The sequence below is a fragment of the Cheilinus undulatus genome, linkage group 15 (assembly GCF_018320785.1).
Source record: "Cheilinus undulatus linkage group 15, ASM1832078v1, whole genome shotgun sequence".
Lineage (NCBI taxonomy): Eukaryota > Metazoa > Chordata > Actinopteri > Labriformes > Labridae > Cheilinus > Cheilinus undulatus.
The window spans coordinates 45,900,471-46,034,907 of record NC_054879.1 but is presented as its reverse complement, the minus strand read 5'-3'; the positions used below and the strand labels follow the sequence as shown (position 1 = coordinate 46,034,907).

At 39.4% G+C, this 134,437-nt stretch overlaps 1 protein-coding gene and 1 long non-coding RNA gene across 3 annotated transcripts; one reads left to right on the top strand and one right to left on the bottom strand.

Annotated features, from left to right (window-relative positions):
- The first annotated feature begins 26,169 nt into the window (after nucleotides 1-26,169).
- Nucleotides 26,170-82,833, top strand: kcnj3a (potassium inwardly rectifying channel subfamily J member 3a). Its single transcript, XM_041807638.1, has 3 exons — nucleotides 26,170-27,675; nucleotides 33,378-33,594; nucleotides 80,707-82,833. Exons 1-3 carry the CDS (start codon nucleotides 26,998-27,000, stop codon nucleotides 81,300-81,302), a joined length of 1,491 nt encoding a protein of 496 aa, XP_041663572.1. The 5' UTR covers nucleotides 26,170-26,997; the 3' UTR covers nucleotides 81,303-82,833.
- On the bottom strand, nucleotides 67,231-130,329 carry LOC121522941. Of its 2 annotated transcripts, none has more exons than XR_005993011.1 (3): nucleotides 130,246-130,329; nucleotides 105,309-105,431; nucleotides 67,231-67,871 (listed from the first exon to the last, which is right to left on the bottom strand). It is a non-coding gene; the product is annotated as an uncharacterized LOC121522941 (long non-coding RNA). The 2 variants fall into 2 exon arrangements; XR_005993010.1 differs by having other exon boundaries at nucleotides 130,066-130,282.
- Nucleotides 130,330-134,437: the final 4,108 nt, after the last annotated feature.

Genomic DNA, 134,437 nt, shown 5'->3' with positions numbered 1-134,437 from the left:
ACTTTTCACTCATTTTTGTCCACATTAATGCCACGGTTGGACCATTTTTGCCACCTGTTACTCATTTTTTTGCCACTTTTCACCCATTTTTGACACTTTCTGCCCTTTTTTGCCACTTCTCTCCCAGTGTTTGCTGCTTTAAACCCATTTATGCCGCTTCTTTTTGTCAGTTTTCTCCCCTTTTTGACACTTTTAACCTGCTTTTTGCAATTCTTTACCCCTTTTTGCCACTTCTTGCCCATTCAAGCTGCCTTTTGCAATTAAATGCCACTTTTTGCCCATTTTCCCACCTTTTTCTGATTTTTTTCCCACTTATATCACTTTTCACTCATTTTTTTGCCACTTTTCTCCCAGTGTTTGCCGCTTTTTGACCATTTTTGCCACCTTTAACTTCTATCAATTGCCACTTTTCACCTTTTAGATTGTGGCCCTTGCAAATGTATTTTTCAACAATTTGGCTGTTTGGTTGAGCAGGGTTGAATAACACTTCTTCAGATGATAAAACTCAGTTTAATTCTCATTAATCTACACAGGACCCTACAATGACAACGATAAAAGAGAATTGTAGAAAAAACTGAAATATCACATTGACAAAAGTATTCAGACCTTTTGCATTAACACTTGAAATGTAGCTCAGGTTCCTCTGATTTTTCTGGATCTTTGCTGAGATGTTTCTACATCTTGATTGGAGTCCAACTGTGCTAAATTAAACTGATTTGGGCCTGTCGAAGGCCTCATAGCTGACAATGATATCACAGTAAAACCAAGCCATGAGGTCAAAGGAGCTGCAGAGCTGCAGAGACAGGATTGATCCAGGGAAGGCTACAAAAAAATATAATGCACTTAAAGTTTCCAAGAGCACGCTGGCCTCCAGAATTCTCAAATGGAAGACGTTCAACACAACCAGGATTCTTCCAAGAGCTTATCATCCAGCCAAACTGAGCAATCAGAGGAGAAGTGCATTAGAAAAGGAGGTGACCAGGAACCTGATGGTCACTCTGAGCTCCAGAGATCCTGTGTGGAGACGGGACAAAGCTCCAGAGGGACAACCATCACTGCAGCCCTCCACTGATCTGGGCTTTATGACAGAGTGGATAGATGGAAGACTCTCCTCAGAGCAAAACACATGACAGCCTGCTTGGCTTTCACATGAAGTTTTTTTTTTACAAACTCGCAGACTTTCATGTGTTTTGCACCAAGGTGAGGTGACCGTCTAGCAACCCTACCATAAAGCCAATATCAATAGAGGACAGCGAAAGGCCTGACTGCCATTGTAAATGTAATATTTCAGTGTTGTTTTTTTTTATTTAATTTTTTTTAATCTCTTTTCATTTTGTCATGATGGTGTACAAGGTGTGGACCAATGAGAACAAAAATGTTTTTTTTACTGTAGCATCTGGCCAACCTGACACACCAGATAGATTTGTTTCACACATCCATCTTGTAAACATCCTATAGACGGTGTTTGGGAAAGGGCAGAGCCTTTGAAAAAGAACTTGGAGGGTGGCTGGATGAACGTTATGTCTGTCACATCTTTACGGGCCAATCAGAGCAGCAAAACATGTGACGTCGTCACCGCTACCGAGGAGTAAACTCCATAGAGAGCTGCATAATGTGAACCATGGCGACTGTAGACTTTTGCTCTTCTTTGTTCTTCTTTTAACAAAGAAATGTGGAGTTCTGATAAAACTGACGCTTTAGCAGCATCCACGCTAATCTCTCCCACCATAATTGCACGGGCCTCTGTTGCTGCTTGCTTAAATCACAACTCTGCCACGGCTGAAAGTACTGATTGGTCCTGTCACTTTCTAACCCGGCCCAAACGGTTCAGATGGGAGCTTTGCAAGATAGATTAGCCAGTGAGAAACATGGAAACAGGCGTATCCATCTGCTTTGCAAGGTTAACATCAGGCTGCAACATAACAAAACTGAAGAACCTAAGGAGGTCTGTATACTCTCTGAAAACAATGCCTCTTATGGCTTCTGTACAACAAAGACTTTTTTGCACATATCGTGGACCCATTAAAAACAGCCCTGCAACATAATTGTGGGTCCTAACCCACCACTCGAGAACCACTGCTTTAGAATTGTGTGGGGTTTTTTGTTTACTCTGCTGGTTTCACCCCTCGCTAAATCAAGGCTCAGTTTTTCTTCTACATGGATCCAGTTGTGGCAACAGAAAAAAGCAGATTATGAAACGTTTTTATTCTAATGTACAGAGACAGCATTCTTAAGTTGACTCTTGGTGTTAAAAGTGAAGCCAGTATGGAAGTGCCTTAGACCTGCTTTCTTTATAATGGGTGACGAGGCAATCTTTGATGAATTAAGTCCCACTGAAACCTGATTGATTATGAAGGCACATTACGGCATGGCAACTGCTATCAGTTTATGAAGGTCAGAATGCTGGAATCAAGGCTCTAAAGCATATTCCACAAAAAATATTTACTTATCATCATTCTTTTTTGTTTACAAAATACACTGCCTGTCCAAAAAAATTCAGAAACTCTAATATTTTACTGGGCCACCGTTAGCTTTCATTAAGGTACGCATTCGCTGTGGCATCGTTTCGGTATGCTTCTGCAATGTCACATTTATTTCTGTCCAAAGTTGCATTTATTTTTTACCAAGATCTTGTTCTAATGATGGGAGAGTCGGACCGCTGCCCAGTCTTCTCCAGCATATCCAAAGATTCTCAGTGGGGTTCAGGTCTGGACTCTGAGGTGGCCGATCCATGTGTGAAAATGATCTCTAAAGCTCCCTGAAACACTCTTTACAAATGAAGCCTGATGAATCCTGGCATTGTCATCTTAGAACATGCCTGTGCAATCAGGGAGGAAAAAATCAATTGATGGAATAACCCGGTCATTCGGTATATTCAGGTAGTCAGCTGACCTCATTCTGACCAACTGCAGCTCCAGATCAGAGCTCCGCCCCCACAGGCTTGTAGAGTAGGCGCTAGGCATGATGGGAGCATCACCTCATCTGCCTCCTTGATGCACTCCAGAGTCCAATCTGTATGCTACCTAGCAAACTGATTAGCCTCACTTATAAGTTTTCTTAAGGGTACACCGCTGTGTAGTCCCAATCCCTTGAGTTTCCTTTGCATTGTGCGTGTGGAAATACTTTTACTTTCACTATTAATCGTAGCCATGAGTCCTACTGTTGTTTTTTTTACCATTTGATTTCCCCAAACGTTTCAGTGATTGCCGTCTTTTGCACAACCACAGGATGTGTCCTCTGACGTGGTTGTTGAATAAATGAGAAACTACTCTCTGCATCAGTTAGGGTTAAATAACTTGCTGCTAGCTAAAACATAATCATCCATGCAGTAAGTATCCTGAGAGGCCCTTACCTGTTTGCTTTGTTAAATCCAGGGGGAGACTTTTGTTTTTTTGGACGGGCAGTGAATAGATAAGGGTTCATTTCCAATGAGGTGTCCACTTATCAGGGATTTATGGACAACTCGGAGCGGAGGTCATTAACCCGCTTATACCAAAGAAAAGAATGAATAAAACCAGTACTTTATCATTTCATACATTTTGCTATCAAAATAGAAACTTTTACTAAAGCAATAATTCCTTTCCCTCAGCAATGCCTGAGGGCTTGACTAATAACTGGAATAGTCATTCCAAATCCATTAGGTTCTTTGGGAATGTAACTGTAGTTCAGTACTCCAGTAAATAGGACAGGCCAGAGATACGGAGTCACACTAGAACCAAAGGACTAGTCCGCTCAGCACACTTTCAGAACGGATTCATCAATGAAAAAGCATTAAGACGAGGGAGACGGAGAGTCATCTATGATTGGACTACAAACCTGTACGTTAACATGAACAGTCATCTGATAGAAAGCTTAGTTTTAGCAGACCAGCTGTTTGAATAAACAGAATAATTCCCCCTTCAGCACTACGAGGTCACATACGTGAAAAGGAGCTGTCCATGCCCTGCAGGTGCTGACTGTCCATCAAACACGTCAATATTTATCAGATATTGTCATGCCAGCTTATCAGAAGCATTTTCTTTGGCTCTACAAAGAAATAATGGCTTATTTTCTTTTGTTTTATGTTATTTAATTTTTTTGTAAATAGTTTAAAGAAGTCAGAACAGGAGGGAAGTTTTTTTTTTTTTTTTTTTGCTTCACTCACCTCTCAGAGTTCAGTTGAGCCTGGGAACAAGTCGTACATCAAAAATAGAAGATAAGACCGACTTGAGTTACCGTCTCAAACCTGGAGTGTGTCTTTATAATTATGCTCCTTATGCTGGCGACACTGTAGCCCAGTGGTTCCCAACCTTTTTTTCCCACTGAGCCCTCCTTCACGTCTAGGAAGAGCTGTAGCCCCCCACGACCCACACCAAAGATTAACGTGACTTTTTGTAGTCAAAAGTTCACTTCAATTTCAATCGTTTTCATCATTTAAAGCCAAATAAAATAGCCAAAAACACGAGTTTTATTATGAACCACTCATGTGTTTTATCATGATTTTAGCTTGTTTGAATGACCCTAGTTTTAACAGCCTCAGAGCAGACAGACCCTTGCACCCTTCCTGAAATCTCTGCCCCCCCCCAGGCCCCAGGTTGGGAACCAAGGCTGTAGCCCACTCCCTGCTCAGAGAATATGACTGCATCAGGTTGCTATGGTTACTCCTATCAACTCACAGCTGCTGCGCATTAATTTGGAACAGTGTAGAGATTTTTTGACCAGAACTACTTGTGAAGTTCCATCGGTTTCCACATACCAGAAGTTAATGGACATCTATGGAATAACTAGAGCCAATCAGAATCGAGTTTTCACCAAGACCAAAGTAAAAACAAACATAATCACAGATACAGGGAATGCCTCATAAATATCTGACCATGTAAGCACCTAAATGTTAGCATATAGATGCTATTACTTGTGCTAAGAGCTCAGCTTCATTCATGAAAATTCACAAACTTTGTTTCCACCCTGGACAGACCATGACCTATGACACATAGGACAGTATTTTAAAACTAATTAGTTTTGGGGGTGTAAATGTGGATATTTCAGTTTGACTTTAACACAAAATCACAATAAAACATCCTTATACTGAAAATGCATCTTAAATTAAACATATCTGAAATTTCTGCCTTGACATTTTTTTCCTTGTCTTAAATACTGGCAGTGTATGACATTTATGTGATAAGAAAATAGCTTCTTATTGGTTGGGCTCTATCTGTTCGGGTACGTTTCTTCAAGTGTTTGGGTAGAAATAAGCTAAACATTACATATCATCAATCATCACAACTAACAGATTGCAAGGCAAGAGTGCAGCTATAATGTCCTCCTTTTTTATGTTTTTTTAAATCTTTACTCATGATATAATGTTCAGTAAAACAGGAAATACAGAATGTATGGCAGCTTTTTGGATGGACTTTATGTTGAAGAAATAAAAGTAGTGGCTGTTTGGGATAAAGAAAATCTAAAATGAATGAATGTACCAGCTCTCCTGAAGATGGTTATGATAGTAACCTTCAACTGTTTTACTGTGATGTGTTTTTAGGCAGTCTGAGAGCATCATTACTAAAATACTAGTAAGGGACAAACAATTGTTATTCTGTGTTTTTTGTTTTTGACCAGAGATGGGAAAAAACTGAAAAACAAGCCTTTTTCAGTTTTTTCGTTTTGGTCACAAAAACGATAAAACGAATAACATTTTAAATAACGGGGTCACATTTTTGTTTGTTTCAATTCCATTATTTTGTTTTATTCATTTAATGGAATTCTTGAGGAAAAGGAAGTCATGTGACCACTGGGAAAGGTGAGCATTTCAAAGTAAAAGCCTCCATATCAAAACAAGAGCCATCCATTGTGTTTAACAGTATGATAATTGTGTGTGTGTGTGTGTCTATATATATATATATAGTGCTTAACAAATTTCTTAGACCACCCTAATCCTAACCAAAGTCAGGTTTATGCCACAGCTGCCCTAAATTAACAGCATTGGTAATTACCAAAATCATTTTTGATGTTTCTGCAATGGTTAATACACCAATATGCAGAAGCTCTTTAACCCAAAAGATATTTTTAATGCTAAAATAGAATTATTATTGTTATTCATGAATTTTCAAATTTGCTGATTTACAAAAAACTGAAAAAATAGTAAAGCACGTTAATATTTCTGAATATGTCAAGTTACATTTATTTACTTGCATTCCTGAACAGAAAAAATGAGTTTTAGTGGTTGAATGTTTGCTTGATTCATTTCTTACTTCTCAGAGAAGCCCAGTGAGCCGGCTCAAATTTGGGTGAATTCAGTTTGAAATTCCTCATTCCTGTTCAAAATGGTAAAACGTGGAGAGCTGACTGAAAATGAAAGAGTCCGCATTAAAGCACTTCATGATGCTGGATGGTCTCTGAGACAAATATGACAGGTGGTCTAGTACATTTGTTTATATATATATATATATATATATATATATATATATATATATATATATATATATGTATATATGTGTGTGTGTGTGTATATATATATATATATATGTATACGCACATACATACATACATACATACACACAAACATTCATACATAGGTGTGTGTGTGGGTGTGTGTGTATAAAATAAGGATCAAAGATTTTAAAAAAAGGTAATAACATTACAGCCCATTAAATTGCCAGTACAGTAATAATTTATGTCATTTATCATTCATTGTATATAGACCATTTTTGCCTATTATAATGCTCTAAAATTCAATGGATGGCTCTTGTTTTGACATGAAGGCTTTTATTTTGAAAAGCTCTCCTTTCCCAATGGGTCACATGATTTCCTTTTCCTAATGTATTTCATTTAATGAAGAAATCAAATGTTATTTGTTTTTCTGTTTTTGCGACCAAAATGGAAAAACGGAAAAACTTCCATTTGTGGTCAAAAATGAAAAAAATGGGAAAACGGCTCATTTTTCCGTTTCTTCCTTTTTTGGTCCAAAATGGAAAAAAGGAATAACGAGTTTCTCCCATTTTTTGAGTCTGGTTCCAACCAGGAAATGGATCTGCCAGAAAATCTACTGAGCAGTGACTAAGCCCTGATGCTGAGATGTCGGTCCAGTCTTTACAATCATCTGAGAAATCCTGATGTATGAAGCCACTTAGTTGCGTGTGCCTTTAGAAACTTGTATTTTATTCATTGGTTTTTAGATTATCCATTTTTTCTTGATGTTAAAAAGGGAGAGTGTTATTTTTTTGTATGAAACTCTACAACATATTTAATTGAATAATTGTCCTATCTCACCATTGCTTAATAAAGTCCACATTTGCCGATCTATCGTTCATGTATGTGTGGCAGGTTTCATAACAAGCTGCTGATCAGGATCAGACAACAATGTGTTCTTGTACATACGGATGTTTTGTCCCCACTGTTGTCGTTGTTGTACATACAGAACCAGTTATTTTTCTAAGACGCTGTAAAACTTGAACACTCTTCAGAGAAAAAGAAAGTAAATGGTAAAAAGATCATGAGGTATTGCAGTGGTTTATTTTGAAGCGTGGTAATAAAAAACAGTGCATACCTTGTGTTTTTGAAATTGCAGTGTATTTGGGAAAATCATCATCAGCCCCATGAAAACCAATTCTCAGACTACCTAAAGGACCTAAGGCGAGTATACATGAGGGAGCAAGTAATGCTGAAATGCTATCAATGCTGCTTTAAAACTGAATCTTTGCCAAGTGCCTGCTTGGCATTCAGACTGAAATTCAATCACCTCTTTCTTATTACGCACACGCATTTATTGTTTTTCATTATCTTAAAGTGCATGGTGTTGAAATAGGAATGTAATGTTTCAATGTACTGTTTGCAAAGTGATGTTTCCTGTTTGTACATTTTTGCCTTTTTGTAGAAAAACTGAACATAGATTTAGCATTCATTTCAGTCAAAAGCAGCTGATATCAATGTGAACTCTAGCACATCACACCAATGCATCAGTTGTTTAATAAACCGTGTTATTGAAGTTTTTAAGACCCCCGTACATCTCATTACCAGGCTTCAGTGTGTGGGCTTTTAAAGGTGGTGAATAACCACCTCTTTTCTATGGTGGCCAGTAAAGGACATAAGCATGATGCCAAAAGGGAAAAGATTTTATTATATTTATACTTCAATACTCCCATCATTGTTTTCTAATGGCAGTGCATATGTGCTGGTACCTCTCTAACAATAATCTTTGTGAAGGGTACACAGAAAAATGACTTAATAGAAGGAATGAGAGCTAACTAACATTTAAATTGTGATTAAACAACATTACAGGCTAATTTCTGAAACAGCCCTTTAAAATTTGGTCAAATAATAATCCAAAAAATCTGAGCTACAGCAGGAAGAGCCTTTTTGCTTTAAAATGAGCCATTCATTCATCAAACTTACTGAACTATCGCTCTCTGTGGTCTAATCGATCATCCAAGTAGTTTGACATTTAGAGAAATGCCAATCTATTCACACTGGCTAATGTTTTCTCACCTGTATGTCTACGGTAAAATTGGAGCTGCAAGTCACAACTGAAACTAGTTAGCTTTGCTACCAAATATAATGCTTTCAGATAAAAATAGTTAACTTTGCTATTTAATCTAATTTCACCACCTTTTAAGTCACTTTAAAGCCAATATTGCCACTGTTAACCTATTTTACTATTTTTTATGCCGTTTTTTTTTTTCAATTTAAATCCATTTTTGCCATTTTTATCCATTTTTATTGCCACTTTAAACCCATTTGTGCTACTTTAAAATCCTATTTTACCATCTCTCTCTGCAATTTTGACACTTTTAACCAATTTTAACAATTTTTAACCCATTTTAATTCAGTTTGGAGGGAAAAGGGTTTATATTTTAAGAAGACTATATAGTGTGACACAAATTAATATACAAAGATATTTGTTGCATTGATAAGAGTGGTTATTATTCAGGTAAAAGAATATGGATATCACTGCTTAAAGCAGTGGTTCTCAACGTTGGGGACGGGACCCTATTGGGGGTCACAGGATACTAAGAGGGGGCCGCCAGATGACTTTAAAAAACTAGGAATATTTTTTAATCTACACTGTTGCCACTTTACACCAATTTTGCCAACTTTAACACATTTTTGCCACTTAAAAACCATTTTTGTCAGTTTTCAACTCTTTCCACCACTTTTTTTCTGCCTGTTTTTGCCACTTATAAACTAAATCTTGCCACTCTCTGCCTATTGTTGGCTCTTGAGTATTATTGCTGCTATTAACCCTTTTTACCACTTTTTACGCCACATGTCACAATTTAATGTGCCCATTTTTGCCAGTTCAACCCATTTCTGACTATTTCTGCCTCAGTTAACCATTTTTTGCCAGTTTATATCAATTTTTCACACCATTTCACCAAAATTCTGCCTATTTTTGCCACTTTAATGCCATTTCAGCCACTTTTGAATTCTTTTTACCCCTAAATATGCCTGTTTTTGCCACTTTGAACAGTTTTTGCCATTTTGGATTTTTTTTTTTTAGCCACTTTTATCCAAATTTGGGCTCTTCCAACCCATTTCTGCTACTCTTAAACTCCAATTTCACCAACTTTCCCAGCATTTTTGCCATTATTAACCCCTTTTAGCTATTTTAAAAGTATTTTAATTCTGTTTTAAACAAAAGGCTTCAATATTTTTAAAAGGGCCACTTACTGCACAAATGATTTAAACAGATATTTATTTCTTTGATAAGAATGGTTATTCTTCAGGTTAAATGTAAAATACCACAGCTTAACTTTACAATAGACTATGATTTTACTGACCCCCAGTTTGGCTGGGCCACCCCCACCCCCCACCCCGCCATGGACGGCCTTGTCTCCACATGACTATTCTTGAATGTTCATGGCTGTGTTCAGCCAACTTCAGGTACAGTGGGGGTCCCCGGTCCCTGGCACCTTTATTTGGGGGTCGCGGGTTGAAAAGGTTGAGAACTCCTGGCTTAAAGTTACAATGCACCCTAATTTTGGTGACTCCATGGGCCCCCAGTTTGGCTGGAGCCCAGAAAGCCCCCCCTTCCCGATGCCAAGCCGGTCTTGTCTGCACTATTATTCCTGAATGTGCACGGCTGTGTTCAACTACCTTCAAGTACAGTGGGGGTCTCTTGGGGTCTGGCACCTCTATTTTGGGGGTTGCAGGCTGAAAAGGTTGAGAACCCTTGCTCTTGAAACTTCATGTTTAAATTACAGACATGAATATTCATATTTCCCATAAGATAACACTGTAAATTCAACCCAGCGCTCATTTTAACTGCAATGCTGTAACATGTCTCAGTCTGCTCTTTTTACGGTTTTTGCTTTATGGCGCATAATAAATAAAGTCAAGCTGTGTGCTTTCTACAGGGCTCAGGGAAACATATTCCCTTTTTAATAACTAACACTCATACAGCATATATACTTGATATTTTAATTTCCCTGACTCTATGCACATTTGTTTACCTCTCAGAGGTGTCCATTGAAGAGCTGACATCAGTGCCTCACCACACTCTGAGCAGGGAGCCTGGCTGTGGTTTCAGACAGTCTCACACCTGTTGTAAGCAGCAGCCAGGCTGGTTAACTGGGCCTGTGAGGATAAGATAGTGGGTCTGCGGCCGGGCCAGAGGAGTCCATTAACGGGTGTGATGCTTTAAAATAAAAGCCCTAATGGAGGCCTTATCTGTGGCTCGCTGTGGCTTTAGGAGCTTGTACGTGATCAGAGCTTCTCACCATGGAGCCTGCACTGAGCATGGACTTGTTCAAGCCCAGGAAACATAGAGCTGCGGCTATGTATTAAATCTTTTAGCACATACAGTGGGTCCTCAGTGCCCAGGGATCTTATTACATGCTGTCTAATTCTCTCGTTTTATTCGGTTAAGCCCTCGAGTTAGTCAAGTGTTTCAATTGTTTTTCTTCAGAATGTTTATAGGGTCTTCAGAAGGCAGGGGGAAATGAGAGCCATATAGTTTCTTCTCATGTTTGGAAGAAAATGTTCATTTTTTCCAGCCTCAGTCTGTTTCTGTGGCCTTAGCATGTAAAAGGCTGTGATAGCTTCTTCTGTTGTTTTCTGCCAGAGCAGGTCTCTCAGTTACTTAAGGAGGAGTTCAGTGTTAGTCAGGAGTAAATACTTTTTAAGACCTGTATGTGCAACAAAGATCCAGAGGAATAAGCCTGATTATTTCTATTCAGTGCTTTTACATGCCTGCTACCATTTCTGTCAGGCTGGTGCCCTGACAGTCTTTGTTTCAATCTCTGCAGAACAGGTTCATCGTGAGTCAAATGTTAGTTTGTTTTTTGACTGTTCAGGTCAAACTGTTTCAACAACTTTACTTTTGTCTGATTTGATTCCAACACTGCACAAAGTGAATATTTAACTTTTTTTTTGGACTAACTATTAAAGTGAAACAGAGCTATTGCACTAATAACTGTTATCCAACAATGTTAGCTTTCCTAAGCTGAATGGAGTAAGCTCAACACATGTAGTACAGTCATTTTGAACCAGAGTATTCTAGCTCCCCTGGGTGCCTTCTGACATTGTAAGGGTTGACCTTGAAATGCTTTAAATCAACCAAGAATTACAATGAACAGATTAGGAAGTATCCTAGTTTAATGCAATATACCCACAACATGGGTATGTGCAATATGTGCGGGATATGTGGTTGTCTGCTCACGAGGTCATTACTGTTGCTATTGTTTTAGTTTAGTACCTAAATGTTATTATCTGACAGCTTCATCTGTGCAGCTCTTGGAGTCCAAGACAAATTTCCCCAGGAGACAATAAAGCGTGTTACGTCTTACGTATCATATCCTATCATATCGTATCGTATATAGAGTTGTGTCGTATCATGGCATGTCGTGTTGTATGTCATTTTGTATCCTAGCATGTCATGTTGTATGTCCTGTTGTATAGTAGCGTGTCGTGTTGTATGGTATTGTGTCGTTGTCTGTGTCCTGTCGTATCTTAGCATGTCGTGTTGTATGCTGTGTCGTGTCGTAGCGTGTGTTGTATGTCATTTTGTATAGTATTGTGTTTTGTGGTATGTTGTGTCATATCGTAGCGTGTTGTATGTCATTTTGTATCGTAGCATGTTGAATGTCCTGTCGTATTACAGCGCGTCGTGTTGTGTGTCATGTTGTATTGTGTCATGTTGCATGTCCTGTCATATCTTTAGACATGTTGTATGTTCTGTTGTATAATAGCATGTCGTGTTGTATGTCCTGTCGTAATATGTCGTGTCATGTTGTATATCCTGTGGTATCATAGCGTGTCATGTTGTATGTTGTGTCGTATCGTTAGTCATGTTGTATGTTCTGTTGTATCATAGCGTGTCATGTTGTATGTTGTGTCGTATCGTTAGTCATGTTGTATGTCCTGTTGTATAATAGCGTGTCATGTTGCGTGTCATGTCGTATCATAGTGTGTCGTATTGTGTCTTATTGTATCATATTGTATTGTTTATCATGTCGTGTCCGACAAATTTCCTAAGCATGTTTTGAGGACCTCTGAGACTAACATAAACCTGTCTTAAAAGGGTAAAACATGTCCCTTTTAAGGGGCCTGAGACTTTTACTTTAAATATCCATGCTAGTTCAAGATAACTGGCTCTTCAGAGATGTATAAATGGTTGTTTTGTGTGTGAAATCACCAGGACTTTCTTGTTTTTCTAACCATGCTGTTCTAAAACTCACTATTGTACCTTTTGTTGCTGCTGCTCTTATCCAGGGCAGCTCTCAAGGACACCGTGAGCAGGACTTGAACCTCTTACCTCCTGGTTATGTGATCGTTTGCTAACCTATTTCCATTAGACCATCCTGACAAAGAGCTCTCCACACTTTGCGTGCCTTGACTTTAAAAAAAAGGACGCCGTACATTTTCTGTCCTATTTCTCCCAGAGTCTGAGCCTGATTGTACGCCTGTCTGCCTGTCCATCCCTGTTCAATATATGGGGTTCCATCGACTAAGTGAATCCAATAACGGGTAGCAGAGTGGGGAGGAAGAGCGGAGGAGGAGGGGTGGGGGTAATCAACCCTGTGGATGTGCCTTTTCTTCTCACTGGAGACCGGGAGAGAAATCCTGCACTTAATTGTTAAGGGGACCTGAAGTTCCAGAGCGGCTGCATTGAAAAGCAGCTTTAATTAGACATGGTTTGAGGCCAGCATCTCAACGGGGGTCAGATCTACCGCCACGGGAGACACAGAATAATGCACGCTACCTGTTTTCAGCCAGCCTATAGGGTGAGACGTCTCCGATGTATACTTGCAATCTCTTGAGTAATTTTTATTGATTTGCAGTGAAGGAAGTGGCTCTAACAAGCTTCTCCTATGTGATAATCTCCTTTTAGCGACGAAAGCAGTGATTAGGAGGAGGGGCCCTGCTGCTTTCAGCGGTAATTGTGGAGTAATCAATCATCAATCTCCAGGAGCTGCTCTGCAAAACACTCCTGCTTGGATGCTATTTTTGACCAACTAATAAGGTCTGGAGGAAAGAAAAAACAATAGACTGTTCCAGAAAAATATTTGCATTTGCTCTCTTTGTGTGTACCTAAGATAATAAGTCCTCATCTGACAGGCTTTGAGAGGCATCATCCTCATTATCAGACGCTGCTTGCCTCCGCTGAGAGTTCATCCTGTGGTTAAATGCTGCTGCTTCTTCTTTAACGCTCACTAACCGACAGCTGTAATGTCCTTTGATTACCACAAGATGCTGACAACCTCATGTGTCCCTCAGAGGCTCCAGATTCTGACCCAATTGCTGCAACCCCATGGAGAACCTGTTTTTTAAGAGCTGCTGCTCCACTCTGCTCAGCCGCCACATGGTTTCACATTACACGCCAAGCATGAAGGCAAAGGCTGTTAGTGCATCCAGCATCCATGCCTCAGATCATGTTAAAAGCTCATCCTTGCAGGAGGAAACGCCGTGCATGTCCTCCATGAGGAGAGGATGGTTTGTTTCCAATGTAAAGATCGATGATGCTGCGGCGAGATATGATTAGAGATGTTTATTTTTGTTGCTGGGGAAGTTTGTACGAGGGGGCAAATAGAAGAACAAATCCATCAAAGCCAACATCAAAGCTGAGGCGTTTTTCCCTGCTCGCCTCCTGATTGTGGAGATTATGAAGGGGAAGATGGAGAATTAGAGAAGATTGTCTGAAGCGATTGGTTGATCTTCTCGCAGAATGACCTCAAGTGCTATCCGGGGCTCATTCAGAGTGCAAGACGAATGCATCTCATGCCCCACATCGGGGCTGATTAGATTAATAAATCAATCCTCATCTTCACCCGCCCATCAGGTTCCTGCCAGTCCTATTTTTATGAAATGGGTTAGAGAAGATCAGAAAGTATCTCTGATTATTGACTAACAGGGGTTTGACGTGCGCTCTCACAAGATGCACAAACAAAAACAAGCTGGTGGATGAAAATGAGGAAGAAGTCTCCCTCTCTGTGTTTTCTTTCGATTTCTTTTTTTGAGGCAAATCCAGCCGCTATTAGACAGAACCTCATCTACATATATTCTAATTTGGAGCCTAGTGTAACACATCAGCTGCCTCCTGGTGTGTGACAAGAACAAGCCCGGACCCTCACCTCTCTCTCGTATTAAGCTGTCAGAGACAAAGGCTTCATGTTGAGCAGAATGAGAGGAGAGTTTCAGCTGGGTGGGCGATGTTTGACTGATGCTTCAAATAAGTTTACACTGACTCCCTTATGACTGGAATTAATGGGCTCTTTTTAAGACCACAGCCGGTACCGCTGTTTGGAAACTGTATTTATTACCTCCGCCAAGAAGGTCATGTGATCAGGTGGGTTTATTCATTTGTTAGCAACATAACTCAAAAAGTTGTGGATGCATTTTGATGAAATTTTCAGGAAATGTCAGAAATAGCATAAGGAAGAACTGATTAGATTTTGGGACTGATCCAGATCACTGTCTGGATCCAGGAATTTTTGAAAGGATTCTCTATTATTGGGAGATAGGGCTAATGGCGGAGGTCTGCGCTGTTACCACTTTAAACCAGGAGATGGCGGACATGAGTAACTTCAATCCCAGCAGCATTTTTGGGTGTGTTTCTATACAAAGTTTTGGAGTTTATAGAGTTTGAAAGATGCACGCCCGGTCAAGGAGACGAGGAAGTGGTAGTAGCGGTTTTAGTCGGAGAGAGGAGAGAGAGAAAAAGAGCGAATTTTAGCAAGAATACTCACAATCCCTGGAGGTCTGTTCACCGTTGAGGTATATTCACCAGAGATGAATATTCACCCTTTAACGATGACGTTCAGTCGTCCGTGAGATCGAAAATGACGATGCGTCTGTGAGCAGCAACAGCGAGTCCGTGCGCCATGATAGTCCATAAGCAGCACATACCGAAGCCGATGCTTTGCCTTACCAGGGCCAGGGTGGGAGTAATCGGTGAATGCCAAGGAGGGGACGTGGTGGAGGTAGCAGGGGTGGTCAGAAGACCGCAAATAGAGACGGAGGTAGCGGCAGACGTGGTAGAAGCCGTGGGAGAAAACGCACAGCCAATGGCGGTGGAGGCAGCAAGGGTGTTCACGGTTGATGTCAGAATATGCAAATTAGATGAGTGCATTTACTCCCATCACAAACTTTGGGTCATACTGAAGATTTTTCTCGTTTACAGTTTCCTTTATCTCTAACCACTTTCAAGCTACAGCCTTTTGAAATCTTGATATCAAAACTGAATATTTTCTTGAAAAAGGAGAAACTTTTTTCCCCTTTTACACAATTTTTGCCACTTTTCACCCATTAAAGCCACCATTTGCCATTAAATACCACTTTTTCCTATTTTCTACCTGTTTATGCCCCTTTTTTGCCACTTTTATACCATTTTTGCCCTTTTTCACTTTTTTCCGATTTAAGCTACCTTTTGCCATTAAATATCACTTTTTCCAATTTTTTTTTTTCCCCATTTTTATCACTCTTGACTGCTTTTTGCCTATTTTAGTCACCTTTTTTTGCCATGTTTTTTTTTTTTGCCAATTTTGGACCTTTTTTTGACACCTGTAACTCATTTCCGTCACTTTTCACCCATTTTTGCTACTTTCTGACCCTTTTTCCACTTTTTCTCCTCATTTTTGCCCGTTTTTGCTGCTTTTTGATCATTTTGCCCCCTTTAACTTACATTTATTGCCACTTTAACCCATTTTTGCCACTTTCCACCACTTAGATTGTGGCTCTTGCAAAGGTATTTTTCAACAATTTGGCTCTTTGGTTGAGTAACACTGATTTAAACATTTAAATACCTGAGTGAAGGGGGGTGACTAAAGATCCACTATGAGGTTAACAAAGAGAGTTTGATCTACACATACAACTAAAATATATTTTTTAATCGATGTCCTTTAATTTAACCAACATTTGATACAGTTATCAGTCTATCGAGACAGGAAGGAATGAAACACATAATCATAGGACTCTACTTTGTTTTTGACCTCTAAGTTCCTTTTTCTATTTGTTTCAAATGTTAGAATTTCTACATGTAATGAATGCATTAAAAACATAAAAAATGATCAATTTTGCATTTAACCACTCACACCACGTTCCAAATTATTATGCAAATTGGATTTTAGTGTCATAAACATTCAAATTTTTGTTTTCCAGTTAAACTCATGGATGGTGTGTCTTGGGGCTCTTTGGATCACTGAAGTCAAATCTGTTACATAAAGGGATGGAAATATATGATTCTGATTTTTGCTCAAGTTTGAACACTTTTGTCCGTTTCAAATGAGAGTTTTTCTTTTTTGTCTCCATATCTCACTGGTTGAAACTGAATTAAACAGAAACTCCATCAGCACAGAGATCCATCAACCAATCATGCACCAATCAGAATTATTTACAGCATTTTAAAGAGAATGTGATAAGAGTTGGTGGACTGATTCAAAATATTATCAAATCACTCCAACACACTGGTGCTGAGACAAATTATGCAAGAACTCAAACGTTAAGCTCTTATTAAAAAAGCCTAAAGATGTTTGTTAAACACCGCCTGCTGCATGAATAATCACAGAGAATGACTTTAATTTAAAGTTTCAACAACAGCAGACATTACTGAGGGATTGTGCCATCAAACAGCCCACTGTATGCTGAGTTTAATTGTCTGCTTTAAAAGCACACACACATACAGCAGACACTTTGACAAGAGCTATGGAGAAACTTTTGAGTAAATCTGTGAAACACAGCAATTAAAAAATCTCTGTCTCATGGTGCTGGCTGGCTGACTGGCTGTTGGCCATGCAGTCCAAACTAATAGCCTTATTTCAGCTCTGCAAATATGTGAATAGGCTTCTCCTCCTAATGAGGGCCAGGATGCATGGTGGATGACCCATGTCCCCCCTGCACTCATTATAAAAGCACTCGCAGAAGCTGTTTTCCAACGTTCACCTGGCAATTATGATGGGCCCGCTGACTGATGGGGGAAATGCGGTCCCGTCCGTCCTCCTCCTCCTCCAGAGGGCCGAATCACAGGCAAACACTCGGAGGCACATCAATGCTGCGCTGAGCTGCCACGCAGTCATTCATTTGGAAACGTCTATGTCAGGCCTTGGTGCTGTTTTTAGAAGCTTCCACTCATACAGTAAGACGTGCCGGGCTGGGGCTGCACATGAGAAATGATACCATAAAACACTGGGATGAGAGGAGAGGTGATTTCACCTGGAGGGATTACTTAATGATCCCTGTCAGATCACCGAGGCTAAAAAAAAGCTCAAAGAGCTGCTGTAGACATTTACATCACAGTTCTGATTGAAAACATGATCCATAGCTGCTGACTGGTGTGTGATCAGAGTGTAAGGAAAGATTAGTCCCATTAAAAAGAGAGTTTTTAAGGATTTACACACATCAGGATGCTTTAAAGAAGGCTTACTTGTTTATTTTAATGTTTGCTGTTGGTGGGGGCAAAACTGCCAAAACTGAACTGATCCCTGTCTTTCTTATGCTCATAGATCATGTGACCTGATGCCCATGCCATTTAATAATCAGTGTAAGCAGACAGGTGATTTTAGACCCTTCAGAGGTGTTCTGAGCTACCTCTAAATTTATTCTACATCCTTAAAAACAACAGGAGCATTAGGATATCAATCCCAGTTTTTAAAATCCTGGACAGTGTTTGTATTATCTTCTTATTTTCCAGTTATTATGAATAAAGCGTAGTAATAATCACTTCTTTATCCTTCTAAAATGATGTTTCATACCTGAACAAGGTGACTCCATCCTCTCTAGGGCTGTCTGCAGAATAGTCTGGGCCCCTGAAACACCCAGAGCATGGGCCCCGGGTCTGATGGATTGATGATATCAGTGCATGCAGGTTGCCATGAGATGCATTTTCTCATCCATGTTTACAGATGTTTTTACAGTGTTTTTTTTAAACAATGTTTGCTGTTTTTTCACACTTTGACCACGTTTTGGCCGCTATTTTCAACGTTATAACCATTTTTGCAAATTTTTTTTTTACTACTTTTTACCCATCTTTGCACCATTCCCTCACGTTTTTGCCACTTTTAAAATATTTTTGCCATTTTTAACCATTTTTTTCTGGTTTTCACATATTTTTGCTACTTTTTTATATTTTTGCCATTTTTAAACATTTTGTTTCCTGGTTCTCACATATTTTTGCCGCTTTTTCAAAAACATTTTTGCCATTCTTTCACCATTTTGTTTCCTGGTTTTCACATATTTTTGCCACTTTTTTTAATTTTTGGCATTTCTAGCCTTTTTTCTTTTTTTTTGCATATTTTTGCCACTTTTTAATTTTTTTTTGCCATTTTTAATCATTTTGTTTCCTGTTTTCATGTATTTTTGCCACTTTAAACATTTTTTTTAACCATTTTCAACCATTTTTTCTGGTTTTCACATATTTTTGCCACTTTTTTCTTTTTTTTTTCTATTTTTAACCATTTTGTTTTCAGGTTTTCACGTATGTTTGCTTCTCTTTGTCCATGTTTGCCACCTCTTTATTTGCCTGCTTTAACCCCTTTTTCACCCTCATTTTCGTCACTTTTAACCCACACTGTAAAATTAATAGTTGAAGGTTGTTAAAAAGAAAAAGAGTGTGTTAGCTTAAAAATCTAAAATATTTATTCCAGGTCTATTTTTCTGAGTTTACTGAACATATTGTTAGTTTTAAGTAAACAGGACTCAACCACTTTAAGTATTTTTTACTACATTTATTTGTCAATCTGACAATCCTTTTAGACACTTTAGCACCATGACTGAAGCTGCTGACTCAGTTTGATGATTTGGTTTCATTTCTTTGGTGTTTCTGTTGCTCTTGTGTTTCTATGGTTTGTGTTTTCTATGTTTTATCATGTTTCTACTGTTTTAGTGGACTACCTTTTGTGTTTCTTGTATTATTCTGGAGTGTTTTAAGCCTTGGTCCTCCCTGTGTTTCAGTCTCCCTCCTTGTGTTGTGCTCTTTTGATTCCCTTTGCTTGTTTGTTTCCTGTTTTATTTTGTAGTTGCTTCCCTTGTGTGTGATTCCAGTTTCCCTCCTCTCTGATCAGCCTCACTGGTTTCACCTGGGTCTCATTAGCCACACCTGGCTCTCTTTGTGCAGTCACTCCCTGTGTGTTTGGGTTCTGTGTTTCTCCCAGTCCTTTGTCAGATCGTTGCATGTGTGTGAAGGTCAGTCTGCTCCTAGTGTTCCTCGTGTTTTTCTCTGATGAGATTTACCCTCTGATGGACTTTGTTTCAGTAAGTTTTGTTACAGATGATTCTTGGATTTTTGTTAAGATTTTGTTTTTTTATCTACATATATCTATTGAGGGTGACTTGTTTTTCTCTTCTTTATTTCCTGTAATCCTGACATTTGTGCACATTATATCTTAGCTTTGAAATCTTGCATAACTCTCCAAATCATTTAATTCAATGTGCCCATTCATAATATTAACATATGATGAGAAAGGCTTTATTAGTACAAAAGCATAAAGAAATAAAATTCATCTTTTGTCATTGTACTCCTGACAACACAATGTCATCATTAAAATATGTCTAAGAAAATAGAAAAAATTTGTGTTATGTAGATCAAATCATCCCAGGATGTGCTGTATAAGTGTGTTTTAAGACGGCAAATTGATGTGTTAATCACTTTATTAGGCTGACTTTATTTGAAATTAGAGCGTTCCTTAGTTTACTCACACAGCCTCACACATTCTCTCTGACTTACAGCGCCTATTAAAAATATTCACTTTCTTGGACGTTTGACCCTTTTATTGATTTAATAAATCAATCACACTTAATATAATTTGGCTTTTTGACCATGATAATTACAGAAACTCTTTGATGTAAAACTGAAAAAGGATTTCTACAAATTTCAGTTAAATAAAAATATGAAAGGTAAAATAAGTGACTGTGTAAAAATTCTCCCTCTAATTCTGGTGCTAGTAGTCTCTCAGTGAAATGAGGATCACCTTAGTGCAGTGAATGTGTCTCAGTGATTGTAGTATAAAGACATCTATGTCTGGAAGGTCCAGTCATGGGTTAGTCAGTATTCCTGGCTACCGTTACACCATGAAGACAAAAGAACACTCCAAGCAACTCAGAGCATAGGTTATTCAAACGGATGAGTCTGGGGGTGGATATTCCAAGGCTCTGAACATCCCCCAGAGTTCAGTTAAATCCATCATCAAAAACAGGAAGGAATTAGTAAATCTAGATCAGACCGTCCTCACAAACTGAGTGGGCGTGCAAGAAGGAGACTAGTGAGAGAGGACACCAAGACACCTATGACTACTCTGAAGGAGCTCCAAGCTTCAGCAGCTGAGATGGAGAGACTCTGCAGACAACAACTGTTGGCCGGGTTCTTCACCAGTCAGAGCTTTATGGGAGAGTGGCAAAGAGAAAGACACTGTTGAAGAAAAATCAGATTCAATCTGGACTAGAGTTCACCAGAAGGACTGTGGGAGACTCCATGGTCAAGAGGAAGAAAGTTCTTTGGGCTGATGAGACCAGAATGGAGCTTTTTGGCCAAACAATGTGCAGCACCACAAACACACCATCCCCACAGTGGAGCACGGTGGTGGCAGCATCATGCTGTGGGGATGCTTCTTGGAAAAATTGCAGAATCCAGGTGTTTGATTGAGCCCTATCCACACAGACTCAGTGTTGTGATTGCAGTCACTTAGTTTGCAGTAAATATTTTTGTCATTTTATACATATGTATATTTGTATTTTGCTGCATGTATTTTTGCACAGATTGTTGCATGATTTTTTTGCACATATATCTTTATACACTTTTATTCTTAATTCCTGTTTATTTCTCTGTGAAATATTTCACTGCCAAAGTGAGCTGCTAAACGACCTTTCACTGTTCAATGATTTTACAGCAACAATAAAAAGATCTTATCTTTATTTAATTGACATTACTTTATAATAATCTGTTTTCAGTTTGACATTAAAGAGCTTTTTTGTCTTTTTTGGTCAAGAAAGCTAAATCTCATTGACCATGACTGATTTATATAATCAACAAAAGGTTAAAACATTCACAGGGTGAACACTTTTTAAAGGCACTGTCCGTATTTTTCTGTTGCTTTGATATTTTGAACAATCGAATTAAATGTGAGAAGAAGGACGTCAAATGTCAGATTATGTGGATGACTAGAGTGGCAAAAGTGGCAGAAAATAAGGACTGAAATAAATCATCGTTATCTCAAAATTGTCTGCAGTAATGTAGGCATAAGTCTATTTATTGACAGCACACGTAGGCTTGTAAAAAGCTCTAATGTGACGAGGCAGGTAAAGGTTCTGATCTGTGGGAGGAAAGTAGACATGCCAAACAATGATGATGGCTGCTATGTATAATAATGATGATTGATGCTGTTGAAAATGTATGTGAAACCAATGTTTCTTCATTTAATGTAGGGAAATCTGACTTGTTTGGTGTTTTGTTGGGTTTATGGGTCCCTTGTATCATATTTGATACATACTTTTATGATACCTCTATCTCATCAATAGGATCAATAAATAACTAAAAAACATTCTGAATACAATCTGATAAATGATACAAATGCCCTCAAGTGGATTATCAGTTACCAAAAACACCTAATGTATCAAATAAGAAAATATATATATATACATGTTCAATTTTATGGAAATTTGGATTTTTTGGATTTCAGTAGAAAGTGAAATAAACATTTCAGTTTCAAAAAATGAGAATTTTCTGGCTATATTTTTTGTTTTCATGCTTTAATGGGTTAAAGTTCTAATTCTAAGCAACACTGATTCATAATGAGGTAGAAATATTGTAACCTGACACGTCAGATAGATGAGTTTCACACATCTGTCTGGAAAAACTTTAATATTAAGGCCGTTTTGGAATTCGCCTACTATACTAGCAATGCGTACTGATTTGCCCAAAATATAGTATACAGTATGCGAACAAATGCACAAGTTGCAGTATGCCAAAAATACCCAGATGACGTACTGATTACCCACAATGCAAAGCGTCGGGTCAGAGTTCGTAATGGCGGAGAGCGGCGAAACTTTCCAATAATACCCAACTGCAGCCGAAGGTACCTTACAAACCACGTCCCCTACAAAACACGCCCACTTGTGCTATTTGCTTAGTTTAAGGTTAACTTAGATTAGTTTAGATAGGCCTTAATAAGCTTTAGGTGTGGTTTAGCATTTTTATTTCCACTGGTTAGGGTTAGAATTAATTTATTCTATGGATCGATGGGGCGTGTTTTGTACGAAGTGTGGCTTGGAGCGGCTGCGGCTGCAGCTAGACCCTTCTCAAACTTTCAACAGAGCGGCTGACGGTTACAAATGGAAGTGCCATTACTTTTTTATCTTTACCTTTTTAACATGCACTACAGCGAAATAAGTTGCAATAAGTTCACTGTTGTTTTTGTTTGGCCATTACGGCTCGTAACGGCCGGAAAGGTGCTGTCAAGTGTGTCCTTTATCTGCACTATACATGCTAAGCTAAAAACAACGGCTGGATAAATCCCGAAAAATCAAATAAAAACATTTCATAGACTTTTTCTATACATAAATGGATTAAAAACACTTTAGCGTCGTTTGCTATTGACCAGGGTATGACTTACTTCTGTACACTGGAAACCAGCTAAACCAGACACAATAACATCTGACTGGCAGTCATACTGCATACTACTGTCGAACGCAGTACACAGTGCGCAATACATACTGAATACTGCATTTGGCAGGAGTATGCAGTAGGCCAAATCAAAAAGGGCCTAAGTGTTTGGGAAAGGGCAGAGCCTTTGAAAAAACTCAGAGTGTGATTGGATGAACGTTCTGTCTGTCACATCTTTACAGGCCAATCAGAGCAACAAAACACATGACCTGGCCGCGACCCAGCTGCCAGTGGCGTCTGTAAACATGTCAGTGCACGACTTTTGTGGTTTTTAAAAAAGAAAACAACTCACTGCTGTTCTTTGTTCTTCTTTAAATGAAGAAATGTCGTCAACCGGCGCTTTAGCAGCATCCATGCTCATCTCCTCCGCCATAACTGCACCGGCCTCTTGCTGCTTGCTTGCATCACGACTCCGCCACGTCTGAAAGTACTGCCCCTCGTCACTGATTGGTCCTGTCACTTTCTAACCGGGCCCAAACTGTTCAGAAACAAGGTAATGGGCGTATCCATCTGCTTTGCAAGATTAGTAGAAATTAAAGACTGAAAGAAATAATCGTTATCTCAAAATTGTCTGCAGTAATACAGGCATAAATCTATTTATTCACAGCACACGTAGGCTTGTAAAAAGCTCTAATGTGACGAGGCAGGTAAAGGTTCTGATCTGTGGGAGGAAGGTAAACATGCAATGATGATGGCTGCTATAAATAATAATGATTGATGCATTGTTCATTTAATGTAGGGAAATCTGACTTGTTTGGTGTTTCGTTGGGTTTATGAATCTCTTGTCTTAGTCTTTAGGAGCAGAGTGTCCTTAAAGTTCTGGTTCTCAGCAGCACTGATTTCATAATGAGGTAGAAATATTGCAGGAACACCCAGATTTAGTCCAATGCACAATGTCCTGATACTGAGTGGAGAAATGAGGAAAAGGGGGGAGGAGGTAGCGGTGTTAGTGGAGGTGGGGGGAGGTACATGTGTGAGAGAGGTGCTGGTGTTGTTCATGCCTCCTTATGAGATAGGAAGTGTGTAAAAAGCCACGGTGTAACCACGGTGTGGGTGTATTCCTCTGTGCCTCTCATCTCTGTAATATGAGGGAATTCTGAGTTATGCACCCCCCCCCCCCCAACTACATATCTCATCTGGTATACCAGTGAGTGTCAGTCAGCAGCTTTCCTGCAGAACTTGTTACTGTCCTAAGATCTCCTGTGTGCTGTGTTCACAGGATAAAGCGTGTGCAGTCACCCGTGGAATGAGTGTGGGGTCATTGGTTGCTTTTAGTGCAGTCCCAGAGGTGAAGGCAGCAAACAGGAAGCATTTGTAAATAGATTTCAGATGGAATGCAGACTAAATGATGTGGGGAGGAAGGAATTTGCCCAGATTTCAGATTTTTTTCTGTCATTATTTTTGAAATTATTTAGCAATGTTGCAAAGAGCCAGATTGTTGATCACTTTCTTCCCAGCTGCGTTAAGTTTGCTTATTTGAAAGCAGTGGCGTGCACAGACTTTTTCAAGGGCAGGAGCGAAAAGAAAAGAAAGGGCACATACAGCGTGTTCTCGCCACTGAAGAGGGCACTAGAGGAGGGTGTGTTTTTGAGGACACTTTAGACATGTTTATATGTTCTACAAATGGCACATTATATATCCTTAAAACAGACTAACTAGACAGACTACTCAAGTTAGTTTGTAGTTAGGATCAGCATCCACAAGAACTGTGTAGATTCAACGTTGGACTGTGAAGAACACACAGAAATAAATAATAATCTCTAGGGGGTCTGGGGGTCTTCCCCCACAACATTTTCAATGAAGTAGATGCCATTTCCTGTATTCTAGTGCATTTTAACGCCATATAAGCACCAGATAATCCAAACTGGTTCTGTCAGATATAGTTCTGGCTCTATATAGATCAAAAAAGGGCCCAACATAAAAGTCCCTGCAACAGTAATGTTTCATAGTATTTCTTGGTCCTAATGGTCTTCTGGAGTTTAGTGTGTTTTGCCCATGAGAAGGGTACTTAAACATGCCTTTTTGCCACCCAAGTGTGCAGTTTATCATGTTTTAACCAGCCAAGGGGGCACTTTAGCATGTGTTTTGGCTCCCAAGTGGGCACTTTAGCATGTGTTTTGGCTCCCAAGAGGGCACTTTAGCACATTTTGGCTCTTGAGAGCACTTTAGCATGTTTTGGCTCCCAAGAGGGCACTTTAGCATGTTTTGGCTCCCAAGTGGGCACTTTAGCACATGTTTTGGCTCTAGAGGGCTCTTTAGCACACATTTTGGCCCTCGAGAGCACTTTAGCACACATTTTGGCTCCTAAGAGAGCACTTTATCACACATTTTGGCTCTCAAGGGGACTTAAGCACATGTTTTGGCTCCAAAGAGGGCACTTTAGCATGTGTTTTGGCTCCAAAGAGGACACTTTAACACACGTTTTGCCCCCCAAGAGGGCACTTTAGCACGTGTTCTGGCTCCAAAGAGGGCACTTTAGCGTGTTTTGGCTCCAAAGAGGGCACTTTAGCGTGTTTTGGCTCCAAAGAGGGCACTTTAGCGTGTGTTTTGGCTCCCAAGAGGGCACTGTAGTGTGTGTTTTGGCTCCAGAGAGGGCACTTTATCACGCATTTTGCCTCCCAAGAGGGCACTTTGACACGCATTTTGGCTCCAAGGAGGGCACTTAATCCCACGTTTTGGCTCTGGGGGGCACTTTAGCATGGGTTTTCAAACAGTTGAGCCACGAGGGAGGCGAGCACCCCACCCCCCACCCACACACACACACACACACACGCACATACACACACACACCACTGGAAGCATTTGTAAATATATTTGTTATAGAATGCAGATTAAATGATGTGGGGAGGAAGGAATTTGTCCAGATTCAAGATTTTTTTTCTGTCACTATTTTTGAAATTATTTAGCAATGTTGCAAAGAGCCAGATTGTTGATCACTTTCTTCTCAGATGTTTGCTTATTTGAAAGCCATCTGAACATCTTGGCTGCAGCCTCACACATTTAAAAAAAAGGGAAAAAATCCTGTCAAATCAGGCGAATCCTCTTCCCTCCTCCTCCTAAATTGTCTGTCTTTGTAGTACCACTAGGCAACAGTGCGTGCATCACTGGAAACGTGGAAGTGCGCAGGAGCCGCGCAGGGAAATCGACGGGAAAGAAGAAGAAGGATCCACGCTGCCAAAAATAAAAAAGCTCATCTCGTGGATCTGTACAGCTGACAACATGACAATCCAGCCGACGTTTCTCTGAGAGATGAGCGAGAAGAGCCTGGCCATCGGCGTCGATGCGCGCAGCCAAAAATGACGACAGTGGGACGGTGATTTTCTTCCTCCAGCTCGTCTGTTTCTCACACTCACATGCTCGGATGCAACTCCTCTCCTATGTATACACACCACCGAGGAAGGACTGGAAGCCTGATCACCTCCAACACAAGTGCGCACAGACACGCTTCATCCCGGAAACCGTTTTACGCAGAGATTTTGCTGTTTTATGAGGCGTTGAGGGATTTTGAACTTTCGCATGAGAACTTACTGTGTGAGTACAGTTTGGAACAGGTCGATACAGCCCCAACCTTCACGGGCGATGAGTAATCCACGACGCAGCAACTGATAAACCTGTACAACCTGGACTGTGACTGGCGCGTTTGGATACCTCATCCTGTGCGTCTTTTTTATGCCGTTCTTATGGCTCTTATCCTCGAGGTTTGTGGAGAACTGGCACATTATTGATGTTTCATGGCTGTGAGGTGTAGCAACAGTAGTGTGTGGCGAAAGGGGACGGTGCAAGACTAAAACTGGTGGCGAAGACAGCGCACTTTTATCGCCTTATTTTCCAAAGAGGAGACATTGCGCACGGGCACTGCAGCAGCTAAACGCCACACAGTTTTTTATTTTCCATCACTGAATCCTTTGTTGTTCCTTTTTCGCTGCTGTCATCGTAGTATGTCTGCACTTCGAAAGAAATTTGGGGACGATTATCAGGTAGTGACCACCTCATCTAGCGGGTCTGGATTCAACCAGCCTCCCCCGGAGAAAAAGAAGAAGAGGCAGCGCTTCGTGGACAAGAACGGGCGATGTAACGTCCAGCATGGGAACCTGGGTGGTGAAACCAGCAGATACCTCTCAGACTTATTCACAACGCTCGTAGATTTGAAATGGCGCTGGAATCTGTTTATTTTCATCCTCACCTACACGGTGGCTTGGCTCTTCATGGCCTCTATGTGGTGGTTCATCGCGTACATCAGAGGAGACCTCAACAAAGCACACAACGACAAGTACACTCCATGCGTGGCCAACGTGTACAACTTTCCCTCAGCCTTCCTCTTCTTCATAGAGACCGAGGCTACCATAGGATATGGCTACAGATACATCACAGACAAATGCCCTGAGGGGATCATTCTCTTTCTTTTCCAGTCGATCCTCGGATCGATCGTCGATGCCTTTCTGATCGGCTGCATGTTCATCAAGATGTCTCAGCCCAAGAAGAGGGCCGAGACTCTGATGTTCAGTGAGCATGCGGCGATCTCTATGCGAGATGGGAAACTAACTCTCATGTTCAGGGTCGGCAACCTGCGTAACAGCCATATGGTGTCTGCACAGATCCGCTGCAAATTGCTTAAAGTAAGTCAAGCTTTACTTTTACTGGGGGAGCATCCGGTTTTTAGCCTCTCTGTCATGTTTTCAGGCATTTACGAAGGCCCTCTTCTCTTCTCTAAACACTAAAGAGCAAAATGATCCAAAAGTAGCACCATCAGCCATTTTTGGCCCAAGCCAGAGCACATAAGGCTTTTCATCCTCTCAGAAATTCCAGCTTTGCAAACATAACAGGAAAAATATTCATCCAAATCGGCATTTCCCTGAACCAGTGCTTTCCAAAGTGTGGACCCGGAGGCATGGCTGCACCTAAGGGGGGATAAAGGGGGGGGGGCTTCTGGGACCCAGCTAAAGGGGGGCCAATCATGATCAGCAAAATCATGTTCCATGTTAAAGTTAATCTGTGATAACATATTTTATAATAAACCTAAATAATAAACACTTCTAGCAAAGCAACGGCACTGACTAATGTTTAAGTTAGCCCCCTTTTCATTCAACAGAATCTCCTTTTTGAAGGTAATGGTAACAGTGTGGAAGAGCACATTGAACTTCCAAATTCAGCCATACTTCAGCTAAGCCGTGATGTGCACAAATTTAAGGAGTCTAGACACTATAACTGAGACAACGTTAAGGAAAAAATAATTACAAATATGGGTTACAAGTGGCATCAAGGGGTTAAAATGGGCAAAAACTATCAAAAATAACCAGTGAAAATGGTTAAAAGTGCTGCAAACATGGATTACTAGAGGCAAAAATGAGTGTAAAATGGTGAAAAGCAGTTAAAAAGTGGCAAAATTAGGTGAAAGTGTCTTTATTCAATATAGTTATTGGTCTAGAGTTGCAAACATGATCTAAAGCTGCAAAAATAGCTGGATAAAGTGGTAAAGAGGGTTTAAAAAGTGGCAAAAATGCCAAGAGTACCTTGATGCAGACAAGATGGCCGACATACCTCCAATCCATACCAGAAGTCTCAACTGGAAGTCCATACGTCTAAGGTTAGGCTTAGGCATTAAAACCCGAGTGGTTAGGTTCAGAGTAAGGCAGTGGGGAAGGTGATATATTTGAGATCCAGCACCAAGGGTTAGGCTTAGGCGCGAAAAAGACTGACAAACACTGGCAGCTGAGTCCAACACGAAGAAGAAACTTCTGCTTGGGACTTCCAGCGTGGATTGGACGTATAGCGACGGCCATCTTGAGTGCAGTTGGGTCCCTCTCAAAAAATGGATTAAAAGATGCAAAAATGGGATCAAAATGACAAAAATGCTTAACAGAGGCAAACATGGAAATAAAAGGGTTTTAAAAAAGGCAAGTTTGGGCAAAAATTGGTGGAAAATGTAAAAAGGGCTTATAAGGTGGCAGAAATGAGTCCAGAGTGGCAAGGATGACTTAAAAGTGGCAAAAATTGGTAAAAGGTTTTTTATTTAATATATTCATCACATTCTGTTCTAAAAAAAAAACAAATGAGTCTAGAGTGGCACACATGGGTTACTAGAGGCAAAAGTGAGTGGAAAATGGTGAAAAGCAGTTAAAAAGTGGCAAAATTAGGTGAAAGTGTCTTTGTTCAATATAGTCATTGGTCTAGAGAGGCAAACATGATTTAAAGCTGCAAAAATAGCTGGATAAAGTGGTAAAGAGGGTTTATAAAGTGGCAGAAAATGGGCTAAAAGATGTAAAAATGGGATTAAAATGACAAAAAAAAGGTTAACAGAGGCAATAATGTGGAAATAAAAGGGTTTTAAAAAAGGCAAAATGGGGCAAAAATTGGGGGAAAATGTTAAAAGGGATTATAAGGTGGCAAAATGTGTCTAAAGTGGCAAAGATGACTTAAAAGTGGCAAAAATTGTGGAAAGTGTCTTTATTTAATATATTCATCACATTCTATTCTAAAAAAATGAGTTTAGAGTGGCAAACATGATAAAAAACTACAAAAATAGCTGGATAAAGTGGTGGGTTTGAAAAGTGGCTAAAAAATGGGTTTAAAAGATGCTGGAATCGGATCAAAATAACAAAAAAATGCAAATTAGAGGCAGACATGTGGGGAAATGGGTTTAAAAAAGCCAAATGGGGCACAAATTGGTGGAAATTGTGAAAAGGCATTATAAGGTGTCAGAAATGGGTCTGGAGTGACGAAGGCTACACGCGTCGGTCTATTAAGATTTGTGTTTTCTTCAATACTCTCCTCATCCTCCCTGCACCTCTGAAGTTGGTGAAGTTGTGTCAGAATTACTCACTTCAGCTCTGCTAGAGAGGCAAACATGATAAAAAAAAAAAGTGGCAAAAATTTGCAAAATTTGGCTGGATAAGGTAGAGAAAGGGTTAAAAAGTGTCTTAAATGGAAAAAAAGTGGGAAAAATGGCTTGTATGTGGGAAAAGTGGCAGAAATTGATTAAAAATGGCAAAAGGCTGAAAAATGTCCAGATAAATTAGAAAAAAGTGGCACAGATAAATCATTTCAACAAAAGAACCCAATAATAATCAACACAGCTCCAAAATGAACTGCTAGCCAGTATGATGGTAATAATGTGACCAATCCAACACAAAAGCATCGATATCATCATTAAGTCACAACCCTCTGAGCTTTTCAGGGAACCGGCCCGGTCATTTAAAGTAACTTCAAATTATAAAAATAATTAAAAAAAAACAAAAAACCAATAAATAAATCATGTTTTAAATGATTGTATAATACATGACCACATGTTCATACTTTAAGTCTCAGAAGTTGAATTCATGTCACCTTTTATCGTTAATTTTCTCTGAAGTCTACAGCCGGTGTCATGGTTTAACTGGTGTTAGATTAACTGGTGACACTCTGTTCAACATTCTATGAGCTTATATCGCTTTGTTTCCTAACCCTGAGGATTTATCAGTGTCTTTGAGGACTTTAATGCTACATGAGCAGAGTTTGCTGGGCCACAACGTACATTTTTAAATCCTAGTGAGTTTGCAGATGCCTGACTGAAACAGGAATTTTGTCTAGATCTTTGCTTGTGTTCTTGAATTTACCCCGCTTTGGATAAAAGCGTCTGCTTTGTAACAAAATAAATGTCAGTGGATCATTCATTGTACTTTGTGACTCCACAAATGTTCTCTGAGTAATTTAAAGTATCTGAAGGCAAGCATTTGCACTGAAGTTCCCTGTTTAACAAAAATATGATGGTTCAAGCGTGGGTTTTTGTCTCATATTGGGCTGCAGCAAACTGAAGTTTGGGAAGGGCTGCCCTAAACAATGTCTCACTACATGAAACCTCATTGATGAGACGGTTAAATGTTTGAAATCAGAATTAGCAGCAGAGTGTTCAACCTCATTAGGAGAACTTCACCTGTATGGATTTGCCTTCTGAACCCCACGGCTTCACCCAGGGTCATAAATGATTTTACAGTTTCAGTTAGTAAGACGACTCCAGTGACACATTTCAGCTTTCAGCCTTGATATTAAATAGAGCAAAAACTATTGAACATGAGGGCTGTTCCACTGAAAACTGTTATCTGGGGTTATATGCTGCTGTGAGGTAACTGGTGGACAGTTAAAGGTAGGTCAAGAAGAAGTACTGAGATGTTTTTTTGACCTTTGACCTCCAAAATCAAATCAGGCTATCCTTCAGTCTGAGTGAACATTTATGCAAAGTTTGAGAAAACAGAACACAGTACCTGGGTCTGGCTATCGCTGGAATAAAGGCACAAAAAAATATGTTAAACCAGTGCTGTGAAACACTAAATCAGGGGTGTCAAACTCAATCACAGCAGGGGCAGACATCTGAATTTATATCTAACCTGAGGGCCTAACCGGGTCGATATTTAACCACTGAATGTCAACTTAAATGATTTTGACATTAAAAGGACAACACGATAAGTTAAAAACTTCAATTCTGAGATAAAAAGTCAAACTTATAAGTTTGAAGGGTAAAAACATGACATTTAAAGTCAAAATAATGTTTTTAAAGGGCAAAATATAAGATAGAATACTGAAACAATGATTTTTAACAGTCAAAAAATGAGACAAAAGTCAAAATCATGACTTTTAAGAGGTCAAAATAAGATTTAAAATGTAAAATTATGAGTTTGAAAATGAAAGTATGAGATAGAATTTTAAAATCATGAGTTTTAAAAGTCAAAATATGAAATAAAATTAAAAAATCATGAGTTGAAAGGTAAATAAATTAGATAAAAGTCAAAGTTAGGAATTGAAATGTTAGCAAAACTGAGAAAAACTTCAAAATCATGATATTTAACAATAAAAAAGCAAGATAAAAATAAAAATTGTGAGTTTAAAATGTCAAAATATGAGATTTAATTTCAAATTCATGAGTTTTAAAAGTCAAAATATGAAATAAAATTCAAAATCATGACGTTTAAGGGTAAAGAAATTAGATAAAAGTCAAAATTAGGAGTTGAAATGTTAGCAGAACTGAGAAAACATCAAAATCATGATATTTAGCAATAAAAAAAGTGAGATTAACACCAAAATCGTGAGTTTAAAATGTCAAAATATGAGTTAAATTTTAAATTGATGAGTTTTAAAAGTCAAAATATGAAATAAAATTAAAAATCATGACTTTTAAAGGTCAAAATGTGAAATAAAATTTAAAATAATGAGTTTTAAAAGTCAAATTGTGACATTAAATTCAAAATCATGAGTTTTTAGGGTAAAGAAATTAGAAGAAGTCAAAATTAGTAGTTGAAATGTTAACAAAACTGAGAAAAACAAAATCATGATATTTAACAATCAAATTGTGAGATCAACGTCAAAATAGTGAGTTTAAAATTTCAACATATGAGTTAAAATTTCAAATTCATGAGAGTTTTAAAAGTCCAAATATAAAATAACGTTAAAAATCACGAGTTGTAAAGGTAAATATTCAAGATAAAAGTCAAAGTAAGTAGTTGAAAAAGGTCAAAACATGAGATAAAAATCAAAAATATCAATTTAAAAGGTCAAAATAGGATTTAAAATGTAAAATTATGAATCTTAAAGGTAAAAACATGAGAGAAAAGTCAAAGTGATGAGATGTAAAGGTTAAATATGAAATAAACATAACTTTTAGTCATGGGAGATCCAAAATTGAAAATACAGAGAAAACACAAATTTCTCCTACGTTCCTGACTTTTTATCAAATTATTTTTACTGTTTACTTTTTCTAATTTTCATGACTCAACAAAGATGTTATCAATCATCAAGGCTGAATTTACATTTTCATACTGGAATAAATCTGCAGACCTCATACTGGTGGGCCAGTTCTAGTAAAAATATCATATGATCTGGTGGGCCGGGTATAACTGCACCACGGGCCGAATTTGGCCCCCAGGCCTTGAGTTTGACAGCATGTCCACCATATATTATGAAAATCTCTTCGTGGTACAGGGATGTAAACACGATTAAATGAAAGAATAATCTGAGAAAGTTTATCCAAAGACGAGCTGCTTCTGTAGCCGTCTTAGTAAGTCATGAAAACAGCTTTTTATGGAGGTAAGGAGCTTTAGAACCACAGAGCAGGTGGATAAATCAGTAAACTAGTAGATTTGTGGTAAATCAATCACAACATCAACGTGGTGTAAATATCCCACCAGTAAAACTCTCTAGAAAGTTAAGAAAAGTCCAGAAAGTTAGGGATCTGCTCTAAATGCACCTGAAGTGTGAAAAAGTCAGCCTCCTCTCTATAAGCGGCACATAAGTCAGTCTCACCCTCCAACAAACATCTCTGCCTCTGTCTCCTCCTGTACGCTCTCCCTAGTCCCGCCAGACGCCCGAAGGCGAGTTTCTTCCGCTGGATCAGTTGGAGTTGGATGTGGGTTTCAGCACCGGGGCAGACCAGCTCTTCCTCGTCTCGCCGCTTACGATCTGCCATGTGATTGACACCAAAAGCCCCTTCTACGACCTCTCCCAGAGGTCCATGCAGACGGAGCAGTTCGAGATCGTGGTGATACTTGAAGGGATAGTGGAGACGACAGGTGAGTAAGGCGCGCTCTGGGAGGAAATGGGGGCTTGTTTTACGGCGTCTGGCTGGAATATGCTGGGATATTAACAGCTGACATCTTAAGGACTTACCATTGACCTCTTGATTGCTTCATTGATCTCTGCTTTAAACACACAGTGCTGCTAATAATAGCACTGCTTAACATTTATGCATAATAGATGATCGATTCTGTCTTAGGCATCAGGAGAAACATTTGTTGCATTAGGGCCTCCTCTTTGTTTCAGCTAGAAACATTTCCTTTTCCCCACCTGAATCCATTCTCCACCTTTGTGCCTGCACAGCACTTACTCCAAGGCTGCTTTTTCTCACAGGGGATAATAATCTGCTTTCAAGGGTCCCTTTGGAATTAGGGAATTCCATTTCCACAAAATGAGTAATGCCCCGAGTAAAAATTCTCCTCCTCTGTGGTCATTTTAAATTTAAAGCGTTTATTTGACACAGCTGATGTGAGTGGAGGGAGCTTGGTTTTTGCAGCGCTATAGGGCTGAATGGTTGTTATAGGCTGGCTGAGAGGAAACAGCATACGGGGATGTGACAGGCTGCTACTGCAGACAGCAATTAGCACATAGTTAGAGCTGTTCTAGAGTGTCTTTGCAGCTGAGACTGTTGGACATATCTGCAGTTTGACACACGCTGCATTTGTGTCGTGGTGTTTGGATTATATGTGAAGTGTGCAAAAGCAAGGTGCGTGCATCAAAGAGGGAAGAATGGAATGTTGTTAGAGCAATGCACATGTAAATGTAACTGTTTAATGAGTGTATTTGCATGCTTCAAGGTCTGAATACAACATTGATATTACAGCAGGTGCCTCTAGAGCATGGTTGTCAAACTCAAGGCCCAGGGGCCAAATCCGGCCCTTCGTACAGTCATACCCGGCCTGCATGATCGTATCATATTTTATTATAACTGGCCCGAGGTCTGCAGATTCATTCTAGTAAAAAATGCAAACTTAACCTTGATGCTTAAGAATATTCTCGTTAATCCATAAAAATGTAAAAAGGAAAGAGTAAAAATAATTAGATAAAAAGTCAGGAGTGTGGGAAAATAGATTAATTTGTGTTTTCATTTCATAGTTTTAATTTTCTGTTTCACAATTACAAATTAAACTTCTGATTTTGACCTTTTAGATTCACAATTTCCAATTCTAAGTCATATTTTGACCTTTTTAACACATTATGTTGAATTCTATCTCATTTTTTGACCTTTTCAACTCTGAACTTCAACGTTTGGACTCATAATTTAAAATTTAATCTCATTTTGTGACTTTTTAAACTCATTTCGAATAAAATCTCATAATTTAACTTTTTAAAATTTTTATCTCATATTTTGATCTTAAACACTCAGGATTTAGAGCAGGGGTGTCAAACTCAACCACAGCAGGGGCCAAAATCTGAATTTAGCTCTAACCTGAGGGCCTAACAGGGTCAACACTTAACTATAAACTGTAAACCTTATTTTCACATTAAGGGGGAGAAAAACTGATGACGAATGATTTTGAGATTTAAAATGACAAGTTTCAATCTGAGAGAACAAATTGAAATATTAGTTAAAAGGTCAGAACACAAAATCAAAAGTCAAAATAATGTTTTCAAAAGGCAAATATAAGAGATAGAAAGTAAAAATCAGGAGTTTTAAAGGTCAAAATATGAGATAAAATACAAAATCATGAGTTCAAAAGGTTGAAATATGGGATTAAAAATCAAAATTAGGAGCTGAAAAGGTTGAAATATAAGATGAAAAACACAATTATGAGTTTTAAAAGGCTGAGACATAACTTAGAATTTAAGATTGAGATGAAATTCTAAACTGTGAGTTTAAAAGGTCAAAATATGGGATTAAAAGTCAAAGTTAGGACTTTAAAATGGCAAAATGTGAGTTTAAATTTGAAATCATCATCTTGAAATTTCACAGTATGACTTGAAATTTAAAATTGGAATCTAAAAGTTCACAATATAAGAAAAAAGGCAAAATCCTGGGACCGGGTAAAACTGCACCAAAGGCCGGATTTGTACCCGGGCCTTGAGTTTGACACCCCTGATTTAGAATTTTAACACATTATTTTGATGTTCAAAGTCATGATTTTGTATTTAATCTCAAAATTTTACCTTTTGAATCGTATTTCTTTAATCTTATCCCATATTTAGACTTTTCACACTCATGATTTTGACTTCTATCTTTATTTTGGCCTTTAGACTCATGATTATAAATTTTTATCACATTATTCTGACTTTTAAAGTCATGATTTTGAATTTTATCTTGTATTTTGACCTTCAAAATCCATGATTTTGACTTTCTATCTCAGATATTTGCCTTTTGAACTATAAATTTGACTTTTTATTAGGGCTGAACGATTTGCAAAGATAATCTAATTGTGATTTTTTTCCCAAATATTGCCATTAGTGATTTTATATGCAATCATTCTTGGGTCAATTTTATGTTTTTTTTTTTTTTTGACAAATTCAAGCAATAAATAATTCCATAAATAAGACCATGTGTATTGAAAACAATGAAATTATTTCATAGCAGCATGAATCTGAATATGAGGGTGCAACAAGCTTTAAGCTATAAAGGAGGTGGCTGGGGTGGAGGAGGTGAGGCTGGATACTAGCTGATCACAGCTGGGGTGTGACTTTTGTGACGTAACGCTAGGCTTCGTCAGTTTTTTACCTCTGCCAAGGAGGTTATGTGATCGGCAGGGTTTGTTTGTTAGTTAGTTTGTTTGCAACGTAACTCAAAAAATTGTGGACGAATTTTGATGACATTTTCAGGAAATGTCAGAAATGGCATAAGGAAGAACTGATTAGATTTAGGGAGTGATCTGGATATCGTCTGAATCCAGGAATTTTTGAAAGGATTCTTTACTATTAGGAGATAGGGCTAATGGCGGAGGTCTGCGCTGTTACCACTTTACACCAGGAGATGGCGGACATGAGCAACTTCAATCCCAGCAGCATGTTTTTGGTGTGTTTCTATTCAAAGTTTTGGAGTTTATAGAGTTTGAAAGATGCAGCCTGGTCGAGGAGACGAGTCGGAGCGTAACAGAGAGAAAGACAGCGAATTGTAGCGAGAATACTCACAATGCTGGGAGGAATAGAGGAATATTCACCCTCTGCCATGACTTCCAGTCGTCCAGTGAGACCATAGGTGAGACTGTCAGTGCATCTGTTGGCACCAGCAGGCAACGCTTCCACCATGACAGTCCACTTGCAGTGAAGCCAGTGCTTTGCTTCACCGTGTTTCCACCCCACTGGAGAGGGAGTAATGGGCGAATGCTGTGGTGGGGGGCACATGGGGACGGATCCAGGAATGTTTTTAGAGGTTTCTTTACTATTGGGGGATAGGGCTAATGGCGGAGATCTGCGCTCTCTGAGTGCTTTTCTGGTTTAGAATGAGCGAACTATTTTTACTCATATTGCAAATGTGATATCATTCGCTTTGTTTAAGGGCATTATCATTTTCATGTCACTCATTTTAATTAAGAAAAACATCCATAAAACACAGAAAGGAGGATTTTTGTAAACCATTATAAGAAAACTGACACTTGAATGTTTGCATAATGTGCATAAAATCTCTGCCACTGCAAAAAAAAATCATTAAACTGGTGCTTTGACACATTTTAAGTTAAAGAAATATTGCAACTTCTGCGATTTGAAAATTGCAGCAGGCCATATTGCAATTTAATCTTATTTGCAATTAATTGCCCAGCCCTACTTTTTATAAAAGATTTTTTAGCCTTTAAACACGTAATTTTAACTTGTTTAATACCTCAAAATCATTTATTATCAGCGCTTCGTTCTTTACTTTTCCATAATTAATTACTTGTGTAAATGAGGTTGACAGTTTAAGTGTTGGGCCCTCAGGTTGGACCTAAATTCAGGATCCCTGCTGTGATTGAGTTTGACACCCCTGCTCTAGAGTTGCAGTAGCTGCAGCAGAGGCATGAATCTCCATGCACATGCAGTTAAAATCTGCAGGATTGTCCTGCTCGTGTTGTCGCTCCACAAATGTCTGCATGCAGGCGCAGCTGTGCGTACGTGAAGCGGATGGTTTGAGAGACTGATGTCGAAACAATCTATGCTTAAAAATTTATGTACAGTGAAAGTCTAAATCCTCAGACGCTTTCATTTCTGGCCAATGTAACTCTGTTTCCATGGCAACCTCTCCTTGAGTATTCAGGATTGCAGCACTGCACCTAAACTTAGATATGTTTTTTTATTCCTATAGTATAGGGATCATATCACAATTTCTGTAATAAAATCCAGGCAAACGTGGCACCAAAAACATGAAATGAAATTGCTTTTTGTGTTGACAGCATCACCTCGTATTAAGGAGGATCTCTGCTGAGATATGAAACACGCACGCCGAGGTTGTTACTGTACTAGGAAGTATTGGCTTGAACAGGTGATACAGCACAGAAAAAATGGGATGAAATATTTATGAGGCTTGTTGTTTACTAGCGAGGATGCTGCCCAACTCCCCAGACCTCCTTTTTGTGCGGGAAAAAAAAAAGTCTGGAACACAAGTTAAAGCACTCTCCTGCAGATTAAAGCGTGCACAATCACACGCTTTTGTCCCCACTACCAGAAAATAACAAAACACAAGGGTGCGCCCCCTTGTTGGCATCTCATTCCCTGACATCACACACACATTTTTGGGTTTTGTGAAGCGCTCTTAAAGCACAACAAAGTGTGTATCCTGGAAGAGATCATGCAGGAGCCCGGAATTGTTCTATTTAGCTGTAACCTCTGACAACCTCTCCATTGCATAAACAGGCATGAGCGATTCCTCATTCCTTTTGAAAAGGAGCCCAAAGGTGTTTTTTGATCACTACCTCAGCACGTTCCAAATGAGACATGTAGGATGTCTGGTAGCAGCATATTCTCTCCTGGAGCCGTGCCAGTTGTGGCTCTGTGGTATTGAGTTGCTTTTCTAGCGCGGCGGTGAGACGATGTGCTGCTGAGGATAAATTGGGTTTACATCACGTTGCAATTAATGTTGTGTACACGCCGCCTGGAACACAAGGTAGCTGAAGGGGGGGGTAAAGCACAAACAATAAGGATGTAGTAACAAGTTTTGGTTGAGTTAACAGAACGAACAGAGATAATGTCTGACACAATAACAATCAATACACACAACACATCTCATCGCTCCACAACAAGTAGCTTCTGGAGCTGCTAATGTGTCATTGGCTGCAGAGCAGAGCTGCATGTCAGGCGCCGTGTGCGAGCTATTCATCCCCGTTGTTGTGTTGATGTGAATCTCAGCACAACAACACAGAGCTCAGTTACTTCTGCAAGGTTTCAGTGCACAAATGACAAGTGTTTGGATGAGGAAAGAGGAATCTAACGCTGTTAGGATGACAAGCAATGACTCAAGGTGATACTGGATATGAATAATGCTAACACTACTACTAGTAATAATCATAAATACAGACCAATGCAGTGTTACTCAACCCTGCTCAACAAAAGAGCTAAACTGTTGAAAAATACATTTGCAAGAGCCACAATCTAAGTGGTGAAAAGTGGCAATTAAAAGAAGTATAAGGTGGCAAAAATGGTGGAAAAGCAGGAAACACTGGGAGGAAAGTGGCAAAAATGGGTGGGAAGTGACCAAATAATGGGTTAAAAGTGGAAAAAAACGAGTGAAAAGTGACTAAAATGGGCAAAAATCAGAAAAAAAGTGGGGAAAAAATGGGCAAAAAGTGGCATTTAATTGCAAAAGGCAGCTTTAATGGGTGAAAAGTGGCAAAAAGGGGCAAAGAATTGCAAAAAGCAGGATAAAAGTGGCAATAATGGGCTTAAAGCGGCAAACTTTGGGAGAGAAGGGGCAGAAAAGTGCAGAATTGGGTGAAAAGTGGCAAAAAAAATGAGTAACAGATGGCAAAAATGGTCATACAAGTAGGAGAAAAATGAGTGAAAAGTGACTAATATGGGCAAAAATCAGAATAAAGGTGGGAAAAATGGGCAAAAGCATGAAAGGCAAAATGGGAAATTAGTGGCATTTAATTGCAAAAGGCAGCTTTAATGGGTGAAAAGTGGCAAAAAGGGGCAAAGAATTGCAAAAAGCAGGATAAAAGTGGCAAAAACGGGAGAAAATGGGACAAAAAGAAGTGGCAAAAATGGGCTTAAAGCAGCAACCTCTGGGAGAAAAGTGGCAGAAAAGGGCAGAAAGTGTCAAAAATGGGTGAAATGTGGCAAAAAAATGATGCAGTAGTGGCATTAATGTGGAGAAAAATGATTGAAATGTGACTAAAATGGGAAAATATCAGAAAAAAGGTGGGGAAAATTGGGCAAAAGCATGAAAGAGTGGCAAAATGGGAAATTAGAGGCATTAAATTGCAAAAGTGGGCAAAAAAAGTGGCAAAAAAGGCGATAAAAAGGTGGCAAAAAATTGCAAAAAGCAAAATAAAATTGTCAAAAATGGGCTAAAAGCAGTAAAAATGGAATTAAAGTTGCAAAAAATTGCAAATAAGGTCAATGGAAACATGCAGACGAAAATAGAGATGACAAAGCCTACTGTGTAAGTGTGGGAAACAAAGTGATTAACGTGACTTGCAATGGATAATTTCTGAGGTCAAAGTTTCCCTTTTTTAGGGTTTTCTGGGGGAATAATAATAATAGTTGAGTATCACTGCTCTAATATGTGAGAGAAGTTGTGCAGTGACTTAACTATGTACCAGTTAGATTTTGCAGTTGAACAAGTCCGCATTGCAGAAGCATCTGTTCACTAGCAATCTGTTCAGTCGGGTTCTGTTCTGCTAAATCAGTGTCGTGTCTTTGATTTACCTGCATTTATTTCAGCACATAGCCACGAGTAGATACAACTCATTTGTGAGCATGCATTGATTTTTAACAGGCATGCTGCCCTCCAAATGTAAGCTTATATAAGAACAATTTCAGTCAGCTTGCCTGTCCAGTTACAGCACAGCAAAAGTGAATCAGCAAAAAATGCTTGTTGACACCAAAGTTAACCTGGGTGGTCAACAATGAACCCTCGTTTAAACCAACACTGTCTGCAGACATTTAAAGAGAGCTATTGCATCCAGTAGTGTGTGCAGGTGTCAGACTTATGGGCTGTCTGACACTATATACTATACAGCAAGGGTGCAATGTAAGGGGGAAAAGTCAGGATGATTCTAAGGGCCTATTGTTGAGAATTCAAGACAGTCTGACTGCTTCTCTGATGTCCACTCTCATGACCGTTCATCTGAGACACTGTACTGTATTTCAATCAGGAGAGGCTTAATACAACTTCGTGATAATTTTAGGGGTAGTGAGGCAAACACTAAGAATGGGATACCCCCTATGGAGTCTCGAGACTGGTCTTGACACCACATTTTGAATGTCTTGGTCTGGTCTCGGTCTCGGACTGTCCAGACTCTGGATTTTCCATCAAGACTGGTGGAGACCAGCAATGATCTGCTATTCTTTGACTTCATAAATGTGATAATGAGGAGAAGAACTCGCTAAAACAAGAAATAGCTACACCTCCAAAAACTCAGACACCAGTCCATCTTATTTCTAGTCAGAAACCCCTCTGAACGCTTACTTTAGGCCTCATTCACCTGACGAATCTAGAGAAACATCTCATTTTCAGATATTTGAAAAATTCCAGACTTGTCAGTGGGTTTTAAGTACATACGATTTAGTTTTTTACAGGAAGTCAGTGGGGTGGAGGAGGGTCAGCACAGAACAACTGACTGTGAAAGAGAGAATGATGGATTTAAAATCTGACAGGTGCGTGATGATTGGTCAAAGGAGGATGTGGCAGAATCTGATTAGCGGAGTACTTACGAGAGTGAACGCCCATAATCAGCTGATCACCAGAGCGGAAAGAGAGAAAGAATGGAAAAGGGAGAGATATAAACGAGCGGGGAATAAAGAAGCTGGGTATTGTTAAGAACCTCACGATTCAATTTGATTTCGATTCTTCAGGTTGCGATTCGATTCGATATCGATTTCAATGCTTCAGTGTCGATTCAGTAAGAAGTAGAAATACACAATTAACCTGTTGACATTTTTTTAATAATGTGCCCATGTGAACATATTTGGTAAGTCACCTCACATTTTTGAACAATAAAACATCTGAAAATAAACATTTGCACAATAATAACTCATTTGTGCATATGGAGTACAAAAGTAAAAAACATGACAGTTCTGTATAAACACTGAAAAAGTAAAGTGCATGTAAACTTAAATAATATTTCTGTCCTCTTGGAAATTGTGATAAACCTCACATAACATGGTTATGGTTGGTTGTTGTTTGGTTGAGTGCGGCCTCCGTCCATACAACGCGAATCACACGCACAGCGACCCCCACTGGCCAGGAGGTGAATCGATTCAGAGGATTTGCTGAATCGATATTGAATTGGGGGAGGAAATATTGCGATGCATCGATTAATCGATATTTTTACCCACCCCTACTAAAGAATGGGCAGAAACAGTCTTCCTGCTTGAATTTTCCCTGAGCTACATATCTCAGGTTAGGGTTAAGGTAACGGTTAGGATAACATAAGTCCGGCTGGTCAGCAAGCTCCACTTGTGGACTGTATGAGAGCCGCAATGCATTGTGGTTTAGCACAACCAGTGTAAACAGTGTTTACATACTTAAATCCAGTCTGGGAGGGATTTTGCTCATTCACAAACATAGTGTTGATTAAGATATGAATGAACAGTGGAGATCACTGTTCAGCCCTGTGGAGCTGTCTTAGGACTAACTGAAGGAAACACCGATGAAGGAGGGTTCCCACTGACAACCCTGAAGAAGTTTTTACTCATCATCGGTCTGCAGAGTTGGCCTGTCGAGGTTAACAGTAAATGGATGCAATGGATCAGAAATTATCCATTGCAAGTCATATTAATCAGTTTGTTCCCCACACTTACACAGTAGGCTTTATTTGTCATCTCTATTTTTGTCTGCATATTTCCATTGACCTTATTTGCAAGTTTTTGCAACTTTAATTCCATTTTTTCTGCTTTTAGCCCATTTTTTACACTTTTATTTTGCTTTTTTGCAATTTTTTTGCCCCTTTGTATTACCTTTTCTTTGCCTTTTTAGTCACTTCTCACTAATTTTTCCCCACGTCTTTGCCATTATTGGACCATTTTTGCCATTTGTAAATAATCTTTGCCACTTTTCACCCTTTTTTGCCACTTTCTGCCCTTTTTTGCCACTTCTCTCCCAGTGTTTGCCACTTCAGGCCATTTTTGCCACTTCTTTTTGACACTTTTCTCCCATTTTTGACACTTTTATCCTGCTTTATGCAATTTTTGCCCCTTTTTTGCCTTTTTTTCTGCCCACTTTTGCAATTAAATGCCTCTAATTTCCCATTTTGCCCATTTTCCCCATTTTTTTCTGATTTTTGCCCATTTTAGTCACTTTTCAGTCATTTTTCTCCACATTTATGCCACTATTGGACCATTTTTGCCATCTGTAACTCATTTTCTTGCCACTTTTCACCCAGAGTTTGCTGCTTTAAGCCCATTTTTGTCAATTCATTTGTCACTTTCCTCCCCTTTTTGCAGCTTTCATCCTGCTTTTTGCAATTCTTTGCCCCTTTTTGCCACTTTTCATCCATTCAAGATGCCTTTTGCAATTAAATGCCACTTTTTGCCCATTTTTTCCCCACTTTTTTTCTGATTTTTGCCCATTTTAGTCGCTTTTCACTCATTTGTTTGCCACGTTTTTTCCACTTTTAACTCATTATTTGGTCACTTCTCACCCAGAGTTTGCTGCTTTCCTCCCAGTGTTTCCTGCTTTTTGACCATTTTTGCCACCGTAAACTCCTTTTAGTTGACACTTTTCACCACTTAGATTGTGGCTCTTACAAATGTTTTTTTTTTCCACAATTTGCCTCATTGCTTGAGTAACACTGGGTTAGAGATTTCTTCCCTGACTGCTGATCCTTTCTTTTGTGTTTATTCTAAATCTAATGTGTAGGTTCGTTTAAGCAACTGGAGGTGACAGACTTTTTCAGAAACTATGAGTGGACTTTCTACCTGACTCTGATCTAGTCCTGGGACAACAGGAACATCCCAGTCCTTACTGGCTTTCATAACACACCATCATGTCTTATCTTACTTGAGTGATATTCATAATATCCTGATATTCCTGAAGAGTCATCCCTACCATTGCAGGCTTAAAGTCACGGAGCATTAGGCTGCTGACAGCATGAGTAACAGATAAATGGTTTTTGTCTTCCTCTAGTTTTCTTTCCAGCTAATTCAATCACTTAACCTCCCCGCTGTATGGGTGTTGAGTGACACAAACTCACAGACACATATGCAAATTTAATAAATAACATGGCAAGCTGTGTGGTTGACATACTGACTGTGAACCCAACGCTATCTGTGGCTCTGTGACTCATTTTCATCTAAAAGAGAGAAATAAGATGAAAATAATAGTCTCATTTTTATTGTGTCTTTTCTGTGTCATATTTTTTTTTATTCTAAGGGACCCTAAGGACAGAAAAATGAAGACAAAAAAGAGACAAGTAATCTCTAAAACACACTAAATAAAATTGAGAGAAATATTAAAGCAATAATTGAGAGATTTCATCTTTGTCTCACCTGTCTCAAGAGAATTGTATGGGACTAATATGAGAAATGTACGATCTTTATTGGAGATCTAATCTCTGTCTACTCATCCTCTTATTTTTATCTTCGTTATTGCTCTTACTCATCTGGCAGCAGGTGATCTTTGTGGTCTGGCCAGGCTTTGAACCTGAAATCTACAGTGTCTATAAAAGTATTCACACCCTTGGATGTTTTACCCTTTTATTGATTTTTTAAGCCAGTCATAGTCAATATAATTTGGCTTTTTCAACCAAAACAAAACTCTTTAATGCCAAAGTAAAAATACATTTTTATTAAGTAATGCCAAATAAACAAAAATATATATGTTTGGCTGCAATCACAGCTCTGAGTCTGTGTGGACAGGTCTCAATCTCATCCGGACTCTACAACTTTACTCCATTCCTCTTCAAAACTGCTCTAGCTCTGTCAGGTTGCACAGGGATCGGCATGAACAGCCCTTTTCAAGTCCAGCCAGAAATTCTCTACTGGTTTTAGGTCTGGGCTTTGACTCGCCCACTCCAGAACATTCACCTTGCTACCTAAACCATTTCTGTAGCTTCCTCTGCATACTTCAGCTCGTTGTCTTGCAGTAAAATAAACCTTCTCCCAAGCCGTTGCTCTCTTGCAGACTGAACAACATAGTCCTCCAACATTGTCCTTTATTTTGCTGCATTTATTTTACCCTCTGCTCTTCCAGGGCTGGCTGCTAAGAAGCACCCCTACAGTATGATGCTGCCACAGTGGGGATGGTGTGTTTGTGGTGATGTACAGTGTCCACCAAACATAGGGTCTTGTCTGATGGCCAAAAAGGCACCATTTTTATCTCATCAGACCACATAACTCTGACATGCTTTGAGTGTTCTTTAGTCTTCATGGTGTAATGGTAGCCAGGAATTCTGACTAGAGATCAGGGAACCACACTGTTTCTGGAGTTGGTTAAACTTAGGAAAATGAAGGAGTTTTTGGATGCATTATTTACATTTAAGTACAAATCTCACTTGTTTTAAGGATTTTCTTTTTACAAAAATGAATAAAATATAACACCATTTCTCTTTGTATTTTTGGCCAGTAAACCCCAAATTTCTGGCTGGACCCTTTAAGGGGCCCTGACCCCCACTTTGGGAACCACTGCACCAAGCTATAGATTTTGTACTCTGAATTTGTGCTCTGTATGGGCCAGTCAGGTTCTTCCCCACCTAACTCATCAAACCATGTCTTTATAGGCCTTGCTTTGTGCTCTGGGGCTCAGTCATGTTGGAATAGAAAGGGGCCTTCCACAAACTGTTGCTGCACAGTTGGAAGCATAGCATTGTCCAGAATGTCTTGGTCTGCTTAAGTATCTTGGAAGCAGGAAGGTCAGCACTCAAAATGTCCTTTTTAACGTTTATTCAAGCATAACAGGCCACAACGGACGCGTTCTGACACATAGGTCAGACAACGCTGAAGAAGACCTACGTGTTGTAATGCATACGTGACCTTCCTGCTTCCAGTATAACCTTTGTGTTCGTGCACCTACCTTTCAGTTTAGTGTTGGGAGGGTGCTCCTTTTTTTCGCTTTTTTATGCTGAAGTATCTTCACTAGAGATAAGGGGTCTAGCCCAAACCCTGAAAATCCCTCCTCCACCAAACAGGCAGGTAACGTTCTCCTTGTGTCCGCCAAACTCCGACTCACCCATCTGACTGCCAAACAGGGCAACATGACTCATCACTGCTCCACAGTCCAGTGTTGGAGTGCCTTACACCACTCAGTCCAGCACTTGGCATTGGACTTGGTGATGTGAGGCTTGCGTGCAGCTGCTTGGCCATGGTAATCCGTTCCATGAAGCTCCTGCTGCACAGTTCTCGCTTGCATTTATGCCAGTGGAACTTCAGAACTCTTCATGCATGGCTTCAGCAGAGTCGGTGACTTTAACGCACCATGTGCCTTAGCAGTCACTGACCCCCCTCTGTGATATGTGGTCTTCTGCTTCGTTGCTGCTGTTCCTAAACTCTTCCACTTTCTATTAGTATCACTGACAGTTGACTGTGGAATATCCAGCAGGGATGAAATCGGGGAACCGACCTCACACCCTCAATGAATGCCATATTGGTGACGTAGCAAATAATGTACTGTTAGCCTGGTAGCACGCTAGTTAATGTTAGCATCCCCCAGGTAGCCAACATATTACTCAACAGCAGCATATTTTAAACAAAGAAAAGGCGTTCAAGGCAAAATATTATTGAAGCAAATAATGTCAACATTAGATACAAGTTATTTGATTTTAATAGTGAGTGAAAATAGCATCAAATTTCAATTTTTAACAGCCTAGCATCTGTTTTGTGGTTAAACCATCGTCACTTCCTGTTAGTGCAAAGCTGCAGTGCATTATTCGAGACAGTACTAACCCACTGTGATTAAGTGCTCATACTAGCAGAAGTATACATATTTTATAGCCAGTTAGCAAGCTAATCAAGTAGCCTTAATAATGTAGCATTTGCAATCCCCTCACTTATCTCCTAGTCCACCTTGTTATCCCAATATGGAAACTCATAGTTTAAAAAAAAACAAACAAAGATTGCAGTGGTAGCTTAAGTCACTGGTTCCCAACCTGGGGTCCAGGCACCCCTGGGGGTGCAAAAGATCTTGGTTTCACTCATCAGTGTGAGAACTTAGGGTGTGTGGCTATCGAAACCTAGCATGAGCACATTGAGTTTTGGTTGTGATAAACGACCAGTTTATCACCATGTGTAAGAGTTGGATCCATTCAGTCCAAACAGAGGAAGGGGTAAACCATATCCCCCTTTATTATCAGAGAAGCAGAGAGGGGGAAATCCCCACCTTCCCTCCAGCTATTCACACCCTGGTTATCAGTGAAATCCTCCGATTCTGTATTATCAGTCTCCAGCTGTTGTTGTTGCATGTTTTAGTGTTGCAACAGCAATCATGTCAATGTTGGCAGCCAAAGTTGTGGTCAAAACTTGTTTTTTCATCGGCTGATTAGTTCATTATCTGGTATCAATATAGAAAGCTCATCAACTGGTGGCCCAGGGGCCACATCGGGCCCACCACATCATCCCATCCGGCCCCTGGAGTATCACCAAATTTGGAAAGTGCAGAGGAGAGATATGCTGTGGTATTTTTATTTATTTATTTATTTGAATAAGCTCCCAACAGCTGTTAAAACAACTCCAAAAACAACTGAGATTGAAACAGTTTCAAGATGACTTTATGTTTCATCCATTTTTTTTCCAGAAAAATGTTTCAGCTTTTGCTAGCAAATATGATGCATGTAAATCACGAATTTATCAGTCCATCCCTGATAAAACTGACATTTTCTATGTCAACTTTTGGCTTTAAGAATATTCAGCTAAAACATCTCTATCGCCCCCTTGTGGCTGGCTGTGATAAATAGGACTTATCCCATAGAGCCTAACAATTACATTTGAAAGATAATTACATTTTTAAATAATTTTGAAAATTTCTTCATTTTTTTTAAAGTGATCGGCCCCCAGAGCACCTCTATAGAAAAAGCTGGCCCCTGTCCAAATGTAGTTGATGACCCCTGGAGTAGAGAATACATGTGTGACTTCTAAAGCAACAGTTGTGTATGCAAGAAAGACCCAGATACTTGACTGGATGAAGTATGATACAAAGGCTTATTCATCATACTCAACCACCCCCACAGTGCAACGTCTCTCCACTGGCAAACTTCGCCAGTACAAATAAGCATAATGTGTAGCTGTGTATTAGCTCTGAACCGATATGTTTATCAAACTATAAATACAGTCTCATGAACATACTGATGGCTGATTCAGTGGAGCTCAGGATGTGAATAAGAGATTGACTGGAAAATTATGTGAGAAGAAAGGATGTGTATTAGTATTGCCAACAACATACCCAGCAGTTAGTAGGCAGAGTTTGCTACTTTTTTAAAGATTTTTTTGGGGGGGCGCATTTTATTCAGAGAAGAGGAAAGTCAGAAACAGGGATGAGAGAGTTGGGGAGAGACATTAGGGAAAGGAGCCACAGGCTGGCCTTGAACCTGGGCCGCTGACGTACATGGGGCACCTAACCACTAGGCCGTCTGCGCCCTAAGCTAATATGTAACTGTGACCCAAAGGCTCTGCATGCCTGCTATATGTGGAGCACCTCTCTACAAACCCTGCATAGCTCTACGTTGTGTTTCTAGGTGTTTTTGGGTGCAGGGTGTCTTGCAAAGAGAAGATGAGCCAGACAGCAGGGGTTGTAGTTGTGATGAAGACTCAGAATTTTATTGTTGCCAACTTCTGTTCATGCACGTACAACCTTCAACATCAGCAACAAAGAGAAAACTTTTGTTGGTTTCTCTCCTAACATTCACTGTAAACAGTTTCTCTTCACTAATAAACTGGCTGAGATTAACAAAAATGGCATGTCACACATGCTGTAATACTCAAAACACAGTCCTTGAAATTCTACTAAACAGTGCTTAACACTTAACGGAAACGTATTTTAAAGAGAATCATTGTTTAACTGCAGTTTAACTTAAATATTTTGTACAAAATGTGGGCTGCCACGAGCACTGCTTACCTTCAACATTAGTGACAAAGAAAAAACTTAGCGAAACATGGCGCCCCCCTGGAGAACAACTGTAAACTACGGTGTCCTAGCAAGGACAAACAACTCGAATTGCTTGGCTCAGCAGAACAACATGCAGTGCTACAGCAACACCTAATGGTGTGTTTTAGTTATTGCCTTACATAACTTAAACCAGTCTTCTTTTATCCACAGCAGACATTCTTTATTGTTGAAGAAGGAAAAACACAGGTATTGCTAAAAGTGCTAACAATGGCCAACTTTCTGTTGCTGCGCCAGCAAACTACATACTGCTACTGCTCTGACAAATCAGCATCATTTGAAGAGAACGAGGCGGTATTAACTGGGTGAGGTTAAGTTGTAGCGTGAGCTGTTAGCAGTAGTTTCCTCCAGTGTAACCGTTAGCTTGGATGTAGTCACAGCGGCAGTTTTATCAGAACTAGACTATACTTCTTTCATTAAATGAAGAGCAAAAAACATCACTGGAAACTTTTTATGACAGAAACGACGTTTGTGCTCTTCCTCCAACCTGTATGATTTTGTGATTGTCTGTAAGCTAGTGCACACAATGGCTACTGCCACGGTAGCGATTAGCTTGAAAGTACCTGTGGAAAAAGGGGAAGTTTAATCGGATCTCGACCACATTTCTTTATAAAAACAAGAGCAAAGAGCCACACTGACAGCTGCTTTTAGCCGAAGCTATTTCTGCACATCTCTGGATAGGCTTCGACATGCTTCATAGTTGAAATACCAGGGTAGCGTTAGCCTGTATAGCTCAGGTTAACACTGAAGCTGTACTAGATTATTTTGGCCTTGTCCACACGAAGATGAATTCAGGAGTATACTCAAAAGTTTTTTTGTCGTATCTGCGTTTCGTCCACACAGAAACGGCGTTTTGGCTGACTGTAAATGATACTTTTTGAAAATGGGTCCCAGAGTTCACAAATCCGTAAACAACTACCGTTTTGTCTCCGTGTGGACAGCTATCCGCATCTTTCCTGAAACGATTACGTCACACAAGGCATAGCTCCCTTATGGCGCCTGCGGGGGTCTGGCCAAAACAATAATAGTGGACTACACGGTTGTGTTCATGCTGCAGAAGCTACTGAGCTTGTTATGGCTTTTACAGAAAAATCTGACGCTCCTTTACCACCACCTCGAAACGCATAAACCATGTGTTCTTAGACCCAACACAGAGAACAAGTAGAAGGGCAACTAGAAGAAAGTTTGTGTCAGTTTTCTGTGATGTTCTTCTTCTCTTTTGGTGCATTTCCGTGGGAACACAGCGCCACATACAGGCTTGGCATATGCAATACAGTCGTTTTCAGTGGTTCCGTGGTTATGCAGATATTTCCTGAAATGATCCCATCTTTACAGAAAACTTTTTCAAACGAAATGGCAAGATATCGTTTTCGTCTCCGTGTGGACAGGGCCTTTGTCTTGTCATGAATGTGACAAACGTTTGTCCCATCACCTTCTGAGTCTCTTTTTGAAAGGGACATTTCCCGCATAAATGTGAAATATATCCAAGCAATGGAAATATGAAATAGTCTATCTAGTATCTGGTTAGCTCCACTGGCCAGGCTAACAACAAGCTAGCATGGCATTTGCTTTGTATGTAGAATTCATTAGCATAAATTAATGTAAAGTATTAAGAGTTGCTTGGGTGTTATTTAACAGCATTTAGAATGAGTATTAAGTATACAGTATTTACAGTTTCAGACTCAGAAACAAAAAACAGCTGTTAGGCTTGGTTAAAACCTGCTGCAGAAATCGCAGGCACTACTCTGAGTGATCTGACTGACTTATTCAGACTCAGACTTCTTAAAAAAGGCCAGTCTATCCTTGACAGGCCTGACCATCCTCTCTTTAAGGAGTTCATGCTGCTCCCTTCTGGACGCAGGTATGTCTTTCCATCAGACTGAAAAATTATTTTGAATAGTTAAAGTTAAAATTTGTCTATGACTTATTTATTCTGATGCCATTGCAATCGTTTCCTGTGTGTCTGAACTTTTATTTTATTCCTATGGTGAGAGAATTTGTTTGTATGGTAAGCTGGCTGTGAAGCAAATTGCCCCTTGAGGATAATAACGACATCCTTGATCCTTGATCCTTGACTGGCCTGTAAATAGTGAAACAGTGTTACAGCTAAGGCTGAATTATGACCTTGTCTGCTCTGATGCTTCAGAATCTTATTATGAAATAAAAATATTTTTCTGACGTACTTTGGATCCGTGGTTTTCAAGCTTTTTTCACCCAAGGCACACCGGAGATTGAGTCAAAAGCTTAAGTTAAGTCAGGAACACCCTTGTCATACAGTTTGCCATTTTACTGCAAAATAGATGTATAGTTTTACTTGGCAGAGAAGGCTCTGCTCAAAAGATGCTCCCTGGGTAAGTCAAGCAGCATGCTTTGACTTTCCAGGGAGCACAAAACCCCAAAGACACTTTTATGACAATGCATACTCAATACAATTAAATTTGTGAAAAGCAGTAAATCCATAGTAGCATGAATCTGAATATGAGGGTGCAACAAGATTTATGCTATGAAGGAGGAGGCTGGGGTGGAGGAGGTGAAGCTTTGCCAGCAGCAGCAGTTTGGTGCATCTGCATTTATACAATCAGGGATCAGGGAGAAATGTTTCATATTTAAATACACTGCTGTGTCAAGAGAAAGAGCTGTGATTGGCTGTGGGAGCTGGGAGGTGATAATTAGGACCAGCTGGGCGTATGCATGAACTAACGCTAGGCTTAATTTATAGTATCTTGAGTCATTGTACAGTTAAATTAATGATGCATTGTTATACAAATTCCAAAGGCACACCAAAACTTGCCTTAAGGCACACTGGTGTGCTTTGCCACACTGTTTGAGAACCACTGCATTAGCTCATGAACGTGTTCCCAAATCAATTCCAAAAGAAGTAGTGTAATATTGTAATATTAATAGCAATGTGGGGTCACTCTACAGAGCTGATCATGACCCGTCTTTGACTCATTCGCTGATTCAGAACTACTACATGCGGCCTTCTTAAAATACATCACAAGTTTAGATAAGTGTCCCATTACCACACCAGCAATGCTGTTCAGCACTACAAAGGCTTAAACGCCAAGCCAGAGGCAATCTGTTCATTAGTGGAGCTGATTCTCGAGGACCCAAAATAAACTGTAGCTGCCAGTAGCAGACGTTTATGTTCCCCCAACCATGAAACTAATCAGCGCATTGTAACTAAATTCATTTCCTTATTTTCACTGCAGGGTTCGTACAGGATGCTGCTACACCACGGCGCTCCCGTCTGAATGCTGCAACTCATGCATGCTTAGGACTGAATATGTATTTATGTAATTTAAAAGAAGGCAGTTTACATATTAGAGAAATAATAACTAATTAGGACAAACAAGCTGATGATTTATTTTAAGGGGAATTTCAATTCAGAGCCAAAAGAAGTTGAAAAGGAGCCCAAGTCTATCCCTGAGTTTGTCGTACTGTGTTTGGGATCTAACATGGAGGCAAACCACAGTGTTAAGATCCTCAAAGCTCTGCAAAGTGCTTTTAAATTCACTCATCAGCTATGAAAAGCAATGATTCATAAACTCTATCATCAGCATAAACCCTTTTTTCCCTTCAGAAGGATGTGACTTTCATGCAAATGTGTGCCATGCGATCATTACACTTGCTATGAAATTCATAAAACGGAGCAAATAGAAATATTTAGGGAATGTTTTCCAACAAAGTTGGCAAGGTTTAAGGGATTAGGAGGCATAAAGTTTTCTTCACGATAAGCCAAGCTGTCCTGCTGTTCATTTAAATGCTTATTTGTTTGCTCCCAGAGTTCTCTGTTTTTTTTTGTGACACGCCACATTTGTGCTGCAGGCAAACAGTCCCTGCTTACTGAACTAACTAATAGTCTCATATTTGAAAATTATTTCCCACCCAATGTGTGTTGTACATGAAACTTGGCGTCACATTTCATCTCTTGATTTGATTAGGAGGCAAATTATGGCAAAAAGAGAAGATCATAATCTCTCTCCTTTCTCTTCTAAAGTCGTGCGTTGATTGTTTTCAAAGATTGCTGTCGGCCCCCTCTTTTTCATAGCGCTACAAGGCTTTTCCTATGATTCACTGTAACAGAATAAAAAATAGAATATCCCAGCTATCTGCTCGTTTTTTTAAATGAGTGTGGGTGGCAGGGGGCTTGGTTGCATATAGACAGGATCAAGTGGTTATGTTTATTCATGCGTTTTTGTGCATAAATGCAGTATGTGACTTGAGAGTGCAGCTTTAAATGATGATTCTGCTACCTGTGAGCTCCCTATTTTAGATCATGGTGCAAAAAAAAACACCCTGTATTGTACTGAAGTTTAAAAAAAATAGGAATAGATGCCTGACAAGGTGAGATTAAGGTGCTTTCACACTAGGAGCCCGGTCCTGGATCCGAGTGCACATGAGCCCGAAGTCTGGCTCGTTTTGGTTAGTGTGAATGCAAATGAACCACACCCGGACACCGGGCCCACTTGGGGTGGTGGTTTGGGGCACGATTCAAGTGGACTCTTGCACGGTTCGGATGAGATGTGAATGCAATCGGGATACGGGACAAAGTGTTCTATCAGCTTTGTGACATCATAAAAACTAAACTTCTTTCAACAGCGTGGCAGTTTGTTTACACTTTTTCTCTATAAAGGGTGAAAACCATCAGAATCCAGTCAATAAATGGTGTGTTGTGACTCACCTTACACATTAACACAAGTTGGAGTCAGTGAGAGGAGGTGCAAAGGCAATAAAAGTCTCCTCTTACCTCAAAAACTGCTGTATCTGTGCAGCACAAGCCCATTTAACCCTTTACCTACTGACCCAGCGCTGGCGCTTTGTTTTATATGTCCGGAGTATTATTACCGTAACTCTGTCAAAGTTTGTCCAATCAGAAAAATTCCAACGGTGTTGGACAGCTGAGAATTGTGGGCATGCGCACATATACGTATATGTTCATTACAGTACTCACAACCATATGATGTTGGCATTCATACCAAAACACCAGAAGTAGCGCGAGACCGCTACACAGATTCTCAACACTGTAACTCCTCGAAAAAATGCTCAATCTAAAAAATTCCAACGCTGACAGAGAGCTGAGAATCTGTGCTTTCTGGCAATATATGATGTGTGGTATATATATTACAGTAATGTCGAACAGCACTGCGAAAAACGGCAGCTTTGGCAGAAGACGAGTGAGGAAGGAGAGTGAAGGAAGAGAGTAAAAGGAGAACGAGCGAGAGTGGTGTTTTGTTTTCAGAAAATAGCGTTAGATAGTGGCATTTGTGCGTGTCTGTCATGTGCGATAACAATATGTTACTTGAGAATATTGAGAATGCATTTTTCCACTTTTATCTGCACACCCAGAGTCCTAGACTCAAAAATGACTGGTGATTGTTCTAAACATGTATAGGTTCACATTTCAAATGTCAAATCAAAACTTTATGAGCAATAACAAAACTTCTTCTCATAAAAGCCATTAAAACAAATCTGTTTTTGTGTTGTTCTTCTTTTAAACTTCTGACAATTCCATATAACGTGCAATAATCATTAACCAGATGATGAAAAGTCAAATTCAAGTACTCCTGGGAAAAGGGACCAAAGCTCTCAGACTTAGGACATTTCCTGACTATTTTACAGCCATAATAACAAAATATGTCCAAATCCCCATTTTTAGACTCAGGAGGTAAAGGGTTAATCCTCTGAGCTGTACATAGACGTGCAGATACAAAGAGCGAAGTTGCTGGCATCTTAAAAAATGATTTTAAATCATCCATGGCTACAGGATGGACTTTTTGCCGGGTTAAAACAGAAACAATCTTCGATCGGGTCATGACCCGAGTGGTTGCCATGGTAGCTTCTTCTTCTTTCTCCTCCTTGGTGGGGTTGTAAACCAGCTACGTGCATACTACCACCTGCTGTCTCACACTGAGTACAGATGCAAGTGGGCCAGGCATGGTTCCATGTTGCTAGTGTAAAAGCAAGCCAGCAGGGGAGAGGGGGAGGGGGAGGAATCGCGCCATGGCGCGGTTCAAAACAACTGGGCCTAATGTGAAAATGCCCTTAGACTTAAACGTGTATTCAGCCTTAATAAAAGAGGTATTAATGACGCTGTTGCTAATCAAAAGAGTAATTACATGACTTATGTTGTGGAGAATAATAATTATCACGTCACATGGTGGGATCATAATCAGCTTTAATTAAGTTACTGACGCTGTGCAACAAATATACATTAAGTGCATATTTACAAAATTAAATGAAGAGTAATAATTGCTCTGATGCCAACTCTGCAGCCGGCATAATTAATTGGGAACATCTATTGCCACTGATTAGCAGAGCAGCAAATGTCACAGCCCAATCTCTGCTTTATCATCGGCAGCTGTAATTGAAAAGAAAATGAAGAGCTTTTTGTCACGCCACAGGCTCCGTAGCTTCAGCCATACAAGTCTGAGTCCTGCACCCAAGAGGTGAGGGGTCGCATAAAGCCGTGAAAATGATAGCTCGAGCAAACAGCGGCACGAGTGAAACCCCTGGAACTGACCGTAATTCATTAAAGCAAAAGAGGCCGCGCTCTCACTCTTGGTGTCTCAGCCTTGCAGGTCAGACGGGTTAAAGATGGTTCAGTGTTGGAGTTAAAGCTGCAGATCAGCTGAGAGCAGGAGCGTCCAATTAAATCTAATGTGCTCAGGGTGAGAGCTCCAGAGGGACACGGCTGTCCCTGCTGAGCTCCACCTGTGCAGTGATAAGCCGTGTTGATACCTCACAGCTCCATGTTGAAACACATTCAACACCCTGGACTTGATCAGAGGAACATAGATAGAATTTTCATAATAAAATGTCTAAATAATGAGAAAATGATTACTCCCAAGTTTTTAGCTAAGCACTTGTGTTACCTTGAATATTTCCAACTTTTAAATTGAGAAAAATTCTTAATTCTCACAGTTTTAACAGTTTCTTTCTTGTCATGGCAGCAGATATGTTTGTAATCACCATGGAGACAAACGGAGCTTAGCCTTAGTTCAAACCGGAAGTCATATGCCCAGCCAGTATCAGCTGATGGCAAGCTGATCCCAATCATCATCTCCCAGCTCCAATAGCCAATCAAAGCTCTTTCTCTCAACACAGCAGCCCATTTTGGTTTGACACCCTTCTCACTAATCCTTTCTCAGTAATACTGATGCACAACACTGCTGCTGCTGGCAAAGCCTCACCTCCTCCACCCCAGCCTCCTCTGTTATAGCATAAACCCTCACCTTCCTTCACCCCAGCCTCCTCTGTTATAGCATAAAGCTTCACCTCCTCCACCCCAGCCTCCTCTGTTATAGCATAAACCCTCACCTCCTTCACCCCAGCCTCCTCTGTTATAGCATAAAGCCTCACCTCCTCCACCCCAGCCTCCTCTGTTATAGCATAAAGCCTCACCTCCTCCACCCCAGCCTCCTCTGTTATAGCATAAACCCTCACCTCCTTCACCCCAGCCTCCTCTGTTATAGCATAAAGCCTCACCTCCTCCACCCCAGCCTCCTCTGTTATAGCATAAAGCCTCACCTCCTCCACCCCAGCCTCCTCTGTTATAGCATAAAGCCTCACCTCCTCCACCCCGGCCTCCTCTGTTATAGCATAAAGCCTCACCTCCTCCACCCCGGCCTCCTCTGTTATAGCATAAAGCCTCACCTCCTCCACCCCAGCCTCCTCTGTTATAGCATAAAGCCTCACCTCCTCCACCCCAGCCTCCTCTGTTATAGCATAAAGCTCCACCTCCTCCACCCCAGCCTCCTCCTTCATAGCATAAAGCTCCACCTCCTCCCCCCAGCCTCCTCCTTCATAGCATAAAGCCTCACCTCCTCCACCCCAGCCTCCTCTGTTATAGCATAAAGCCTCACCTCCTCCACCCCAGCCTCCTCCTTCATAGCATAAAGCCTCACCTCCTCCACCCCAGCCTCCTCCTTCATAGCATAAAGCTCCACCTCCTCCCCCCAGCCTCCTCCTTCATAGCATAAAGCTTCACCTCCTCCATGTCACATGTCATGTGTTTTTGTTCTGACTGAGAGCCACCTGACCTAACAGAGAGAAAGACAGCAAATTGTAGCGAGAATACTCACAGTGCTGGGAGGAATAGAGGAATATTCACCCTCTCTCATGACTTCATCCGGTGAGACCATGGGTGCTTACGCCATGACAGTGCACACATAGCCAAGCCAGCGCTTTGCCTCACCGGGTTTCCACCCCACCGGGGAGGGAGTAATCAGTGAATTTGATTTTGGGAGTAATCCGGATCACTGTCTTGATCCAGGAATTTTTTTAAAAGGATTCTTCACCATTGGGAGATAGGGCTAATGGTGGAGGTCTGCGCTCTCTGAGTGCTTTTCTAGTTTCAAAATGTGATTTTTATATATTTTTTTAAAAGAAGTTTCATGGATATTTGTGTTTATGTCTTGGAAAGTCAAGGGAATGTGTGGTGATTGTTTTGTTTTGGAGACCTTTTCATTTCATTTTAGTAAAAATTGAACTCATACTGGCCTTGACTCCTTTTGGTCCGTCCTCAGAACAATGAAAACCCTTTAAGACTCCCAATGACTGGCACCATTTCTGACTGGCTGAATGGCCCCTACCAACTGGACGACAGTCAAAAACTCAGTTTTGCTGTTTGTGCTGAAAAAAAGCCTTTCAGTGATGTGTTTTCCTGTTTACAAGTTTGTCTTGGAGCAGACATCTTTTTCACTATAATACATATTCTTTGTCAAAATGCCGTCCTTCAAGTAGAGAAATGATTTTGTTTTGTGTTATGCAGTGAGATAAGTCTATTGTTCTCATATGCAGACATCTTTTTTGGTGAAAACTACTTCCTGTCCAAAAAGAAGGCTTAAGTTTTCTACTTATCAGGTCCTACTTATCCCAAATAAATGGGAGAAACTAAAAGTGCATCCCAAACAAACTCTCAGGTCCCAGGAGAATAGCATTCTGACATCATGTCTATGAACTGAAACTTTATTACACACCTGCACAGGTGTCTTGCTTTGACAGGAGACAAAGATTAAACAGAGTTTTTACTTTTACCATAAATCTTTGCCCTTCTGTACCTTCACTGGCTTTATTAATCCTGCTAACAGGTAAGATAAAACATTTGGTGAAGAAGAACCAATTAAAGCCAATTATACAATGAGATATTTGGATAAACACGGTGACAGAGGTCTGTGTGTCGGCTAGATCAGGAATAAAATGAGCTAGAATAATACCCAGAACAAAAACAGACATTTAGACAGATTTTCTTCTTTCATAATTCCTCTTCCTGTGAATATTTAGTCTTCAAATCAGCCACATTGTTATCTCCATTCACTCTGACTGTTTTTGTTTGTTTTGAATATATTAGAAAGCATGTACGGTCAGTCCGACACGAGGTTTAATGTCAGTATTGATTATGTCACCAGATCAATCATCCTCTGTGGTTGTACGCCCTGGAAATAAAATGGCTGTGGATACCATGATAACTGAATAAGTGCTTAATATTCATGTCTGCTTGTGCTGCTCGCTGGTGTTAGCATAAACTTTAGCTTTGCTGTCTCAACAGGTGAGATTTTTGTGCTTTATTGTTTTTCTCCAGACTGGCAGACATTTGTAAAGACGTCAGATTAAGTCCATTTGACTTGATTTTTGACTGATAGAACAAGGGATGCACACAGTTACCCGGTTAAGCAGCTAAATTGGTATAGCATTGGTTAAACTAATCATATTTCTTGTTTTAATATAAATACAAATGCTCTCTTTAAACTGTAATGAAGCCTCCCACCACTAGGAGCTGCTGTAGCTTCAGTTGATGGCCGTTACCTTCCTGTCAGAGCTTTTCATCGGCACTTTGCTAGATGTAAACAAGAGAGGCTTAGCAGCTAGCATGTCGTAGGAGCAGCACAGTATGACAGGTTTTTCATCTAGGAAATAGAAATAAAATTGTATGTAGGCTGTTGAGGTTGAGAAAAATGCATTTTTTTGAAAGAGTGTTAAGCAGAACAGCGATCTGAATGTTATAATTTTTCCTTCAATGACTTAAAAGACATCTGAAAATTGTATTACAAATGTTATTTTATTGTAAAATAAATAACAATGCTTCCAGTCACTGTCATTCACACTCTGGAACTGGACAGCCTCCACGGGACCCCCCTATACACCCACGTCCCCTCCTGCTTGCATGTCCCCTGGCACTGCCTGTAAATTCTAGAAGTAATATAATATATTATATATATAATATATTATATTACTACTATATATTACTATTTTTTTTGTTCTTATGTCTTTTCTGCCAACAGATGGTGTTGTAGAACTGCATGGGGCTTGTTCTGTCTGTCTCTGAAGTGTCGTCGCTGTATGTATCCAGCTGGCGAGCGGCTGCCTTATTTCTCTGACGCACGGGGGAGACCTCGTGGCACTCTTTAGCCTCTTGGCCAGCATAGGCAGATGAATGACCGTGCTGATCCCTGGATTCGCTGCCGTTAAGTTCAGAGTTGGTTTCAGTGAGTAAGCGATTTCTCAGGCAAAAGTTTAAAGTTTCTTCCGGCATCTATTTTAGAACTTTTAGCTTAGGTCACCTCCATAACGATCGCTCTGCTCTTTGACCCCAGGGTCTCCACCTCTGATCTCTGTGGCTTTGATCTACTGTCTTCCGACTACGTATCCCAGAAGCCCCAAAATTACTCACAGGGAGCATGAGAGCGCCCCCTTGTGCCAGCCGCCGAAAAAACACATTGACATATATATATATATATATATATATATATATATATATATATATATATACGTCAATGGCACTCAATGAGTTAATGACAGGTTAAATTCCCAGAAAGTGAAAACAATGTCACTAGGACCCTCCCACCAAAGCTCGTGAAGCACGTGTTCACTCAGTTTCCTGTTAATTGACAACATGTTAAAAAAGTCAGCGTTGTGGCAACATTTTTTAAAAAAGGATTGTTATTTAATTACAACATAAGCTGGTTATACTGCAAAAATCGTAAGATTTTTAAGTTCATTTTGAATTTTAATTACCACCTAAATGCACTGAGTACATTGTCAGTGATAAGTTTGATGTAGAAATAACATGAAGGTTTTATTTATTTATTTATTTATTTATTTAGTCTGTCCCACGACCAATAGATTAACTGATCATCTGGTGCGATTTTAGTCGACCAAGTTTTTCTTTGGTTGACTACAGCCCTAGAATAAAGATCCAAATCAAGTGAACAGTAACCATGTTAGGCACTATAATAATATGCAAAGAGGAACAAAGGCTGATGTAGCTAGCTGCTAATGTTAGCTACGCTCTACACAGCATATCAGGCTCACATCATACTTTGCTATGTCGCCTTTCACCCTTAGCCCTAGCCCTCAGTTCAAAAGGGAACTGGGACACCCCTTCACCTGACGTGAATGCGCAAAACCAAGAAGAAGGGCCAAGATGAGGGCTAAGGGGGAGAAATGGGATTGACCCTTAGTGCCAGCTTAATACCTGGTTTCAGTCTGTGTTAAACTGCACTGTTTTTAGCACAGTTAGCGCTCACCTCTGTTGATTAGGTGCTTTTGCAATGATGCTAATTTTCATCTGAGTGGATTTCTTCTATTCATTTCCATGTATAAGTAGGGGGCCGTTTGTTCGGCTGAGCAGTATGCGTGCATATTGTGTGCAGTTAGTGTGACGTTCCCCTTTGCACATGCTATTTTGCAATCTATTTTGCTCTTTTTACATCTAAACTGTCCTATTCTTCTCTATCATTAACAACTGCTGCAACAGCAAACAGTACTGTGTACGGATCTGAAACCTGACTCATCATATTGCAGTTATCACACAAACCTGTCTTTAAAAAGCACTGACAACTCTTCCAGTGAATTAACCCTAACCCTTTTCCAGATTTAACACCAGGAGTTACAACATCACTGACACATAGCTGGTGCAACAGGCTGCTGAACTACATATGCTAGATTACATAGGTGTTCATTATATCCTGCAATCCTCCTTTAGAGTATTAACATCTTTTAGACAACTAGTCATGCTCAGCAGAGAAGCAGCCTGCTTTAGCCTGCATGTTGTCTCAAATAATAGTAATTTTAGATAAACAAAGATATTATTAAATCATCCATGTCAGGTTTTCTTCAGTGTCTACTGTGCATACAATAATGCCACAGGGGGTGGTCTCCACTTAATGGTTACTGCAGTTAAACCAGCGATGACATCCTGATTCATTATCCCTGTAGATGAACTCTGCCGGCCTCCCAGGAGGCAGCAAGGTAATTGTGTCTGTAGGGATTTGTCAGGTCTCTGTTGGATGGCAATAAATCACTGTTTGAGGAGGAGCGGAGGGTGACCTCAGATGAACTCATGTGTCAAAGGTGCCACGGATCACTCGATAACTTTCAGATTCTTTTCATGGTCACGTCTGCTTTTTATTTCTCTGTTTGTGTTCACAGCTTGTTTTTGGTAGTTAGGCTACACAGGAAAACGAGCTTCTTCTAGAGCAGCGGTGTCAAACTCAGTCACAGCAGGGGCCAGATCCTGAGTTTAGGCCTCACCTGAGAGCTGAACAAGGTCGACATTTAACCTAGACCTCACTTTCACCACAAATGAATTATGGGAAAAAACACTAAGCATTGGTGATACATGATGTTGTGGATAAAAACAGTCAAATGATCAATTTAAAGGCTCAAAATCTGAGATTAAAAGTCAAAATTATGCCTTTAAAAGGCAAATATATGAGATAGAAAGTAAAAAAAGGGTCAAAATATGAGATCAAATCTGAAAAAAAAACTGAGTTGAAGGTATAAATATGAGATAAAATGTTAAATTATGATTCTAAAACTTCAAAATAAGGGATTAAAATTCAAGGTTAGGAGTTTAAAATGTCAAAATATAAATCAATATTTAACATTATGACTCTAAAAGGTCAAAATATAAAAATAAAATTTGGAATCATGAGTTTACAAGTTTTAAATTTTTTATAAAAGTCAATAGTATAAATTTAAAGGACAAAATATGAGAGATATTTTTAAATTATAAGTGTAGAAAGTATTAAAAAATAAGGAATTAAAAGTCAAAGGTTGGAGTTCAAAGGTCAAAATTTAAATTAGAATTTAAAATTGATAATCTGAAAGGTCAAAATATGAAATAAGTCAAAATCAAGAAATCAAAAGGTAAAATTATGAAATACTGAGTTTTAAAGGTCAAAATGTGAGATGAAATTAAAAATCATGTATTTAGATTGTCGAAATATGTGATGAAATTTAAAACTATGAATCTTTAGGGCCAAAATTTATGATAAAAGTCAAAATCATGAGTTTTAAAAGGTCAAAATATGGGATAAAGTTTATAAGTTTAAAGGTGAAAAATTAGAAAAATTTGAAATCATAAGTTTTAAAGGTTTAAATTTGTTATAAAAAGCAAAATTATGATTTAAAGCACAATATATGGGATATATTTTTCAATTATGAGTGTAAAAAGTAAAAAAAAAAAGGAATTAAAAGTCAAAGGTTGGAGTTCAAAGGTCAAAATTTTAATCAAAATTTAAAATGAAATAATCTGAAAGGTCAAACTATGGAATAAAAAGTCAAATCATGAATTTAAAATGTAGAATTATGCAATACTGAGTTTTAAAGGTAAAAAATTCAAAGTCATGAATTTAGATGGTTAAAATGTGAGATCAAATTTTGAATTATGTGTCTAAAGGGTCAAAATTAGTAATAAAAGTCAAAATCATGTGTTTCAAAGATCAGAATATTAACTATTTAATTTTAAAGGTCAAAACAAGGGATAAAATTCACAAGTTTAAAGGTAAAAAGAATGAGATAAAATTTGAAATCATGAGTTTTAAAGGTCAAAATATGAATTAATATTGAAAACTGTGAATCTAAAAGGTAAAAATATGAAATGAAAAGTCAAAATTATGAGTTGAAGTTGTAAATGTAAGATGCAAAATTGAATTTATGAAATAAAAACACAAATAATTTCTTTCCCACATTGCTGACTAATACCTAAATATTTTTACCCTTTAATGTTTCAGATTCTCTAACAAAATATAGATATTTTAAATTATTAAGGATAAATTTTCATATTTATACTGGAGGAAATCTATAGCTCACACTGGTGGGCCAGTTATAATAAAAGTATGATTTGATCTTACGGGCCGGTTATAACTGTAGCATAGGCCGGATTTGGCCCCCGGGCCCTGAGTTTGACACCACTGTTCTAGACGTTACAGGGAAGGCTGTGATGTACTCTGGATGTTGTTCGATGGCTCCATTGATTGTGGTCGTCCCTGAAGTGCAGGTGAATCAATCCTGCGGCCTAAACCCAAAGCCACATGAACAACTTCTTAAGGCTTGTCTTCTAAAGGAGAAAAACCTCCTCTGGGATCTCGCTGCCTCGCTCGGACATGCTCGAGTTTACTGCAGTAATGTGCTCTCCAGCTTGAGTGGCAAAATCAACGGCGAGATTGCACCGATCCCTCCTCTTTCAGCTGTAACTCCTCTTCATGGTTTAAGCACATGTAGTAGATGAGATCAATAAGAGATTACAGCTGTCACTCATTCACTGGAGAGAATAAAAGGGGTTTTCTGATCACTTCTGCACTCAATATATCATAAAGAGAAATCATTTGTAGCCCCAGTGGGTTTGGACACATTCCCAGAGTGATTCTTCTGTCCTGTATGAGCGATTCTGGCTGTTTGGTGTCAGGGGAATCAATAGATTGCTCTTTTGCTCGGCTGATTCCTTTTACGGGAGCATTCAGGATTGCCTTTGCTTGGTAATATGTGCTCTCCTTGGCTGTGCTAATGGCCCGCAGCCATATGTTCCTGACACCCCACCTTGTATAGAGATGGTTGGCAGCCTTTGCTCCTATTCCCTTCCATCTTTTCCCTTCCAGCCTCAATTGCCTCAGCATCCAGGCTCTCCCCTCCCCCCCTCTTCATCATCTTCCTCCGTCTCAGTCGGTGCTGTATAAACCTCCTTCACAAATGGATCTAAAGCGGCGTTAAAACACAGAAAGAGGGGACTTATTCCTCTCTTTGTGAAGTTAAACTGTGGAAAAAAACAGGTCGCTGGATGCTTGTGGATGTTTCTACACTTTAGCACTTGACGGTGGTCACCATAGAAACAGATGATCAGACAGGACTTGTGGCCACAATAGCAGTGTCTGTATCAAAATTAGATTTCTTTTTTATGCCATTGTAGCTGCGATTTGTTCCGTCCTGTTACATTCAGTCATATAGAGAAAGAAATGACCTTTTGAGTGAACTTTCCTCTCTTCAGCGAGCTTAACTCAGCCCCCTACATGCTCGCTTCTCTGCCTCCCATTAGCATATATTCATCACAGCAGCTTAATCTGTTGTAACACAGATCCCAAAAATAAGACAAAGGGGAATTCTGCTTCCTGTTTTTGCACAAACGAACAACAGGATAATTGTCTGGAATTAATTGTCTCAATCCGCCGCTGCAGCAGAGGCATTTTGTGCACAGCCCCGGCCAGAGCGACCCCCCCCCTCCTCCCCTCCTCCTCTTCCTCCTCCTCACCCCCCAACAATGAGATCAGGATGAATCTTGGAGCGCGTTGCCGTGTTTGCAGCGTCCAGATCCTTTTTTTGTCTCATGCATAACACTTGAGCTGTTTCCACAGCCGTGATAGACTGTCAGGGGACTTCGCTGACAGCACTGCACTGGTGAATGAGTTTGCATGTGTGTGACCATTTGAGAGTGAGACAGAAAGAGGGAGGGAGGGAGGGAGGGAGGGGGAGGTTATCTGGGAATTTGACAAAAAGTGTGGAGGAAAAGTGGCAGAAATGGTTGAGACATGACCAAAAAATGACTTACAGGTGGCAATAATGGCAAAAAAGCTGCAAAAACCATGGCAATAAATGAGTGAAAAGTGACATTGGCAAAAAGCAGCAAAAAGGTGGGGGAAAATGAGTGAAAAATAACTAAAATTGGCAAAAAGCAGCAAAAAGGTGGGGAAAAACAAGTGAAAATTAACTTAAATTGTCAAACACAGCAAAAGGTGGAGGAAACGAGTGACAATTAACTAAAATTGGCAAAAAGCAGCAAAAGGTGGCAAATAATGAGTTAGAAATGACTGAAATTGGAAAAAAGCATCAAAAAGGTGGGGGTTAATGAGTGAAAAATGACTCAAATTGGCAAAAAGCATCAAAAAGGTGGGGGTACATGAGTGAAAAATGACACAAATTGGCAAAAAGCATCAAAAAGGTGGGGGTACATGAGTGAAAAATGACTCAAATTGGCAAAAAGCATCAAAAAGGTGGGGGTACATGAGTGAAAAATGACTCAAATTGGCAAAAAGCATCAAAAAGGTGGGGGTACATGAGTGAAAAATGACTCAAATTGGCAAAAAGCATCAAAAAGGTGGGGGTTAATGAGTGAGAAAAGACTAAAATTGTCAAAAAGCATCAAAAAGGTGGGGGTTAATGACTGATAAATAACTAAAAATGGGAATTTGTCACTAAATAGGAGCTTGTGTTTAACGTCTCCGCCGCCCACCTTCCCCCCTTCGTCTTTTTTTTTAGTGAGAGTTCATCCAGAGGAGTCATTTGAATAAACCTTCATTTTCACAGAGCCGTCAATTTGGAGTGTCATTTGCTCGCTGCCTGCGGGTTGTTGAATCATATAATAGCTGTGATTTCATTTTTCCCACAAATCTAAAATGAGACCTTGCCTTGCTGGGACGCTCTCAGGTCTCCCCTCTTTGACTTTTCCTCCACCCTCAGCAGATTGATGCCTAAAAATGTGGCTTTGCATTCAGATATGATCCTCTGGCTTTAACAACCTGGATTAGCTTCTTTTAAAACGACCCTGCCTGTGAATACCACTCAGGATTTTCTCTTTTTTCGGCTACTATCAAGGCACACTGGCAGGCTGCCTCTGAGTCTACAGTGCTTTTTTCTTTCTATCCCAGCCCCCAAAGAAGCCTTTTTATCTCCGCTGTCACTCGGCTGACTGTGCCGCTGCCTCACTTTGTTAGACCAGAGGAGCAGCCAGCTCTGTGTTATCAAGGAAAAGTGCATTTATTTAGAGTCTCAAGCTAGAGAAGGCTTTTGGGCATCTAAATCTCAGAGTTTATTCCTGACACAACTTCCTCCTTTTTCTCTCAGTCTGTAATGGAATCAGCTGGGACTGTGTGAAATATCTCCTCACTGTACAGTGCAGATAGAGGCAGGCTGTTGTGTAGTCATTTCCACTTCAGCCCACTTTCCCAAACTCCATTTGATTTTCTTATTTGGATTACATCTGGAGATTTCATTTGGAAACGTATCTGTTGCTGACATGGCAGAAGAAACACTCGCAGCGTGAAACCCACCTGTACACATCGCTGCAGAGAAAGCGTCCTCTTTGATTTTCTATCTCCTCTTCCCCCTCTGAAATTCACCTCTAATGAGATGCATTTTTTCCCTACATCTGTCTTGAATTTTGTGGATTCAGCGGAGGATTATTCTAATGCCGCTCATGCTGTCACATGGATATTGCATGCTGTGTGAGAGCAGTAAACTGCTGGGTGAACTTCAGCAATAGGGGGGCTTCTGAAGGGGATTTAACACTTGTTTAGGATTAAGGTATATATTAGCCAATCAGCAGAGATCATTCATCCTGCAGTCTGTTCACTGCTGGCACCGTGACATCCTGAAGCAGCTCTTACAAGAGAATATATGACATTATCAGCAAGTTGTCACAGTGTATTTTCATATTTTTGCCCTCACTTATCCTTCTCTGTATACTGTGTTGAATTCTGTCTGTGGGATATGTCGTGTAGTTTTACCTACAATGCAGCATGCGAGCTTTAAATTTCAAGTTAAATTTCTTCAATAGTCTTGTTTCTGTGGTTTTGATTTAAGCTTTTAAGCAGTGTTACTCAACCCTGCTCAACTGAAGAGCCAAACTGTTGAAAAATACCTTTTCAAGAAGCACAATCTATGGGGTGAAAAGTGGCAATAAAAATGAGATAAAGCTGGCAAAATAGGTAAAAAAGATGCAAAAAAGTGGCCTAAAATGGGTGAATGGGGGTAAAATAGGCAGAAAATGGAAAAACTGGGTGAAAAGTGACAAAAATGTGGAGAAAAGGTGGAAGAAGTGGGCGTCGCAGCCGTCGTTTATGCAGTGATTATTTATATACACTCACCAGCCACTTTATTAGGTACACCTTGGACCAGGTTGGACCCCTTTTTCCTTCAGAACTATCTTAATTCTTCTGTGGCATCGTTTCAACAAGGTGATGGAAACTTCTCTCTGAGATTTTGGTCCATATTGCCGAGAAAACATCACGCACTTGCTGCAGATTTGTCGGCTGCACATCCATGATGCAAACCTCCCTGTCCACCACATCCAAAAGCTGCTTTACTGGGTTGAGATCTGATGACTGCGGCGGCCACTGAAGCACAGTGAACTTATCATCATGTTAAAGAAACCAGTTTGAGATGATTTGAGCTTTGTGACATGATGCTTTATCCTGCTGGAAGGAGCCATCAGAAGACTAAGACTTTGTCATTCAGATTTACACCAAACAGTGCACATTCAGAACGAAATTTAGTTGCTTAGGCTTCAGATAGTGCAAAGATAAAAACAGCAGCAATGTACATTATAAATAAAATATGGCAAAAATATAAAAGAGAAAGTATTTATCAACATATATTGCATGATTGTATTTCATATTTCACAGTATTGTCAGGGCTTCTAGTATGGAACAACCTAATAGAGCAGACTGAGTGAGGGTGAGGTTATTTTGAATTCAAGAGTTTTATAGCTTGTGGAAAGAAGCTGTTTCTTAGTCTGGCTGTTCTGCTTCGAAGGCTGCGAAACCTATATCTGGAGGGCAGCAGTGAGAACAGTCCATGGTGGGGGTTTGAGGGGTCTCTGCTGATGTTATGGACACTGGTCAGGTAGCATCTTTTAGGAGGGAGTGCAGTCCCAATGATCTTCTCCGCTGTCCTCACCACTCTCTTCAGGGACTTCCGGTGAGAGGCGCTGCTGGCCCCCGACCCGACAGAGATGGTCCATATGCTCTCTATAATGCCTCTATAGAAGGTGGTGAGACTCTTTTCAAGAAGATGAAGATGGGTACACTGTGGTTATAACAAGAAGGACATGGTCAGCAACAATACTCAGGTCAGCTGTGGCATGTAAACGATGCGCTATTGGTACTAGGGGGCCAAAAGTGTGCCAAGAAGATATCCCCCACACCCTTACACCACCAGAATCCTGAACTATTGATGCAAGGCAGGATAGATCCATATTTTCATGTTGTTTACGCCACATTCTGACTCTACTCTATCTGAATGCCTCAGCTGAAATCAGAGTCATCAGACCAGGCAATGGTTTTCCAATCTTCTATTGTTTCCTGTTCTTAGCTAACAGGAGTGGCACCTGATGTGGTCCTCTGCTGCCGCTGCCCGTCTGCTTCAAGGTTTGACATGTTGTGCATTCAGAGATGGTATTCTCAGGTTGTAACGAGTGGTTCTTTGAGTTCCTGTTGCCTTTCTATCATCTTGAACCAGTCTGCCCATTCTTTTCTGACCTCTAACATCAACATGGCATTTTCATCCACACAACTGCCGCTCACTGGCTACTTTTCCTTTTTTCTGACCATTCTTTGAAAGCCTAGAGATGGTTGTGAGTGAAAATCCCCGTGGATCAGTTTCTGAAATACTCAGACCACCAACCATGCCACATTCAAAGTCACTTATATCCTTATATCCTTTCTCCCCCATTCTGATGCTCGATTTGAAACTCATCAAGTCATCTCGACCATGTCAACATGCCTAAATGTACTGATTTTCTGCCATGTGATTGACTGATTAGCTATTTGTGTCAACAAGCAATTGAACAGGTGTACCTAATAAAGTGGATGATTAGTTTACTTTGGACTTCTGTTTATATCTTAGCCCTGCACAATATAAAAAGAGGTCAACATAACTGTTTTAAATCAGTGTTGAAAATTAGTATTAATTAGGGCTGTCAGCATAAATGCATGCAGGTCCATAATTATTGCATTATTTTTAATTGCATGATTTGCACTTTATGGTCCATTTCAACACACTTTGGTTAAGCCTCTGCAGCAGCTGCCTGCAGCCACAGAGATGTGAATAAGTCCAACAGAAACATATGTGCAGGTGCTATCTGGGAGACATTATAGACCAATTAATGCTGCTTCTGCATATAAATGTAGCACAGAAAAGGACATGCACAAGGCACAACATTTAAAAGAGAGCAGTTTGGTCAGGTTTAGCCACCAAAAGCTCTTGGTTTGGTGTATAGTCATCCAGTATGTGTTAAATAAGTTCAAACAAATGGACACTGCCAAGGATGAAAATCTGGCCCTGGTATCTGGCCCTCTCACAACGGTCCAAATATGACTAAACTGAAGACACCGATCCTTTTTCACCCATACTTCATAGAGCTACTGAAAAAGTAAGCTGACCTTTAGGAGACATGATTGGACAAGTCAACTGTCATTATAAAGAAAAAAACCAATAGGCCCCTGCCCCTGCTCTGTGGTCATGTCATCATACTTCATCGTACTTGTCAAAAAGAACGTTGTCCAGACGGGACAACGCCCGGTATGCTAGCTTGTTCATGCTGCTTTACTTTGTCTTTAATGCTATTATAACAGACCAGTCAGCTAACTTTAGCAGTCTATCATGCTCTCCCCATGACTTCAACCGTTGCCCCATCAAACCATAAATAAGACGACAGCATCCAGGAATAGAGCCAAACACCAGGGTCATATTTTGATACATCAGGCTGCTAAAAATGATGTTTTTGAAATCTGATAGAGAGAATAGCTGTCTTTTGTCTTAAAGAAGTTGTTTGGTTCTATCTCTAGCTAATTAAAGCGCTGTGAAGCCATGTTTCTGGTCACAGGTGTCATGTTCCTGTGTTCATTTGTCTTTTAGCTCTGTTAAGGTGTGGTGAACTGAGTGGTGTGGGGAATCTTCTGCTGACGTAAATGAAGCTGGTAAGGGTCAGGAAAGTGAAAGAAATCAGTCAGGTTACAGGAAGTGGAAAACAGGAAGCAGAAGGATGCCTTCTGGGCCAAGGACACACTCATGCAGGGGTGTCAAACTCAAGGCCAGGGGGCCAAATCCGGCCCATGGTGCAGTTATACCCGGACCACCAGATCATATGAGATTTTTATTAGAACTGGCCCACCAGTATGAGGTCTGCAGATTTCCTCCAGTATAAAAACATAAACTTAACCTTGATGATTTATAACATCCTTGTTAAGTCATAAATAGTAGAAAAAGGTTACAAAAATTCGATAGTGATAAGAAGTCAGGAAAGGAGGAGAAATTTGTGTTTTCTCTATATTTTCAATTTTGCATCTCCCATGACTAAGAGTTATGGTTTTGACCGTTTATTTCATATTTTAACCTTTACATCTCATAACTTTGACTCTTTCTCTCATGTTTTTACCTGTTAGATTCATAATTTTACATTTTAAATCCTATTTTGACCTTTTAAACTCATGATTTTGAATTTAATTTCATATTTTGACTTTTAAAAGTCATAATTTTATTTTTTTTCATATTTTGACCTTTAAAACTCATGATTTAGACTTTTAACTCATTTTTTGACAGTTAAAAATCATGGTTTCAGTACACAATCTTATATTTTGCCTTTTAAAACATTATTTTGACTTTAAATGTCATGTTTTTACCTTTAAAACCTTTAATTTTGAGTTTTTAACTTATCATGTTGTCCTTATAATCTCAAAATCATTTAGGTTGACACTCAATGGTTAAATGTTGACCCTGTTAGGCCCTCAGGTTAGACGTAAATTTAGAATCCGACCCCTGCTGTGATTGAGTTTGACACCCCTGCACTAAAGAGACCATTTCTGGTGACACTTTATGATAACTTCCGTCTTGTAAGCACTTGTAAATACATAACTCTCATCCGTAGAGGATTAAATGCTGTAGCTCGGCTACCAGTGCTTTATAAATGTGAAGTGTAGGATTAGGACTAGGATAAGGCTACAGGAGAATCATTTCTGTAAATAATTCAGAGGAACAACTAACTACTCATTATAACTGGACGATCTAACAGTTGACTCATAAATGTGAATCCATCCTTTATAGAAAACAGAATGATTTAGTGCAGCAGAAATAGATAACTTGTAACACTTTATAGGTAGTGAGCTATGTATTTACTGATGCTCTTTTAAAGCTTTACTAAGCTTCAGTTCTTCATCTGATGCTGTTTTTATGAATGACATGTAAATAATTAATGGGATGCTGGTAGTCTAGTTCTGTCCCGGCCCCATGTATAGAGGCTGTTGTTTTTTTAATGTGAGTGGCCCGGGTTCATCCTCCACTCTCTCCTTCCTCCTAGTGTCAAACTGTCCATGGTCCTGTCCCTTAAATAAAGGCATAAAAGGTCCCAAAGTTAATCCATGTAAATTGCATATGAATTATTCATAAAGCTTTATAGATGCTGACTTAAGTGTTTACTATGACTTTACTGATACTTAATAGTGTTATTTTCTGTTCTAACCTTTTCACATTTTTGTGCACAATAGCAGTTACCTATTGCAAATTTTTTTTTAAATATATATCTACATACAGACACAATCATTATTGCTGCTAAAGTAATATTTTGATTTCCACCTCTGGCTAACAAATGTATTATATACATGTGTACATATTTACATGCATCTTTTGTGCAATATAATACACATAAATACACCTACATATGCTATCCCTGTGCAATCACACATGCATTAACAAGAGTGCAAAAGCAAATTCTGTGCAACAGGACTATGTGCATTCACATCGGCACTTTAAATAAACAGCAGTTTTGGTTGGTTGTGATGGTCTTGTTCGACTTTGACTCCAAACATAGGTCTGTTCTCTCAGCACACTGGTGGCCAGTGACTTTGGACTGTTAGGACGGTGAAGCTGATGATTCTGCAAATACTGTTGCTGACACTGAACTGAAAGGTGCACATAAAGACCGGCCAATAATGAGCGGCAAACAAGACAGCAGGGATGTATGGTGAGCTGTCAGGGTGTGCTACAGTGTTATTGGTTGTACAGTATATGGACACACTAATACAGTCAACATACCAACAGCACGAGCAATAAACTACAGCAAACTCTGAGAGGGTTTAGGAGAAGTGAACACAGATGGCTTTGAAATTCAAACAACAGGTCCGGCGTGCTTGATGTTGTTTTGCAGCTGTAACAGTCTTTGCCGCTTTGAAAGCTTTCCACAAGATTTTGGAGCATTCCTGTGTCCATTCATTCTGTAGAGCATTTATGAGGTCAGGCACTGATGTTGGACCAGAAGACCTGAATCACAGTCTCCATTCCAGATCATCCCAATGGTGCTCAGTGGGGTTGAGGTCAGGGCTCTGTGCAGGCCAGTCAATTTCTTCCACACCAAACTCATCAAACCATGTCTCTATAGTCCTTCTTTGTGCTCTGGAGCACAGTCATGGTGGAATAGAAAAGGGCCTTCCCCAAACTGTTGCCACACAGCTGGCAGCATAGCATTGACCAGAATGTCTTGGCATGCTGACGCATTAAGATACACTAAACCAAGACTTGCCTATCTGACTGCCAAGCAGAGAAATGTGATTCATCACTGCTCCACAGTCCAGTGTTGGTGTGTTTTGCACCACTCCATCTGATGTTTGGCATTGGACTTGGTGATGTGAGGCTTGCATGCAGCTGCTCGGCCATGGAAACTCATCCATGAAGCTCCCACTGCACAGTTTTTGTGCTTGCATTAATGTCATTGGAGGTTTATCCTTAGCAGTCGCTCTGTGATTTTACGTGGTTGTACGTTTTTTGGCTGAGTTGCTGTTGTTCCTAAACGCTTCCACTTTCTGATAATATCACACACAGCTGACTGTTGAATATCCAGCATGGATGAAAATGTCTCATTGCAAAGGTGGTATCCATTAAGGTAGTAGTTCTCAGCCTTTCCAGCCCGCAACCCCCAAAATAAAGGTGCTAGGGACCGGGGACCCCCACTGAACCGGAAGGTAGTTGAACACGGCCATTCAAGAATAGTCATGTGCAGACAAGGCTGTATAAAGGGGAAGAAATGGGAGAGCTTTCTGGCACTGAGCCTAATTTGGGGCCCATGGAGGTCAGCAAAATCATGGTCCATTATAAAGTCAAGCTGTGATAACCATATTCTATATTTAACCTGTTAAAAATAACCACTCTTATCAAAGAAACAAATGTCTTTTTAAATAATTTGTGTTGTAAATAAGCGTCTTAAAAATGTAAATCCCTTTTGTTGAAAAAAATAAAAGAATTAAAATGGGTTAAAAGTTGTAGATGGGTTAATAATGGCAAAAAAAGATTTTTAAAAAAGTTGTGAGGTTGGTTTTTAAAAGCAGCATAAATGTGTTAGAAGTAGGAACAATTACATAAAAATGGCAAAATTTGGTTAAAGTGGAAAAATGGGCATAAATAGTGGTAAAAGGGAGTTAAAAATTGGCTGAAATGGCTTTAAATTGGCAAAATGTGTGGAGTTTTGGTAAAATGAGATGAAAAATTAATTTAAACTGGCAAAAAAAAGTGTTAACTAAGAAAAGAAAATGGGCAGATACTGGCAGAAATTATGGTAAAAAGGGGTTAATAGTGGCAGTAATATGTCAACAGAGGCAAGATTAGGCTTAAGTGGCCAGAAATGGTGTAGAAGTGGCAAAAACAGGCAGAAAATGGTGGAAAGGGTTTAAAATGGACAAAAATAGGTGTTTAATGGCAAAAATGGGTTAAAGTTGGAGGGAAAGTTGACAAAAATGGGTTAGAATTGGTGTGAAGTAGCAACAGTGTCATGTAAAAAATGTTCTTAGTTTTTTAGGGAATCAGGAGACCCCCTCTCAGAGTCTTGCAACCCCCAAAGTGGAGAACTACTGCATTAAGGTATCACACTTGCAGTCACTGAGCTCTTCAGAACGACACCTGAGTGACTCATAAATGTTTATAAATGGAGGTGGCATGGCTAGATGTTTGATTTTATACACCATTGGCAATGGGTCTGATTATTAACAAGTGTGGCCAGATACTTTTGTCCATATAGTATGTATTTCTTTTGACCAAACAAAGTCTTTTCTTTGTTTCAGGAAGTGGGTTTCCTTCACATGTATATTGATGAGCCTTTACATACAGTGATCTGAGTGGCCATCCCTCTTTTCCCACATGGCAGCAGAGCAGACAGATAAAAGGGGCTCATATAAAATACACTGAAAAAATGATAGCACAAAGTTTTCAAGTGCACATTAAAAAGAATCAAAAGCTGAACAATCGGCACACAAAAATGCTCTTTTGGGGTTTAATTCTGGGCATAAACTACAGCGAGTGTTTCAGCACTTGGCTTCCTTCAGTGGCGACAAATTCCCCATGATCTTTACAAGAATCTGCCCAGACAAGGTCATTCTTGTGTGCTGACTGTAAATATTCACAAAAACAAACGTATATGAAACACATGAGATAGAAACGCTGTCTGAGTGACCACAGAGCTGAGAACAACAAACCCAGAGGGATTTTAACTTCACAACCCTATCTGGAAGTCCAAGAGCTCCACTGTCCAATAATAACTCTAATAAGACTTCTAAATGATTTAAAGAAATCCTCTTAAACTACATTAACCCAAAAATGAAAAACACTATTGAGCATGAACTGGAAAGGCACCAATCATAGCAGATTTTTCTTTCATGCTTCATAAAAGCGGACATTTTGGACTCTCTGCAGCCACAGGGATGTGAGATAAGTTCACCACTGTTCCCCCTCCAGGGTCACGCCAGCTTGATGTCATTGTGCTCCAGTTTTATTTAGGCAGATTTTTCATTGCATTCACTTTGTCTAAAGTGTGATTAAAGAAGCTTTCTCTCAGTTATGTTTGATATCAACAGGCCAAGAAAAACAGGAAATATGACCATTTGAATTTGATGTAGAAATTAATGTTACACATGGGTTATGGTGTTTACTATCGTCTTTTTATTCATTCTGTAAAAATGCAGTCTGTGGGATTTATCTCCTTGAATTCTGTTAATGAAGTATCGTACAGGAGGGCATTAAAAAGGAAAAACACTGATGGATGTAAATACATTTTTCTGCATTTAGCTTGATTTTTGGCTAACTTATACATTTTTGTATGTTTAAGCCATTCCCCAAAATTTTTACAGACGCGGACACAAAAGGCGTCAAAATTGCATTAAACACGCTACAGACGTGATTCTTGAAGACACTGCCCCCTAGCTTTTGGGAGAATATCAGTTTGCGGCGAAGAGGAAGCCGGCGCTAGGTATAAATGCACCAGACGTTTCGGCATCATGATTCAGCATCAGTTTTTGTGCGGAAAGCATAACCGAGCCTTTACAGCGGAGCCCAAGTAGCACACCTCTGATGAAGTGACTTTGGCCAGTGATCAGGGAAACACTGAATTTTATTTATTTTATTTTTGTTTTTTTCTAATTTATTTTTATTTTCATTATTTTTATTAGTATTATTATTTTTTAGTCTTATTGTTTTATCTAATTTATCAGATCTATTCTGATTTTTTTTTAGATTTCAGTAGAAGTGAAATAAACATTTCAGTTCCAAAAAATAAGAATTTTTTGGCTATAATTTGTGTTTTCAGGCTTAAATGGGTTAATGCATTTTTATTATGTACACTGTTTTAGCAGTAATTGATCTGTTAATGCTAATAAAGCAAATTGAAATTTAAATAAAATGCAGATACCGAAAACTGATGAAATGCCAGATATTGCCGTCATTAATCAGTCAGGTTGATAATCGGTCCACTCCTGATAAAAACTGCCATCGTGTGAAGTGAATGGGTGTGAATGCAGCACACTGACTTGTATATATCAGTTAAAATATCTTATTGAAGCCTGCATGTATTTGAATTTAAAATTGAAGTTATATTTTTATTTTGTGTAATTCCTGTACATGAGGAATAAAGCTAACAGGAGTGAAAATTGCTTCTTTTTATTTTAAGCATACTGGGTCAATAAAGCTGATCTGACTTTTCTGAAATCTATAAAGAAAGGTTAACTCAGATAAACCCCAACAGGCGTTTGAGGCACTTTTTCGGTTTAACCGTTTCAAACTTTTATGCTCCTGACTCCACAAACTCACTGTGACAATGTGTTTTCTCTCCTTTGCTGTGATGTTTACGTGTGTGTGAGAAAGATGTTCCCAGCAGCAAATAGCAGCATAGAAAGGATGGGATCTCTGTTCCCTCCTGCTGCGAGCGTGTGTGTTTATAACACCACGCTCATATGATACAGATAGCGGTGCCATGAGGACGGCGCAGTTATAAAACACAGCAGCAGTGAGCTGTTAGAGTGATAGATGAGAGAGGGACAGACCTGTGCTCTGTGCTTTAATAAAGACAACATTTTTTATACAAGTGGAGACAAGAAGTCACCAAAATATATGATTCAGCCACTCCACTGGAGTCCCTCTGGGCTCAGGTTTTATGTTGGAAAAGCTCATGCTTTAAACTGACAGGAAAAAACAGTTTGATTTTGCACCATGCACGGATAAACCGGCCCCACCTTTGAAGGAAAATTAATTTCAAGCGCTCAAAAAAGCGACTTTTGTTTTGTTACTTTTGCACAAACTCAGCAGTGGAAGGCTTCATGGCTGTCGCATGCACACATTCATACAGTTTTGTTTCCATAGAAACAGAGTCTCGGGCAGGCGTGTGTTTTAGAGTTACATAAGCCTTTGCCAGTAGTACGGAATACACACCGACACGGGTATTCTTATTTGTCTGGATTCCTATTTTTAGGCGTCATATTTGAAAACAAATGAAAAATCATGTTTGTTTTTTTCACTCTTGGGCTATTTTTAGCGCTTTAGTGATACTCTGATGTGATCTGGAGATTTCTGTTCAACATATTCTTCCACTTAAGTGTACATTTCCATCTGAAATGGCTCTATTTTAAGCCTAAGAGTTGAGGAACAGGGTTGATCTCTGTTGCTGTGTCTGTTCCACTGTGTGCCGTGTGATTGTGGGTGTTGGAGAACAGCTGGTCTTTAACAACACAACTGTACATGTGTGATGCAACTGTGTTGCTAATTATGCACAGATCAGGCAGCAATCCTTGAATAATGCATGGAGATGAAATTGATAATAATGACCATAATTAGGCTGAGATCTTTTCTTAGATTTTGAAGAGGGTACAGTTTGTCAGACCATCTTAATTATGTGTGAGATTTGTGTTTTTTTTTTTTTTTGTGTAAGCGTGTGGGTTGAGCGTAGGGAAAGTGAGATACAGCCCCGGGCCTGCAGGGTTCATGAGCATCCAGAGGTCTTAACAGTAACTTATTCAGCATCTGCAGGAACAATCGAGCATTATTAATAGATGAAAGACAAAGCTATATGTGTCTTGTAGCAGCCTTTTGCTTCAGGCGCAATTTCATTTCACTTGTTCAACCTTTTTTCCCATAGAGCTGCTATTGATTCTCCAGTCCTATATTTACTAAGACCTCCGGTTCTGTGAAATAAAGCAGGTACTACTCACTTCTGAAGGTGATTAACCAGCTGTTGGAAAGCGCTGTTTTCCCAGAATTAGTGCATGTAAACCTGCTGATGATCAAATGCTGTGTTTTGGCTGCAGGCGGCTTAAAAAGCTCCCAATGCAGCAAGCTTTCATTCACACTTAACTCTCAACTCGCGGCCTTAAAAATCATCATTAAGCTGCTTTATTCACCACGGTGCACACATGCACTTCTGTGTACACCCCTAAGGCTTCTGGGACTTTGACGCGACAGTGCAGAAGTAACACACTGAATACCCCAAACGCACTCGATGTTCACTCTCCTGCACATCTGCCTTTGTGTACAGAGCTGTTATCGCTGAATTATTTTATGACCTTGGGAATCGGGGCGCAGTCACAGATGCCTCCAGTTTTCAGTGGCGATGTTCCTCGCAATCACTGTGTCTCGCTGTGAATGAGCACTCCGTCTGAGTCTGGACCCAACTGTCTGTGCTCGAACAATATTAATCTGGTAATTAAAACATGTGATAATAACAGCGCAGTCACTGATTTCCTAATGGATTTCAACAAGTCTTAGCACGAGAGCCCCCCAGCCAATCGTCTGCACCAAAATAAGAGCTTTTAGACTGATATAACCAAATTACAGTTTGTTTAGGATACAAACCTAATTATAGATTTTCCATGCTCACTTTGAGTGTGAAATTAAAACGTGTTTTTCATCAGAAAGCACTCTTTTCTCGCTGTAAGTTGTGTAAAATGATACAATGCACAGCAGCCTCTGTAGCAGCTGCTGCAAAATGGTGATGGAAAATTAGTATCCAATAAGTTGCATGGAAAATAACTGTTGATCATTAATTCAACCCTCATGACTCTGCTAATTGCATTCATTTGTTTCCAAGAATGTGATAGGAATATTCCTCGAAGAAGGAAATTTTATTCTAAATTCATTATATTCTCCTATCATGTGCTGAATTTGCACAGCATGGCTACACATTCATGCATGCAGAGCCTGAATGTGCTAAATTGGATATTTTGTTTTAATTTGTAATCTCCACAATGACACAATTGGATGCTAAACTGTCACACTCGTTTTGGCTTCTCTCAAGCTGAACAGTGTTATGTAAGAAATGCTTCATGTTATGTCTTTGTGTTTCTGATTAAATTGGATTCTCCTTACCGTGTCAGAGAGCTTCAGAGACATTTCACTCGCAGATAGACCTGCTGAAGCCTTCGCCTGCAGCCGTTACTCCTCAGGGTCTGCCTCTGCAGAAATTTGATTATCTTAATCCTCCATCTTTTGTAGCTACGAGGCAAGCTTAAGATGCGGTCTGAACTGTTAAGTAGCATGAGAGTTAAGATCCGTGGAAAGATGGACTTTTTCTCCATGGCGTTACCTATTTTGGCTCCTACAGTGTGCAGATAGAAAACTACAAAATGAAGTCATACTGTCTTGGCTGTGTGAATGTATAGGCGAGAGCATATGCAGGCCTTTGTGAACTGTAATTACAGAATGAATCAGGCCTTTTATGATTAACTAATTAGCCAAACAAACACAGCAAATAACTCAGCCGTACTTCTAATTATTTTTCAAGTTAGGCTGGAAATTGCTCCTAAACATCACGTTTGGAATCTGAAAAAATCCATTAAGCTTTTTATTTAGGCAGCTGGCTCTGTAATACAGTAAGCACTCATTCACTGAGGCACTTTTGTTTGCATTATTGCCAGCTCTGTGATCCGAAAATTGTAAGAATCCTGATGAATACCGTCTTGTTGATGGAACTGTGCCAAGCATATAATTAAATCAGTGCTCTGTTGTTTTATGCTGGAGTCATGGAACATTTTAGCCTCTCGTGTGTAAGACTGTGAAAAGACAAAGGCTGATAATTTGTCATAATGTGACGCCTCTTTAAAGGTCACATATTTGACCCCTTTAAGACAAGTTTATATCGGTCTCAGAGGTCCCTAAAACATGCCTGTGAAGTTTGCTGCTGAAAGAACACTCCAGTATTGGTTATTTGCATGTCTAAAAACCCCTCTGTTACAGCCCTTACAGCTGTTTCTGTGTCTGTGGCTTTAAATGTTAATGAGCTGTCTGACTCCACCCATCTCAGGAAATGGATGTGGCTTAATGGATGTAGCTCTCTCACCCAACAGAGGAGAATGGAACTTTCTTCCAAGTGGGGAGGGCCAACCAAACCTGGGGGTGGGGCTAACTCCCCACGTGACATCATGAGGGGAAAATCTGAGAACGGCTTGTTTTAGCTCACATTTTCTGAAAGGTGGAGGGGGGGTTTCTGATTCTGGGGCGGATTGTGGTTAGGGCTTTTTTACCTTGATTATGATTAACGGATGATTATTCCACCCCCAACTTCCGACTCTGTTTTTATCTCCGTCAAGGAGGTTATGTGATCGGCAGGGTTTGTTAGCTAGTTTGTCAGGACTGGATTTTCATGCTAGATCCTACTAGGGCTGAACAATTTGCAAAAATAATGTAGTTGTGATTTTTTTCCCAATATTGCAATCGCGATTTAATATGTAATTACCTTCGCCACGGAGGTTATGTGATCGGAAGGGTTTGTTAGTTAGTAAGTTTGATTGTTAGCAACATAACTCAAAAAGTCTTGGACGGATTTTGATGAAATTTTTTAGGAAATTTCACAAATGGCATAAGGAAGAACTGATTGGATTTTGGGAGTGATCTGGATCACCGTGTGGATCCAGGAAATTTTAAAGAATTCTTTTCTATTGGGAGATAGGGCTAATGGTGGAGGTCTGTGTTGTTACCACTTTACACCAGGAGATGGCGGACATGAGTAACTTCAATCCCAGCAGCATTTTTGGGTGTGTTTCTATTCAGTTTTGGAGTTTATAGAGTTGGAAAGACACACGCCCAGTCGAGGGGACAAGTCGGAGCGTAACAGAGAGAAAGCGAATTGTAGCGAGAATACTCACAATGCTGGGAGGAATAGAGGAATATTAACCCTCTGCCATGACTTTCAGTCATCTGGTGAGACCATGGGTGCATCTGTTTGCACCCGTAGCGAAGCCACTGCTTTGCCTCACTATATTTCCAGCCAATTCAAATTGGTTTCTATCCAATTTGCAATATGAATCAAAATCGTAATTCCATACTTTTCAAAATTGTTCAGACCTGGTTTAATCGACTGTTGTGTTGGTCATAGAATAGAGTGACTTATTGCTTGTGTTTGCTGGGAAGTACATGAAATGAGGAACTTCAAAAATAATTGCATATCAAACCCCGGTCACAATATTGTAGGAAAAAAATGGCAATTCAATTTTTTCCCAAATCGTTCAGCCCTAGATTGGGGCAGGCCAGGGGCACATATTTTTGATAGAAAAGCCTAAAAATGTGTATTTTGTATAATATGTGACCTTTAAAAATTCATGGCGTCTGTTTTTCTCATTGACAGGGATGACCTGCCAGGCAAGGACGTCGTACACGGAGGACGAGGTTCTGTGGGGACACCGCTTCTTCCCGGTCATCTCCCTGGAGGAAGGCTTCTTTAAGGTGGACTACTCGCAGTTCCACGCCACGTTCGAGGTGCCCACCCCTCCGTACAGCGTGAAGGAGCAGGAGGAGGCCCTGCTGCTCTCCTCGCCCCTCATGGCGCCATCCCTGTGCAACAGCGGGGAGAAGAACAGCTCTCTGGACTGCCTGGAAACCCTGGAGGACAATGACAGCACCACCAAGCTGCCCACCAAGCTCCAGAAGATCACGGGGCGGGACGGACTGCCCAAGAAGCTGCTACGGATGAGCTCCACCACATCGGAGATGACTTACAGCTTTGGAGACCTGCCCATGAAGCTGCAGCGAATCAGCTCTGTTCCCGGGGTCTCTGACGATAAGACGGGTGGCAAGGCCTCCAAGATCAGCACAGAGCCTATGAGTAAGTCGGTGGCGGACTTACCTCCCAAGCTGCAGCGGCTGGCTGGGGGAGGAGGGGGCAGGATGGACGGACACCTGCCGCCTAAACTCAGAAAGATGAATTCAGATCGCTTTACATAAAGCAGGTGACATATTTTAACTAATGCCATCCACCTTTATCCCCCCACCTGAAGTCCTTGTACTATTCCCTCTTTATTAATGGACAATATTCTTATATTAAAAGAAATGTAGAATATGTGCACAAATACCTTATACAAAGTAGGGTGACGGGATTGAGCACATTTGTCCCTGGCTGTAAGTGTATACATGCTAAGGCGAAAGACCTCTGATATTTTTTCTAGGATGATGTACAATTAGCACAATCTGGCATGTTAGATTCAGCGCATGTAGAACAGAATCTCAATAATTTCTGGCATGACATTTATTGATATCTTATTTTACAAAAATAACAACTTCATTGGTGAATTTACTGACAGTGAAAAATTGCACAAAGCCATAAGATCTACGACGTGGAAAAACCTAACACTACATGGTTCTGATTGGTGGTGACGAAAGGCACATACATTTGTTTTGAGTTAATTGCTTTTGTTGTTTAATGTAAAATTGTGGCAATGTTCTGTTGATTGCATGCTCCTCTTATTGACTTAGCTATACAAAGGTAATAGACAAAGATGTTTAGCCTTAACTATATTACCTTGTTTCCATTTTCACGTTTGTTCACAGCTGGGTTTTTTGGTATTTCATATATAGACTATTTTACCATGTGCAATTTTCTGACTTTATTAGTTAATCAAATGCAGTATATGTTGCTAAATGATGCATTTTTTTTTTACAATTGAGAATGCATTATTGGCATCATATGAGCTGTCTGAACTGGGCACAATGCTACACAATTTTCACTTGCTTATTAAAGTAACACTTAAGTTGAAAGCGTCGATACTTGTACTTGATAAGCACAAAAAGTCATTCTATAATACCCTGTGATAATAGAAAGCATTTATGGACATTTCTTCAGTAATGAACTGCTTAGGGCAGTAGCTCAGTACTGTGCAATCACTATCTGTCATGATTAAACCAACTTAACCTACAGTAGGCCTGTGTAGTAACACGAAGCACTCCATTAGAATTTCAACTTAGGTGTTACTGGTTAGATTAGAGGTGGGCCTGCAAGGAAATAACCATAATCTTTTTGTCTTAAGGGTCCATAATCTCCCTCCTCTGTGATGAAAGCAATAATATTATAATGAATATAATCTTTATATAGCCACAGGGTCTACCATAGCCCCATACTCATTCTGTTTACTGAATCCATGCCATGAAATCTGGTTTTCTCTAAATGCATCAGAGACATTGTATGATACCCAATCTATTCAGGAATAAAGATCTAACATACCTGTTTAGCATCTCACTACTTTGACTAGATTTGATGCATGTATTTAAATTAATAGAGTTTTATAAGTATGGGGAAGGGATGGGATTTAAAAAGGTGGAAAGCTTTGCCTCATATCTCGCAAGTCAAAAAAACATTTTTTGGGCAATGGTGAAAGGTATGCTTTAGTTTTTTATGGCGTTTATTATCTTCTAATGTAAAAATATGGAGGGGCAGAAAGGTTTTTTAGCATTAGAAGGATACTCACAGCTTACCACTCTCACAGCAGTGTTAAACATGGAGCTAAAGCTGACAAGTTAGCTTTGCCAGGCATGAGCCAGCTAACCTTAGCTAGGAATCTTAATGTGTCTCAAATCGCAAATCTCTTTTTATTTTTCTTTATTTTATTTTATTTATTTATTCATTTCAATAAAACAAAAAACAATTCATATCCAATATAAAATCTTCCACTTTGAATGAAAAGGAGCAGAATGAAGAATAGTCTTATACTATCTGTCCCGTTTTCACAAACACTGATCAACAAATCATTACATGCATAGTAAGAACTAATCTCTTTTAGTACACAGTACACTTAAATGCAGTACAAAGCACTAAGTTGCACTGGACTATTAGTGTCTTAAATGGCACGGCAGTTTTGTACGACGGAGTATTAGGGCCACACGAAGAGAAAAAATAATAAAAGAATAAAATTTTCTTTGACATAACAGAATAAAGCCATAATATTACGAGAATAAAGTTGTAATATTACGAGAAAAAAACTCGTAATATTATGAGAAATAAGTCATAATATTATGAGAAATAAGTCTTAATATTATGAGAAAAAAAACTTGTAATATTACAAGAATAAAGTCGTTATATTACGAGAAAAAAACTCATAATATTACGAGAATAAAGTGATATTATGAGAAAAAAACTCATAATATTACAAAAATAAAGTAGTAATATTACGAGAAAAAAGTCAAAATATTAAGAGAAAAAAGTTATATCATGAGAATAAAGTCGTAATAGTACGAGAAAAAAGTCATAATATTACGAGAAAAAAACTCGTATTACGAGAATAAAGTCGTGATATTATGAGAAAAAAACTCGTATTATTATGAAAATAAAGTAGTAATATTACGAGAAAAAAACTTGTAATATTACGAGAAAAAAGTCATAATATTAAGAGAAAAAAGTTATAATATTATGAAAATAAAGTCATACTACGAGAAAAAAACTCGTAGTATTACGAGAATAAAGTCGTGATATTATGAGAAAAAAACTCGTAATATTATGAAAATAAAGTAGTAATATTACGAGATAAAAACTTGTATTATTACAAGAATAAAGTTGTAATATTACAAAAATAAAGTCATAGTATTCCGAGAAAAAAAACTCGTAATATTACAAGAATAAATTTATAATATTACGAGAATAAAATATTTCAAGAAATAGAGTCTGCTGCAGCGCCGCCTCCATTAAAATGAGCAATGTTGAGCATCTTGTGAAGTATCTTGTATCGTTTTTCACAAATAAGGAAATACTTCATCTTTTTGCACATCAGCATCAAATTATTATCAGAATCAGGACAATACTCCGTCGTTGACCTGCGGCACCGCAGCAGACTGTCTTTCTTGTGATATTTTATTCACGTAATTTTACAACTTTATTCTCATAATATTATGACTTTATTCTCATAATGTCAAAAAAATATATTTTAATTCTTTTATTTTTTTCCCCTTCATGTGGCCCTAATACGCCGTTGTAGTTTTGCATTAACAGGAAGTGAAGATGATTCACCTGCCTCTGTTTTCTTCCTCTGGTTCTTTTTTTTTTTAAACAGCAAGTAGACATGAAGTGACTGCATTCAAAATTTGAGTCATTTTCACTCACTGTTAGATTCATGTAGCTTGTATTTTATGTTGAAATTATTTACTTAAAGAAAATGAACTTATTTTGTTTGAAATGCCTCTTTCTTGATTAGAATTTGCTGCTGTTGCTCACAACACATTAGCTAGCTAGCGGATGCTAACGTTACCTAGCGCATTAGCATGCTAACAGTACAATATCTGCTGTGTCACCAACATGGTATTCATTCAGGGTACGAAGGGCCTGTTGTTCCACACTCAGTTCTCTTCTATTTATGTTGATCACTGTGTGCAAATGATAGGTGGGTTTCAGTGCCATGAGCAAAACAAAACCAGTAAGTTAACTAGTTTTTACGCTCACTAAGCTAGCCAGCTACTAGCTAGCCAGAAGGATAGTGATACCACTCTCACAGCTGTGCTAAACATGGAGCTACAGCTGACAAGTTAGCTTTACCTGTCACGAGCTAGCTAGCCTAAGCTAGGAGTATTAATGCAAAAATCCAATTAATTACCCCCGCCAAGGCGGTTATGGGATCGGCAGGTTTGTTTGTTTTTTAGCAACATAACTCAAAAAGTAATGGACAGATTTTGATGAAATTTTCAGGAAATGTCAGAAATGGCATAAGGAAGAACTGATTAGATTTTGGGAGTGATCCGGATCACCGTCTGGATCCAGGAATTTTTTGAAAGGATTCTGTACTATTGGGAGATAGGGCTAATGGCGGAGGTCTGCGCTCTGAGTGCTTTTCTAGTTTTCTTTAATTTATTTCCCAGATCATCAGAAGTATGGATGCTAGGCTTACCATGAGCTACCTGAGGGTGAAACAATAATATGCTCAAGTATAAGACAAAAGTTTGCAAGATATCAACCTAGTACTATTTATTCCACCGCAGTATGAAGCCATAAATGCAAAACTACAAAATATTTTCATAATCATTTAAAAAAAAATCACTACAATAAAGACAAGTGTAGAAAAAAGATAACTGTGTGGCTTGAAAGCTTGGAAAGCTATCATTCATGCTGAATAAAATAAATCACAATGGATTATGGGATTTGTAGTTCCTTTTCTGCTGTTAAAAAAAAAAGAGACCACCTTTGCCTTTTTTTGGGTTTTCAAGCACCATTTTTGGGCTGAATCAAATGTTTTACAGTCATGAGTATTCATAAAGCTGGTGAGCTTGGTTCATGCTATAAAAGTGTAAAAAACAAGGACTTTACTAAATGTCTAGGGGGGATGGAATGGGGAATTTGACTTCAGGAACCAGAGCTGCTGAAAAAGTGGGCGGGCACTCTTGAGCTGTGCTTTTAGACCATAAAAGTGGGGGTTCAGTAAAAATGCTAGTTTTTTCATGCTTGTTTCAAGTGTTTATGCAAAAAAAAGGACGCTTGCGATTTCAACATTTTTAGAATATTGGTTATGGGGAATATCTCTGAATATATTGGCAACAAACTATAGCTAACCAGAACAGCAATACTCTCTAAGAATTATATATTACTGTAAAAACTAAAAGTATTGCTCAACTTGTGCTCTGTCTGCTAAATAGACAAAAAAACCCCCATCACAAAACTCAGGAGAAGTCTAAATACAGATGACTGTATGTCTTTAGAGCCAGCGGTACAGTTTTTAGACCATTTTTTGAAAAACAAAATGCACAAAAATGACAAGGATTTGCTGTTAATATCCCCGTATGCTTACCTAGCCCTTTGTGACAACACATACATTACAAAAACAACCTATTTTTAAATCTGGGCCAAGATTTTTTAAGAAAATGGACACAGTGTCACAGTGAGGAGTCTTTTCATTGTTTTGATCACGCGTTGTGTAATCACTGCTGCTGTCCATATCTCCTTGCTGCTGTCAAATACGTTGTGTAAATAATAACTGTATTTTTAGAGATGCCTAGAAGGATTTGTAGAGATGTATGACTGGTGGTATATCACAGTCAGTGGGTGACTCATCTTGAGATAAACCAGTTTTTTCTGAAGTTTAAATAATCCTTGTGTTATCAAAACTGCTCATTTCATTGTTCCCCGACTCCTGTAGGTGATGGACTGCCTCAGATTGGCACCAGAAAGCCGTTCGCCTGTACGACCGAGGAGATCTTTACTCCATGTCGCTTTGTTGCTTTATTTCCCTGTCATGTGTGGTCTCCACTGCAGTGCCAACCATGTCTCTCCACAGAAATAGCATTTTGATACTAAAATAATTGAGTCAAGTGTATTTTGAAAAGGTGGGAGGATTTTAGTAGGAGGCAAAGAAAAGGGTTAGTCAGACTTAAGAATCATGTTTGCTGTCCAGAAAAAATGCTATTCTTCAGGAGGTGTTTTGATTCTTTGTGTTATCAGGTTTCTTGACAAATCATCTCTGTTACAGTCTCAGCCTATGGCACAGAAAACAGCTGCCAATGCTTGCAGGACAAATGAAACACAATTTTACACTGAAACGGCACATTTCTATGTCTCTTTGTTGCCTTTATTGGAGCCAAGAGGCTCCCTTAGGTGCCCCGGAATCGAATTGTTCTCCTTCAGGAGTAACTGAGAGATGAACTTCATTTGACATTCAAAAACAAATATGCCCCGTTGACTGGCCATTTAAGCACTCCTCTCACTTCTCCTGCCACATCACCACGTGTCAGCGCCGAGATGGGCCGATACATGACACATCACGTATGAAGAATGGTTCAACATAAGAGCGAACTGTTGGGGGCTTTGCGCTGCATTACAAACTGCTAAAATGTCCTCACACCATCACAGTGTTGTGCTGTGCTTCCCTTATGTAACAAGCCTCGTCTACAAGCTCATGTTTTTAACAATAATACATGTTTTACTCCATGGGTGGGATCTAGGGCCGGGCAATTAATCACAAATTAGATTAACTCGTAATATGGCCTGCTGCAATTTACAAATTGCAGAAGATGCAATATTTATCCAACTTGAAATTTGTCAAAATAGCAGTTTAATGCATTCATTTTTGCAGCAGCAGAGATTTTATGCACATTATGCAATAATTCTAGTGTAAATTAAAAAATGGTTTACAACAGGGATGTCCAAACTATGGCCCAGGGGCCAAATACGGCCCGCAGTCCGTTTCTGATTGGCCCTCAGCAAATTCTTGACATAATATTAAATATGGCCCCGGTTGAACATTAACATTGTGCTTGACTGTATGGAACTGCGTAGTTTCAGCACAAGGCCCTGCTACAATGTTAATTCGGTAAACAAACATTTTGACAAAAATGTATCCTTGCATTTTTTTCGGACTAAATTGCGACAACACTGTAAATCGTGAACACATTTGCAACCAAAATAATAACAATATCTTTTTTTATAACTCCCTGATGGATTACGGTAACAATTAGCAGAACCAGCAACGTTTCAGGGGTGGAATTGGTGGTAACTGGGGCCAAACAGGGCCCTCTGAAATCTGATTGGCCTGTCCAAAACAGTGTTAATTTTGCAGCTATTGTTAATGTTAGTTTTCGTTTCAGTCTTTAAATGAAATGCATTTTGGCTTAGGCTAGTTTTAGGCGACGAAAACTCAAAACATTTTAGTCTAGTTTTAGTCCATAAAATGTCCTCACATTTGAGTCTTTACTTTTAGTCCAAGCATTCATTTTCTTGCCTGAATTTGGTACCAAATCATGGTAGTGTGTTCTCTCCTAAACCTGGGGTCCCTGCTTTTTACAGCTGAGAGGAAGAATAGATACAGATACATTGCATTTTGACAGATTTACCCAAAGTGAAATATCAGGTTTTGAATGTCTGACGAAAACTAAATTATATTTTAGTCTAGTTTTAGTCATTTTTACAAAACCTAAACTTACTTTTTGTCAGTTTTAGTCATCACAGATCTAATTTTGTTAGTCTTATTGTAGTTTTTGTCATGGAAAAAAAGGCCGTTGATGAATAGTTTTAGTCATAGTTTTAGTTGATGAAATTAACACTGCTCCAAAATCCTAAAAATGATTGTCTATTTGCCTTGTCAGCAGTTAACTAGCCATTTAGGGCTGTTCAGTAACTTTGCCAACCTAATCTACATTATATTGGTTTTATTGGTTTTAAATATCCCCAAGATGAGGAATATGAAAGTGGCCCCACCATCCTTATATATTTCTGTATGTGGCCCTCAGTGGTAAAAGTCTGGACACCCCTGGTTTACAAGAATCCTCCTTTTCATGTGTTTTTGTTTTATTCAAAATGAGAGACGTAAAAATGATAATCCCCTTCAATAATGCAATGGGGATCAAATTTGCATTATGAGCAGAAATAACTAAATTAGTTCATTCTATCTTAGCATTAGTTCATACTCCCAGCTGCGGTCAGCTTATAGCCGGCTTCACCTCCTCCACCCCAGCCGCCTCCTTTATAGCTTAAAGCGTGTTGCACCCTCATATTCATATTCATGCTACTGTGGATTAATTGCTCTAAAATAATGTATTTGTTTTTAGTGCACATTGTCATTTATGTATCCATCCATACGAGGGTTTCTGGCCATGCACTCGCTGAAAAGTCAAAGCAGCTGCTCACTAACCTAGGGAGCTCCTTTAGAGCAGAGCCTTCTCCACCAAGTTAAAATGTAGATCCATTTTGCAGTCAAATGGTTAAATGTATGATGAGTGTTCCTGACTGGCTGTAGGTTAATGATATAGAATGATTAATTGCTTGAATTTGTTGAAAAATGCACAAGTTAAGGAACGTAATAGGAGCTAGAAAAGCACTCGGAGAACAAGACCTCTGCCATTAGCCCTATCTCCCAATAGTAAAGAATCCCTTAAAAAATCTTCAGTGTGACGCAAACTTTGTGAAGGGAGTAAATTCAGTCATCTAATTTGCATATTCTGACATCACCAGGCAGCCTCCAGCCCCACTGGCTGTGCGTTTTCACCCATGGCTTCTACCACGTCTCTACCTCCGCGGTGTTTGTCATTCCTGATCTCCGTCACTATTGGGGGTACTTTGAACCCCCCCCAAGATACCCCCACCACGGCATTCACCGATTACTCCCTCCCTTGTGGGGTGGAAGCACGGTGAGACAAAGCATTGGTTTCGCTATGTGTGGACTGTCATGGCAGACGCATTGCCTACCGGTGCCAACAGATGCACTGACAGTCTCACCCATGGTCTCACCGGACGACTGAAAGTCATGGCAGAGGGTGAATATTCCTCTATTCCTCCCAGCATTGTGAGTATTCTCGCTACAATTCGCTTTCTTTCTCTCTGTTACGCTCCAACTCCTCTCCTCAACCAGGCGTGTGTCTTTCAAACTCTACAAACTCCAAAACTTTGAATAGAAACACACCCACAAATGCTGCTGGGATTGAAGTTACTCATGTCCGCCATCTCCTGGTGTAAAGTGGTAAAAGCACAGACCTCCGCCATTAGCCCTATCTCCCAACAGTACAGAATCCTTTCAAAAATTCCTGGATCCAGACGGTGATCTGCATCACTCCCGAAATCTAATCAGTTCTTCCTTATGCCATTTGTGACATTTCCTGAAAGTTTCATCAAAATCAGTCTGTAAATGTTTGAGTTATGTTGCTAACAAACTAACAAACAAACTAACAAACCCTCCCGATCACATAACCTCCGTGGCGAAGGTATTTACATATTAAAACGTAATTGCAATATTGTGGAAAAAAAAAAAATCACAATTACATTATTGTTGCAAATGGTTCAGCCCTAGTAGGATCCAACATGAAAATCCAATCCTAAACACTGCAGTGAATGGTGATAAAAAGCTGAATGTTGACTGTTTTATGTGAGTAAAAGCAGCCTGCTAAGTGTAAGCAGATGTAAATTTTTGCAGTGTAACAGAAGGAGAATGATTGTCCAATCATACCTAACAGGTAAAACACACTAATCAAGCTCCATATATTCCAGGAGTCTCATAGGAGAGCGAGTTGTCAGAGCCACACTCTATAAAAGAATGCTGGCTCCTTTTGTTTATCTCTCTTCTTTACCAGCTAAAGTCTGCAGCTCTGTTCTGCTCTATTTGATTTGGGGGAGTTCATACTCCATTAGATAATGTTGTGTTTGCCACAACAGCCCTCATCCCAAAAGGCTTTTCTCCTCTAATGCTAAAAGTGAAAGTCACTGTTCAAAAACACAAACAACAAAGCATATAGTACTGTCAAAGAACGCACGCCCAGCAGCCAACCTGAGTTTATCTGTATGGTGAGTTGAAATGAAAGTCAAGTCTTAGATTTGTCTCTGCTCTGAGTAATAACAGGACTAAATATAGTTCATGACAATGCTGTTTGTTTCACTGCTTTTCTTCTACATGGATCACGAGTTATACAGATGATGACTTTTGGTTTGTACAAGCAGCATTAAGGTTAGACTGTGCTCAGAAACAGAACGTTTTCAGAGCTGCAGTTAAAGCTAAATTTGCAGTTTAGTCTTTAGGAGGATTCTGATCAAATGAGCAAACCTGTTTGACATTGCCTATCCTGAAATGCATGCACATGCTACACTGTCAATTTTGAGCATTATTGTCTGCCACCTCTATTGGGTGTTTTTTTTTTTTTTTTTTTTTCCCACATGGCCCAAGCGTACCACGGGGACATTACAGTGATTTGTCACCATTCAGGAACGCCTCACAGACGTGTTTAAACATCACATATCATGCAAAATAGCCTTTTATAGGCTTCTCTAGCAAAAATATGTGCCCCTGGCCTGTCCACAGTCCCCCCAAGAATCAGAAACCCCCCCACAACTCTCTCTCCACCTTTTAGAAAATGTGTGCTGAAACAAGCCGTTCTCAGATTTTCCCCTCATGATGTCATGTGGGGTGTTAGCCCCGCCCCCAGGGTTTGGTTTGCCCTTACTGCTTTGAAGAAAGTTCCACCTTCCTCTCCTGATCCTCCTCTCAGCTAGCAGATGAGAGGAGGGTCAGGAGAGCCACATCCATTTCCGGAGAGGGGTGTGGTCAGGGGCGGGGTCAGACAGCTCAGTAGACACAGACACAGAAACAGCTCGTTCTGAGCAGGGCTGAAACAGAGGGGTTTTTAGACATGCAGAAATACAATACTGGAGTGTTTTTTCAGCAACAAACTTCACATGCATGTTTTGAGGACCTCTGAGACCGATATAAACATGTCTTATAGGGTAAAATATGTGACCTCTAAGTAGCAACTGCTGCACCAAACTTTGGAATACCTTGGGACAGCAGCATGGACAGCTAAAGCCAGTGCTTCTTCTTCTTCTGGCAGGATAAAACAAAGCTCACTGAAGATCTGACTTTTAATATCATCCACTTAAAACCCTGCATCATCAAGGCTAGCTTAGTTGTGGTGGAAAAGCCAGTCCCCTACAGCAATGAATCAAATCAAGTAGAGCAAAGCCGCTCAGTGTAATGTTAAAGGGCTCTATACCCTTAAAATGAAATAAGACTTGATAAACAGAACTGTCAAAACTGATTCGTTTTGAGTAATCTTTATTCATTCATTAAGTTGGGCTATGTTGACTTTTATAAGATAAACTGCCCTGTGGGAACTTTCTTACACCTAAAAATCCTGTTTAAATCAAATCAACATGTTAACTGCTTTGTTAAAACATGTTTTTTGTTTCCCTTATTTCTAAACTTAATATCAATGCCACTGAATGTAGCAAGGTAGGGACTTTACCTGACTGAGTCAGTAACTTCACTCATGGTGCAAAACTGTCTAATGCCCAAAGGCATTCTTGGAAAACTCTGCAGATGAAGGGATGATTGTTAAATAATTTGATTACAGTGACAGTACTCATTGATAAAAATTAACCCTTAGAGCTCCAGCGGCAGGGATCTGTTCCACAGGCACAACCCTTAACCCGTAATTTGTTTAGTAACTTTTGAACCATAAGTCATAGAGACTAACTTGTTTTTTCCTGTGAAAGCTCTGTGTTGTGCCTTTCTACATATGTTCTAGTGAGCCCAGAACTTGGCTGACTTCCCCAGGTCTCTGAAGACAGGGTTGTCGTATAAAACAAGAAGTGACACAGTTTAGAAAAACGAAAATAACTTTTGAACCATACATCGTAGACACTTACTATTTTTTCCTCTGAAAGATGACCATTTTGCTTTTCATTTGCTACCATCCATGTCTCTGTAAACCTTAAGGACGCTGTTCTAGTGAGCCAAGAACTTCGGTGACCTTTCAGGGTCTTTAAAGACTAAATCCACAGTGTTAGATGCGATAATAAGCGTCTTTTTGTCCACTTTTAATCCATTTTTGATATTTGACTTTCTTCGGTGAGCAGCCCCATATTTGTTGAGGGCAATGTTTAGATGCAATGCATTGTGGGAGTTGAAGTCGACCAGTTGCTTCTCTAATGCTTAAAGGAACGGCGCAATTGAATCTAACTACAAAAAAGCACATGGACTTTCTTTGTATATATGAAGATATTTTGAAAATCGTTAGTCACAGAATGTTTATTTTTTCACTGTTTTGATGGGAGAACAAGTCTGCAAAGAAAATGCTTAGTCACTGTTGTTTACTGTGTGTTATCAATGAAAATCTTTGAGTTTCAAATTCTGATTTGTTTTTTTCTTTTGTCTTTAGAGTCCTATAACTTTTTCAAAATACAAGTGACATTACTGTAGTAGATGTATTCTTAAAGCCCAGGTTGTCCTGAAAAAAAGGATGTATAGAGCTTGACTGTGCACCACAGGGTTGTTTTACAAGCTTTTTAAGAAAAAAAGTCCAGACGAGACATGATGAGGAAAAAAAAGCTGTGAGCTCTAAGGGTTAAAAATGTGTCCTATCAACTCAGAAAAAATAGAGCTGATATAGCTAGTTTGTATTTTTTACTTAACACAACTCTTTTTTTTTTCAAAGTTCCCTTCAACTTTTCGATCTTACAGATAATGCATTTAAAATAACTCAGCAGGTGTTGGCTGAATTATCCCGCTAGCATTGGCTGCTCCTGACTTCTAGCAACAGATACTGTTTTAATCAACGACGTAAAGACTTTCTGACAAAAATGAAACTATATTTTTACTCTTATACTCTGAGTTTGAAAATTTTTGTCCATAAAAATCAAAGTTTCAAGTGTTAGACATCAGCTGTGTCTGAAATCACTCCCTACATATTCACTATAAAGTGCTCTATATAGTGAATACGCCATTTTGTAGTGGTGTCTGCATTCTGAGGTAGCATTGTTCACTATATAGTGCACTCATTCTATCCCACAATGCATTGTGTCACTAGCCCAACAATAGAGTATTTCCCATCATGCATCGCAGTTGCTGCTCCCAAGCATGACATTTTGTCGGCCTTTTTTTGTTTGGTTTTAACCACAATATTTAATCTGTAAGAAAATGTTAAGGATCCAAAACAAAGTTACTTTTTATCCACACAGAAATATTTCAACTATTTTGCCAAAAAAGTCACAAAACTTTTTAATCTATTAGTGTTTTGTTTTGTTTTTTTTTGTGAAAATCTGCAACATTTAGTTTTCAGAGAAATTCTACTGTTAATTTTGATCCTCAGCTGTTGTCATGGAGACCTACGAGCCATTGTTGCTAAAAGTTTTAATTGTGAGAATATACTATCAAGGGAGAAGCAGGGGCCCCCAGCATTTTATTTCTTTCTATCTGATACAAACTGCTGTCTGTTGACCAATTTATTTAGTTGCTTTTGATTCAATAGTGACACTAAAAACCAAGAATAAATAAATAAAAACTTTTCATGCAGACTTCTCGAGGGTCCCTCCCTTCTGTGTGCCATCTCTGTGTGCCTAAAGTTGTTTTTCTGCTGATTATTGAGTTTTACTGCTAAATATTAAAATATTAATAATACAGGGAGCTGCATCACAGTCTCTATCTCTCTCTCTATATATATCATGCTTTATTCAGGCAACAACAGCAAAAACTTGCTACTGGCTGACAGGTTAGCATTCAAGTCAGCGTTAATAAATGATTGTAATTGGATTTAAATGGATGAAAAGACGTTCAGTATCGGGTTTACTGGTGTGGATTTCACCTTTGAAGTCCCAAAAGTCACACAAGTGAATTCAAGGCATCAGTAACACCAATGGGACGGCACAACGGCTAGCTTCAAGAGGAGAAAGAAGTAAGCAGCAACAATTTATGGTTCAAAAGTGATTTAACTTTTGATAGCAGCCTCCATTCTTTGCTGCTGCACTGGGTCCTTTGGTTCTTCTTCTCTGAGCTAAAAACGGTAGCCCGTGCATGCAGTATTTTCCAGAAGAAGAATCAATTTTCAGTTTATAGTGCTAACAGTGAGCATGACTAAAGGAAGCAAAATTTAAAGCTAAACCAAACGGTATTTGATCAGTGCATAAACTTGTGTACTTGCTGATACCAATACCTTAATTTTAAGCGGTATCAGACATATTTCTGCTACTGGCGTCAGAATTGGAACTCTAAAAAGAGAACTGCTCTTAGTTACCAGCATACTGTGATTTTAATTGAAAAACTCAAGGGTTGCTCACTAGAAGTAAGGAGTATTCACTCCTTCTAAATCGCTTAAATACGTCTGATACTGCTTAAAATGCAGGTATTGGTATAAGCGAGTATACGAGTTGATGCACTGATCCGATACTGTTTGGTTTATATTTTGCTTCTTTTAGTCATGCTAACCGTTGGGGCTAGAAACTGGAAATCAATTCTTCTTTGCTGCCGGAAAACCCCACATGCACAAGCTACCGTTTTAGAGCAGAGAAGAAGAACCAAAGGAGCCACTGCAGCAGCAAAGAATGGTAGCTTACTTCTTACTAGGGCTGGGGAATTAATCGCAAATTAGATTAAATCAGAATATGTCCTGCTGCAATTTTCAGAATCGCAGACTGTGCAATATTTCTCTGACCTGAATGTGTCAAAATACCAGTTTGAAACAGTTTCACGCAGCAGAGGTTTTATGTTCTACACATTATGCAAACATTCGTGTCTTTTTTCAGTATGGTTTACTACAAATCCTAGTTTTAGTGTTCATGTTTATGTTTTTCTTGGTCAAAATTAAAATGATCATCCCTTTAATACAGCAATTATCAAATTTGCTATATGAGCCAAAATTTCAATGAGATATTTCGTTTTAAATCTTTATCTAATATTGTGCTGTTTATGATATAGAATGATTGTTTGTATTTTTGAACAAAATGTAAAAAGAGCAACTGTAAAATAATCACATATTACATCGCAATCTCAATATTTTGACAAAAGATTAGATTATCTTTGCAAATCTTTCATTTACTTCTGTTTTACTTGTATTTGCTACTTCTTACCCATGAATGAATGCGAGTTCTCCACGTCTAAATTTCTTCTTCCCCGTCTCAAAGCCACTGAAACTCTTTGTGTTTTATCCCGTACTGAAACTCCTGCAGATCTATAATATTGAGTCATCCCAGCGTGAGCCAGCCTGCTGGGTCTAAATCAGGGGTGTCAAACTCAGTCACAGATGGGGCCAGAGTCTGACTTAAGGTCTAACCTGAGGGCCTAACAGGGTCCACATTTAACTGTCAACCTCATTTTCACCAGTAATAAATTATGGGGGTAAAATTAGCACTGATGATAAAGTATTTTGAGATTTAAAGAGTCAAAATAATAAGTTAAGTCAAACTTATTAGTGCAAAAAGTCAAAACACAAGATGTTAAAATAACGCTTTTAAAAGGCAAATATATATAAAAAAGATAGTCTTTTTTATAGACCTTTTATAGACCTTTTCGTGCCTTTATTGGATAGAGGAGGACAGTCGATAGACTCAGAAACAGGGACGAGAAGCATGCGGCAAAAGTCCTCAGGCCAGATTTGAACCTGGGCTGCCCGCGAATGGTGCGCACCTTAACCACCCGACTACCGGCACGCCCCACACAATCATGTTTTTAAGGCAGAAATATGACTCAAAATTTAAAACTGTGAACCTGAAAGGTAAAAATGTGAGATAAAAGTCAAATAAATAAATTAAAAAGGTCAAAATATGACATAAAAAGTTAAAGTTATTAGTGCAAAAGGTCAAAACATGAAATTAAATTTTAGAATGATGCTTTAAAAAGGCAAATATATATATGAAAAAGAAAGTCACAATCATGTTTTTAAGGCAAAATTACGACTCAAAATTTAAAACTGTGAACCTAAAAGGTAAAAATATTACACAAAAGTCAAAATAATAAATTGAAAAGGTTAAAATATGACTTAGAATTTACAATGGTGCACCTACAAAGGTAAAATATGAGATACAGTTCAAAATAATAAATTGAAAAAGCCAAAATATTAGATAACATAAAATTATACGTTGAAAAGGTCAAAATATGAGACAAAGAGTCAAAATAATACTTGTAAAAATTCAAAATATAAAATAAAAGTCAAAATTAAAGACTGAAGTCATAATTGTACAATGAAAAATTTAAAATATGAAATGAAAAAAAATGATTTTTTTCCCCACATTTCTTTTCATTTTTTCACATTTTTATGTCTTAAGGTATTTGATATCATTAAGGTTAAGTGTTCATTTTACACTGGAGGAAATCTGCAGACCTCATGTTTTAGGGCCAGTTATAATAAGAATAGGATATGATCTTGCGGGCCAGGTGTAACTGTACCACGGGCTGGTGTAGGTACCAGATCTGTCAGGGGGTGGAGATGACGTCACACATTGTGATTGGCTGTGATGACGTAGTACATTTTTATTGGCTGGAAACTCACACTGTCTGATAGCGAACCTGTTAGCATTCTACGATGTGGACAGTGTCATAACGTTATTTATACCTAGACGTTCTCTTTACCTCCGAATTACCTGCTTTAAACCCTCTGTGTGTTTGGCGGTGATGCTGAGGGTGTGGGTGAGTTTATAATTTTGACTTTTAGTTCATATTTTGACTTTGTCAGATTATTGTTTTGACCTGTATTTCATATTTTACCTTTTTAGGTGCACTATTCTAAATTCTAAGTCATATTTTTGCCTTAAAAACACGATTATGACTTTCTTTTTTTTTACATATTTGCCTTTTAAAGCATTATTTCAACATTTAATTTTGTGTTTTAACCTTTTGCACTAACAACTTTGACGTTTTATCTCATATTTTGACCTTTTTAATGTATTATTTTGACTTTTATCTCACATTTTTACCATTTAGGTTCACAGTTTTAAATTTTGAGTCATAATTTTGCCTTAAAAACATGGTTGTGACTTTCTTATTTATATATTTGCCTTTTAAAAGCATTATTTGGCCCCTGGGCCTTGAGTTTGACACCCCTGGTCTAAATGCAACCTTGTTGGATTGACAGATTTTGTCACTGCTGCATGTTTGTTTTGTGTTTTTTTACATGCTGATCTCCTTCAAGTCCACAGATTAGACTCGAGTCCATCTGACTAGAGAGTGAATCAAATTCTCGAGGCCTCTGTAGTGATTTCCAATTCAGTTTTTATTGCAGCGCCTCCTGACTCAGGAGCCGAGCTCCGGCTGTGATTTACTGCCGGCCAGGTTGAGTCGGGAAGCTTAGCGCTCATTTCTGCTCAGGGCGATGATGATAGTGTTTCAACAATATCTGCTCCATGAAACAAATATGAGGGTGGGAGAATAGAGGAGTTTCTGTTCAACACGGTTTTTGACACTGAGCATAAAGTAAAGCTTTACGGCTTTCAGGGCAGCACTTGTTGGAGAGAAATCTGAGCGTGCAAGGACATCCTTTAACCGGCAGCTACAATCAACTGGATAATGCTTTTTAAATAATATTGCAGACTCTAATTTATCACTTATTGAAGTTTTTCCTTCATGTGGAAATGGTTTAATCCCTTTCTTTTAAACTTTACAGATCCCCAAAGAGCAGTACTGACGAAACAAAGGCAGAAATTGACAGTGAGATGAGAGAAGTGCATTACAGACAGCAGAGGAGACTCAAATTGGTGTGTGGGATGAATAATGCATTTGTCTCAATCCTTCCAATCCTGTAAGTTAGCAGAATGACAGTGATCAAAGTTGAGTTGGGAGGGGATGATATTAAGGGGAAGATTAAAATGGTTGAGCGAGTGTAAAAGAGAACACCAGAGGGGGGAGAGAGGGGATATTTCTGTCTCTTGTCAGATTCTGTCATGACTTGTTTTACATTTGCACTTCCCCCCTTTATCCCTCAGCTCCTCTCCTGGCTAGAGTGATAATATAATATGTTTAAAGCAGCTGCTGCAGAGACTCAGGGATCAATGTTCCCCCTTTTTATCCTGTATTTTTACAGCAGATTTGTTTTAAAAAGGGAAACAGAAAGGGGCAAAGGACAAACGATGCTAAAAAAAAAATCCTCCTCTGTTTGTCTTCCATGGTTTCAAACATCCACACAAAAACATCCCTGCATACTTCTGCATCCTCACACCCACTCTCTCACACACACACACAGCCACAACAGATGCCTTGTCTCTGGTGTATTGTATTTGTAAGATAACGGGCCGGTGTGGGCGTCTGCAAAACAGCTCAGTTTGCACCTGAGTCGAAATCTCTCTCTCTGCTTTAGTCGCCAACAGCGCAGGGAAAAAGAAGGAGCTGAAGAGGACACATCACACCGAGCCCACTCTCTCTCTCCTTGCTGGAGTGCTGAGCCTGTTTGCCTGATGCTCACTCCATCCACTCGCTTCCATTTCATGTTTGCTTTAAGATCAGTTCGCAACTGTCGCCCTCCTTTTGACAAAAATATCATTTTGAGGGCACGATCTATTTTTTACTCGTCGAGAGTGGCATCTTGACTCATGATGGTATTTTGGCACTGGAGAAAGGGTTGTAATGTTTGCACATTTGAGCCTTAAACAGAAAGAATATGATAAAAATGTTGATTGATAGAAGAACTGCCCCATCATTAAGGTTGATGTCATCTTTCAGAGAGAGACAGAGAGAGAAAAGGCTCATCCATGGCCACGAGGAAGGTTCCTGTGAGCTGCAGTGAACCTTCATAAATCCTGCCACCTTTTGTTCATCCATGTGCTGGATGTACGCTCGAGGAAAATGACTCTGCATACTCGAAGGGCACCGAATAATTGTGGTGCTTCAAGCAGAGCCAGTAGGACTGAAATAAAACAAGTGCTCTCTCACAATCCATGCGTGCTAAAAATAAGCCTGTTCAGACGAGGGTGGCGGATTCTCGGCTGCATCCTCGGCTCTGGCTGTGGAGGCAACTGTTTGATAAGTGTGGAGCTATGAGGGAGAGATTGAGCGCAACTGTTTGCAGCTCTTTTGTCTCTGCATGCGTGACATGGAGGCTTTTTGAATCCAGATACAGTACAACAGAGTCTACCTTCAGATCCGTCATGTTAAAAATCAAATATTAATGGGAACAATTCACGCTCATGCTTTAGAGCAGTGCGACATAAGTGGCTCCTGACGTCTTTAAAAGTATTTAAGATAAGTACTCAAATACTTCTATCTCCAAATTAGCAATTAATGACGCGTTTAAAATACTTCATAATGAGGGTTTCCCCCTGAAGCACTTGTTACCTAGCAACTGCAACTAGAAAACAGTGTTTCCACATCTGAGCATGTTTTAATTTACTGTATCTTCTCTACAGGAGGGCGGTTTGGTCTCCTGACTTCTCTCTATATATTTCAGCAGCAGCAGCAGCAGGACAAGGACTGATAGTAGATTCAGGGCTGGTTTCACTCGGCTGGGCAGAGTCTCTCCCTCCCGCTGTTGGTCATTCACTTCATCATTGTCTTTTCGCAGCCATTTCAGTGTCTGCCGTGGCAGAGGGATGAATATTTCAGGAGGCGACACACACATTGTGTTCCTTTTGTTACTGTACCAGGTTGTAAACAGTGTTGGGCTCTTCCCCAGGTAGTCGAGTGTTTACATGCTGCCAAAAAAGTCTGTTTATTGTACACAGACACTTGGCTGTTAGCGTGTATGCAATTACAGCAGAGTTTTATGCCACTTTCTTTCACATACTCTGCAATTTATGCTGCGTTTGATTGTACTTGGAACTTGGAAAGACCCGGGTCGGATATTCTGACTTCCGAGGGATTTCATTGCATAAGCTTGGAAAACATGGCCAGCCGCAGTAAGCTGATATTTTTTTTTGGATGTTTTTCGAGGATCAAAAATTCCTGTTGGGGAAATATATTAGCTACTTGAGGGAGAGAGAGAAAGAGAAACGTCATATGCTGTAAGTATGACTTGAACGTACCAGCGAGGGGAATCCTGCATGCATCATTGAATTTATACGGGCATCAAAGCGAGCTGTGCACAGGCCTGTACTGTAGTAACACAAATGCTAAATTAGACGACACATACAAGTAAAAGTTGAGGAGAAAGTGACTCTCACGTTGTTGGACGCCATTTTGCTACGCCATTCTGACCGACTCGGGCTGCTTGGATCCTACCCGAATTCCCGAGTAGGAGTCCCGAGCTCATGGGCTGTCCTATTGCACTTTTCTGATTCAGAGGTTGGATTTATCCGAGTTCCAAGTACAATTGAATGCAGCATAATACTACAAAACATGCTAGGTATTGTTTTCTGTCTGTAACATGCAGACGTATAAATCTCAGCCAAAAACCTGTGATGTAGAATTCCCATAGAGGTTTTTCATCAGGGGCATGTCCGGACTTTTTATCTGGGCTGGGTCCAGGGGCGTAGTTAGGGAAGAATATTACACAGGGCCCCCTTAACCAGCCAGCCAAGTAACAAATGTTGTGTCATTTTTACCAATATCTATGCATTTAAATGTGTCTGAACCATAATTTCCCAATGTATGAGCAATATTTTTACTATGGTTAAATTAAATTTACTTGCATTATTTTGCAGCACTGGAAACCCCCCCAGTAATTTATTCCACTCTATTTGATTCAAATTTCAGTCTGCTGACAAACTCATTTAGTTGCTTTTGATTCAATAATGACACTAATTATAAGGGGTGTAATGGTACAGAAAAATGTCGGTTCGGTACGTACCTCGGTTTTGAAGTCACGGTTTGGTACGTTTTCGGTACGGTGTTTGTAGCAGATAAATTTAATTCAATTTTAATTTTTTAATTAAATTGTATTAAAATAAATAGGCAGAATAAATTACATTTAAATTATAAATAATGCTGCGACCTCCCTCCAAAAGTTCTTCAACGATTAAAAATATTAATAAATAAAAACATTTTTGAATAACTAGGTTATTTTCTTTGATATATTGACATAGTTTTACCCATTCTTTAAACACTAAAATTTCCCAGCTAACTTGAACGTATCATCACACAACCGCAAGTTAGCTTGTTAAGTATGCAAATTAGCGGCCTATTTGCCGATTTCAACACGGACTTCAGCAGTGGACTACTTTTTTAACCGATGCGACCTACTAGAAAGTTTGGAAGAACTTTCCACAGCCCGTCTTTGAGGATAAAGAGGTCAAAGCAGAGTGAAATCTGAGGATAACTTCACCTATGACACAGCTGCAGAGTCCCTCTCTCACTCCGTCGAGGCTGATAGTTGAAGGTAAAGTTAATGTGATTCTCAGAGCCAGAGCACCATTGCTATACGGGTGATTTAAATGAAGCCGGCGGCTTTTCTGACTCCACACGCCCAATCACTCTTCTTCGGTTGTTTTTGTAACTGCTCCTTCTTCTGTAATGATGATTGCTGGCAGCTTTTAGACTCATTGCTGCCACCTGGATTGAAGTGAGAACTCGACTTTTTTTCATACTCAGACGTGTTTGTCACATTACTGCATGCACCGAACCGTGACGGTACGGGAAGAATACAAATACCATTACACCCCTACTAATTACTAAGAAAAAGTAAATAAAAACACACTCATTGCAGTCTTCCCAAGGGCCCCTCTCTACTGTGGGCCCGGGTAATCAGTACCCTTTTTCCTCCTGTGTTACGTCCATGGCTGGGTCATCTGGGGCAAAATATTCTATTTATTTCATTATACTAGTACTATCGTCAAACCCCCCCCCCCTCCAGTGTGTGCTCATGAAGACATTAGCTAATGAGACACTTCTCATTTTTTGAACCAGGCTGTTTATTTCTAGTGCGACAAACTGCTTTTTAGCATGTGATGAGTTCCTGCAGCCAGTGGACACTTACCATATTGCAGTTTTTTGCACTTATGCATTTGCTTCATTTTTCAGGACTGGGGGTTGCCGCTTGGGCAGAAGGGGGTATCTGCAGGCTCGCAGGCAGCAGATTCAGGACCGTAGAAACAGGACCCTGCTTGTGCACATGCACATGCTTAAATAAAAGATTGCTAGCTTTTGTTATTGCTACCATTAACGATGGGCGATAAACAGAGCCTGAGTATTTGATGGGATAAGTTTGATCTGTTTAAAACACAGGTGTCAAACTCAAGGCCCGGGGGCCAAATCCGGCCCATGGACAGTTAAATCCGGCCCAAAGATGATCCCATATTTCTGTCTGAGGTCTGCAGATTTCCTCAAGTATAAAAATGTGAACTTATCCTTGATGATTTACGATATCCTCATTAGGTCACAAAATCTGAAAAAGCAAGGATTAAAAATATTTAGATAAGAAGTCAGGAATGTGGGAAAAGAAACTGTGCTTTAAATTCACATTTTCAATTTAGCATTTCACAATTATGACTCAAACGTAGGATTTTGACTTTTAACTTCATACTTTGAGAATTTCATCTCATAAATTTGACTTGTCATAGAATATTTTGAGCTTTAAGATTCCTAATTCTAATTTTTTCAGTGAAATTTTGACCTTTTAAACCAATTACTTTGTATTTTACCTCATATTTTCAACTCCAAACTTTGACTTCATAATCCCATAGTTTGACCTTTTAGACTCACAATTTAAAATTTTCAATTATATTTTGACTTTTAATTTCATGATTACAAATTTTCTTTCATATTTTGACCTTTTAAACTCATGATTTTGACTTTCTTTCAAATATATTTGATATATTTGCCTTTAAAAAACATTATTTTTCAATTTCAATGTCATGTTTTGACCTTGTTGGAACTAATAAATGTACTTTTCTCAGATTGTGAGCCTTTAAACGTATCTTTTTTACTCTTAAATGTTAAAATCGTTTATCATCAGTGCTATTTTTTTCATATTTTATTACCAGTGAAACAAGGTTGACAGTTTCTGGTTAAAAAGGTGACCCTGTTAGGCCCTCAGGTTCGTCCTGAATCCAGAACCCGGCCCCTGCTGTGATTGAGTTTGACATCCCTGTTTTAAGGCATCATGCGGCAGCCACCACTGTCCTGACCATTAAAAGGAAAAGTTTATTATTTAACATTTTCCAGCTTAGTAAGCAGCTATTTACTTCAATAATTAGATGTGAATATTAATGTTGATGATCTGTCTGATCCTAAAATGATGATCTCTCTTCTCCTAAAAACACTTCAGCACCCTGCTGAGATTTTCTGCCTTGTCAATGTCAAAGTCTATCAACCTCTTCTCTTCCATTTATCAGCCAATCAGCAGTCAGACTCCAGTCTTCTGTTAAGTGTTTATCTCAAGTGCCATCTTCAACTTTGTACATTTGTCTGTCAAAAGCTTTCTGTGTCTTTAGAATCCGCTCTTACGTCAGCCCCTTTTTTCTGCTTTAATTCCTACAGTATTTTACACACTTCTTTTCCTTCACTGATATGATTACTGTTACTGCGTGTCCTAACAGCATGCAACACGACTGATACGTGACTAAATCTGCTTGATTCCAAACAGTGTTAACAGTCAGAGAGGGATGCAGTCCACGAAGACAAAGAAGAGGAACAAGAAGCGAGGGAGATTGGCAAACGCTTTGGGAGTGTCAAACAAAGCTTTGCTTGATTCTCTTTCACCTCCCTCGCTCTACAGAGCTTCTAAGCTTGTTCTGATGAGTGGAGATGGTGGCGCATTAATAATATCCATATCTGTGATTGCATTGCTGCGCTCCGGCTTGTGTCAACTTGGAAGCTAAATTATTTGGCTCACTGCCATCACTGGCCCGTCAGTTTAAATCAGGGGTTCTCAACCTTCTCAGCCAGTGACCCCCAAAATAAAGGTGTCAGAGACCGGGGACCACTGTACCTGAAGGTGGTTGAACAGCCATGAACATTCTAGGATAATCATGTGGAGACAAGGCCGTCCAAAAGGGGGGACAAAAGGGAGAGCTTTCTGGGGCCCAGCCAAACTGGGGGACCATGGAGGTCAACAAAATCATGGTCTATTGTAAAGTTAAGCTGTGATATCTGTATTTTGTTTAAGAAAAAAGAATGAAAATGGGTTAAAAATTGAAAAAATTGTACATAATGGCAAAAAATTACAGAAAAAAGGCAAAAATGGGTTACAGTGGCAAAAATGGGCATAAATTGTGGTAAAAGGGAATTAAAAAGTGGCTGAAAAGTCTTAATATTGGCAAAATGGCTGGAAATTTTGGTGAAATGGGAAGAAAAATAGGCAGATATTGGCAGAAATTTGTCAAACTGGCAAAAATGGGCGTATCAGTGAAATGTGATTGAAATGGGGAAAATTGGGCATAAAAAGTGGTAAAATGGGGTAAATAGTGGCAATAATGGGTCAACAGAGGCAACATTAGGCTTATGTGGCAATAATTGGTTTAGAAGTGGCAAAAACAGGCAGAAAAAATAGTGGAAAGGGTTTAAAATGGCAAAAATAAGAGTGGGTAAAAAATGATGAAAACTGGTTAAAATTTGGCAAATTTGGTGTAAAGTGGCAACAAAATACTAGGTTTTTTTTAGGGAATCCGGAGACCTCCTCTTAGTGTCTTGCAACCCCCAAGGGGGTCCCAACCCAAGGTTGAGAACCACTGGTTTAAAGCACCAAAATTCAGTTTCTCGATCCAAAGATGTTATACTAGATGAGCAGACAACAGCTAACATCTGACACCCATAAACTGCTGGGACACGTTTTCATGGTGTCGCCACCTGTCCAAGCCATGTACTCGTGACAGAGCTGTCCTTGCATATTACCAGGAGCATGGGAAAAATATTTTTGGAAAAATAAAGTCCTCACCTCAGTCTCAGGATGCATCACCGGGGGTGAAAAGGCCTGACAAAGGAAATGCTGTTGAGCTTGATCTTGGCATGCATGCCAACATGTATCAGGCCCTGTGATGAAGCCTCAGTGCCCACATGCCTGAAACATATGAACAGGACTGTATATTAATATCTAAGGATGGAAAAACTCACACCACCTTTGAGGGATTTTTTTTTCTTGAATAGTTACTCCAGCTTTATACTCAGGAGTGGGCTCTCCACAGCTTTGACATTTAAACTGACAAATAAAATGCCTTTTTGCAGAATTTAAACATTTTTGAAGAGACGTTGCTCAGTTTTTAATCCCAGCACGCTTCTTTAGAATTCACCCACCATGGGCTGCAGGTCGAGAATTGTGGCTGTTGCTTTACCATGCCTGCAGGGGAAATATCACCAGTCTATTTGATGTAACTGGATCTATCCTGTGCTTCAACAGCTGTATGGATAGTTCCTGTTTGTTAGGGAGCTCTGCTTGTTCTGAGCTGCACAAGCAGCACCTCAGGATGACAAAGGAGCAGAGGAATCACTGTTGCTTATGTGTGATTGACTGAGTTGAAATAAATACATTTTAATTAATTTTTTTTGCTGTGCACACCCACTAGACTCTCCGCTGCTTGGTCTGCTACTGCCAGTCACTTGCAGAGCACTCTGCAAACGCCTGCTGCACAAAGAAAGAAGGTGTCATGGTTGTTTTTTCAAATCGCAGAATTTTCAATTTTTCTTTAACTTGAAATTTTTGTCAAAACACAATTCTCATCCAATTCAAAATCATCACAATTAGATTTTTTCCCCCAAAACTGTTCAACCCTTTATCTAATATTGTGTTGGTTATAACATAGAGGGATTATTTGCTTGTGTTTGCCGAAATTACATAAGATGAGAACCGTAAAGGGGACATATTTTACCCCTTTAGGACAAGTTTATATTGGTCTCAGAGGTCCCCAAAACATGCCTGTGAAGTTTGTTGCTGAAAAAAACACTCCAGTATTGTATTTTTGCAAGTCTAAAAACCCCTCTGTTTCAGCCATGCTCAGAACGAGCTGTTTTTGTGTCTGTGGCTTTAAGTGTTACTGAGCTGTCTGACTCCGCCCCTCTCAGGAAATGGATGTGGCTCTCCTGTCCCTCCTCTAATCTGCTGGCTGAGAGGAGGATCAGGAGAGGAGGACGGAACTTTCTTTCAGGCGGGGAGGACCAAACAAACCTGGGGGCGTGGCTAACTCCCAACATGACATCATGAGAGGAAAATCTGAGAACGGCTTGTTTTAGCGCACATTTTCTGAAAAGTGAAGGGGGGGAGGTCATCCTCTAAGAAAACAATCTAATGTAGCTAACATAGCTTACGCACGTTATGTAGCTCTATTAGCTGCATATGCTATTTAGATAACATAGCTAGGTAGCAAAAGCTAAGCTCACAAAGCACATGGATATCTATAAAAGCTAATCCACAAATCTAGCGTTAGCTGAACAAGCTATGTAGCTACGTTATCTATGTGGCTTCATTAGCTAAGTTTGCTCATGTTGCTAATGCTTATTTAGCTATACTGGCTTAGCTAGTAATGTTTACTGCATAGCCAGCATAGCTATGTTAGCTTTAGCTAGAGCAAAAGAAGCTAAAGCGAGCCATCATTCGTGTAATTACCTAAGGGGAAAATCTGAGAAGTCTCGTTTCAGCATGGGGGGTTGGGGGAGTCTGATTCTTGGGGGGATTGTGGACAGGCCAGGGGCACATATTTTTGCTGAAAAAGCCTGAAAAAGTGTATTTTGCATATGTGACCTTCACGGAATAATCAAATATCAAATTGCAATTTTAGGAAAAAACATGCAATTAGATTTTTTCCCAGTTCAGCCCTAATAGACGCATAGAGAGACAGATAAGAATATATATATTTAGGCATGTTTGGGCCCAAAAAATTGGGCTGACACACATGCATGCTCACATGCGTCAAGCCTGACTCTAGCCTGCCCTCCTTCAGGCCCCATGATAAAACCTATGCACAGTACTGTATATAAATAATTTGATAAATGCCATCTGAAGAAAACATTAAATTTTTATCTAAAGCTTTTAGCAGCCTGTTGCACCAGAGCTGCTTTCCAGTTAAACCTCTAGTACTGAACAGGTAGATTACCAATCACAGTGTTTTGTATTGAGGTGACCCAACGATATTTTGAATAGCAGCTAAGCCAACCCATTCTGGAAACACCCTGCACATTTAACATTAGCAAGTCAATTTTATTCCTCTGACTGAATTTAAAAAGAAATGTGAATAAGTCATGGTGCATTCTTGTGGATAAAGATACCAGCTGGTCAGCAAACTGTGATGCTCAACACTTACATCCTTATAGCTTTATGGTTTTATAAGCCCCTGCATGTAATTCATAATGCACATCACATCACCCACATGCATTTTTCATGCTATAGAAAAATAGAGCAAGCTTTCAGCCCCCACTTTCCCTCACCGCAGGAGTCAGGCCTCCCGTCGGCGCTCAGCCTCAGGGAGCTGATTGGACTAAATGTAGCAGGATGAATGAAGCGCTGTTTTCCTTCCCCCTCTCTGTCTTACTTTTGTTGTCTGGGTCATGTTAGCACAGAGGCACACTTAATTTCCCCCCATGCTGTTTTTATTTATTTATTTATTTTCCTGAAGGCGGCGGGATCGATAGGTGACAGGATAATGAAGTTAGAGATTAGCCGAGGGAAGCCAGGTCACCTTTGAGACAAGGTTCGAAGAATAATTAAAGAAAGTGTTTAACTTGACTTCTGTATCTCTTAAATACATCAGTAGTTTCCCACTTTAATGAGCCAGCTGTTTCCGTAAAAGCTGGAGCAGAGTTTATGATCTCAGTAGGTACAGAAGTGGAACAAACACACAAATCCAGACAGCTTCATGACTGACGCGCCCCGCCTATTAAAACACAAACTCTTGCGTGAAGTGTTCCTGTACAAAAACATCGCTTAATTGATTTAACTCACACTTAAATTCAACCCGTCTTTCCTCTCCCCCATCTGCCCCACGTTTCATTATTAGAGAGTTATACTGAAAGTAATAACACAGAGAACAATCTTAATTGGGCTCAAATGTGGAGTAGGCTTCCTGCAGGCGCCGGAGCCGTACGTGGGTGAGTGTGATAGCATTCACAGCGTTGCGTTTGAAGGCTATATTCAATTATGGGCTACTTGTCAGATGGAATAAATCATTCAGCAACTGTAATGCATAATGCACTCCAACAAAACTTTACTGTGCAAAAATATTTCCAGGCTGAACAACTAATGACTGTGGAGGTTTCAGCTGTGTTGCCTTATCTGAAAATGTCAAAGTCTATCATGGGGAAAGAGAAAAAGAGACACCCAAACAAAAAAGATTTGAACAATGGATAATAGAGGAGCTAAAAGAGCCAAAATGTAATGTACAGACTGTGTGGAGTATTTTAAGATAACTAACACCATTATCCTAGCAAACCAAGCTATCAACAATACAAACCACTCAGGAAATAAAACATACCCTGCACTGGAAGTTTGTAACTGTAGAATCCTCCACCATGGTCTCCAGCAGTGCTGTAGCCTATTTTAAGGATCCTGTTGACGAAGAGATGGCCAGTCTCCATTCTGCTTTGTTCTTATGTCATTTTACTGCAGTTTTTTGCCCACAGCCCAGCACGACGCCTGGGCGTAGACTGGTGCTTTCCTCTGATCCAGCAAGGAGTTGGTGCCACGCCAGAACCAGTTTTTCTGGCCCAGAGCTGTTTCTTTGGCTACGGAAAACCAAAGCTGTGGCTAGGTCAGGCTCTAACTCTGAACCAGCTCTGAAACTGACTTGGAGGAAAAGGCCACAACTAAAGATTACCAATATTTTCTTATTCGATACAATACCGATACTTTTAAAGAAAGAATGAAATATAGGACTTTCAAAAGGTACATATTTCAGGCGACCATCCATCCATCCATCCATCTTCTCCCGTGTATCCGAGGTCGGGTTGCGAGGGCAGCAGCCTAAGCAGCTCTTCCCGGGGGATCCCGAGGCGTCCCCAGGCCAGCTGAGCGACATAGTCTCTCCAGCGTGTCCTAGGTCTTCCCCGGGGCCTCCTCCCAGTGGGACATGCCCGGAACACCTCACCATGTAGGCATCCAGGAGGCATCCAGACCAGATGCCCGAGCCACCTCATCTGGTGGCTCTACTCCGAGTCTCTTCCTGATGACTGAGCTTCTCACCCTATCTCTAAGGGAGAGCCTGGACACCCTGCTGAGGCAACTCATTTCAGCTGCCTGTATCTGTGATCTCGTTCTTTCGGTCACAACCCACAGTTCATGGCCATAGGTGAGGGTAGGAACATAGATCGACCGGTAGATTGAGAGCTTTGCCTTTCGACCAAGCTCTTTCTTCACCACGACAGACCGATATAGAGACCACATCACTGCTGACACCGCACTGATCCGCCTGTCAATCTCCTGTTCCATTCTTCCCTCACTCATGAACAAGACCCCGAGATACTTGAACTCCCCCACTTGGGGTAGGATCTCATTCCCAATCTGGAGAGGAATTCCACCCTTTTCTGACTGGGGACCATGGCCTCAGATTTGGAGGTGCTGATTCTCATCCCAGCCGCTTCACACTCGGTTGTGAACCGTTCCAGTGAGAGCTGAAGGTCACGGCCTGATGAAGCCAACAGGACCACATCATCCGCAAAAAGCAGAGACCTGATCCTGAGGTCACCAAACCGGACCCCCTCAGTGCCCTAGCTGCACCTAGAAATTTTGTCCATGAAAGTTATGAACAGAACCGGTGATAAAGGGCAGCCCTGGCGGAGTCTAACCCACACCGAAAACGAGTCTGACTTACTTCCGGCAATGTGGACTAAGCTCTGGCACCTGGGGACCACACTGAGTGAAAAAGACTGTAAAATAAATTTATATGTTGCTGAAAAACACATGACATGGACCAACAGGTAGGGCATGTCTGACTGGTCTCCAAAGTCAAATGACACGGACGAGCAGTAAAGCCAAAACAGTCTTGAGGAAAGAGAAGCAGGGAGGCACTCGCTGGAGAAGCGGTGGTGAGATGTATTTTTTAGTAAAAGGAATCAAGCTTGCACCATCAGTCAAAGTCCAGGCCTCACAAAACTATAGTAGGACCAGAGAGACCAAAAGACTCTGGGTTTCGTCCGCATGATCAGATACCAGGAACACCACAGTCTTGCTCAGCGAACAATTATGGTGCACTTCATTTACTCTCAGAGCTCTGAAAATTTGAGCCGTCTGTCAGATGTGTCATCAGAAATGAGCCATAGACTTGGAATTCCAAATTGGAAAGTTTGGAGCGACCCCCAGTACAAACTCCTATCATATGGAATGCATTCAACTTGGGTGTGATGTGATTCCCAGCTCTTACATTCTACGTCTGCGGTAAATCGAACGCAGCACGAGCGTATGTGTTACAGAGGGGAAGTGATATATTCGGGGACGAGGGCAAACTGGAGCAAAAGGCACAAAAATTTTGGATTTTATCAAAAATGTTTACACATCTATAATTTGTTATGGCATCAGTTTCAAACCAGTACACTCAAGAATTCTTCTGAGAGGTATGAATAACAATTGGAGCAAAGGTGTGGCGTGCAATTCAAGACAGACACGCCGCCAATTACAGCAGTAAGATGTTTGAAAACCTGTGAGCCAATGTGAAAAGACTCATATAGTGCTTGACCATGTCACTGACTGTGTGGTTAAAAATATGTAAGGGTTTTGCATGAATACTGCATGAAAACATTAACTTCACTTTGCAGGGGAAAGAACCTACTCAGGTGTATTGCTCTTTCAAAAAATGGATTTTACTATGAGTGCTTCCATGCTTCCAGGAAATGTACCGAAAAATGCTTTGCCATCTCTTATTGAAACTGACAGGTAGGTCTGAGGGCAACTGTCCCCTCAAGGACAAACAGCAGCATGTGAACCTGGAGAGCTAAGCTGCTGTAAAAGCAGAATGTCACACACAGCGGCGGCAGTGGCGTGTTTACAAAAGGAAACTAAAGATCAGCACAGGGAGGGGAGATAAAGTGGCGAAGGGCGCCAGTTTAAGAACGAGCCAGTCAGTTTTGGTGTTTCTTTCAGGAATTTTCACACTTTTGGATTCAGGCTTGCCAAAAATCATCCTGTGAAATGTGTCATTCCAAGGTTTCTGACACTAGAAAAATTTGGATTCACCATTTTAAACTTTGATCACGACAAGTTAAGACTTTTGAAAGCCGTTTCTGGCGTTGCTGTGTCATCAGTTGGGGTAATTATTCATTCTGGCCCGGCTCAAAATATGCTTACCATCTGTTCCATTTTATTCCAGCTCCTGCCTGCCTCATGTTTAATGTATCTGTGCTAATGGCGGCATCCATGTACAGTACAATGGCCGTGTCCACATCAGGAAACCAGCTGTTTGAATGCCTTCAAAACAACCTTTTATCTGCATCATTTGCTCTGGCGCCTCCAAAATCCAGACTAATCATGAATAATCACCCTTCTGAAATATGTTTCATGAATTAAAGGCTGTTACATTTTCACTAGTTTCCATCCAAATTCCACATGTGACATGTTGGCATCATGTCAGTAATCTGACCATGCTGTGGCATTTCTATGACCTGTTTAAATCCTCTGCCGGAGGGTCAAATGTGAATCAATCTAATGAGATTATCCCCCTGAGAAATATGAGGGCCGTATGGAAGCCACATTTACTCATACTGTACGTTCACTCATACATGCAAATCCTCACATACGCCCACGCACATCACACTGTGCTCACATGATCATAAATCAAACAGTGAAGAGAATCTCACAAACAAGATGTCAGGAGGAGCTGCCTGTGATGGGAACAGACTCTGACCTTCCTCTGACAAATTATCACCACACAGGGAAAAGGTTTTCAACAGCAGGATTATGAATTTTAAGTCCTTAAGGCCTGTCACCCTGGAACTGTGTGTTCAAGATAAAGTAAAGTCAAGAGGGAAAAGCCAGAAGCTTACAGAAAGTTTGTGGGCTCTAGAGATTTTGGCTAAACTTGTAATCTCTCTCACTGTGTAATTACAAACTCATTCTGAAGGGACATCAAATAAGACATCTTTAAATCAGCTTTTGTGGGCATGTTGATAAAAACTAACAATATTTCTTTCTGGGCCTTTAATGCCTTTGTTGATAGCAGAGGACAGTAGATAGAATCAGAAACAGGGACGAGAGAGCTGGGGTGAGGAAAGTGCCACAGCTGGATTTGAGCCCGGGCCGTCCGCGTACATGGGGCAAGCCTTAGACCACTAGGCCTGTGCCCCGCAGAGTATTTTTGACAGAGTTTTTGTTTTATGATGCTCTAAATATCTTCTAATAGTGAAAGGTCTGGACTGCAGTTAGGCCAGTTAAGCAGCCAGACTTTTCTACTGTGAAGCCATGATGTTGTGACAGATGTGGTATGTGGTTTAGCATTGTCTTGCTGAAAAATGCAAGGCCTTCCCTTAAAGAGAACTGTTGTGGCAATTTTTCTATGCTGCTGATGAGAAATGAAATAGACACGTCTGCAGGCCGACAAAAAGGTTTTATTTCTTGCAAGAAGGTCAGTCGACACACACACGAGTGGTCAGTATGCTGAAAAGACCCAGAACCTGGGGAGACTAGAACATTTATGCTTGAGGAAACGATGATGTTTACTTCTGAGAAACTCTACCTCTCTAAAATGCTCCTTTTTTTCTCCAGTCAGTCACTGACGTGTTGCAATTGAGTTGCAAAATACTCTTCCAACTGTTTATCATTGGTACTACTTACTTTTCCAGCCTTCTGTTGCCCTGTCCCTACTTTTTTGAGATGTGTCGTTGAGCTAATATCTTTGATGGTGTGGTAAAATGTCACAGTTTTAACATCCGGGGTGTTGTTTGTTCTTTTGTGATAATATGGGTTTATGAGATTTGTAAATCAGTGCATTCTGTTTTATTTACATTATACACAGCGCCCCAACTTTTTTGGAATTGAAGCTGTATTTGTCAAAGAGCCTTGGATTAAATAATCATTTTTCTGCCTTCTCTCTAACTTGAGAGACATTGCAAGAATGACATAAATGTTTGATAGCCTGGTGTCAGAGGGACGATGCTACTTTATACTATATTTGCAAATGTTTGGCTCTGGACTCAAAATCTTCTGTCGCCAAATCCTCAGTGGGATGAATTTCAAATGCTCTCTGTGATGTGCCAAGCCAATCTTTCAATTTATCGTCTAATGATAGCCACTCGTATCAAAACATATTTGAATATGTGTTTTCCCGTTTGTGATCTGCTGCCGTGGAAATGTTGGCTCCGGACGCGCGGCCTGTAGGGGCCACATCAAATGGCTCTGGCTTTAAAGAAAGATGAGAGAGCAGCATCGTCTTAATCTTCTGCTCCCAGAAAGAGCCTTTGCCGCTACCTTTAATCACCTCGCTGCGAGTTCCCACTGCTGACTCACGCTTCCTCGTTTCATTTTATCCTCACCCAAAGAGAAGCACATGGCCTTGAAAGTAACCACAGTGGACAGCTGAGGTGGCTCATTAAGACAAGGCATGGCCAGGTCCAGGAAATATGCCTCCTAATGGCCTAATCAAGACATAATACTGGCGCACAATGCAAGGTATAATACTGCACATCAAGCTACTGCTCTCTCACAGGACCCTCCTTTAAGATGTCTCAGTGAACACCTCTCTCAGAGGGATAACCAGCGAGACTTTTTTTCAGGGAGGATCAGGAGAGGAGGGCGGAACTTTCTCTCAAGCAGGGAGGGCTAACCGAACCTGTGGGCGGGGCTAACTCCCCACATGACATCATGAGGGGAAATCTGAGAATGGCTTGGTTCAGCACACATTTTCTGAAAGATGGAGAAAGAGAGGGTGAGGAAATGGGTTTTTCTGATTCTTGGGGGGACTGTGGACAAGCCAGGGTCACATATTTTTATCAGAAAATCCTGAAAAATTGATTTTTGCATAATATGTCCCCTTTAAAGCATTAGATGTTGCACAAAGCATCATGTACAAATTCACATTTTAGGTAGTTTTTGTACATTTTACTTACATTTTAGCATTATCTCATGTAATAACTATGTTTGTAGTTAAAGGGATATTTCAACAGTTTGGCAAATTTGCCCATTGTCATAATCCCTATAGTCATAGGAGTAGCCTTGTTTCTTTTAGTTGTAGGTGCAAGCTGTTTTTAGATTGGCAGGACTGAGATGCGAGCTGCTCAGCTATGGAGACATATGGCTTTCCCTCATCAAACTCATCAAATACACAATCCAACAACTCCAAAACGCTCTCGTGGACAAGTTGTGACCTGCACATTCACCACGCTATGAAATAATAATGGAACATTACAAGACAGAGATGTTTTAGAGCCGGAACTACATTCCAGGCATGGCTGCTGGGAGGAGTGATTTCAAAAGTGCACGTTTAGTGCAGGTACTTCCGTCATCAAAACTTGAGAAGAAGACGAAGTCTGATCATGGCGGGCTTTGTGATGGACAACGAGGACAACTTTTTTTTAACCAACCAAGACCCACACCCGTATTTATTTGAGCCAGAACACACAGAAGAAGAGTTTTGGAAAGGTTTTGGAAGAAGAGAGCGCAAGAAGAGAGGCCAAGGCTGCTAAACAGCCAGGAGCTGAGGAGAGACTCAGAGCCGGCATGGATTGGTGGTGTAAATATGGGGCTTGCCAACCTATGCCTACAGAATCAATCTTTTCCAAAGTTTCCACTACGTTCAGCCGATGATACTCCAGGTGAAACCAAGTAACTACGGCACTGCCTGAGGTGCGCACTGTGTCACTCCGCTCAGTGGTTTACTCATGAAAGTAGTTCCAAGTATTTGCTTCATGTGTTGTAATGTTACATAATTATACGTTACTATTTCATAGCGTGGTGAATGTGCAGGTCACAACTTGTCCACGAGAGCGTTTTGGAGTTGTTGGGTTTTGTATTTGATGAATTTGATGAGAAAGCCGGGATACCATATGTCTCCGTAGCGATAGCTGAGCAGCTCGCATCTCAGCCCCGCCGATCTAAAAACAGCTTGCACCGACAACTAAAGGAAAAAAACTTATTACTGAGACAATAGGGATTATGGCAATGGGTGAATTTGCCAAAATGTTGAAGTATCCCTTTAGGGATGAACTCATTTTAACAATAATGTGTTAAAATGTCCACTTTAAATGATATTGTAATTGTCTTTGCATTCTGCGACCCCCCTTCACTATCTTACGGCCCCTCCTGGGGTCTAAACCCCCACTTTGGGGACCACTGAGGTAGATTTTGTGTAGTTTTCACAAGACAGCAAGATTAAAAGCTGTGTATATGAGTTAACATGAGACAACAATTTTCCAGTTTCTATAATAAATGTTTAGACTATGATTAAAGATGACCAGTTTTTAATAATATTTAGATGACAATATTTACTAATGCCTGAAGTCTTATTCTCAGTTACAGCATTTCAGTAACTCTTGTAAAACTGTGACTCCAAATGTGATGTCAAGGGGGGCTAAACAAATTAAATCTAAGCACAGATTTGAGGAGAATCTTATCTCAGTGGGGTAATATTGGTGTCAGATTCCTCCCCTGCAGCTACTGATGCTAAAGAGCTATCAAGCATGTGAGATGAGTGTCAATTCAAAGAAAAAACGCCACTTTTATCATCCCAAATGCTTAATAAAGTAGTGTTTTCAGACAGACGGCTATGTTAGGATCACTTTTATAAATAGAAGGCTCTTAAATGTAACTAGATTTCTGTCTTTTGCATTAGCAGAAATGTGCCAGGATTAATTCAGCAGGCTTCTGTCTGTAGGCTGAGCTCTATGCAGCAGGGAGTCACAAGAGGACTGCAACAGACTGTCAGTCTGCTGTGAAGTCAGCCAGATGGGAGACAACATCTTCCTTTCCTCGGGGAAAAGCAGTGGACAGAAACAGGTGAAGAGAAAGAGAAGGAGAGAGAATACAAAGAGAAGTGAAACAGAATTAGAGGGGCTAACTCTCGCTCCTGACACACGGATGTTTGGATGCCGCAGTCAAGCGGCAATCGGCCGGCGCTGGTTAGCTTCTGGATGATGGGAGACGGAGTTCAGTGTAGGAGCATGAATAAAACAAAACGTGGCGAAGAGGTGGACGAGCAGCAAGGTGATCTAGATGCTGGGAAAACATGTTTTGCTCCCTGAGAGGTTCCTGGCTGCATGCTGAGAGGTTGTAGAGACTAATATTTATACATGTTGGGTTAGTTAGACTGGAGCAGCTCATGATACAAAACCCTGCAGAATACATTTGTGTAAAGAGGGACTGGGAATAGAATAAATGTACGGATGTATCACCAAGGAGAGAGCTATAGTGGTGCATCTGAGGCCTGGAAAACAAAAGGGCATTGATAGTGCAAAGACCGAAGCTTTAAGGTCTACATAGCAGCCCACATGCAGACTGTTTCCCTTCATGGTGATTCAGAGCAGGCACAATTTCACAAGGCATCAGGAGCCATGATCTCCTGTCGATGAGAATATACACAGTCTGTCAGCAGCATGATGAGCAGCCTTTATATGGGCCATAAATTTCACAGCCGGACTCCGGCAACAACAATACATGTAACGCCTCGATCCATCACCTGCAAATAGATAACCTTTGCCTCTGCCCGCAGTGTGGAAATGCACTTCAGCTTTTTATAGCATGCTATCGCAAACCTGTGGTCCTGCTTTATTGCATTTCTTAAATATGTGCATTATTTACTTAATACACCTGACTGAGACTTAAATGTAGCTCATTATTCAACACTGTGATCCATGCATGCAGCTAGCTTTAGGAGAATTGATCCTCTCTTATTAAAACTATCATCTAGTGTTGACTTAATGGACCTGCCCGGATCATCAGTTTGTGACAACTCATTCAAAGGTATGATCAGCATGCATGATCCCCTCATTCTTGCATCATGCCATAGAAAGACATGCATACAAAGGCGGCGCTGTTAACTACATCTTATCCTATGACTGTACGCCATTAACCGCCTCACAATGGAAGAACAGGAGCGATTTCAAATGTGCTATAAATCTTTTAACAAAGCTTACATGGAAATGGCAAAGCAGATTATTAAAGGCGCCCATGAGATGGGGAAGTACTGTACAGTACATTCAAGAGGCGTTGCTAGGTAACCGCACTGCTTGGTGAGTCAATGAGCAATCCACAGGCTGTAAGAGGGGCTTCAATAGAAGAGACAGCCTCGCAGCCACACAATAATCTCAGTCCACATGGTCAGTGCAATTATGCTAATTAATATCATCCTTACAGCCACGCCAGAGGAAAAAAAATGAGCTGTTTTGCTCAACAGTTTAAATCAGACAACCAGGAGGTAGGAAGTTTTCTCCAAGGAGGCAGTTTAACACCTATGGTCATAAAAGGGAGGAGAGTTTCAGGGAGGAGAAAAAGAGAGGCAGAGGAAAAATAGAAGGGTGTGTGAGTCACAACAATGGACATGCAGGAGAGGTCAGAGTGTTATTTAACCTCCTGATTTCTTCTTCTTACTTCATGCGCAATCTAAAAACCTGCCTCTCCATCGTGGCATGCTTGGATAAAGCATGACGCCGTCGTGGCTGTCATGTATGATCAAAGGGAGGATGTCGTATCACAAGACACAAAAACACACCAGGCAGAGCAAATAATGAGTCACTTTTAATGAGACACAGCTCGCCTGTCAGGTGCAGAAGACTTTTACATTTTCCTGACGAGTACAAGCGTCTTTGCTCTGTAGGTGTTTGCTGTCTAATAGGTGGCCCTAGAACAGTGGTTTATAAATGGTGTGGTGAGGCACACCTGTGTGCCTTGAGGCAAGATTAGGTGAGCTTTGGGAAACTGGAAAACCATGTCAATAAAAAACTATGTAACTATGCACCTAAAGATTAGGAATGCACAGTATATTTTGCATAAAACCAATACCAACAATATAGGCTTTAAAAAGTACATATTAAAATCTCTGCTGATATTTAACACTGATATATATCAGCTAGATTTAATGGCCAATATCGACTGGAAATGTCAGCCTATATTGGTTTTTAATGTCAGCTTAAATCAGCACTGAATATTAGCCCATATTGGCTGTATATACTGGCCTATACGAGGTACAAGTGACAGCGATAATAGCTGTAAATACCACCCTAGATTAGCAGTAAATATCAACCTTACAAGATGTAAATACTGGCCTATTTCAGTGGTAAATAACAGCCATATCAGCTTTAAATAGTGACCTTTATCAGGTGTAAATATCAGTCATATCAGCTCAAAATACAGCTTATATATGCTATAAATATCAGCTTATATCAACTGTAAATAGCAGCTTATATCAGCTTTAAATACCAGCTTATATCAGCTGTAAATATCAGTCTATATCAGCTTTAAATACCAGCTTATATCAGCTGCAAATATCAGTCTATATCAGCTGTAAATATCAGTCCATATCAGCTTATATCAGCTTATATCAGCTGTAAATATCAGTCTATATCAGCTGTAAATATCAGTCTATATCAGCTGTAAATATCAGTCTATGTTGGTCATAAAAATCAGTCTATATCAGCTGTAAATACCAGCCTATATCAGCTGTAAATGGCAGTCTATATCAACTGTAAATATCAGCTATATCAGCTGTAAATGTCAGTTGATATAAGCTGTAAATATCAGTGTATGTCAGCTGTAAATATCAGTTAATATCAGCTGTAAATATCAGTCTATATCAGCTGTAAATAGTCTATATCAGCTGTAAATATCAGCCATATCAGCTGTGAATAGCGGTCTATATCAACTGTAAATATCAGTTTATATCAGCTGTAAATATCAGTGTATGTCAGCTGTAAATATCAGCTTATATTATCTGTAGATATCAGCCTAAATCAGCTGTACATATCAGTCTATATCAGCTGTAAATATCAGTCTATATCAGCTGTAAATATCAGTGTATGTCAGCTGTAAATATCAGTTAATATCAGCTGTAAATATCAGCTAATATGAGCTGTAAATATCAGTTAATATCAGCTGTAAATATCAGCTAATATGAGCTGTAAATATCTGTCATATCAGCTGTAAATATCAGTCTATATCAGCTGTAAATATCATCTTATATCAGCTGTAAATATCAGTCTATATCAGCTGTAATATCAGACTATATCAGCTGTAAATATCAGTCTATATCAGCTGTAAATATCAGTCTATATCAGCTGTATATATCTGTTAATATCAGCTGTAAATATCAGTTAATATCAGCTGTAAATATCAGCTAATATGAGCTGTAAATATCAGTTAATATCAGCTGTAAATATCAGCTAATATGAGCTGTAAATATCTGTCATATCAGCTGTAAATATCAGTCTATATCAGCTGTAAATATCATCTTATATCAGCTGTAAATATCAGTCCATATCAGCTTATATCAGCTTATATCAGCTGTAAATATCAGTCTATATCAGCTGTAAATATCAGTCTATATCAGCTGTAAATATCAGTCTATGTTGGTCATAAAAATCAGTCTATATCAGCTGTAAATACCAGCCTATATCAGCTGTAAATGGCAGTCTATATCAACTGTAAATATCAGCTATATCAGCTGTAAATGTCAGTTGATATAAGCTGTAAATATCAGTGTATGTCAGCTGTAAATATCAGTTAATATCAGCTGTAAATATCAGTCTATATCAGCTGTAAATAGTCTATATCAGCTGTAAATATCAGCCATATCAGCTGTGAATAGCGGTCTATATCAACTGTAAATATCAGTTTATATCAGCTGTAAATATCAGTGTATGTCAGCTGTAAATATCAGCTTATATTATCTGTAGATATCAGCCTAAATCAGCTGTACATATCAGTCTATATCAGCTGTAAATATCAGTCTATATCAGCTGTAAATATCAGTGTATGTCAGCTGTAAATATCAGTTAATATCAGCTGTAAATATCAGCTAATATGAGCTGTAAATATCAGTTAATATCAGCTGTAAATATCAGCTAATATGAGCTGTAAATATCTGTCATATCAGCTGTAAATATCAGTCTATATCAGCTGTAAATATCATCTTATATCAGCTGTAAATATCAGTCTATATCAGCTGTAATATCAGACTATATCAGCTGTAAATATCAGTCTATATCAGCTGTAAATATCAGTCTATATCAGCTGTATATATCTGTTAATATCAGCTGTAAATATCAGTCTATGTCAGCTGTAAATATCAGCTTATATCAGCTGTAAATATCAGTCTATATCAGCTGTAATATCAGACTATATCAGCTGTAAATATCATCTTATATCAGCTGTAAATATCAGTCTATATCAGCTGTAAATATCAGTCTATATCAGCTGTAAATATCAGTCTATATCAGCTGTATATATCTGTTAATATCAGCTGTAAATATCAGTCTATGTCAGCTGTAAATATCAGCTTATATCAGCTGTAAATATCAGCATATATCAGCTGTAAATATCAGCCATATTAGCTGTCAATATGCAACAAGAAATAATAGCTGTATACCTGCATCATACATTTAAGGTACTCATTTCACATAAACATAAACTGCCTATATTGTCCTCACATGACGTACAGCACAATTTGCTGTGTGTCACTAGGATAGGGGAAAATCATTCAGCATGTTCTATTCAAAAGATAAAGCCCCATTACAAATTCATTAAACTAGTGTATCACCTAGGGAATTATTGCACCTTAAAGCATATTTTGGAGATGAAATGTTACAGCAGGATAAATGTTATGACATATCAAATGTTATGCACAGTAAGTAATGTTGCATATAAAATGTCACCCTCTCAATCACATTGCAAATTGAATATTACTCACATGCTCATACTATCAAAAGTATCATAAAATAATGTGAAAATGTAACGCATTTACATAAAAATATCATAAAATATTTCAGTGATTTTGCCATAATATAATAGGACATCAAAGAAATGTGTGCATATTTCTGTGGTTTGTAATCCACATCGCCTTGGCACAGATTTACTCCTCTCCTATTTTCTGAATCATTCATAATAACACCAACCTGACACTTTCATTTACCTTCACAGATATCTCCAAGCTAATAGGATTATCCTGATCTGTCTTTTCACTGTCTTTTCCTGCGTGATCAAATAATATGAAATCATTCACAAACACAATCAGGACACTCTGCTTGTTTACATTTCCAGCTCTTCATAAAAAACTGAAAACCTATAGCATGCATAATGAGAAAAAGGGAATGCAAGGTAATCCCTCAATATGGCAAGACCACATGAAGGCACAGTGGCTGCAGGATGCCAGCCTGTTAGCCTCATGCATCTTCATTTCCAATGACAACACTGGGCTTTAATGATATTCAATTCAGGTATATGAAGCAAAGCGAGCCCTACAGAATCAAGAGGCATGCCCAGAAAAAGGCTTTAAAAGACTTGTATAGTTGTGTACCTTTGCCTCACTATAGACAACATAATCAGCATTTTATCGACTACACAATCTGCGCAGGAGGTGTCACTGTTTTAATTACTTTTATATCCTCATGCTAATTTGCAGCACACATCTGCAAACCAAACTAATTGTATGTATCAGTGTTTTATTGTGCTCTGCAGCTGCTCATTATGTGAATATGTCAGCCACACTGAAAATGTAATGAAACATGAAGCTTTAATGACTCCTTGACTGTAACCATATTACACTAAAGGACTCAAAAGGCAGGATATTTGGAATTAAAATGGAAATCATCTTATACCTGTTGATATCATTAATGCTGATTGCTTTAATGCTGACTTGCAGCTCCTCATCTGATTGGAGGTTTAACTATTATAAGGCAACACTGCTATCTAGTGCACAGAGGGAGAATTGTCAACACTTTTGCACATTTCAGGTCAAAATTGTCTGCATCTTCCTTTTGTCTTCTTGTAAATTTCTTAATAAAGAATTACTGTTTGCAACTTTCTTAAACTCATTTAACTCACTTAAAGTGGTGTAATTTCATAAAGAAAGGCTGATAAAGTGGAAAAGCTTATCATTTGTTTTCTAGATCAGTGATTCCCCATTGGGGTCGCGAGACACTGAAAAGGGGTCGAAAGATGCCTTAAAAAACTAAGAATATTTTTTAAATTACACTGTTGCCACTTTACAGCAATTTTGCTAGATTTTTGCCCATTTTTATCACTTTTTCCCAACAATTTTGTCAATTTTAAGATATTTTTGCCACTTAAAACCTATTTTTCCCCATTTAAAATCCCTTTCCAACACTTTTTCTGCCTGTTTTAACCAATTACACTTATGTTGCCTCTGGTGACCCATTATTGCACCTTTTACCACATTTTACGCCCATTTCAACCACATTGCTTATTTTTGCCAGTTTAACCAATTTCTGCCAATTTATATCAATTTTCCGCCCCACTTCACCAAATTTTCCACCCATTTATGCCAATTTAAAGTCTTTCAGCCACTTTTTAATTCCCCTTACCACTTTCTATGCCTGTTTTTGCCACTTAAACCAATTTTTGCCACTTTTTGCTTATTTTTTGCCAATTTTATCACATTTTTGCCATTTCTAACCGATTTCTGCTACTTTTAAAATCCAATTTCACCATCTTTTCCACCATTTTTTCCCATTATTAACCTCTTCTAGCCATTCTAGCCGTTTCTAACAAAAGGGATTTGAACCAATTTTTAAGAAGGCTATCTACCACAAAAATGAATAAAAATATACTTGCTTCTTTGGTAAGAGTGCTTATTTTTCAGGTTAAAGCTCTCCCTTTTATCCCCCTAATGTGCCGCCTTCTCTGCACATGACTGTTCTAGATTGTGCATGGCTGTGTTCAACCACCTTCAGGTACAGTAGGGGTCCCCGGTCTCTTGCACCTTTATTTTTGGGGTCCTGGGCTGAAAAGGTTGAGAACCCCTGTTCTAGATGATTCCCATTTTGTAAAATTGCACAGCTACACAAGAATAGTTGAGAGACTTTTCTCCCTCTGTGCTTTCTTTTCTCATCTGCCTCTACCCATGAGGCATCGCTGTGCTGTCGAAGATGCTCAGCTGGCGACCTCAGTGTGATGCTCCCTGCAGACCTTCAGTAAACCTCCAGAGCTTTAAACCATATGTCACATCATTGGTTTCCAACAATACAAACAGACTGACAGAGGTCTGTCCTCTTAAAGGTCTGGGTCTTTGAAAAGAGCAGCAGAAGCTTGGGAAAAGCTATATGAATACACAATGGACATATTTTTGATGAAGTCAAATAGATCATGCTCAACATGGGCTGCATAGTGATGCAGTGGTTAGCGCTGCTGCCTCACAATAAGAAAGCCTTTCTGTGTGGAGTTTACATGTCTTTTCTGTGCATGCATGTGTTCTCTACAGGTACACTATATTGCCAAAAGTATTCACTCACCCATCCAAATAATTAATATCAGGTTTTCCAGTCACTTCCATGGCCACAGGTGTATAAAATCAAGCACCTAGGCATGCAGACTGTTTCTACAAACATTTGTGAAAGAATGGCTCGCTCTCAGGAGTTCAGTGAATTCCAGTGTGGTACTGTGATAGGATGCCACCTGTGCAACAAGTCCAGTGGTGAAATTTCCTGGCTCCTAAATATTCCACAGTCAACTGTCAGTGGTATTATAACAAAGTGGAAGTGACTGGGAATAACAGCAACTCAGCCACCAAGTGGTAGGCCACGTAAAATGACGGAGCAGGGTCAGCAGAGGCGCATAGTGCCAACTTCATGTGGCCTTCAGATTAGCTCAAGAACAGTGGTAGAGAGCTTCATGGAATGGGTTTCCATGGCCAAGCAGCTGCATCCAAGCCATACATCACCAAGTGCAATGCAAAGCGTCGGATGCAGTGGTGTAAAGCACGCCGCCACTGGACTCTAGAGCAGTGGAGACGCCTTCTCTGGAGTAACCAATCACGCTTCTCCATCTGGCAATCTGATGGACGAGTCTGGGTTTGGCGGTTGCCAGGAGAATGGTACTTGTCTGACTGCATTGTGCCAAGTGTAAAGTTTGGTGGAGGGGGGATTATGGTGTGGGCTTGTTTTTCAGGAGCTGGGCTTGGCCCCTTAGTTCCAGTCAAAGGAACTCTGAATGCTTCAACATACCAAGAGATTTTGGACAATTCCATGCTCCCAACTTTGTGGGAACAGTTTGGGGATGGCCCCTTCCTGTTCCAACATGACTGTGCACCAGTGCACACAAAGCAAGGTCCATAAAGACATGGATGAGAGAGTTTGGTGTGGATGAACTTGACTGGCCTGCACAGAGTCCTGACCTCAACCTATTACAACACCTTTGGGATGAATTAGAGCGAAGACTGAGATCCAGGCCTTCTCGTCCAACATCAGTGTGACCTCACAAATGCAATTCTGAAAGAATAGTTAAAAATTCCCATAAACACACTCCTAAACCTTGTGGAAAGCCTTCCCAGAAGAGTTGAAGCAGTTATAGCTGCAAAGGGCATCATATTAAACCCTATGGATTAAGAATGGGATGTCACTTAAATTCATATGCGAGTCAAGGCAGGTGAGCAAATACTTTTGGCAATATAGTGTACTTCAGCTTCCTTCAAAAGACATGATTCATAGGCTTACTGCTAACTCTGAATGCCTGTAGGAATGAGTGTAAGCATGGATATAAAAATGTAGTGACTTAGAAAAGTGAAATGCTTGACCTGAGGAAAGTAATGACAGATCGTTTTGACAAAATCAGTCAACCAAAAAACAAAAATCAACAGTATTTAAAGTTTGCACAAAAATATTCATGTTGCACTGTATGACAGATTTTCATGCTTAAGTTAAAAATACTGGACCCAATTCAAAACCTATTGAAAGTTTCAGTTACCATATATGTGTCAGGGAATTTCAGATTTAATACAACAAACTCGAAAAAATACCATGCCTAAATTTTAAGGGGGGGTGGGGGGGCTCAGATGTCAGAGTTTTAGATTTTCTCAATCTCACCAACCCCTTGCAAAACATTGCCTTTCACACAGCTGCACAAACACATTCATATGCATACTCATACACCCCTTCCTCCCAATTTACATGTCACCTTCCTGAAGGCTGTCAAACATGAAAGATTTATCCTTTTTCTTTCATTCTCTGTTTGTTTTTCTTATTTCTTTTTGTTTCATCATTTTAATGTCTGCTCATTGTTTCAGTCTGTGATAAAAGTCTGTGATCTTTGCACAAGTCTTTATTTTCTTACTTCATTTAACGCTGTTTGCTTTGTATTGTCTGGCAAATGATTTCTGCAGGAGAGCAGGAAGATGTCGACTACACATAAGATATTCCTGTCCAAGTTGGGGTATATCTTTCTACAATGACATTTCAAAGATTTTATTTCTCAAGGATGAATTACAAAAACACTGGCTTATCCTCTAGTGCCACCATGTGGTTTACTGTTTCTATTGTTTAACATCATGCCCCTTTGTAACATAATATTGAAAAATAAAATCAGCCTCCACAAAACTGTACTTTTAGTGATTTATGACACTGATAGGGTGACTCCTAAGATTTTTAGAAGTGAAATAAAATCACGATAATGCTGTTCAGTTACACATCAGCTGAAGTGTGAGTATGGCAGTAGTTGAATGGTCAGAGGAAAAACGTCCATCAGCTGCCTATGAGGAGCAAAGAAAAAAACAAGTAATTAAATAGCTGGTTCTGAAATTAAGCCTTATACTATGAAAAAGGATAAATTAATCGAATAAGAGACTTTTTTGGTACATATTGTAGCTGAGTGAACCAACATAGTACGAAAAATATAACTGGCTGTTTCCTGATATTTACTTTTTACTTACTTGATGTAATTGACTGGCGCGCAGGTAGTTCCGCACTTCCGGTCTTCATTTCTGAACGGCACAGTGGCAAAAGTCGGTGTCAAAAGTAAACTACATTTTCCGTCGAATAATTTTACCTTCCCAGGACATTTTTACCGGACCCTGTAGGTGCGTGGAGAGAGGTAAGTACTGTGAAAGTAACGAGTTTTTCTTCTTCTAAAGTTCCGCTGCTTTAGTCTTTGACCGAGTGAAAAAATAGACCGTTATCAGTAGACGTTAGCTTACCGGAAGTTGTCAGTTAGGCTAACAGGTGATGGTGGCGCAGTTGAGTAAGATGCCGTTAAAGCTTGTGTCGGTTACATTTTATGAGAAATTTTCGAAGTTAGTTATTTTTTAAAAAAACATGCTCAACATCATAGACTTAGAAGCATTTTTGCTGTCACCCTTCTCTTGTGTTATCCTGTTGAAGACAGTATTAATCTATCTTTCAGTTATGCTAGCCTGCAACATAGAAAGCTAACTGTTAGCAACAAGTTAGCCCTTGACTTTGAACTAAATAAGCAGTTGGATAAATTCAAACCAGAGTGGAGGATTTAAAGTAGTTATTTAAACCAGGGGTTCTCAACTTTTTTAGGCCACAACCCCCAAAATAAGGTGCCAGAGACCCCCACTGTACCTGAGGGTGGTTGAACAGCCATGAACATTACAGAATAGTCATGTGGAGGCAAGGCCGTCCATAAGGGGATAAAAGGGAGGGCTTTCTGGGGCCCAGCCAAACTGGGGGTCCACGGAGGTCAACAAAACCATGGTCCATTGTAAAGTTAAGCTGTGATAGTCGTGTTTCATATTTAACCTGAAAAAAATTTTCTTATCAAAGAAAAAATATCTTTTTTATCACTTGTGTAGTAAATAGCCTTAAAAATGTAAATCCCCTTTGTTAAAAAAGAAAAAGAAAATTGGTTTTAAATTTGCTACAATGGATTAATAATAGCCAAAAATGGCGGAAAAGGTGGTGAAATTGGATTTTTAAAGTCGCCCAAATGGGTTAAAAGGGGCAAATCTAGACAACAATGGCAAAAAATTGGTTAAAGTGGCAAAAATGGGCATTAATAGAGGTAAAATGGAGGTAAAAACTGGCTGAAATGGCTTTAAATTGGCAAAAATGTGTGGAAATTTGGTGAAATGGGATGAAAAATAGTTAAAATCCAGCAAAAAGGGTTTCCTGAGAAACAAAAAAAATAAGCAGATATTGACAGAAATTGGTTAAACTAGCAAAAATGAGCATATCAACTGGGGAAATGAGGTTAAAATGGGCTTGAAAAGTGGTTAAAAGGGGTTAATAGTGGCAATAATGGGTCATCATTAAGCTTAAGTGGCAAGAATGATTTGGAGGTGGCAAAAACAGACGGAAAGAGTGGTGGAAAGGGTTTTATGAGTAAAAAATGGTTAAAAAAGAAAAAACAAACAAAAAACATTTAAGAACATTTAAAACTATTTAAATCGCTTATGGTTACAAGTCTTGTTAAATACAGGTGCATCTCTGTAGATTAGAATATCATCAAAAAGTTGATTTTATTTCCGTAATTCAATCCAAAATGTGAAACTCCTCTATAAATTCATCACACACTGATATGTTTCAGTAGTTTATTTCTTTTAATTTTGATGATTATGGTTAACAACTAATGAAAACTAAAAATTCAGTATCACAGAAGATTAGAATATTACTTTAAACCAATTAAAATATATATACTTTTAACACAGAAATCTTGGGCCACTGAGAATTGTTAGCATGTACAGCACTCAGTACTTGGGTTGGGCTCCTTTTGCATGAATTTCTGCATCAGTGACATAGAGGCGATCAGTCTGTGGCACTCCTAGGTTGCTCAGATAGTGGCCTTCAGCTCTGTGTTGTTGGGTCTTGTGTCTCTCATCTTCCTCTTCACAATACCCCAATGATACGGGAGTTTAGGTCAGGCGAGTTTACTGGACAATCAAGCACAGGGGTACCATGGTCCTTAAACCAAGAATTAGTACTTTTGGCAGCATGGGCAGGTGCCAAGTCCTGCTGGAAAATGAAATCAGCATCTCCACAAACTTGGTCAGCAAAGGGAAGCATGGAGTGCTCTAAAAGTTCCTGGTAGACGGCTGTGCTGAGACACAGTAGACCAACACCAGCAGATGACATGGCTCTCCAGACCATTACTGACTGTGGAAACATAACACTGGACCTCAAGACATTTGGATTCTGTGCCTCTCCTCTCTTCTTCCAGACTCTAGCATCTTGATTTACAAATGAAATGCAACATTTACTTTTATCTGAAAAGATGATTTTTGACCACTGGGTCCAGTCATTTTTGTCCTTAGCCCTGGTAAGATGGCTCAACACTAGGATTGGGACAGCTGTAGCCCATGTCCTGGATCTGTCTGTGTGTGGTGGCTCTGGAAGCACTGACTCCAGCTGCAGTCCACTCCTTGTGAAGCTCCCCCAAATTCTTGAATGGGTTTTGTTTCACAATCCTTTTGTTTTTTTTTACTACATTTTTCCTTCCATTCAGCTTTCTGTTAATCTGCTTGGATACAGCACTTTGTGAACAGCCAGCTTCTTTAGCTGTGACCTTCTGTGGCTTACCCTCCTTGTGCAGGGTGTCAATGATCATTTTCTGGACATCTGTCCAGTCAGTGTCTTCCCCATGATTGTATAGCTCCAGATCCAGACTGAGAGACCATTTAAAGGCTCAAGAAACATTTGCAGGTGTTTGGAGTTAATCAGCTGATTAGAATGGGACACAGTGAGTCTCCAGTACTGAACTTTTTTACAACATTCAAATTTTCTGGGATTCTGAATTTTGGGTTTTCATTAGCTGTAAGCCATAATCATCACAATTAAAAGAAATAAACACTTGATATATATTAGTCTGTGTGTAATGAATCTACAAGTTTTACATTTTGAATTGAATTACTGAAATAAATCAACTTTTTGATGATACTGTAATATATTGAGATGCACCTGTACCCAAGCCATGTAGAGTGCCCAAGATGTGACAGTGCTCCACATAGTAACCTTTTAAGAGGATTATTTCATATATTAAACAATGATGGGTTTTAACATTTAAGGATTTTGTTTATACTCTCATTAAATAGTTTACATTGAGTTAAATTGCAATAAATATAATTTTATTTAATATATTTGTGCATGTGAACTGCAGGCTTTTCTTTTTGGAATATGCCCTATAGAGCTGTGAAAAAATATCGATACGGCAACATATAGTGATACTTTGACATCCGATACAATATCGATACTTCAACTCCTAATATCGATTTTTTTTGTAAAAAGTAAAAACTCATATTTTAGCTGAGTGAACACCTGCACAATTCAAAGCAGACATTTGGAAGCATTTAGGCTTCAAAGTTAAAACGGAGACACAAACAGCGAGTTAAAGAAAGGAAATGCCGTTTGCAAGCTCTGTCTTGCTGCCGTGAAATATAGCAGGAACACCACCAATGTATTGTGTGATTTACATATACATCATCTCTATATTTTTCTTAGTTAACTGTGTAGAATATCACAATATATCACAATATCATGATATCCTAATATATCGTGATACTATCGTATCGTGACCCAAGTATCGTGATGCGTATCGTGAGGTTCTTACCACTACTCACCCCTAATATCCTGTGGTTTAAGTATTTCTCTTTCAGTCATACATGCTTGTTATGGCCTTTTAAAAAGACAAACTAACAATTAGCTAAGGCTTGAACACAAAGAGACCAGCAACATATGAATAACAGACATGAGCAACACATTGAAAATTTGCAAACATATCCAAACCTTATTGATTAAACCGATCAATCATTGAATAAATTAAATCAGTGAAACAAAAGGGGCTTTAGGCACCAGCAAAAAAGACCAAAAGAAGGCTGGTGAACACGGCTTACCTGCAAAGGGTCTCTGGACCAGCAACCACCAAAACAAGGCTACCTTACCAAAACTATCTACCGCAAACTAGAGCCCAAACTAAAACAACAAAACCCATCAATCTAAACGTGCATAAGAGAAAAGTAAGGTGCTTAGAAGTAATATTAACTAACTGAGAAGGAAAGGGATAACTAACAAACCTTCTCACACATCCAGGGGTGTGTCAGTCACATGCTCCTCTCCCCTCCACTCTTGAGTGTGGATTATGCTCAGGTGTGCTGGAGCCTACAGGTAGAGGGAGAAGGAAATCTAGAGCCAGGGAGAGAGGAGGCGTGCAGAAAGCCAGCCACACTTAACACTGCTGAAACCTGTCTGACTTTGGTCATTCACTATTTTTCTCTCTAAACTTGACTAAACCAGTCACCTCTGTGTTTGAGTGAATGATTAAGATAATGTTTTTCTTAATCAAAATAAGAATGACATAAATTTGATCGTTCCTGTTTACTTCCCAGTGACTGTTCCCCTGTCTATCCGATCATATGTGGACTATCATCTTGATTATTACAGCAGTCTGAATCAAGTGGGACATCTGCTGTGTTAGAATGCATCAGTGAGATGTCAGTATCTGTGTGATTCATATCTAATACATTTCCATTAGAGATTCAAGATAATATCTGTATGATATCAGGATGGGCAGATATGAACATTCCTGCTGATATTTACAACTGATGCATTTAAAATCGACATCCAGTGCATTCAGAAAGTTTTCAGACCCCCTTCACTTTTTTATCTCATCATGACAAGTGCAAACACAATTAAAACTGCATCAAAATTGCAATTTCAGCTGAAATTGCGTTGGGATGCTGAGAGCTGAATTGTGGAAGAACTGCTAAAAATAGCCAAAAGCACAAATATAGCTGAAAATAGCATAAAAATAGCATAAAATAGCATAAAATGACATAAAAGTAGCTGAAAATGGCATTCAATAGCTCAAAAAAGGATAAAAATAGCAGATTTTGGCCTCAAAGTAGCTGAAAATTGCATTCAATGGCTAAAAAAAACATTGATATAGCTGAAATAGCGATATTTTTAAAATGATAAAAGTTAGAAATGAGAAAAGTCATCGCAGTCGAATGACGAAGAAACTGAAGTTTTTAAAGTTTAAACGGCGTTGATATGACAAAGTATGAATGAGGAGATACCCGGCGTGGAAGAATAATATAAACAAAATGGCCGACGCCAATATCAATAGTGTGGATGCTCAGCATCCCCACTAATAAGCAAATTTATTTTTAAAACCCCTGAAATATGATAATGACATAAGTATTCAGACCCTTTGCAAAAACACCTAAAATGTAGCTCAGGTCCTCCTATTTCCCTGGATCTTTGCTGAGATGTTTCTACACCTTGATTGGAGTCTTCATGTAGTAAGTGAAATTAATTGGACATCATCGGGAAAGGCACACACCTCTCTGTAGACGGCTTCACAGCTGACGATGCATATCAGAGCAAAGACCAAGCCATGAGGTCAGAGGAGCTGCAGAGACAGGATCGTTGCAAGGCAGAGAACTGGGGGAAGATTACAAAAAAGTTTAGCTGCACTGAAGGTTCCCAAGAGCACAGCGGCCTCCATAATTCTCAAACAGAAGACATTTGACGGAAGCAGGACTCTTCTAAGAGTTGATGCTTTCAGTGGCAGACGGAGAGAAGGCTACATGCTGGTGCTTTGCTTTTTTCTGTATGTAATGCAGAAATCCAACAGTTCACTTAAAATAAACATTACCCAACACTGGGAAGGTATCTCTGTGAACAAAAACAAGTGTTTTAGATCTGCAGGTGTATTTATGTTATTCTGTGATCAGTTGATCATCATCTAAGATGACATAATGGCTCTTTTTACCAACCATATTAATTCTGTTCTTATGAACATCTACGGCCTGCTGCTGTGGACCCACCTGTCTACAGCTGCTTCATCCACCAACATCATAGAAAAGTTAAAGGGAATCTAAGAGCAGCTGTGTTGGAGTTATTCATTTCTGTCCTCTCTATTTTATTAAATTAACTGTTAGTGGTAATATCAGAGTGTTCTTATCAAACATGGTTATTACTGCTCGTTCTTCATGTATTGCCAACGTCATTACTAGTGTTAAAGCCATATCCAAGAAAATAGAAGATGGATTTATGGCCAGAGCAGACATAAATGTATCCTCTTCATTGTTGTTGTTGCTCTGCTTATTTTCTCACTTTCTGCACCTTCTCTCTCTCTCTACCTTCTGGTTCTTCTTGAGGTTCCTCTCTGTTAAAGGGAAGTGTTTCTTACCTTTTAAACTTTGCTACATGTTGCTTAGTGCTGAGCTCATGGTGGATCAGTGTTGGGTCTTTATACATGATAAAACAAAGATTACAGTCTAAAACAGTGGTTCTCAACTGTTGGGTCAGGACCCAAAAGTGGGTCACAAAGCTGTTTCCAGTGGGTCATGAATGTGTGCAAGGAAAGGAAAAAAAAGAATGGCAAAAAGTCTGACATACAGAAGAACGAAGTGGACAGAAGCACATCCATACATTTGAGGTTTTCCTGTGATGATGAGCAAATTTTGGTATCCCAGATTTTAAAATATCTGTTTACTTTTCCTCAGATGAAAAGAGCTGGTTTTCCTAAGATAAGTAAGATTTTACTCAATAAATTTCCAAATTTCCATGCTTTTTTGTTTTTGGAAAAGCAGTAAAGCCAAATGTGTGCACGCAGGTCCATGCATAATGGTTTGTCTAGTTAACATTTTTTATAGCCTGTCTCTGTGTTGAAAAATGTTTTTTTCTATTTAGGGTTCAGTCTGCTAAAGTTTTCATGTCATGAAATTTATTTTAATTGCTTGAACATTTTTGAAACTTTGGGTCGTGGTTTCTCACTAGGAGATAGTGGTGGGTCCTGATTAGGGCTGGACAATTAATCGCAAATCAGATTAAATCGCAATAAAGCCTGCTGTAATTTTCAAATCGCAGAAGGTGCAATAATTTCTTTAACCTGAAATTTTTGTCAAAATACCAGTTTATCTTTTTTTGCAGCAGCAGAGACCTTATGCATTGTATATCATGCAATCACTCTTTTTTTAGAATAGTACACAAAAAATCACATTTTCTTCTTTTTTGTATGTTTTTCTTTAAAAAATATAATATAATTCCTTTTAATACAACAGTGCATATTCAATTTGCAAAATGAGTCAAAATCATCCCAATTAGATATTTTTCAAAATTTTTCAGCCCTAGTTTAATTTAATATTGTGTTGATTATATTTTAGAAAACAAATGGGATGAGGAACTTAAGAAAAGGTTGTATTAAAATTAAAATGTAATTTTCAATATTGGGTAAAAAAAAAATCATAATTAGATTATTTTCTCAAATCGTTCAGCCCTAGTCCTGATGCTTGACCAGTTGAGAACCAGTGGTCTAAAATGTCTTGATAACCCTGGTTCTGAATCCCCACCATACAAATGAAGACTTGCAATAGAATACATTAATTTAAATCTGTCTCAGGAGTTTTGGTGTATGGGCATGACATATTTCTATCATACCAGCTAAATTTTCACTGAAAATGTCCTGGGGAATGATCTCTAGAAAAGACTTGGAACTCTGATTATTGTGTCCATTTCACAGAACGTTTCAGTCGTAACCTTAATGAGAAATGCAAAATGTAGGCCGATAGCAAACCCCTGCCCCACAGTGTCTCCTAAAGCCTAGGAAAGCACTGTATAGTTTTCTCTGAAAATTACATCTTTAAGTTAGCATCATTGTATAATATAATTGTAAAATCTGTTAAAACTGTTTGAGCATTTTACAGAGTATAGAATCTGGAATGAATGAATAAAAGACATTTATTCGGTTCACTTGCAACAAATAAAACAATTTACAACAGTAAAGTGAAATTTCTGAATTTCCAAAGTAACAGAAAGGGTGTATGCTGAAGCTGATCTTACAGAAACTTAACCATGACAGAAATAAGTGCATAGGAAGAACAATGCCGATGCATTGTTGTTGTTTATCTTGTCTATGCAAACCAAAAATGCATACATGGGTCAATGACCTGACGTGTCCATTTTGGTGTCCAAAGCATATTTTTGATATTAGAATACATACTTTTAAACTAAATGTACATAAGTCTATATGATTTAATCCCCCCTCTTTTTTGAATACTAGTAGTATATATTATATGTAATAGAAATTTGAGGATCTACGGAGCTCAAAAACTGTCAAAATGTCATTCAGGATAACTGTCCGCACCTAAAATCAAGGTAAAAAATGTTCCAAAAACATTTAAAATCTCAATAAAACTTTCAGTTAATCCAGTGGGCATAATTGTGTGATTGTTTACAAGTGTGCATAAACATATGGTGAGA

Bases quoted from the DNA above. Each gene is read 5' to 3' on its own strand.
- kcnj3a (XM_041807638.1), top strand. From the start codon at position 26,998: ATGTCTGCACTTCGAAAGAAATTTGGGGACGATTATCAGGTAGTGACC. The intron at 27,676-33,377 runs GTAAGTCAAGCT...CGCTCTCCCTAG, and splicing joins TCCGCTGCAAATTGCTTAAA to TCCCGCCAGACGCCCGAAGG. The intron at 33,595-80,706 runs GTGAGTAAGGCG...TCTCATTGACAG, and splicing joins AGGGATAGTGGAGACGACAG to GGATGACCTGCCAGGCAAGG.